The following is a 127,225-nucleotide window of genomic DNA, read 5'->3' as shown; positions in this document are numbered from 1 at the left end:
GTGACCCAGAATTAGTAAAGTTTGACTACATTTATTTCAGAAGCATTCTGGCTGTAGAGCAATGTAACCTAAAGTAATTGCTGTCTTATTGCTGTTCATTGGCCTATGCAAAATGAGCAGATGGTCTCAGTCTAATTCCTAGTGGACAGTCATCCACATCATAAAAAAACAAAACTAAAACCCCACCATAATAATTGGCACCCTTGTTAACAATCCCAGCAGAGGGGGCAAAAAATGAACTCCCCTTCATTCCTGGAAGTGTTCCCGTTATACCAGGATTAAGGCACATTGGCAAGTCTAGGTGAGGAGTCTTGTACTGCTGCCATTTTTGCCATGCGTGCTTTGCTGATAAACAGAAGATTTCAGGCACCAGGGCTTTCAAATTGGCAACTCTCCTGAGCAGTTAAAATCACTTTAACAGTTGTGTGGATGTTTAAAGTGTATGGCCTATCATTGTTGTTGCATTGGCCATCATTTGCAACACACCAGTGCTTTTTCACTATAGTGTGCATACTCTAAGCCAAGCCTCACTTTTCATGCTGTGAGCCAACACAGAATGATTTCTTTGGGGAAATGGCTATCAAATTGTGGTTTCCTAGCTCTGCTAGTGTGGAACCTAGTTAGGAACATGTTTTGTGAACATGTCATCTTAATCATAGAAAATTGTATATGACATCTCCAAGACACTGAGAAGTACTTTTCCCACCTGGGTTTAGGCTGGGGCAGCATAACATTGCTATAAAGAAAACTTGATGGCAATGAAGATCTACATACAGTACCTGGCTGAGAACGTAGGGAAGGTCCCTCCGAGATACCTTAACTACATTTTTGCTCTTTGCCAGAAACTGAAGTTCCTCATCATTGAGGCCGATGTGGATCCTGCCATTTAAAATGCCCACGGTTGCAGGTACTGACCCATTTGTCCTTACAATCTCTTCCACCTCTCTGGCCATGCTGGAATAATACAGACAGAGCAACAAAAAATAAAACAGAAAAATGATGAGGTGGGAAATATCTTCAGCTCTCTCTGCCACCATGTTCCAGTTCCTACTTTATAACATTCCCTCAACTTCTGCTGAATCTGGTTCCTCTCCTGAACCTTACAACTAGCAGAAGTCTTTGGATCTCATTGCCAGAGGTGCAGATCTTCCCACAGCTCCCATTGCCAATGCTCAGTAGCTCTGAAAATCGGGCCCTTTATATGTTTAGTTTCCAGTAGGTGTCTGAAGGGCTGACCTGCCTGTCTGTGTTGCATAGATTAGAGGAGATATGATTTGTGGTGGAGGTGTTTAATTATAGTCTTCCCTCCCTAATATGCAGCCAGGTCTATTCTGTGGCCAGTGAGCAAAAAAGTGCTGTATGTCCCGAGCCACTTATCAGTTCTGACTTCATCCTAAAAGGTAAACCAGGGCAGGTGTGGGTGGAAGAGACTGAGAACTCTTCCTAAATTGTGCCATAGATTATTTGTTTAAAAGTGGCTTTCCACATCACAAAACAAACAGGTGTGGATGGGATTTGTTTCCATTAACTTGATTTACTGTACCCTGCCAGCTTTTCTCTCCACCAAACAGCTGAAGGTGAATATCATGGAGAAATGAAGGGTAATGATTTGGTATGTTAAGGAAGCAATTACACATAATCTGGTATGTGCTTATATTAGGTACCTCCACACGTGCCATGTTTTGTAAGACATGAAGATTGTAGGCCAAGTGCTGCCAGCTCCCTGAAAAGTGAGGGTATTTAGTGTAAATGATCCTCTTGAAGGATGGGATTGTTTTTTATAAAACATTTTGCATAACTGGCTAATGAGTCACAGCTCATACACCTTTACTGGATAGCCGCCTATTCCAAGTCTTCATTAGACACTCAAATTCCTCCTCTCATAATACTGATTTTGGATATGGACAGTGAGAGGCGTGGGATACTGAAGGGCTGCAAGTTGGGGCTTCTTCATCTTTGCAGGCTTTTTATTTACTAATTTGTGAGACTACTTCATTTCTTGTTGGCAGGTTTGGCAGGTCCTTCTGTCCCCGGGGCTTCTGTACCTGCCCTAGACAGCCTCAAGCTGCCTTCTCACTAAAACAGAACTCACTGCATTCTGATCTCTAAGGAACAGCACCAGCAGAGGTGAAAATAAGCCGGTCCGGTATGGCATACCAGCAAGAGCCGGTACGCTGTGCCGGACTGGACCGGCTTCCCTGGCGGTGATTTAAAGGGCCCAGGGCTCCAGCCGCTGCGGGGAGCCCGGGCCCTTTAAATCACCGCCGGCGCTCCGGCAGTGGGGCTCGGGCGGCGCTTTAAAGGGCCCGGGGCTCCCCGCAGTGGCAGGAGCACCGGGCCTTTTAAATCCCCACCGAAGCCCTGCCGCCCCAGGGTAGCGGTGGCAGGGCTTCCGCGGTGATTTAAAGGGCCCGGAGCTCCGCGGTGGCCAGAGCCCCGCGCCCTTTAATTTGCCCCTGAGCTCTGGGGCTCCCAGCCGCCTCTGCAGCTGGTAGCTCCAGGGTGATTTAAAGGCCCTGGGGCTCCCAGCCACAGCCAGAGCCCCAGGGCCTTTAAATCTTGAAAGGCCCCGCCTCTTCCGGCTGAGGCCCCACCCCCGCTCAGGACTCAGGTGTACCGGTAAGTCCTTTAAGTTACTTTCACCCCTGAGCACCAGAGAAAAATAATGGCTGTATAAGAAACAAATAGAAAATTCAGTACAGTAACCTTCCTCTGCCGTGGCTCAGTAGCTAAGCAAAAGTATGGGAGATTGCTTACATTTTTGGTACTGTCACTCAGAGGAATACTTATATAGAGGGTATCCACAAGTAAAGGGTTGGTTGCAGAGATGGGGTTCCTTGGCACAGTGCTGTCTTAGCATAGGCCAGCAAGAGAATCCAGGAGAACATTGTAGTGGCATTTACAGTCAATGTACAGATAAGCAGAGGTCATCATTGTATTCCAGTAACTTTTACATTATAAAAGATGTAGCCAAAGAAACTTATGAGTACTTGCAAGGTCTCCACAAGCCATCCAGCCACAAATGCCTGAGATCTCTATCCAGACAAGGCAATGTCATCATTTGCTGCCACTTTGTGAAGAAAGCCAGGGATTTGATGCTACAGATCAGGGGTCGGCAACGTTCGGCATGCGGCTCACCAGGGTAAGCACCCTGGTGGGCCGGGCCAGTTTTATTTACTTGCTGACGCTGCAGGTTCAGCCAATCGCGGCCCCCACTGGCCGCAGTTCGCCGTCCCGGGCCAATGGAGGCGGCGAGAAGCGGCGCGGGCGAGCGATGTGCTGGCCATGGCTTCTCGCCGCCCCCATTGGCCCGGGACAGCGAACCACAGCCAGTGGGGGCCGCGATCGGCCGAACCTGCCGCGTCAGCAGGTAAATAAAACTGGCCCGGCCCACCAGGGTGCTTACCTGGCGAGCCGCGTGCCGAACGTTGCCGACCCCGCTACAGATGGATATGTATAGTACGTGTAAATCTGGGGTTTGTCATGTAGTTCTGCTATCTTTCAAAGCCCAGATGCAGCTGTTTTGTAACCAAGGTCATATTCTGCATGCTTGTCACACCCTCAGTTCCCACTAATTTTAGTGGCAGCTTTGGGTGAACCACAAATACAGAAACAGGCCCATAGATTATCAGACACAACCATACAATTTTGCTGCACTAGGGTCATCAAATCATCAAATCTACAACCTCAAATTCTGGGGATAGGGCATGCCATGTGTAATGATGGTGCTCTCCAAGGCTACGATCGGTCTCCCATCAGCCAGAGCTTCCTCCACAGAAGATGAAACCCTGAAATGAGTTCCTAGGAATAAAATATAGGAAAATAATATATATTTTAAGGTGACGATAGACTTCTTGATTTATCAAACTGATCTACATTAGGCAGTGTGGGAATAGCTGTATAGGGAGTTGGAGGATCAGACTAGGATGAGCACACAACCTAATTTTTATGGGACAATCCCAATTTTTGTGAATCTGTCCTGTGTCCTGCAAAGCCATGCAAGAAGCAAAACCTGCTGAAATGATTAAATCATTTGGGTAAGAAAAAAACCTTTTATGCTTTACAACGTAGTTTCATCACACAATCAGAGTGTTTTTCTCTTCCTGCAGAACAAGATGGGAAAGGTGGTAACACACCAGCATTTGCAATCCTGAACCCTATGCCTCTCTTGAATACACCAAAAACCCAACAGAATCAAAAAGGGCTGAAAAGAGAGTTTTATTCCATATTTTCAGTGGCATCAGATTGTAAAAAGAGCAAATGTACAATTGTTTTGCATATATGGTAATTCAGTATGGAATTTACAGGATTTTTTTAAAGATAAATGGTTTACTAAAATTATTCAGACTTTTCAAGTAAATATACTACTTAGTGCCACAAACCAGAAAAGAATTAATCATTTTGAGACCAATTTTAGGGGAAATTTTGAGAAGAGAATGCTATGAATTCATTCTATATCAGCTCAGCACCTACAACACTCACTGTAGGTAGGAATTCAGATAGCCCAAGATCAGATCTATGCCCAAGGTGCCATCAAATTTAGACAAACAATTTTATTAGGAGTAATGTAGAGCTTGAAGAGTGATTAGGATCCTTTTAATCCTAGGATTATTCTTTATTATTTTTTGTATTGAACTAGCATCGAAGGGTCCCAGTCACGCCGCTCCTGAAATCTGAACTGTGAAGTCAATTGTCAATCAATTTCATATTGAACATTATGGGCCTCATTATCCTCTCCCATCAATTTTACAGCTGTGTAACTCCAGGGACTTCAATGGAGCTAATCCCAATTTACACTGGTGTAAGTGAGAGGAGAACTGGGCTTTGCAAGTCTGTCATGATTTGAGAAGGGTGTGCACATTAAAAGAGTGGAGCTGTCAGTGCTAAAAATACCACCACAGCCAAGACATTACAGTATCATGCACTGAAGTTCCCTTGCCCCATATTTTTTCCTATAAATGCCATAAAACAGAAGCTCTCTGTGAAATGAGTTTTAAAAGGCCTCAGGCTACCTTGAGTGAGCTGCCTCTACATTGTTCCCAGACACTGCCAGTTCAGGATCCCGGTTGCGTTCCAATCACAGGGACTTTTTCAGAGGACACTACTCACCATGCAGGAATCTTCTCATCTGGATGATCCTAGGAGCCACAGCAGCTCTTTGTCTTCCCAAAGTACAGGCCAGATTTCCAATCATGCTGTGTGCAGGGATGGCACTGTCAGGAGAGCAATACCATGTCAAATGAAAGTAGTACAGAAGGCAGTGACCTTATTATTTCCCAAACTGCTTGTTAATCATGAACTGCAACCCGGCTCCCTGTGATCTCCAGATTGAGAAAACAAGTTGTATGTATCCGAGACGTTAGAGAGGCATTGTCGAGGATTATCCAGCCCTCTGACTACTACCCCATGCTACTCATCCATGTGGGCACAAATGATACTGCGCAGTGTGACACTGAGCAGATCAAGAGTGACTACAGGGCTCTGGGAGTACTGGTGAAGGAGTTTGGAGCGCAGGTGGTATTCTCTTCGATTCTTCCTGTCAAAGATAGGGGCCCGGGCAGAGACAGATGCATCATGGAGGTGAATGCCTGGCTGCGAAGATGGTGTCGCCAGGAGGGCTTTGGCTTCCTAGACCACGGGATGCTATTCGAGGAAGGACTGCTAGGCAGAGATGGCGTTCACCTTTCGAGGAGGGGAAAGACCCTATTTGGACACAGACTGGCTAACCTAGTGAGGAGGGCTTTAAACTAGGTTCGACGGGGACAGGTGAGCAAAGCCCACAGGTAAGTGGGGAACATGGAGACCTGGGAGATGGGTCGGAAACAAGAGGGAGTGTGGGCTATATTGGCAGAGAGAAAGGAGGGTCAGGACAAAACTGGGAGGAAATATCAAACCAGTATCTTAGATGCCTATATACAAATGCGAGAAGTATGGGTAATAAGATTTGAGCGTTGGCCTGCTAAACCCAGGGTTGTGAGTTCAATCCTTGAGGGGGCCACTTGGGGATCTGGGGCAAAATCAGTACTTGGTCCTGCTAGTGAAGGCAGGGGGCTGGACTCGATGACCTTTCAAGGTCCCTTCCAGTTCTAGGAGATGGGATATCTCCATTATTTTTTTTTTTTTTTTTTAAGCAGGAAGAACTGGAAGTGCTAATAAATAAATACAACTATGACATTGTTGGCATCACTGAAACTTGGTGGGATAATACACATGATTGGAATGTTGGTGTGGATGGGTACAGCTTGCTCAGGAAGGATAGACAGGGGAAAAAGGGAGGAGGTGTTGCCTTATATATTAAAAATGTACACACTTGGACTGAGGTAGAGATGGACATAGGAGATGGAAGTGTTGAGAGTCTCTGGGTTAGGCTAAAAGGGGTAAAAAACAAGGGAGATGTCATGCTAGGAGTCTACTACAGGCCACCTAACCAGGTGGAAGAGGTGGATGAGGCTTTTTTTAAGCAACTAACAAAATCATCCAAAGCCCAAGATTTGGTGGTGATGGGGGACTTCAACTATCCGGATATATGTTGGGAAAATAACACAGCGGGGCACAGACTATCCAACAAATTCTTGGACTGCATTGCAGACAACTTTTTATTTCAGAAGGTTGAAAAAGCTACTAGGGGGGAAGCTGTTCTAGACTTGATTTTAACAAATAGGGAGGAACTCGTTGAGAATTTGAAAGTAGAAGCCAGCCTGGGTGAAAGTGATCATGAAGTCATAGAGTTTGCAATTCTAAGGAAGGGTAGAAGGGAGAACAGCAAAATAGAGACAATGGATTTCAGGAAGGCAGATTTTGGTAAGCTCAGAGAGCTGATAGGTAAGGTCCCATGGGAATCAAGACTGAGGGGAAAAACAACTGAGGAGAGTTGGCAGTTTTTCAAAGGGACACTATTAAGGGCCCAAAAGCAAGCTATTCCACTGTTAGGAAAGATAGAAAATGTGGCAAAAGACCACCTTGGCTTAACCACGAGATCTTGCATGATCTAAAAAATAAAAAGGAGTCATATAAAAAATGGAAACTAGGACAGATTACAAAGGATGAATATAGGCAAACAACACAGGAATGCAGGGGCAAGATTAGAAAGGCAAAGGCACAAAATGAGCTCAAACTAGCTACGGGAATAAAGGGAAACAAGAAGACTTTTTATCAATACATTAGAAGCAAGAGGAAGACCAAAGACAGGGTAGGCCCACTGCTTAGTGAAGAGGGAGAAACAGTAACAGGAAACTTGGAAATGGCAGAGATGCTTAATGACTTCTTTGTTTTGGTCTTCACCGAGAAGTCTGAAGGAATGCCTAACATAGTGAATGCTAATGGCAAGGGGATAGGTTTAGCAGATAAAATAAAAAAAGAACAAGTTAAAAATCACTTAGAAAAGTTAGATGCCTGCAAGTCACCAGGGCCTGATGAAATGCATCCTAGAATACTCAAGAAGCTAATAGAGGAGGTATCTGAGCCTCTAGCTATTATCTTTGGAAAATCATGGGAGACGGGAGAGATTCCAGAAGACTGGAAAAGGGCAAATATAGTGCCCATCTATAAAAAGGGAAATAAAAACAACCCAGGAAACTACAGACCAGTTAGTTTAACTTCTGTGCCAGGGAAGATAATGGAGCAAGTAATTAAGGAAATCATCTGCAAACACTTGGAAGGTGGTAAGGTGATAGGGAACAGCCAGCATGGATTTGTAAAGAACAAATCATGTCAAACCAATATGATAGCTTTCTTTGATAGGATAACGAGCCTTGTGGATAAGGGTGAAGCAGTGGATGTGGTATACCTAGACTTTAGTAAGGCATTTGATACGGTCTCGCATGATATTCTTATCGATAAACTAGGCAAATACAATTTAGATGGGGCTACTATAAGGTGGGTGCATAACTGGCTGGATAACCGTACTCAGAGAGTTGTTATTAATGGTTCCCAATCCTGCTGGAAAGGCATAACGAGTGGGGTTCCGCAGGGGTCTGTTTTGGGACCGGCTCTGTTCAATATCTTCATCAACGACTTAGATATTGGCATAGAAAGTACGCTTATTAAGTTTGCGGATGATACCAAACTGGGAGGGATTGCAACTGCTTTGGAGGACAGGGTCATAATTCAAAATGATCTGGACAAATTGGAGAAATGGTCTGAGTTAAACAGGATGAAGTTTAACAAACACAAATGCAAAGTGCTCCACTTAGGAAGAAAAAATCAGTTTCACACATACAGAATGGGAAGAGACTGTCTAGGAAGGAGTACGGCAGAAAGGGATCTAGGGGTTATAGTGGACCACAAGCTAAATATGAGTCAACAGTGTGATGCTGTTGCAAAAAAAGCAAACATGATTCTGGGATGTATTAACAGGTGTGTTGTGAGCAAGACACGAGAAGTCATTCTTCCGCTCTACTCTGCTCTAGTTAGGCCTCAGCTGGAGTATTGTGTCCAGTTCTGGGCACCGCATTTCAAAAAAGATGTGGAGAAATTGGAAAGGGTCCAGAGAAGAGCAACAAGAATGATTAAAGGTCTTGAGAACATGACCTATGAAGGAAGGCTGAAAGAATTGGGTTTGTTTAGTTTGGAAAAGAGAAGACTGAGAGGGGACATGATAGCAGTTTTCAGGTATTTAAAAGGGTGTCATAAGGAGGAGGGAGAAAACTTGTTCACCTTAGCCTCTAAGGATAGAACAAGAAGCAATGGGTTTAAACTGCAGCAAGGGAGGTCTAGGTTGGACATTAGGAAAAAGTTCCTAACTGGGTGGTTAAACACTGGAATAAATTGCCTAGGGAGGTTGTGGAATCTCCATCTCTGGAGATATTTAAGAGTAGGTTAGATAAATGTCTATCAGGGATGGTCTAGACAGTATTTGGTCCTGCCATGAGGGCAGGGGACTGGACTCGATGACCTCTCGAGGTCCCTTCCAGTCCTAGAATCTATGAATCTATGAATCTATGTGTTGTAGAGGATGGGCTAACAGACGGAAAAATCCTATGTATAGATGCACTGGGCTTTTGGGTGCTTTAGACAAAGTGGTAAGCAGTATGGTAAAATGTGTAAAGAAAGAAACCTGCAGACAAAGAGAAAGCCAGATGGCAGATAGTAAATACGGAGAGACAGACTAGCTTCCCCAGAAACAAGAGGGCTGACTAATCTCTTACTTTATGTAATCACTACGTAAAAAGGTACAAAGGGCTGGAAATGGGGAGTTTCAGTTCAACTCTAGCAATAGTTCCTTCAGTCCTTCTCCAGAAGCTATTATTTTCTCTGAACAACTTCTGTTAATGTCTGTGAAACTATTCCTTCATTCTAAAAAAATTATATATCTAAATAGAAAGCTAGCTCCATAGAAAGAGATGGGCTTGTGGTGAAGGCAATGGACTGGGAGTCAGGAGCAATTCTTGGCTCCTTCACAGACTTCCTGTGTGAGCCAGGGCAAGTCTCTTAACCCTCTGGGTCTCAGTTTTCCAGCTGTGAAATGGGATAATACTTCCTTTGTCTGTCTTGTCCAGTTAGACTGAAAATTCTTCAGGACAGGAAGTGTCTTTTTACTATGGGTTCATGCAGTGCCTAGCACAGTGGGGCCCTGTTCTCGGTTGGGACCTCTAGGCACTACTATAATAGTAATAATTAATATATACACACTCAGTAGGTGATTTTTGCTAGAATCTTAGAAATCCACCTGTAAGGGAGGGATGGGTCTGGTCTGTTTGATACAAAGACGGGGTATAGTTCTTATAGACATCCTCTCTCAAGCCACCAAATAGCAGTTGCCAAGAGAGATGAGACACTCCTGACCTAAACAGTGGGCCAAACCCAGATGTCCGTACTCCTTTTTTAATCTGTACTTACTAAAACAAACCCCCCATTTCATTAAATGTGTGGAATCAGATATGATCCATAGGGAGCAAAATTCCCCTTCTATATATGTGCTCTTTATTAGATCTCTGCAAAACTCCAACAGTTTGGGATCCCCAAGGGTTCGCACAAACTTTCTAGTTTTGAGTTGTGTGAGCCTGCCACCCACAGGCCAAATTCAGCCCTCGTGTAACTCCTTTGAAGATAGTTGGGTATCGAGTTTTGTGCTGACTTTCCAGTTTTAAACAAGCCCGCAAACCGAATGTGAAACATCAGCTGAAATTGCCAAGGTGCACCTATTTGTGGATCAAAACCAACTTGTTTCCACCCAAAACCCTACATTACCTCAGGTTTACTAGAAACTATTCAGCCAATATTCAGACTAGGTTTGCTGAGAGATTTTTGAACTTGGCAGACATTTTAGCAAACCCTGCTTGACATTTTGGTTTATAACAAAAGATATGAAGTTTCATTACAAAAGTTTCACACAGTTCTAGTTTAAACTAGCTTTTCCTCAAGTAACCCTCCCCCAAACCCTCCCAGCCAGCAGCCCTTTGTTACACACCATCAGCATTTGATTTCATTAAGTGGTGGACTGATATATTGTCAGTCTCTTACCTCTGGGTTTCTGTCTGACATACATGGGCTGTTGTCTGCACTGAATTGTCACTCAAGCAGCTCTGCAGGGAGGTGGGACTAGTGGGGCTTGCTGCAGAATTGGCTTGAGCTGTTTCGCATTCCAGCCACACGCTCCATGCTGAGATAGTCTATCTATCATTAACAGCCTAAGCAGCTGGGGCTCTGGAACTGGTCCCTGTGTAGGGGATAGGAGAGGATTTCACAACTGGATGGGGATTTCTTTTCCTAACTCAGTGCCAAATATTCTTCCCTCTTTTCACATCACTTTTTTTTCACTTTTCATGTTCCTTTGTTCTTTGTACTAGGTTTTAAACATGAACTTAGTGCTGGTGAAAGCCACTAAAGAGAGAGCCCTGGAGATTTAAGTTCTACTTATTTATCCACAGACAGTACAGAAAGTAGCAGTACGAGCTTCCTTTACAACCCTACCAACATGGGAGGTGTTAAACCCACCTTTGGAGGAGAGCAGGTAGTTCACTTTAAATGCCCATTCAGTCCTTGGATGCTCCACAAGGAATGCTGCTGGAGTTAGTGCCAGGTTTGGTTATGCTTTTTCTGACGTGGATACCTGTCCCCTGGCACATTTACGGAGACCACAAGCTCATTTCACAAAGGCCACTGGGGGCTGGTTCACCTGCACATCTACCAATGTGATATACGCCATCATGTGCCAGCAATGCCCCTCTGCCATGTACATTGGCCAAACCGGACAGTCTCTACGCAAAAGAATAAATGGACACAAATCTGACATCAGGAATCATAACATTCAAAAACCAGTGGGAGAACACTTCAACCTCTCTAACCATACAAATCAATTTGGTAATCAAGCTGCATAACCAGTTGTTGACCCCTGTTTTAGTGAATTGACACTTTAGCCAAGGCCATTCTCATTCAATATGACCTCAGCATGCAGTTCACCATATCAGGAAATCCAAGTGTAACAGTTCCGAAGAAAATGCAGCCTTCGGTGTATGTTTTCTTCTGTTATTTTTCTCCCCAAACCAAATGAAAACCATTCTCTCTGTGGGTGTCAGGACTGCAGCTCAGCTCTGCAACTTAGCCATGTAGAGCACAGGTGTCACTATACTACCCTGGTCATGTGCTGGTAATCTTACACTTCTTGTAACCTTACACCTCAGATATCTGGAGTACATATTTTAGGTTTGCCATAACGAACATATGAGCTTTCGTGAGCAATACATTGAGACCAGTTCTTCCCTCAGTTCAATTTAAAGCCGTTAGGCTTCATAATCAGTGAAAGAGAATAAATGACTTTGATACTGAATACTCCCCCATATAAGAGGCAGACTGGCAGCAATGTTCTAGAGAGAACAGAAGCTTCTGGAATGGGGAATACAGTGAGTAATGTCAGAAGGACCAGAGATAGGGGCAGGAGTAGGGTGGGGAGTCTAAAAGACTGTGACAGCTGGAATCAGTCAAAGAGAGGAAAACTGACCGTCAGTTGGGAGCCAGCAAATCAGACTCTAAACTGAAGTAAGTTGTTTCCCAAAGCCCTAGGGAAAAGGAGTTTGTAGCTAGAACTGGTTGGGAATTTTCTGACGTTTTCGTTGGAAAATGACAATTCATTGAAACCAAAATGTTTCACAGAAATTAGGGCTGTCAGCGATTAAAAAAATTAATAGTGATTAATTGCGTGATTAATTGCACTTTTAAACAATAATAGAATACCATTTATTTAAATATTTTTGGATGTTTTCTACATTTTCAAATATATTGATTTCAGTTACAACACAGAATACAAAGTATACAGTGCTCACTTAATATTTATTTTTGATTACAAATTAGGCTGACCAGATAGCAAGTGTGAAAAATCGGGATAGGGCGTGGTGGGTAATAGGAGCCTTTATAAGAAAAAGCCCCAAATATCGGGGCTGTCCCTATAAAATCGGGACATCTGGTCACCCTATTACAAGTATTTGCACTGTAAAAAAACCAACAAAAAATAGTATTTTGGAATTCACCTATACAACTACAGTAGTGCAATCTCTTTATCATGAAAGTTGAACTTACAAATGTAGAATTATGTACAAAATAAACTGCATTCAGAAATAAAACAATGTAAAATTTTAGAGCCTGAAAGTCCACTCAGTCCTACTTCTTGTTCAGCCAATCGCTCAGACAAACAAGTTTGTTTACATTTTAGGATATAATGCTGCCCACTTCTTGCTTACAATGTCACTTGAAAGTGAGAACAGGCATTCTCATGGCACTGTCGTAGCTGGCATTGCAAGATATTTATGTGCCAGATGTGCTAAAGATTCATATGTCCCTTCATGCTTCAACCACCATTCCAGGGGACATGCATCCATGCTGATGACAGGTTCTGCTTGATAACAATCCAAAGCAAAAAGAACAAGAGTACTTGTGGCACCTTAGAGACTAACAAATTTATTTGAGCATAAGCTTTCGTGGGCTACAGCCCACTTCTTCGGATGCATAGAATGGAACATATATTGAGGAGATATATATACACATACAGAGAGCATGAAAAGGTGGGAGTTGTCTTATCAACTCTGAGAGGCCAATTAAGTAAGAGAAAAAAACTTTTGAAGTGATAATCAAGATAGCCCAGTACAGGTTTCAGAGTACAGACAGTTTGATAAGAAGTGTGAGAATACTTACATGGGGAGATAGATTCAATGTTTGTAATGGCTCAGCCATTCCCAGTCTCTATTCAAGCCTAAGTTGATTGTATCTAGTTTGCATATCAATTCAAGCTCAGCAGTTTCTCATTGGAGTCTGTTTTTGAAGCTTTTCTGTTGCAAAATTGCCACCCACAGGTCTGTCATTGAGTGACCAGACAGGTTAAAGTGTTCTCCCACTGGTTTTTGAATGTTATGATTCCTGATGTCAGATTTGTGTCCATTAATTCTTTTGCGTAGAGACTGTCCGGTTTGGCCAATGTACATGGCAGAGGGGCATTGCTGGCACATGATGGCGTATATCACATTGGTAGATATATATCACATCCAAAGCAGTGTGCACCGACGCATGTTCATTTTCATTATCTGAGTCAGATGCCACCAGCAGAAGGTTGATTTTCTTTTTTGGTGGTTTTGCTGTTTCTGTAGTTTCTGCATTGGAGTGTTACTCTTTTAAGACTTCTGAAAGCAAACTCCACACCTCGTCCCTCTCAGCTACAGCACTCAAGTGCCTTCCAAAATCTATCTTTAGAAATCTCACATTGGTACCTTCTTTGTATTCTGTCAAATCTGCAGTGAAAGTGTTCCTAAAATGAACCACATGTGCTGGGTCATCATCCGAGACTGCTATAACATGAAATATATGCAGAATGCGGATAAAACAGAGCAGGGGACATACAATTCTCCCCCAAGGAGTTCAGTCACAAATTTAATTAACACACATTTTTTTAACGAGCGTCATCAGCATGGAAGCATGACCTCTGGAATGGTGGCCAAAGCACAAAGGGGCAAACAAATGTTTAGCATATCTGGCATGTGAATACCTTGCAAGGCTGACTACAAAAGTAGGAGTGTTGCCAGCAGATCGAGGGAAGTGATTATTCCCCTCTATTTGGCACTGGTGAGGCCACATCTGGAATATTATGTCCAGTTTTGGGCCCCCACTACAGAAAGGATGTGGACAAATTGGAGAGTCCAGCGGAGGGCAACGAAAATGATTAGGGGGCTGGGGCACATGACTTATGAGGAGAGGCTGAGGGAACTGGGCTTACTTAATCTCCAGAAGAGACGAGTGAGGGGAGATTTGATAGCAGCCTTCAACTACCTGAAGGGGCGTGTGACATTATTGACATGAACTGTGACAGTATAGATCATTGTTGCAACCAAAGTCATATAGTTGCACCAAATCTTGTACAAAAGAGGTCAAGTAAGGTGTCTATGAAAAGGTTATGATTTGCTGGTTATGATTATGCTATCTCTATGCATGTATCATTTTTGTATTTAAAGTTATAAGTATTGGCTCTATATTGTCTGTATTTCAAACTTGTGCTATGCTTCTGGGTGACACCCCAGACAATTTGGCATCAGCACTGCCTAGCCTGCTTGATGGCCCATTAAGGACCATCAGCTATACAACTGACCCATTGAGAGAAGGCAGATTCACCTTGTGACTCAGCAAGGCATGCAGGGACATGCCTATGGACAGAACTCTAAAGTTTTTCCATGCCATGTGCTGCGTAGCTTGTGCTTGGAACAAAGGAAGCACAAGCCACATGGCAAAAGGACTATAAAAGGCAGCTGCATCATCTCCATTTTGTCTTCAGTCCTGCTTCTTACCTCTGGAGGAATTTTGCTACACTGAAGCTCTGAACAAAGGACTGAATGACCCATCCAAGCTGTGGATGTACTCCAGAGACTTGATTTGAGCCTGCAGTTTATTCCATCACTGCTACAAACCTGAACCGAGAACTTTGCCATTGCTGTATGTAATTGATTACTTTGACCAATTTTAGCTCTCATCTATATTTCTTTTTTTGAACAAACCTTTAGATTTTAAAGGATTGGCATAAGCATGATTTATGGGTAAGATCTGACTTGTATATTGACCTGGGTTTGGGGCTTGGTCCCTTGGGATCGGGAGATCCTTTTTTTTTCTTTTACTTGGGTATTGGTTTTCATAACCATTCATCCCCATAAGGAGCAATGCTGGTGGTGATAAAGGGAACAGGAGTATCTGAGGGAATTGCTTGTATGACTTCTGGTTAGCCAGTGGGGTAAAACCGAAGTCCTCTCTGTTTGGCTGGTTTGGCGTGCCTTCATAGTAAAGGAACTCCAGCTTTGGGCTGTAACTGCCCTGCTCTAAGCAATTTATCCTGAATTGATACTCTCAGTAGTGTCCCACGAAAGGCCGCCTCGTTACAGGGGGTTCCAAAGAGGATGGAGCTATGCTGTTCTCAGTGGTGGCAGATGACAGAACAAGGAGCAATGGTCTCAAGTTGCAGTGGGGGAGGTCTAGGTTGGATATTAGGAAAAACTATTTCACTAGGAGGGTGGTGAAGCACTGGACTGGGTTACCTAGGGAGGTGGTGGAATCTCCATCCTTAGAGGTTTTAAAGAGCCCACTTGACAAAGCCCTGGCTGGGATGATTTAGTTGGGGTTGGTCCTGCTTTGAGCAGGGGGGTGGACTAGATGACCTCCTGAGGTCTCTTCCAACCCTAATCTTCTATGATTCTAAGAAGAGGGCAGCATTATCTCCTGTAAATGTAAACAAACTTGTTTGTTTTAGCGATTGGCTGAGCAAGGAGGAGGACTGAGTGGACTTGTAGGCTCTGAAGTTTTACTTTGTTTTGTTTTTGTACACTTTTTTATTTCAGTTACAGCACAGAATACAATATATATGAAAATGTAGAAAAACATCCAAAATAGTTAATAAATTTCAATTGGTATTCTATTGTTTAACAGTGCGACTAAAACTGCGATTAATTTTGATTAATTTTTTTAATTGCGATTAATTTTTTTGAGTTAATCACGTGAGTTAACTGCGATTAATTGAAAGCCCTAACAAAAATGTTTTGATTAACTTCTGACGAAACACCTGGAGGTGTCCATAGGTTTCCCTCCAATTCACAAGGGCGTCCAGATGTGCAGCTCCAAGGCACTCCGCTGTGCAGGCTGCCCCAAGGTCAGGGATCCCTGTGATGCCAGAGCTTCCGGGATCCCATTTCTGTGACAGAGAATCTGGAAGCCCGGGGAACCCCAGCTCCCAAGTTCTGAGGCTCCTGGCTCAGGCATGGCTCACTGGGCTTCTAGGCTTCCAGCTCCTCATCAGTCCACGTGGCCAGGGAGCTGGGAACTTAGAAGTCCCAGAAGCCACGACTGAGACAGGAGCCTCAGAGCTTGGGCTCCCTGGCTCAATTTTGTTTCAAAACTTTTGAAATGGAAAGTTTCTAACATTTCTAAATGATTTTTTTCAGATTTCCCTTTCACAAGAAATTCTGAAAATTCTACTTTTGGTTCAAAAGCGGACTGGATCTTTCTGCAGAATTTCCTACAGAATGTAAATTTCAACTTTCAGTGAGCTCCAATAACAGGAGAAAAGGATTTTTAAAAGTATATCTTGCATGACTATTTTACCTATAATCGTAGGTAGGCCTATCTTAACCCAGACTTCTAATCTCTGGGGTTTGGATGTCAGCAAGTTCCCCAACAGTCTCTGCTTCCACCAACCGCCCCCCCACCTCCATGCCCTCAGGGACTCCTTTGGAATCCAGTATGAGTCCTTTTTTCTCCTGTGTTTTCCGAGCCTGGTTAAACCAGTCAGGTGACTCAGCGGGGTGTTGGAGTAGCAAAATTAAAGTCAATCATCCTGGGACTTCATTGAGATGCTGTTATCTGGGCTATTGTCCTCCTTCCTACCTGCGTTTCCTGACCAACCTGCTATGGCACTGACTCTATATATGCATACAGCAGACATCACAATAACCCACTCAACACGTAACATCGATAAATCATTACAGCCAATTCCAGGTCCGTCACACACTCCACATTCATTTCCCTCTCCAGCTCAAAATTGACTACCTTATTTTTAAAAATGTTCATTACCTAATGGACCTTGTATTTTTTGTATCCTCCTCTGCTCATTCAGCACTAAACTGTTCTCTTCCCCTGTGGACAAACTCACCACTGTTGATGCAAGAGCCTTTCCTCTGCAGCTCCTGCTATCTGGAACAGCTCTTCTGCATTTTTCCATCTCACTAACTCTCCTCTTTTCAAATCTAATTTCAACATGTTTTCTCCCTTGACTGTACCTCTTCATTTCTCCTGCTCTTGCTATGTAACTTTGTAACTGAATTGTTTTAACTCTGTACACGCTTTGAGATGCAGCTTGAATGAAAGAAACTATAAAAATAAAGTAGCATGGTACTGTATTATCATCAAATGACTAAAATAGAAAGCCTGGGCTAGAGGCCAGTTAAACTGGTCATTGTTGTTTTGAGGGAGTAAAATTAAATTTGACGCCCTCCCAGTGCCAGATGGAGTGTAAATCAGAGGTGGACAACTCAGGACAAATTGTAAACGATCTTCTCCACAGAATAACTACAACCTGGCCCTGAACAAGGTATTTGACAGAAAGATTAAATGAGCAGTATTGCCAACCCTAAACAATAAAAAATCATAGGTCAGGTGCCAAAAAATCATGAGGCTTAAACCAAAGAATACATGTGGGCCCTTTTTTGAGGCCCTTAAGATACACTTGGGTCACATGTTTGAGCTTTTCACCACAGCTGTGAGGGCTAGAAACTTGGGGTGCGGGGTGTTAATGAAAGCTGAGATTCTCAAATATTCGTTTGTCTCCAGGAGCTGTGGCTTTTACGTAAACCAGCAACTATTGTGAGATTCATAATAAAATTGCAAAGTTGGCAACACTGACATGGATGATATACATTGTTCTTCAAGTTCCTGCTAGGAGGGAAAGGGCTTAAAAGAAAAAAATAAAAGTTTGAATAGAAGTTGGCTGCTAGTGTGCTGAGAGTACTGCTTATCATGCTGAATAATATTGTCTCATTGTTTTCATGTACTCCTCCCGTTGATCTGTCTATATCCATCTCTTTTCTCGTCTTTTGCTTAGATTGTAAGTTTTTGGGGGCAGGGATTGTCTTTTTGTTCTGTGCACCTAGCACAATAGGGCTATGGTCCATGACTAGGGCTTCCATGCGCTATGATAATACAAATAATAAATAATACTAAGACATGGATTGGGCAGAAAGGTTTACTTAGTGGCCACTCAGATTCTCTCTGGGATAGCTAATTTGCAAAGCATAATTGGGGTAAAAGAATTTATCTTCCCTGATTTAAGTATTTTCCCTCTTGCAGCTGCATATTTTTCAAATTATGAAATCTTTTCAAGTACATACACAAAGTGCCCACATAACTGTATTGTTATAACCCACATCCTTCTTCACCCTGTCCCTTTTGGTTTGTTACCTGGACTTCTTAGGTTGCATCACTGTAAACTCTTTGTTGGGTGGACCATGCTTTCTTATATCGTCTGTGAAGGACTTAGCACACATTTGGACACTATAAAACAATCATAGATTATAAGATTGCTTCTGTGGTCTTAAATGAATGTGCTTATGGTTATGGATGTCTGTGGAAACAGAATTGCCAACACACATCTCAAAAATAAAACTTGGAAGTAAATGGACTCAGTAAATTTAACATATTTATTACAGACAGGAATTGGCATCCCCAGTATTTCAGCCTCTCCTGGAAAAAAACAAAAGCCTGTGGATTAAAATATCAATAATTTATCTGAAAAGAGCAAATGCCATTAAATTATTGAACTTCTATTCAAGCTTTTATTTTTTTTCTTTTAAGCCATTTCAGACCTTTGACATATCCAATTACTTATGTAATATAAAAGGTCAAAGAAGAGTTCTGAAGCGGAACCATTCAGTTCCTAGGGATACTAGGCAAATCCTCTTGCTGTTGTGAAGAGATTTGCCCAAGTTTCTGAATCTGCATAGATGAGGGGAGAGGTCAGGAAGCCTGCACATCACATGAGCTAACTCAAAGAGCACGTCTATAAACACTGAAGAAATGAAGATATCCATTGTCACTGGGGGCATTTCAGGTGTGTGTATGTGTGTGAGTGAGAGAGAGACCGAGAACATTTCAGTTGTGTGCATGTCACTGAGGGCATTTCAGTTGTCTTGTGTATGTGGACATTTTGTGTGTGAGCAAGAACGTTTCACTGTGTGCAGGAATTTATTGCTCATGACAGCTTTACTGGCTTGCCAGCCCCGAAGGCTAAAGGCCTCTATTTATGCCCAGAGCAGGTACGGCAGGGGCAGCATCCATGTGGGCTTCCCAAGTGGCTGGCCAGTGTGCCTCCCCAATTCTAGAGTGAGAGGATTGTGATGCCTCTGTGCCTATTGAGGCCATGGCTTCCCTGATGCTGTGGGCAGGGTGAGGTCCCTGTCTGGCTTCTACACCTGTGTGCCTGACAATGTGGCATCACCATACTGTGGTGTACAGCACCGTGCACAGGTTCCTTTGGGACTCCCCCAGGGGTGTTAGCTACGCTGGGGCCCCAGCAAACATGATGTGCTGAGCCTCAAACTGCCCTGCAGCTTCTGAGCCCAGCCCCTGCCACTGGGGCCACTGCCTAAGGCAGCCCCTTGAGCCACAGGCTAAGCCCTGTCCCGCTGCTGCCCTGGGTTCGGGTCAGGCGGCCAGAGCCAGGCAGTGAGAGGGCTCGAGGGGAAGCTCCCCGGGTTCCCGCGGCTTTCATTCTACGGGCGAGTGGGCGTGGCCAACTGGTTCCAAGCGCCCCGCCCACCGAGCTTGTGACCACGCCCCTCCCAGCCTCGCACGTCGCGCTCCTGAGTGGGCGTTACTAACGAGCCGATCCACCAATCAGCGTTGTCCTTCCGAGTGGGCGGTACCACGGTGTGTTCTTCCCGAGCCTACGCCTGCCCGCCGGCCCCCCGCCGCCCCTAGCAAAACAAAGGGGCGGGGCCACAGGGGTCCCCTGAGGCCCTCCCGACTCGTCCCCTCGTCCTCCCTCCCCCGCCTGACCGGAAGGATGTGCTCCCGGAAGTTCCGGTGCCGTCGCTGTGTGGGATAAACAGTAATGGCGGAGGCTGCGGCTCCGGGAACAACAGCGGCAACACCGGGAGCAGCGGCCACGGCCTCCAGCCCCACAGCCGCGCCCCCCGCTGCAGCGGGGTCGGGAGGAGGGGGCGGCTGGACCAAGCAGGTCACCTGCAGGTAACGCGCTGCCAGGGGAGTGGAGGGACACCGGGGACCCCTCGGGGCTGCTGCCCTTTCCCCGCCTGGGTCCCCCGGCGGCTGCAGCCTGGCCGGCTCCTTCCCAATTCCTGCCCCCGCGTCGCCTCTGTCCGGGCCCCCCGGGCAGCGGTCCGGCTAGGGAGGCATCGTCTCCGTGTAGCTTTGCACCCCCGTGACTGTGCCCGGGGGGAGCCCCGCCAGACCGGGCTCCGCCTCTAATCCAGCAGCTCCCCACCCATCCCGGCGCCGGCCCGGTCCTCTGTACAATTGTTCAAACTTTTTATGTTGTTGTGAAGAAGCTGGAGCTGCCTGCTCTCTGGGCGCTGCCGTGTAAACGAGAGTGAGGAATCGGATCCGCTCTCTGAGGCTGAGGGAGGGAGGGAGATTTGTTTTTTTTTTAAACGCCCCCCCCTCCCCTCCAACATCTCGGTGACCCAGATTTGCCAAAGCGACTAGAGATTTTGCTGGTCCAACTGGAGATCTCTTAAAGAGGCCTGGCTTTTCAGAAAATGTTGGGTGTGCTTGCAGTCTAAAAATCAGGCTCTCTTAAGGTATCTCAGATTGGGCACCCAAAAATCTAAAGTAATACAAATGGCTCGATGTGATGAAAAATCTTAGCCAGTGTGTTTGGGTTTTGTTTGTTTGGGGTATTTTTAAATCAGAGGCAGACCTTATCCTACTTCATTCAAGTTGGAGTGGTGGGAGAAAAGTAGGTATTGCCCAAGCAGAAAATACCAGCTCATGTAAGATACATTTAATTTCAGCTTCTTCCAAAGGGAAAATGCTGAAGGGTGGAACTTGGGGCAGCAGATGGATGGGGAAGGGTTGACAGAGAGGGTGTTCTTCCTGGCTTACCTGGTTCAATTGTGGGAATGATCTATTCTGAGGATCTCTTTAAAGTGTCTAGGCAGGTATTTGCATGGAGAAATTACTATAGTTGAGCCAATTGGCTGATCTTGGTTAGACAACAGGAACTGTTTCTTTGTGTGGGATTATGTCCCACCAATGGTGGATGCACATAGCTGTCAGAACACAATGTGGAAGACCCACAGTGATGTTCCAAAGAAGATGATAAATGCAGGAAGTGTAAAATGTGGGAGCATTACATTCTCAGTTCCAGATATAAATAATGTAGCATTTACTAAAATATTGGATTTATGGCTGACCTGCCCAAAGCTTGACATTTAATAAACAAGGACACGGGAGAAAGCTACAAAAAAGAAGGGAAATGTCTCACTTTTGCAGTACATTATGAAGATCTTTGTTACACTGTATGATTCTTTTATTGAACTTTTATATAATTTTGCTTCTTTCAAGCTTATTTTATTTCTGCAGGACCATCAGAAATACAGAGGTTTGACACATTCTGCTGAGACTTTCTCAGTGTACAGAAATCTGCAAATCATAAACTCTACAGGGCAAGATTGGCAGGATGGGCCACTTTTGAACCATATATTGTAGGGATGCTTGCAAGTAGAAGTAAATATGAAATATTGCTGTTTTGATCATTCACAATAATTAAGGTAAAAATCAGGTCATACTGCAGTCTGCAATAATTCAAGTACTACAGTATCACACAGCAAAATGAAAATTCAAGCTAATATCTGGGCTCAGTCTTCTAATTTCTTGGCATATAAATATGTTGGACATTGCAAAGATTAAAAAAAAGTATCCCTCTCTTGGATTAAGAGGTAGATCATGTCATTCTGCAATACCCTATGCCTTGTTGCTTTGTACAGCAGTTAAACAAAAGAGCTGTTTGCCCATTCTCTAAGTTAGAAGACATGCAACATTGCAGCTGCTATCAGAGAGTGTAGCTTGGAGTGTTTTGCCTATTAATAACAATAGTTCTGTAAGTGTACATAGAACTTTACAAACCACAAAGATGCTTCAGGTTCCGGACTTGAAGAGTTTATAATCACATTCTGATAATAAGATACGCAGGATGACAGTCCAGTCATGAGCAGGTCTATGAAAATTTTCTCTGCTCTTTAATCCTTAATGTTTTGTTCTGATCATCAGAATTGATATGAGTGGATGTTATTGTAGTTCTAATTCTTATGCTGAGAGGAGAGAGGGGAGAAATGTATTTCATTTCACAAGTTAATTTTTCAGCTTTGCTGACTTTAAAATCTAATTGTAAGTGGAACATACAACACTTGTTTCATTAAAGTAGGGGTGTGACAATTTGACATATAGTTAAAGAAGTGACAGTAAAATGTTATAAGTGGGATTACCAAAAAAACTCACAGAAAACTGAAGAGTATTTTGACAGAGACAAATAATTTCCTGTCTTGAAAGTCAACTGCTGACTCTACTAGAAAACATTAAGTAATGATATCAGGCTTTTAGAAATTAGCAAGAGAAAAACTGTCAAGAGTTTGATCTAAACATTTAAATAAAATCCGTTGTTTAGAAAGTAAAAATGTCAAGTTATACAGAAGCATAATTAAGGAGCTGCTCAGCTTGTGGGCAAAATCTGTGCTGAATTGCAATTAAAATGGACATATTTAATATACTATAGTAAAAAATATTCCAAAACCACTTGGGGAGGTAAAATAGAGAACTACTGGGAGGGAAGTATAAAGAACAAATTCTAGCTTTGAATCACATACCGTCTGTCTCTTCTCCTGTATATTCTTCTAGTAGAGCAAATGCACCCTCAAATATTAAAACCATTATCTGAAAGTAATACAGTGGAACCTCAGAGTTAAACACCTCCTGAATGGAGGTTGTTCATCACTCTGAAATGTTCGTAACTCTGAACAAAGCACTATGGTTGGTCTTTCAGAAGTGTCCAACTGAACATTGACATGATATAGCTTTGAAACTTTACTATGCAGAAGAAAAAGGCTGCTTTTAATCATCTTAATTTAATTGAAACAAGCACAGAAATGGTTTCCTTACCTTGTCAAATCTTTTTTTTAAACTTTCCCATTATTTTTTTAGTACTGTACAGTACTTTTGTCGTCTCTGCTGCTGCTGATTGCATACTTTAGGTTGCAAAATGAGATTTGTGGTTGACTGGTCAGTTCGTAACTCTGGTGCTTGTAACTCTGTGGTTCTACTGTAAGAAGCTAGCTAGGAAGCTGGCTGACCATGTTTCAGATGTTTGCTCATTTGAAAGTGGCCTGGAGTGTCTACAGCCTGCTATTATAAATGGTGCTGATATTTAGAATTGTATATCTCCATTCTGAGTTATGGCGAGCTGTAAAATGATGTGACTATTTGGACAAGGAAAGCTAGGTCCTGTAAGAGAACTGGCAAGCTGGAAAACTGGTCGGTTTAAAATAATGTGAGCCAAGCCATGCCTGACTCCTTGGAAGGTAAGAGGTTGTGTCATTTGTGCTATTAGTGTAGATATTTTGGGGTACCTCTAATGGAAGGAATCCCAAATCTGATAAGATTACATAGTGGGAAAACAAATGTTGAATTTTGGGGGAGTATTGAGGGCTGGCTGGCACATTTTTGTAAGTTTAGCATGGACTATTGGGTCTACTCTACTCTATTCACAAGTGAAACTCCCATTAATCTCAAAGGCAGTTGAACATGCTTATAGACTCAGTGTGGAGCTGTTGAATGTGAAGCAGCAGGAGGAGAAATGGCAGAGAACTGTGCCTAGCTATGTTCTAAGTGGACTGGAAGAGAAGGAAACAGTTTGTCTTCAATATACAGAATGTAGCCTATTAATTTCTGAAGGCCAAGCTGGTTACATGAAATTAAATAAACTAGTGATCTGGTGTGTGTTCATTCTTGTTTGCAATTCGCTCAGATGAATGGATGAGTTATCTAGTCATGTCATTTTGAAAGCACTTGCTGCCATGGTACATAAGTATCACACCTATCAGTGTCAATATTGCCCAGCCTAATGACCATACATAATTACTAGTATATACAGGTATTCAAGCCCACAAAATTTTGTTGAGTGTAGTAGAAATAGACCTGGAATTATACAGTTTATCAGAGGCATGCAACCACAAGTTAATAGTAGGCTATCAAAAGTTGCTCTTTGATAACTGCTAACCTGATGTGCTCTAATGCAAGCTTTGCAGAAAAACTGTGATATTAGCTGTGGATGAGTGATGATGCAAAGAGTGATGGGGAGGAATTCGTTCTGTTTCAGTAACTTGCTAGTTACCTGATTGATTTTCTTTCTGGTGAATTTCTTGATTTTTAAAGCTAAATGTACGTTGCACTTCCGAGCTTTTGCAAACGTGTGAAAAGAATAGTTTGCCTAAGTTCAATTTGCTAATAGGGTTCAGTAGTAGAGAATTTTTGTTGCCATTACTTTGAGAGGTTTTTATTGTAGGTTAGTTGGGGTAAAAAGGCTTGGTTCTTGCTCTGAAATTTTATTTTAGTTCTAGTAAAACAAGCCTGAAACTTACCATGAAATGTGACAGGACATAATAGTCTTCCTAAACAAAGATGACTACGGGCTTGTCTCAAGAAGCAACTTCTTTGATCTTAAATACTCCTGAGAAATGCTTCTCCTACCCTAAGGAAGTCCAGAGCAAGTAGTTTGCTCTGACGGATGTTTTAATCTCTTGCATCATGTTGAAGAGCTTAACCTCAGATGGATATCAGCTATTAGGCAGATGTTCTCAATTCGTGGTACAAAATGTAATATTGAAACAAAGATGGGAAGATTCTTAAGGTTTTAATATTTTGATGTTAGAGAACAGGAGGAGGAAGAAACAAGGTTGAAATATTCTAGATAACTATTCTAGATGAGTTGTTGTGTTGTCAGCAACACTTCAGTACTGTGTGAAACTTTGGGATGGTTATCCACAGAGATTCAAGACTTGTGTATAGGGAACCCTCCCTCTGCTTTACAGCTTGTGGTAAAGGTTTCTAGTTGTTGCTTTGAAATTTTATAGTGGAACTGCATCTATCTTAATACCTTCTCTGTGTAAGACTATATGCCCTGTAGATCTGTGTCCTTTTTTATGTTAGGTAGTCACTGAAATGTGTACGGGTGGAAATGAAAGGAGTAATGGTTACTGTCATAAACATACAGCTAAGGGTAGCATAAAATCCCTCTTAACCCTTTACAGGTAAAAGAGGAATTAACCCTTTACAGGATAAAGATGCTCAGATAACCTGGGCGACACCTGACCAACAGGACCAATAAGAGGAGAAGATACTTTCAAATCTGTGGGGGAAAGTTTTGGTCTGTGTCTCTCGGAGCCAGCCAAGAAACCAGGCAGGGAAATTACATCTTCTTAAGTATAGCTGAACTAAGCATCTAGTCTTGCAGAAATAGTAAGTAATAACAGAAAAGAAATGCGCTCGATTACCTTTTGTTTTAGCTTGTGAATTTTCCCTATGCTAAGAGGGAGGTTTATCCCTGTTTTTGTAACTTTAAGGTTTTGCCTAGAGGGGAAATCCTCTGTGTTCTTGAATCTTTTGTTCTTCTGTAAAGTATTTACCATCCTGATTTTACAGAGGTGATTCTTTTACCTTTTCTTTAATTAAAATTCTTCTTTTAAGAACCTGATTGATTTTTCATTGTTCTTAAGATCCAAGGGGTTTGGGTCTGTGTTCACCTGTACCAATTGGTGAGGATATTATTCTCAAGCCTCCCCAGGAAAGGGAGTGTAGGGCTTGGGGGGGGGGGATATTTGGGGAAGGTAGGGCTCCAAGTGGCCCTCCCTAAGTGTTTGTTTAAATCACTTGGTGGTGGCAGCGATACTAAAGCTAGAAAGGAATTTGTGCCTTGGAAGTTTTAACCTAAGCTGGTAAAAAATAAGCTTAGGAGGTCTTTCATGCGGGTCCCCAGATCTGTAACCCATAGTTCAGAGTGGAGAAGGAACCCTGACAGTTACCATGACACCCTGTACCTCAAAATGACACCCTGTAACCCCCATATTCATCATTCATATATGGCTGATATTTCATACAAAGCATGCCATGTGAGTTATCATATGAAAGGTCATAATCGGCTGAAACCTGTTGTTTTGTCTAAATAGGTTTATCACTAGTGTGAATACAGTTATGAGATTGTGCTGTATTGTTACTGAAATATGCTGTAAGTTTGCTAGTGGCAGACAAAGGATCCTTGGCCAGGTGGATGTTGACCGCCCATTACAATTGGGAGTGGATGGGTCATTACACAAAGTAAAAACTATTTTCCCATGCTAATTTTCCCCCTACTGTTACTCACACCTTCTTGTCAACTGTTGGAAATGGGCCATCCTGATTATCACTACAAAAGTTTTTTTTTCTCCTGCTGATAATAGCTCACCTTAATTGATTAGTCTCATTATAGTTGGTATGGCAACACCCATTTTTTCATGTTCTCTGTGTGTGTATATATATCTTCCTACTGTATTTTCCACTGCATGCATCCGATGAAGTGGGTTTTAGCCCACGAAAGCTTATGCCCAAATAAATTTGTTAATCTCTACGGTGCCACAAGTACTCCTCGTTCTCATTACAACTGTATGACTCAACTATGCAAACACCACATAAGGGGAACTGCATTGTGACCTGGGGGCTGTTTGTTTACTGTGACTCAGCAAAGCCCACCAGGACATGCCTGGGTTAGTGTCTGCCAGGCACATGGGCCAAGGGTATAAAATAAGGAACAGTTGCAACATGAGAGGGCCTTTCTCCTCGCCTACCTACGCTGGAAACAACAGGGACGCTGAGAAGACGAAGATTATCTGAGGAGACTGGTCCAGGCTTCAGGAGGGAAGGCTGTGCATTAGGGACTTTAACATCCAGTGAGAGTGAGAACATTGCTTGATCTAAATACTGTCTGGTGTGATAAGGTTTAAGATTTAGATTGTGAACTTATTTTTATTTTCTTTGGTAACCATCTCTGTCCTTTCATGTGTACCACTTGTAGTTAATAAACCTGTTTTATATTTTACCAAAAACAGTGTATTTTGCTTGAAGTGTTTGGGAAACCTTTGCTCAGTGTACAAAAGCTGGTGCATGTCCTCTCCACGTCAAGGGAGGGGTGGACTGGGTAATAAACTTACACTGGTCAGGCTTCTGACCAAGGCAAGATCATACAGCTCTAGGTCCTAGGCTGGGGAACTGGGTGAATTGGCTGGTGCCTCTCTCTATTGTTAGTTCATGAGTGGCTGGAAGAAGTATTCATGTAACTCAGCTGGGTGTGTCCCTTCCTGTGGCTGTCTGTGCAGGTGCAGTACCTGGAGCAGTTTGCAGCTTGTCACGCATCAGTGTGAGAGGGAGCCTAGGTTGGGAGGACAGAGGGCTCAGCGATCCCACAGTTCAGGTTGCACCCTGGGGATCCCGCCACAGTTGCACTTCAAGTTTTGTTGGATAATCAGCTGCACCCAACTCATTCTAGAGGGAGAGTGCCACAGCAATTTTGTCTTGGGAAGAGATTGAACTGTGCGCGCATCAGTACTGTTAGATATGCCATCAGCAGCCAGGAGCTTGTTCTTGCAAGATGCTCAGTTCTCTGGCCCCAGTCACAATGCAGTTAAGCACCTGCTTAACTTTAAGCCTGAGACTAATCCATCTTGCAGGATCAAGCCCTAGATCACAAGTGGGATAAAATTTTTTTTTTTAAATACATAAAATAAATTTTAGTTGGATGCCTTCCATAAGCAACTCAGTGTTTGACTCAGAGAGAATTTAAATTACCTCGTAGGCACTCCAAGGAAAACTGGTCTGCCACTCGACTAGAACTAATCAAGTAGAGGATATTTTAGACATGCTCCCATCCTTTGAAGTTTTCAGTAAAACCTTCTCTTAGCTATAGAATATTTCTTCAAACCCAAGTATTTTGAGCTACTTCCTTTCTTAGTAATCGTGTGACTCTGTCTCCCAACAAATATTCTGCTTGAATTCTTGTATGTTTTTTCAAGCAGGTTCTATTGTAGTACCTTTTGCTGATTTGGGGGAGGGGGGGGGGCAGTTAAAGCCTCTAGTATAGATTCTTCATACCTATGGCTAGTTAGGGAATACTCTAACTGTAAATGATATTGTTTTATCCAAACAGGTGGAAAGTGCCTAGAATGGTAAACAAAAAATTCATGTCACTTGCGTTTGAAATGATCACTCATCTGAGTTTTCACCTCTCCTTTGAATGTATGATTTGTTAATCTGTTGATTACTCAGCCATGGTATATTACAAGTATGGTGTCCATTAGATGATTGGGGGGGCGGGGAGGAGGACAAGGTGAACAGGGTGAAGAACCTTAGTTTGTCCCTTTTATTCCATTTTTGCGGATCTTCCACTTGTGTATTTCTGGAACCAAAACTGAAGGCGTTAAAATTATGTATTAACTGATGCTTTGACCAATTATCAGAAAATTACTGTGGGGTTTCTTCTTGTTGGTAATAATGTTACAAGCAGTGCACCATAAATCTAGGGGTACTTTTTGTGCACTCAACTAAAAAGTAGAATTTCTTAATGAGTCCCATGAAATGTTTCTCTTAATCTCAGTTTACAAGAAATATGGCAGAGTCTGTCAAACCATATGATAGAAATATAGAAACAAATATTGCTAACTGTACTAAGAGCTATTGTCACTTAAACTATACCATTTTTATATTTATAATTTTCTCCTCAACTTTCTTTTTCTGGAAAATGACCACCATTTGTTAATATCTTCCAACACTTTCACAGTGCAATATGAATATTGGTTCTCTTGCCCCTTTTATTTTGAGGCATCCCCAACTTAATCTTTAGATAAGGATATGTATTACGGTGTCCTTTTTTCCATAAGCAGACTGGAGGATTTGAATGAAACTGATATGATGGCTTGCTAGATCACTATAGTAGTTTGTACAAAGTGTTCTGTATGTTAAGAACAAACAATTTTCCATTTCTACCTGAAGTAAATTCTTGCATACCTGTTGGAGGATGGTAGTTCTTAAAGGGAATGGAACAGAACAAATCTAGCATTCACTCTTTTTAATAACAGCAGTATTGACGGGTGTTTGGCTGCTTCCTTAGACAGTGTAAGACTTGCAGAAGAATGACAACTTTTTTTGGGGGGGGGAACAGATAGACAATGGCTAGGTGAATGACTTGGTATCTTGGTAATAAATTATAATATCTAGATTTTGTCAGTTACATATCTGTATTTGAATATAGTCTTGTTTTTTTTTGTGAATAACATATAACCCTCCCATTTAGGAATTAATTGTAGCTTCTGAATAAAGAGCACTCATGAAACAACTGTTTTAAAAGACTGTTTTTACTGAGTATTCTGATCCTTCCATGAAATGCTATCTTCTTGAAAGGAGAATACTAGCCTTTATTAAACTCACTGTGTTTTTCTTCTATTTTTAGAAGGATAACTCTTTCCAAGAGGGTGTCCGAATGACTATAGTAGATTTCTCTCTAATTGACCTGGATTCTCTGATTTAGGAATTCTAATGTTAATTTCAAATGTTTTTGTGTGTTCTCACACTTTTTTTTCTCTCCCCCCCCCCCCCCCCCCAACGGACTACTAACTCAATTTCTTTGATCCGAGTGAAGTTTTATATTGCTCCCTATAAAAATTATACGAACTGGCTCATAACATCTTTTGAATGATCTGTATACACATATACCCACTTCTCAATTCACCATCTTTGCTGAAAACTTAGATCGTTTATCTATACTTCAGAAGCAGCTGCCTAGCCAGCAGAGGGAAATCAGTTAAACTAACGAATTCTCTCCCTGGTATCTGTTACTGGAGTACAATGAAGTGGCCATGGAGCCTGGTTAGCTTGTTAACTTAATCTGAAACAAATAGAAAAATATATCTTTTTCAGGTGGATAAGAAAAAAGAAAGGAAGAAAAATATTTCAGTTAAAACAGATAGTATGTTCAGAAATAAAATGAAGTTTTTTAGTTCATAACAAGCACGCAAGTTTCTTTGAGTCCTAGGACACTAAACAAATACAAACTAGCATGATCTGACAGATTTGTGTGGCTTTCTGAATTTAAAGATTGGCACAGTCCCCAGGCAGCACCTTAAAATGTCAAAAGGTGCTAATAACAATTGTATACATATTTTCTCCTTAGTTGGCATTTTTGGGCATCCTCTGAAGAGGAACTAGATCCATGTTCACAGGGCCCACATAGAGGTCAGCGTCACTGAAGTGAAAAGGGTGAAGGCAGTGGCTGAATAAAGAAAATGGAGCTACTTGGAGACAGAATGAAGTACACTAAATTCAGAACTGATATACACCTCTACCCCGATATAACGCTGTCCTCGGGAGCCAAAAAATCTTACCGCGTTATAGTGAAACCGCGTTGTATCGAACTTGCTTTGATCCACCGGAGTGCGCAGCCCCGCCCCCCGGAGCACTGCTTTACCGCGTTCTATCCGAATTCATGTTATATCGGGTCGCGTTATATCGAGGTAGAGGTGTACTTGAACAGACAAATCTATTAGAAAGACCTTCCAAAAAGTTATAGTTAAGGTTGTAAATAATTCTATTAAGTGAAAATCTTCAATAGGATACTTAGTCGTATATCCAGGCAATTCACAGTTGGTTACACTTAAAATTTAAAAAATTAAAAATGGAAATGGAGTACAAATAGGAATGATAGAGTAGGTCATATTGGTGAAGAGGTCATGCTGCTAAAGCAGTGGCAGTATATTTAAAAAAAAAAAAAGGGAGGGGGTGTCAAGATTAAAATCTTAAATGAATCAAACCGTACCACTGAATCTCTGTGGATAGAAATTCCAAGCTTGAATAATAAGATTATAGCAGTAGGATTATACTACAGATCATCTGATCAGGATGATGACAGCTGTTGTGAAATGCTAAGGGAGGTTAAAGAGGATACAAAACCAGAAAACGATATAATGGTGACTTCAACTACCCTCATATTGACTGACAGTCACCTCAGGGTGCGATGCAGAGATTTATTTATTTATTTATTTATAAAATTTCTAGACACTATAAATGACTGCTTCTTGGAGCAACTAGTCCTATAACCCACAAGGGGAGAGGCAATTCTTGATTTAGTCCTAAGTGGAGCACAGGGTCTAGTTCAAGAGGTAGCTGTAGCTGAACGGCTCAGTAATAGTGACCATAATATAATTAAATTTTGCTTAGCATCCTTTTTGGGGGGCGGGATACCAAAAAACCTCACCACAATGACATTTAACTTTAAAAGGGGCAACTACACAAGTCCTGAGGACACTAGCTAGACAGAAATTAAAAAGAGCAGTCACAAGAATAAAATGCCTGCAAGCAGCATGGAGACTACTTTAAACGCACAATAGAGGCTCAGACTAAATGTATACCCCAAATCAAAAAGATGGTAGGAGGACCAAAAGAATGTCACCATGGCTAAACAGCTGCATAATGGAGGCCATTAGAGGCAAAAAAAGCTTCCTTTAAAATTCAGAATCAAATTCTAGTGAGAATAATAACATTCACAAACTCTGGCAGGTTAGGTGTAAAAATATAAGAAGGCAGGCCAATAAAGAATTTGAGAAGCAACTTGCAAAAGACACACAAACTAACAGTAAGAAATTATTTTTTAAGTACCTCAGAAGCAGGAAGCCTGGCAAACAGGCAGTGGGGCCACTAGATGACCAAAGTGTTACGGGAGCGCTCAAGGAAAATAAGGCCATTGCAAAGAAGCTAAATGAATTCTTTGCTTCAGTCTCCACTGCAAAGGATATGAGGAGGAAACCTAGTTAGAGCTATCCTTTTTTGGGTGACAAATCTAAATACTGTCCAACAATGATGTGCCAATAGAAGAGGTTTTTTAGAACAAATTAATAAATTTAAAAAGTAATAAGTCATCAAGAACAGATGGTATTCACCCAAGAGTTCTGAAGGAACTCAAATATGGAATTGCAGAACCACTAACTGTAGTTACTGAAACAAGCCTCTGCAACAGATGACTGGAAGGGAACTAATGCAATACCGGTGAGGTGATCCTCATAATTACAGGCCAGTGAGCCTAACTTCAGTACCGGACAAATTGGTGAGGCATGATTTCCTTTTACAAAAGCCATGTTGACTCTTCCCCAACAATTTGAGTTTATGTATGTGTCTGATAATTTTTTTCTTTACTATAGTTTCAACCAATCTATTAGTATTATTTTGAGGGAGTCAGCAAGTATGTGGATAAGGGAGACCTACTTGATGTAGTGTACTTGAATTTTCAGAAAGCCTTTGACAGGGTACCTCATTGAAGGTTTTTAAGGAAACTTAATAGCCAGGGGATAGAGGGATGGTCCTCTCATGGATCAGTAACTGGTTAAAAGATAGGAAACAAAGGGTAAGAATAAATAGTCAGTTTTCACAATGCAGAGAGGTGAACAATGCGATCCACCCAAGGCTCTGTACTCGGATATGTGCAGTTCAGTCTCTTTTCTAGGTCATTAATGAACATGTTGAACAGTGAAGTGGCAAAGTTTGCAGACAGTACAAAATTATTCAAGATCGTTAAGTCCAAAGCAGACGGCAAGGAGTTACAGGGGGATCTCACAAAACGGTGACTGACTGGACAACAAAATGGCAGATGAAATCAGTGTTGATAAATGCGAAGTAATGCACACTTGAAAGCATAATCCCAACTATACATATACAATGATGAGTCCAAAATTAGCTATTACCACTCAAGAAAGAGATCTTGGAGACACTGTGGATAGTTCTCAGAAAAACTTCTACTGCACAGCTGCAGTCAAAAAAGGCTAACACTATGTTAAGTCTTGTGAAAAGTGGGTGAAGTAGAGGTCCGGCTCAATAGGTGATATGCATGTGGATTGCAGATGGAGTGTGAACTACTTCTGGAGCATGGTGGGGCATTTGGCTCATAATAAAATAAAGTGAGGAAAATAGTCTAAGGACAACGCCAACCATTCAAAATTTATAAGCAAAGTCTTTCACTGGGGTGGATGTGGGGCTTGTGTTTGTGCTTTTTCATTTTACATTGCAGCGGGCATATGAAATGTCTGCAGAATTTATGTCCAATATGCTGTAGAATATGGGAGGACCATCTCACTGTGTTTGATTGCCATATCTTCATTTCTAAACAGGTTTCACAGAAGATGAGCGTGAATCAGCTGGCTACTTACATCCTCCATGTTCCAAATTGTGCTGATACAAGTCTTGGCCACTGCTGTGTGACATGCTTTCTCATGTGGGATTAAATGACCCTCTTCAGTGTGCAAGGGATCACTTTTAAAACCCAATTTCAAAAAAATCTTTGGTAGAAACCTGAGACTTGGTCCTGCAAGATACTGTGTTCTCTCAGCTCCCATTGACTTCAATGGGAGTTGAGGGTGCTTGGCATCAGACAGGTTTGGGCTTTCCTGGCTTAACAACATGAATTCCAGAACTTGAATCATTTTGGTGCTTAATATGGAGTTATTGAAGAACCGACAGTTACAACTGTACACACTCATAACCTTTCCTGGTAGCTTCTTCCAGTTCGACTCTGGTCATTTCACATATTCCACTCTGGCCTCAGTCCTGGCCATCCAAATTACTCAGTTGAGTTTTGAGTATATTTTTAGTTTCTCTCCATGTGCTATTGTGTCTCATGTAGTTTTTCAAGCCAGTTCTGCTTATTAGGAGGCAGAAAGAAGACTGGCTTAAAGATGGAGTCTAGCCTTCATGCTGGGAATAGCAGAAATCTGCTTGGTCCAACTACTAATTCCAACTGTGCTAATTTCCATTTGACACATCAGCAAAATCTCCCACAGACCTTGATGATCACATAAGTTTCATAAAACATAGTTAAAACTTGAAAGGCCACCAAGAATCTGTATTTGAATCATGTTACAACCAAATTAATTAGTTCTCCATGTATGTGCAATTCCAACCCTTCAGAAACAGCTGTTGCTACAAGGCAGTGTGTCATTAGGACTAACTTAGAATTCAGGGGCACCCTAGGTAAAATGACTAAATCAGTCTTTGTTGAAGGATCGTACGAGGGTTCATTGCTATAAACCAACTTGTATATTTTGATCCTGAGATGGTAAATTGTGGGTAGGGTGTGTTGTCTCAAATTTACACCCTCTCTTGAACATTTCTAGTTTATTGATTTTCTCAAAAATATTGAATATATTGAAATCAGTATAGTTGTCAAGAGTTTCTGATAGCTAAAGTTTTCTGACAGCTAAATTTGAGAAGCAACTTTACTTATAAAATGGAAGAAGTTTGAGTTGCTACTTTTTCCAGTTCAGTTTCTCAGGATGTAATAATGTGTTCTGTTTAGCTTATTGCTTCCAGCTAAATTTAAAGATTATCTTACCTTAATATAAATTTATAAATGCTCACTTTGGAATCTGAACACTTGTGTCATGACTCAATTTCTAGTATCTTGAATTTGAATCTATACTTGTGTTTACAGTTTGAGCCATAATGTTATCTCAAGCTGCCTTTCAGGGACATATGTAGACATAAGTAAGCACCATATATGGTATTCTGAAATATGTCCAATGTGACTGTTATGCAGTCAGAACTTTGACTTTCCTGACTTCTGAATCTCAAGAACAATGTTGCGTTAAGTTTAATTATAACCGTGATATTCAAGTGAATTTTGTTTACAATATTTAAGCTAACTTTGAACATTATCTTTAAAGGTTGTGTGAAGAGCTTCACTATCTATATGGGGTAGGAAACTCAGTTTCTTCCAAATCATCCAGTAAGGAGCAGGATTGCCAGAGTTCAGCTATCTGAATTCACTGATGGCTCAAAATTAGTGCTGATTTCATGACGCTTGCCGGCAGCAGAAGTATACTATTGAGGCAGAGCACCTCTGCAAGGTTCCTTCGGATCCTGACTTCACTATGGCAGCGTAGCTCCTTCAGAAACTTTGCTGATGTGGTCTTGTCAGTGACAGCACTGAAGGCCTCAGTGATAGAGGTTGCATTATTAGAGGTGGTGTTACAGCTGGATGAACAAACAGTATCTTTCAGGTAGATTTCAGCCCCCTGGCTTTTCCGTGGCCCAGAGCCATCGGTGGGCTTCTGTGGTACCTGGGTCAAAGTGAGAGAATAAACTGCTACTCTCCTCACAGAATTGGTGTTCCAATTTCCTTCTCCTGGGTTTTGTTACCCTCTGCACCAGAGTGTCAGGGCAGCATGTGGCTCACTGTTTTTTTTTTTTCCTCTTGGCAGTCTAACAACATAATCTTAAATTTTAAAAGTACAACCAAAGTGCATTTAAAATGGGGTACCTCTCACCATGATTTACTCTTAACCACCTTCATTTAAACTTTATTTATAGCCTTACAGTGGCATATGATCCAAGAGCTCATCACTCTTTATTACTGAAGTTCTTATTAATTCAACATTGCTTTCACTTCATTTACATTTACTTTGGATGGTAATATATCTGAAAATCCTAATCTGCACAGCTCTCTTCATTGGTTCACTTCTGTAATCTTTTGTCTTGCAGGTATTTCATGCATGGGGTTTGCAAGGAAGGGAACAACTGCCGTTACTCCCATGATCTCTCCACAAGTCAGTCTGCTATGGTGTGCAGGTATTATCAGCGAGGATGCTGTGCTTACGGAGATCGTTGCCGGTAAGGAAATATTGCTGAATGTTACTTCTTTGAAAGAGGGGCTTTCATCCTCAAGTTCCAGTGTGGAAGACTCAACGGAGGATGTCTATTAATGGGAGAAAATAAGAGATAAAACTTGAGCAATATTTTCCTATATTCCATTGAAACTGCCAAATTGTTTTAATAAGAATCTCTCCTTCACAGCCCACCTCCTCCCTTTTGCTGAGTCCTACAGTGATGTCTCAAATTTATTGCTTACTTCACAGCAGGAATAAACAGCAAAGGGAGGGAGAAGATCATTGTTCAGACACAAGCAGAAATCAGACCTAACAATGGCATAATTAGATATATTTGTCAAAATCTAGATGACTTTCAAACTGACAGGGCTGGTGAGATAATCAGTTACACTTGGTAAGTGGGTCGTTGTCTTCAGAAATAACCGATTCCCCTTTCAGCAGTGCTTCTGATTGTACTCATAGCTGTTGAAAAGTGAGTATGTGACACTTTTGAGGCCCTTTCTAGGGAATATAACTTTGAAGTATAGTAGCGAGGCATGTAAAGTATTGTCTGCGCAAACAGATGCAAACTTGCTCATGCAAACTTAACCTTACTTAAAATAAGAGGCCTGTAACTCTCCGACAAGAGGAGTGTGCATGCAAAGGATTTTGAAATTGTCCCAGTGTGGACCAGGTTTAGCAAGGCTAAACAGTCATAAATTGAATAAACTTCAAAGACTACTCTTAAGTCTCTGACTTAACACCCTAGTTATTGAAACCTGCATAGTCAAATATTTATAGCATGATTGTGTACAGTTGCACACTGCAGAAACACTGTTATCAAAATAAAGATTAGATTTTGTACTAGGTTTTTTTTCTCTCTCATGGATAGTAGAATTACTATTATATGAATGTAAACCTGGGGAAATCTCTGAACAGCCATTTTAATATGCTGGCCTATACCACTTAGTCATCATCCATTTGAAGATGTGCGTAGGTGTGAAGGCTTAAGATTGTCAATTGAAAGAGCAAGGGAACCATGCTGAGAGGCATGGTTGACTTCCCTTTGAGAATGTTACTGATTTACACCGAACTAGGACACCCTCTCCAGTCAGACTGAGCACTTCTCCACCTTTTATATTTTAACAGTTGGATCTTCTTCATTAACTGTTCCCATCAGTGTAAAAATCTTTGGCAAATATCTCTGAAATATTAACAGAAAAATAAATCTCAGATCTGCGAATGAAACTAATTTTCTAGTCTGTGGAGCCTGAGGGCTGGCAGGACTTGGACTTCTAAGGAAGCAACATTTTCAGTCTCTTGGTGGATAGGGGATTAAGGGCTCTCATTAGTAAATAGTGACACCTTTTGTGTTCATCATGGACGTAAGGCCGGGGAGTTTGGATGGGGCGGGTGAAAGTATGTTTACTGAGTCAAAGTAGCTGTTTGGTTTTTAATGTCTGAAGTTAGACAGAAGGCTATCTGAATGAGGCACAATGATGAAATGTTGAGCAAGTAGGAAGTATTCAATAATGGCATATCTGCATATGCTTTGAAAGGGCTAGCTTCAGTTATGGTTGAAATAAGCAGTTGTAAGAAGCACACAGGCAAATTTGCTGTGGACTGCTTCATCTCCTGTAAAATCACCAATAGCTACTGTCCCCTTAAACAGTGCTGGTAGGTTTTAAAGTAAACTGTATCTGTTTATGTAAAGGGTCACTTTTCTAATCTAGTTCTGGGATATCTAGGGCACCTCTGGTATTATGTCTCAGTGACTCCATCTCCCTGTACTTGCATATCAGTCCTTTGTACAAGGCTATTGTATGGGTGACTTCTTACTGAGTTCACATGCGGCATTTAATTTGTTAGATATGAACATACCAAGCCATTGAAGCGGGAAGAAGTGACTACTGTGAATCCAGCTGCAAAAACTTATCCATCAGCATCTTCGGACCTCCCGTCTCTCCCTGAAGCACTTGAAGCAAGCACTGGTGAGACTGACGTTGAAGATACAGATCTGGCAGCTACAGGAGCAGGTGCTGAAGACTGGGTGAATGCTGTAGAATTTGTCCCTGGGCAGCCATATTGTGGACGTGGTAAGCTGATCATGGGATAACGGTAATTTTCTTTTGTGGGTTCACAAATTACATGCAGTATGCAAACTACTTGTTCAGTGTTTTGTCATCTTAAGCCATCTGTAATGAGTGTGAATGTTTGTATTTTTAAAGTGGAATATATTCTTCTTCATGAATTGTTTTTAATTGATCCCCCTATTCTGAAGTTGGCTCGCACACTCTTGCATGGGCAGTGCAGTGATTCCACAGCAGTTATTGGGGACAATGGAGCACCTGGGGCACAGACCCAAATGTTCTAGAACCTATATAATGAAGGACTCACCCTGTAGTTCCTCAGTTCCTTTCTCCCCTCCCCCCCGCCCCCGGTCTAAGTAGGTTGCAGAATCTTCTCCTTCAAGTTCCCTCTCTCTCCCCTTAGAGAAGGGGTACATGTGTTTGTTGTACATATACAAATTTTTAATATTAAACACTAGAAAGAAAAGAATCTATCTTTCTATAATTGACTTTTCGTAGGAAACCATGGATGATGATGGCAAGAAATCAGATTTCAAGAGGGTGCTCTTGTTACCAAAATATATGTGATCAGTACATCTGTTGTCTGGTCTGCCTTGAAGAATCTTTGTGTTGCCTTTATTCCCAGGCCCAGGAGGAAACAAGCTGGCTGAAAATGCTTACTTCGAAGAGGTTTTGCTGCCTGGCCATATAGCATCTGTGAATCAGGGCAACAAAAACTTCAAATAAGACCTTGGAGTATGAGTAGCTGTTACCACCACACCATTATGGCTGGGGTGGAGGGAACTTTGGGGTTGACTCATTATAGTTCTGAGATTTTTAGACCCATTCTGTTCCTGCAGCAACCGTTGCTGCCCTCATATCTGCATACTGAGTCCACCATCTACCTCTACTGTTAGTGTGAACTGGGAATAATTTCACAGTTAAGACTCCAAGGAAAGGGCAGCTTTTGGTGCTGTTTGATTTGAAGGCAGTCCTCTTGCAGGGTGAATTCTGTTCTGGAGATATCAGAATTGGTGACTGCAGATAATCATTTGGTCCATGTAGCTTGGATGTTCCAGTAGGTCCACAGGAATAAAGATCCACCTGTTTTCCCTTACAGTGCTTCTTATCTATAGTGACAGTATGCTGATCTCTGCTTTTACTGGGGCAAAGGGGCACATAGTTTAAAAAAAAAAAAAAACAACTTCTGCTTGTGAAATCAGTTGAACACTGGATCTGAGAGCAGAGCTGTGTGTTTTGATGTTTCTTCTTCTTCAGTGCCTTGACATTTAGGAATGCTGTCTGGCCAATATTCTTAACCTGCTTGGTCTTACTGAGGTTGGGTCCTCTCCATGCTTGGTCAGGGACACAATTTATGGAGACTCAGGGTCACCAGAGCATGAGTCTAACAAAGCTGAGAGGCATCATCAATACAGAGGATGATACTGGAAGAACTGGATGACTTTGAGGACTGGAGTAATAGAAATTGAATTAACTTTAATAGTATAAAGTGCAGGGTCATGCATTTAGGGTCTAACAAGAATTTTTGCTATGAACTGGGGTGTCATCAGGTTAGGGGACCAGATGTCCCATTTTTAAAGGGACAGTCCTGTATTTAAGCCCTCCTGCGGGTGTCCCAACTTTTTCTTAGAAGATATGGGACAATTGCCCATTTTTATCTCCCTCCCTCCACCACAGCCCATCAGTACTGGCGGGTCCTCCTGCTGGCTGGAGGGGGGCGGGGTCTAGTGGCCATCAATGGGGATGGGAGTGGGTGTGAAAGGCTAGTGGCGGGGGCAAAGATGCAGTGCGTGGGGCTGGCTGCTCCCCCTGCTGGTCCATCAGTGCTCCCCCTCCTGTGTGCCGACTCTTGGCCAGCAGGGCCCCGTCTCGTTTGCTGCCAGTGCTGGCTGTGCTCTGTGGTGGCTGGTGAGTGTGGGCAGGCGGCAGCCAGTTACATGTCGCCTCTGCTGCCCACCCATCAGCCCTTTATGCGCTCCCCCTCTCACTGTCCACTCCCTGGTCAAAGCACTCAGTTCACCAACAGCCTGACTGGCAGGCTCTTCCTTCCCCCACTGCCTCTGGCTGGGCCAGCGCCCCAGGGAAGCCCAAGAACCTCTGGCCCAGGGTGCTGGCCAGGAGGAGCCAAGTCCTGCATATGCATGTTTTAAAAAAAAAAAAAAAAAAATGGAACAGGTGCAAAGGAGGGCTACCAGGATGAGCAGGGGAATGGAGAACCTAACTTATGAGAGCAGACCAAAACAGCATGGCTTGCTTAGCCTAGAAGAGTGAAGGCTGAGAGTGGTTATGATTGCTCTGTGAATACATTGCAGGGGCTGGGGGAGTTAAACAGCAGAAGAGCTATTTAAGCTAAAGGATAATGTTGACATAAGAACAAATGGATAGCTCTGCCCATAAATTCAGGCTGGAAATTAGAACGTGATTTTTAGCCATCTGAGGAGTGATGTTCTGGAACAGCCTTCCAGTAGGGAGCTAACAATGGGGACTAACAACCTAACTATTTTTAAGATGGAGGTTGGTAAGTTTCTGAATGGAATTACAGTAACTCCTCACTTAATATTGTAGTTATGTTCCTGAAAAATGCAACTTTAAGTGAAATGATGTTAAATGAATCCAATTTTCCTGCAAGATTTAATGTAAATGCGGGGGGTTTGGTTCCAAGGAAAATTTTTGGGGGCAGACAAAAGGCATTATATACAGTACTGTACAGTGGTGGGGACGTGCCCCTGGCTTCCCCTGGGGCTCAGGACTGGGGGTGCAGGGTTTGGGAGGGAGTTGGGGTGCGGGGGGGCGCTCAGGGTGGGGGGTGGGGTCTGAGCGGGAGTTAGGGTGTGGGAGGGCGCTCAGGGTGGGGGTGCGGGAGGAGGCTCAGGGCTGGGGCAGGCAGGAGGTGCAGAGCACTTACCTGGGGCAGCTCCTGTTTGGTGCAGGGGGTGTGCAGGTGGCTCTGTGCAGCGCAGCACCGCCCCCATGGCCGCGATTCTGGGAGCTCTTCCCCTCCTCCCCTCCCCCCAGCAGGCAGGGCCACCCGGAACTTAGGGGCTGCAGGGCCCTGGGCTAAGGGGGCCCCCAGGCCCTGGCCTGCAGCTCTAAAGCCCCTTTCAGAATGCGGCCCTGCGAGTACGGGCTGGAGGACTCAGGAGGAGCAGGGGCAGCCGCGCAGCCAGTGGCCGGAGAGAAGCGGCGCTTTCCCCTTCAAAGCGCCACTTCTCTCCAGCCGGCTTTGAAGGGGAAAGTGCTTGGAGGGGAGGCAGCTTCCCTGCTCGCTCCCTCCCAGAAAGTCCTAAGCGCTGGGAGGAGGAGGAGGCGGAGAAGAGGAACTTGTGCAGTGCTCGCTTGTAAAGTCAGCCAAACGACGTTATAAGGGAGCATTGCACAACTTTAAACGAGTATGTTCCCTAATGGAGCAGCGACGTAACTTCGAAACAATGTTAAGCAGGAGGACATTAAGTGAGAAGTTACTGTATATGGGAGGTTGTCTGCAATAGCAGGGGATTGGCGTCGACCCAGGAGGCCTATCCGAGGCCTATGTTCCTAAATAACGTTCCATTCTCCCAGTCTCATTCCACATCCTTTTATTTAAAAAATACTTTCTATTCCCTGGGTTCGTCGGGGTATTTATTTTAATTTATAAAAGTTACTCCTAAGGGAACTCTGCACCAAAAAATTAAAAATTCTACGCACCGTATTTTAAAGTTCTGCTTATTTTATTTGTCAAAATAACACAATATAATCACTCTGATTTCAATTATTTCGGTAATTTATTTAAACTACAGTAAGGTGGATGGTGAATGGGAGTCGGGAGCACTGGAAGAAATCCCCAAGCCCCCTTGCCAAATAGTAATGTAGCTAGGTTTGACCCTTTATTTCTAGTTATTAGTCAACAAATATATGCAGCCATATGCTCAGTGTTACCTCATAGGCAACTGAAGAGCAAGTGAGGGCTGGGGAATCAAATTCACAATTTATATTGGCTACTGACCATCTCCAGAAAGTCAGTAGCAAACAGTTCACGGAGCACATTTTGATAAGAAATTTTTTTCAGTCCAAAAATTTAGACCAGTTCTAATCATGAAAGCACCATAAGCATTTATAAGGCCATACTGTCCTTTACAGTAAGGCTCCTTTACACCTCTCTGGCAATGTGAAGGAGCCTTAAAACTTTTACACCTGTTTTATACTCCTGGGGGAATTCACAAAGATAATGGGAACAATTCACTAAGCAGGCAGGCTGCTACATTCTGCTCTGTCTGAGGGGACAGAGCCTGCCCCATGCCTACCTCCTCAGAAACACCCTGAAGCCCTGCCCCTCCATGCCGAGCGTGCTGCAATAGTGAGTGAGAGGGACAGCCTCTCTTTCTGTCTGCCCCCCTCCCCCCCCACACACACACACAATTGCACGACTGCCTCCCTCCCCCGGCAGTGATTTACGTCTCTACCAGCTGCCCCGGTCACCCGAATCAGCCTGCCTGTGCTGCTGGGGAGGGGCGCATGACCACTCTTGCAGCTTCCCTTTGCTTTCCCATCAGAAGTCATTTTTCTGTGGGGAAGCAAAGAAATCTGCAGGGGATATGAATTCTGCACATGCACAGTGACACAATTCTCCCAGGAGTAAAAAATGCTCATCAATCACTGGATTCTGAGCAGTACTTGGGGGGGAAAAACAAACAATATACTAGCTCCGGGGGAGATTCCTCCTGAGTACCTATGTATTAAAATGACACTTTGGAATTGGAGAGGAAGAGGAACTCATGACTAAGGAGATTCCTTCCATGTTGCATGAGGAAATATCCCAGCTTCTTCCTGTTTTAATACATGCCAATGATACTAGATTCTTGGGAACTTTTTGTATATGCAGTTCAGGAAAAGACAAACTCTTTAGTATGTTGGGAGATTTGTAAAGGTATCCGATACATAAAGCTGCAGATGAGCATCTAGTGGGATTTTCAAAGAGGACTATCTGCCTTTTTAGGTGCCAAGATAGCTTTAAAAGATAGCTAGCTTTAAAAATAGAGTCCTGGGAATCAAAAGAGGGAAATATTAGTGTGCCTTATGGCGTCTACAAAAAAGCTTCTGTTGCAGCTAGCCATTTGTTTCAGTAGCAAAGAACCTTTTTCAGGGCCACAAGGACTTGCCTGACTCCAAGTTCTCAACTGGTTTTGACAGCCATTATTTGGACAAGAAGATCAGGTCTTTCAAGGCTGTAAGATCAGCACCTCTGGAAAATAATTCGAGGACACTAGGTCAAATGGATAAGAGCCAATGCAGTTGTGGTTTTTTTTGGTTCTTAATGAAGATTGCCATTTATCAGAGTGTTAAGGCAAAATTATGATTTGCACCTTTAGTCCAACCTCCTGCCCTTCTTAGAATATTATTGTTAGCCAAGAGAAATGAAAGCTGTTACTTGGGAATGTCAGGAAACTGCTAAAGATAATGTTGTGTGCTGCTAACAATATGTCTGATACATGTGATGTTCTGAAAGTGACCTTAAGAAGACCTCTGTATCTCAGAGCTTCCAGGTTGTTTCTGTAAAGTTCAGATTCAAGCTTTCATGGAAAATTATGCACAGTAACTTGAAAAGCAACAATGCTTTTCCTCAAGATTAGTCTGGAAGCCTTGGTCTTTGAGTTGTATGCTTTATGTATGTTTGGAGTAGCAAACACCCAGGAAATACTCTTGAGGTTCAAGCTTGGCAATTCACTTCCAGCACTTAGGCATTTCACCGTAACCCAGTGTTTCCTAATCTGTGAGGCAAGCCATGCTGGGGGTACCAGATTAGTCTGTGGAGTGGCTGAGAAGAACAGCCAAGCAGTGTGGAGGGGAAAATTTCATGATCCAGGATCTACCCCATTTCTCCATTGTAAACATCTTGAAAGCTGCTTCCTTCCCTTGATGCAGATGAAAGAATAGCTTGCAGGCTCACTCAACAGCCTGGTGGACCAAATTTTTTTTTTTTTTTTTTTTTGCTCAGCGAGGAGAGTTACATGTACACCAACGGAGGTCTCTTCATCCCAATGTAGTATCATGATGCATGGAGGATTGAAGAAGGGGAGCAACTGGAGAGCTTGCTCTTTAAGAAGCAATTCTTTGAGATTAGTGAGTTGAGAATTAAGTCATTCTTTTGTCTTTCACTTGCCTGGGGCAAAAAAAAAAATCCATAGCAAACAAGCTGAGCCAGGATCAATATGACTGATCTTTAAAGTAAGCCATTTGTGCTTCAATTTACCTTGAAGTGGGGGCATCCAGAAATACTTATTTGCTTCTGCAGAGAATACCAAATGCCTGACAATTTGCACAAAAGCAGTGATTCCTGCCCCATACTTTTTTGCTCCATGGGGGTGGAGACCTTATTCCCCCCCCCCCTCTTTTGCCTGTGGTTCTTGTAGAGGAGATGCAAGAGGCAACACACAATTCTTGTAGTACCAGATTATAAAGTAGTTCTGGTTCTAGGTCTCATTCTGGCAGAGGAGCAACAGGTGATTCTTTTCCAGACCTGTTATCTCACAAAGGAGGATTGAACCTGCACCCAGATCCATAATTCCTTCCTCTGGCATTTTACATCTTGGAGTTTAGTAGATGAAGATTGCTCTTGGAAGAAGTCCTGCAAATTACATTAGAATCTTGTAAGCCGTCCGTTGGAAATCTTATGCCCTAAAGTGGAAATCTTTCTCATTCCTTTAAGGAAAGAGCCTCCGGATCCTGTCCTCTTTGTTTTATGTTGGATTGTTTTCTCTTTCCCATATCAAATCTTGGATTATCTTTCTCCACAGTTAAAGTGAGCCTCTATTAAGCCTTTAAGAATAGTTGTCTTTTTTCACTTATCCGAACCTGGTGCTCACTAGGCCAACAGAAGATCCATTCGAACCTATAGTTTACTGCTTTCTTTGCTTATTTTTTAATGTGGATCAGAAATGCAAGTGAAGTGCAAGGTGCCATTGCTGATCCTCCTTAGTGTTCAATATGGATAAACTTAAGATTTGTCCTCATGCCAAAGTGGCATCTCACTTGTCATTTAAACTGAACCATTGTCTTTTCTTGTCTCACGACCGAGTTGGTGAGGTTATTCCATAATTTGGATGATAAAAGGAAATTCAGTTATACCATTTCACAAATCATCCTGTAGGTTCCTGGCATAGAGGGAGAAATCCCAAGAGGAATCCATCTCCGCCCAGAGAGAGAAGACAAATGGATAAGGTTTTCAGCTCAATTTATGACCAGGCAGGGATCCTGCTAATCAAAAGCTCTTGGGACTCCTTTTACTAGGCTTGCTGCAACACTGCCAATTTAATTTAGTCTGTAGAAATATCTAGGAACTTGGAGAGCATTTTCTTTAAATTTAATTCACAAGCTTACTCAGTGCTGTTCTCTTGATGACCAGGATAAATCATATGGCTGTTTAGGAACAGAAGTCCTTCAGTCCTTTAATCACTATTTCAGCTAGTTCCTGGGGGACTAATGCTGCTAGTTCTTCTCCCCAGAATGAAGAACAGCTGAGGCAATTCATGAAGAGGAAACAAAGATTACTTACCTGTGATCAGAATTCTCTGCAGGTATGATCTCAACAAATCCATGCTCGTTATCTCTCCTTACACTTCAGAAGGGAGATTTGCAATTTGCCACAGTAGTAAGAGACTTGGGCAGGGTTTTTATATCCTCTGTTCTAGAACATTCTTGTGAGTCCAGCAGTGAAAGCCACCCCAGCAACTAACTGCTTAAGAACTGCAGCTTGTGCAACAACATGCTAACTAACATGACTCATGAGCATAAGAATCTGTTGAGGCAGTATTTTTGGAGCTCCAAGTTAGTCATCCTGGTAAGTATCCTTCCTCTTCTATAGGGCCTAGCTGTTGGCTGTATAGGGACAAAACACCAGTTTTAGTGGTTGAAGCACAAGAGTTTAACCACCATGTACTGAAGCTTGTTTCAGCCCGTGTAAATCATGTTTGAACTGGTTCAAAAAGCAAGAGGGACAGGATTTTTAACCTACTTTCAGCATGATTTAATTCAGTTCTTACTTGAACCAAACCTTGTTACAAGCATGGTTGACCCACAAGAGTATTTACCCACTTTCAGAATTGGGCAGTTTTCTTAGTATTGACCTTGTCCTGTTGGATAAAGTTGAATCTCACCACTAATGCACTGGTTGCCTTGCCTTGCTTATTATTGAAAGCTGAGAAAATCCGAGCTGAAACTACTTCCTCACTTCCTTCTAGGATGAAGAAATTGCTAAATCATTTTAGGGCGAGGTTTGTGGGATTTATTGACACAAGCCTAGTGCATTTTTTTGTTATGTTCCTTGGATAAACTGAGTTGGTTTACCCAAAGTTTTTATAGCTGAAAAGCATGCATTGCAAACCCTAACCCTCAAATATAACATATCTCTAACTTCCCCCTGCAGCTGCCCCTTCCTGCATCGAAACACCCTTGCAGGGAATGGTAATTGAGGAAGAGTATGAAAAGCAGCAAGCAAATGTGGAGATGAAGAAGCAACTGTGCCCCTACGCTGCAGTAGGAGAATGTCGTTATGGAGAGAACTGCGTGTATATCCATGGGGATGTGTGTGACATGTGTGGGTTGCAGGTCCTACATCCAGTTGATGCTGCCCAGAGATCCCAACACATAAAGGTAAGCATACCAATGGCTTGTGTTGAATAGTTTCAAGTTACTCCCTTGCCTTGTGCAATCACTTGTCATTCATTCCCTTTCTTCTGAAGTTGACGGCATACAAGTCAGTCAGTTAACAAGAAGGTTCACATTGCAAACTGAACTATTTGCTGTCAAGGCTGTTTTCAAAGCAGCCTTGTTTAAAAGAAGCTGGACCCTGTCTGCGTTGAGGATAAAGTCTGTATAACTGTACTAATACTCATTTCAAACACTCAAATGTGGGTAACTTAGGTCACTTTTCGTGAAGTTTTAGTTCAGCTATTTCTGCCTGGGTTCTTGGAAAAGAGCCTAACTTGACATTGACCATTGCCTCCTATGACCTAAAAGACTGTTTTTTGAGGACCTGAACCTCTCAGGTGGTTTGTCCTTTTTAGTGTAGAATGTGGGGAGAATAAATTTAAGATGAAACTAATGAGTTAAAACCTATTAAATAGTGCACAAGATTACAGGCTGGTTTTCTCTCTCTCCTCTTCAGTCTTGCATTGAGGCTCATGAGAAGGACATGGAGCTCTCATTTGCCGTCCAGCGTAGTAAAGACATGGTGTGTGGGATCTGCATGGAGGTAGTATATGAAAAAGCCAACCCCAGCGAGCGCCGCTTTGGGATCCTCTCCAACTGCAACCATACTTACTGTCTCAAATGCATCCGCAAGTGGAGGAGCGCTAAACAATTTGAGAGCAAGATTATAAAGTGAGGCACTTCCCCATCTTGATTGTGCTTTGTTACGTGGGAAGAATTAAGTGTCTTGTGACAACTTGCAACAAAGTCCCCCCACAAAGACTGCATTTAATGCATCCTAACTAACGTTAATCCAGAATTGAAGTCATTTTCCAGGGGTAGCATTTTGTTTGTATTTACACTCTGACCTAGTTAATCTAGATTAGTTTGCAAAATCCACTTATTTGGATGAAAGTCATGTTTTGTCTTCAGTTAGTTACCATTTAAAGGTTTCAGGCACCCAGATTAGATGGTGAAAACAGCTTAACCAGTTCTGAATGTATGTTTCCTAACTTTTCACTGCCCTGATTAATTAGCCAGCCAACAACCCATACCCTCTTTAAGGCGTTCTAAAGAAACCCAAACAAACAAATACAAAAACCAAACAAAACTACAAAAAATAAATTTATCTAAATCTAAAGAAAAAGGAGTCTGTGTGAAATGTTTTTTCCCCCCCAAGTTCTATGGAGACAAAATGATCAGCTGCTGAGTTGAGCTCTGAAAGAAGAGGAAGAGTTTAGGGTGTCTTCTTGTGCAAAAGAGAACATAGATTGAAAAAGAAGCACAAAGTCCTGGCAGTAAGTGCCCAGGCACAATAGGATACATCTTTAAAGATGGGATATGTGCCATGGTATGTTTTATAATAGGACAGAGCGCCCCTGTAATGTGGAATTTTGCAGTGCAGTCTCTTCGTTCCCCAGGTCCTGCCCAGAATGTCGGATCACATCTAACTTTGTCATTCCAAGTGAGTACTGGGTGGAGGAGAAGGAAGAGAAGCAGAAACTCATTCAGAAATACAAGGAGGCAATGAGGTACGAGCGCTGCAGCCTTTTGTCAAGTTAAGACTGCAGAGATAAGGGCACACCTGGAGAACAAGGGTGTTTATCTAAAGCCCTCTCATACCTCCTTTCCACCCCCACACGTGTGAAGTGCATCCTTACTTATCCACCCGCAGATGCATGCATCCACACAGTCACCTAGCTTTCCTATGTATTTATTGACCTCACAAGCTTTTTCCTTACCCACCCAATACATAATTGATACAGCCATAAGGTAGTAGACTTGTGCACTGTGAGTCATCAGCTTCCCTATGCATGCATCTACCCACGCGCACATCTGTTGGGTATGCACATAGTGTAATACATCATTTCTGTGTATGTATTTTTATTGATAAAATGGCGTCAGCGGCAAATGGTGCATATTTAAAGAGACCCCCTGGACCATAAGCAAATGCAATACTGAATTCTGACTGGCTCTGCTGTGAGTAAGGGTTGCGATATTTTCCTTTCCAGCAACAAGCCATGCAGGTATTTTGATGAAGGCCGTGGGAGCTGTCCATTTGGAGGGAACTGTTTTTACAAACATGCATATCCCGATGGTCGCCGAGAGGAGCCACAGAGACAGAAAGTGGGAACATCGAGTAGATATCGGGTAAGTCTCACTGCTTTTAGACTTTTTGGAAGAGGGAAGGAAAAGGTGTGAATGCCTCAGATTTGCTTATGCAGTAAAACATACATAGTGGATTGGAGGGGAGAGTGGTCCAAAGACTGGAAGTGATTGAGGGGAGACTGTGGAAGAGACATATTTCTTAATGTCACCTGTATCTTGAGGCAGAAATGTTGGTGGTCACCTATAGCAGGAGTAAATGCAGATCCCATTGTGAAGCATGATTAGCTGCATGTTATATACCTGGGAGCTGAGCATTGTAAGCCCCAGGAGCATATGTATCTTGTAACTCTCGGTCACACAAGAGCAATAACTGGGTTCCCTTTGCAGGCCCAGCGAAGGAATCGGTTCTGGGAATTCATTGAGGAGAGGGAGAGCAGCGATCCCTTCGAGAACGACGAGGATGAGGTTGTGACCTTTGAGCTCGGCGAGATGTTGCTCATGCTTTTGGCAGCAGGAGGTGATGATGAGTTGACAGACTCCGAGGACGAGTGGGACTTGTTTCATGACGAGCTGGAAGATTATTATGACTTGGATCTATAGCACCTGTCAGCGGAGTTTGGACTGTCTGCTTGGCATCAGGCAGTAGCTCTTTCCTGTGGTGTTGTGGCAGTGCCTGTGTTTCTCCTAGGCAGGCCTATCAATTCCAGGTGCTGTTGTAATAACTTTTACCCAGGGTCTGTCTCCTCCCCTTGCCCCAGGAGTGTTTGTTTTTCTCTGTTTAAACAAATAACAAGAAATCTTTAAAACGTTAGTTTTTGTAAAATGAATTAACTGTCAAACAGTTAGCTTAGGTTTGTTGCTTCATCTGTGTTCCTGACAGGATTCACCCAGTTCCAGGGTTAAAGTGTTTACAGGACTTCCACACTCATCTTGAAGAGCCCAGATACAAAAATGAGAGCAGTGGCCATGCAGTGGGGGATATAAATTGGCCAGTGGCCTTTTTCTGCTGTGGACTTCAAATCAATACTTCCGATTTCGGGCCAGACACACGTACTTCTTGCTGGCTTCAGTTCTGTTCCAACCCCCTCATGTACACATCTTCATTTGTGGTTTTGGTCTCTTGTTTACTTGCACATTACTATTACTACTGTGTAACCAGAACCAGGTGCGAATGTTCCAGGTTTTTACTGTGTTTAGCATGAAAGGAAAATGTGTTTGTACGTGAAAGGAGAACTTTCAATGTGTATAAACAAATAAACGCAGAGTTGGATCTCAAGGGCTGGGAGACTCTGTATATGTTTAACAAACCAAAAACTAACTCTCCTCCCCTTTTGGTGCATGAATTGTAGTCTCCAATTGAACATGAAACTGGTTTAGTGGTCTCAGCCCAGTCTGTGGCAATGGTCTTAACCATCAGGTATAACTTGGCACTCCTTAATACACCAGCTCTCTCTAATGTATATTATAGGGACTGACTAAAAGTAGGAACCTGGTTAGCCAGAAGAGGGTTCTCACCATATTGTTATCCAGTAGAACATCAAGTCGGAATCCCTTAATTGCATTGCTCGCATAGTTTTATACCATCGGTAACCACTCAAGCCATGAGCTTATCCAGGAAATCACTATACTACTTAGTTGGTTCAAGGCACTCCTGGCTCATATCCCATCTGAGTTATGCAGGTTGCTTGGAAGAGCTGCGAACTTGTTGTGAGTTATTGGGTTACCTAGAAAAGAACTAGCAGTCATGCAATAGCAAGATAGAATTCCATTGATAAGAGCTCATATTTTGCCACCAAAGCTCCAATGCAGGAATTTTCACCTTGCGTTAAATTATTGCTGCTCTTTTCATGACTCATGGATGCCCCATGATCTGTTCTACTGCTTCTCTTGCCCTGAGACAGCCTCTCCTTTCACTTTTAAAATGGAATAAGAAGTTGTTGCTGAGCTCTATGATGTATTGTTTTGCAGCTGCCTTTTGTAAGAAGCACTTTTCCCAAATAAAAAACAAACAAACAATTAAACAAGAAGTCTGTTCTTTCTTTAAGCTGAGTGTCTCTAGATCTCAGCCTCTCTTTGTATGCCCTTAGTGTAAACTAGTCTGGTTACTACTAATTACTGAGTCCTGTGCAATGCCATAGTCATGTTGCAGCATTACACAATTGTATCTTGTCAACAGCCTTATGCAAAACAGGAAATTCTATAATATATAAAGAGAGAGAACATTTTATGAACAAAGACAGCTGAGACCACCAAACTATGAAAGTGCTTGGGATTACCACTGAGTGAAACAGAGGTGGTTTTCCTTTTCAGAGTTGAGTTCTAAGACTGGCTCAATTCTGTCAGTTTGTTCTGGGCTGTACATTTTATAACATGCACATCAAATATTGCTTGTGGTGTCAGTGGGTAATCAATGCCTGCTATAATACTTTGTACTTAGTACTGTTTATCCAGAGAACTCAAAGCACTACTGTAGGCTAACTACTTCCTGGTAGACCACACCCTTCTTTACGGGCCACTGTGTATATTACATTGTAAACCGCCTTCGTCACTGGGAAACGGGAGATATTTAAGTAAACAGCTGTGAAAATGTTTTCAAACTGACTGTGGGGGCAGGGGTGAAGGAAGAGGTGAGTACTGTTGAAACTGGTCTTAGACGAGAGGTTCTCAGACTGGGGGTTGGGACCCCTCGGGGTCTCGAGGTCATTACATGAGGGGTCGCAAGCTGTCAACCTCCATCCCAAACCCCGCTTGCTTCCAGCATTTATTATGGTGTTAAATATATTTTAAAAAGGGTATTTAATTTATTGGGGGGGGTCACACTCAGAGGCTTGCGATGTGAAAGGGGTCGCCAGTTTAAAAAAAAAAAAAAAAAAGTTTGAGACCCACGGTCTTAGACTATTCAGATATCTTATCCTGCACACAGACATTATGAGGTGGCTAGTAGAATGCACAGATCCCAAATAGGGGGGGAGAAATGTGGGGGTGGTAGAGGCCAGGCAGAGTAGGGGAAAAGGATACAGAGCTAGGTGGGGGAGATGAAAGCATAGGAGAAATAGGGAAGGATGCAGCGAGAGAGTAACAACAGTTTTGGAAGGAAATGGGAGAGGAAAAAAAAGGGGTTTAATGAAGAGAAAGCAGAGCCAAACATGATGGACACAGGAGCGGTGCCAGGGTTTTTGCCGCCCTAGGCGGCAGCGCTCCTCCTCTGAGCATTCAGGGGGCCTGGGGTGTTCGGCGGCGGGGGGTCCTTCCGCTCCGTGTCTTTGGGGCACTTCGGCGTCGGGTCCCGGAGCGAGTGAAGGACCTTCCGCCGAAGATCTGGAGCAGAAGGACCCCCCGCCGCCGAATTTCTGCCAAGGGCGGCAAAATGCCGCCCCCCAAATCCTGCCGCCCTAGGCAACCGCCGGCCCTGGATGGACAAATTAACTTTCCTGTAGAAAGCTAGGTGCCAAATCATTTACAAATGTGTACATACTGTTAAATAACAAAAATGTGGCTCTGTAGGATATTTTGTGGGAGAGGAGGAAGTGTTGAGAGGGAAGGCGGGGAGGTAGCAGACTTGGCTGTGCAAAGGAAAGGAAAAGGGAGCCCAATGTTCTCTGTAGGGGTTAGGGATAGAATAGTATGCTTTATCTTCATTGAGAATAAGCTGTGTGCACTGAAAGATGTTGATTTTGGCTTTTTGAATAGTCTCATGCACCATTTGTTTCTGCATCTCACATCTGATGCAATCGGGCACTTGGGTCAGTTTGGGTGCTCATTCATTGGTATATCAACAGAATCTAGCTGGCCACAGACAGGTTCTCCTAGTACAGTTTTCCAGCTCAATACAAGGTAGGCACTTCCTTTCTCTGATTTTTTTTTCTTATGAAATGTTCCTAAATTTTTTAAAATGCAAGCGATTGTACCTGTTTTATTTTCCCAAGGGGAGGTGCCTTCCTATATCATTGCACAGCCTCTCCACTTGAACTTGGCTGGCTATGGGTCTGATTATTAATAAATAACCAGACTTGTTTATAATCAATTCTGATTCTGACTTAATTCTGATGGGGCTAGCAATGCAACAGATTAAATCTTAGAGAAGAGGATATGTGAGCAGTATACAAAAAATAAATGGTATAATCAATCATTGGCTTCTATGCTTCTGAGCATACACGAGTAAGAGGAAGTTCAATAAGATTGAAAGGCAACAGATTTTGAAATAGTAAGCGGAAATGTTTGTAAACAAAATTGATCTGTGAAATGTGCTACTACAGTGGGGTTTTTTGGTTTGTTTGTTTTTTTTAAAGCTTTAGATTCTGAAATAGATGAGACTAATAACATCCACAGTAATTCAGGATAAAGATGTATAAACTCTCATGCTTCAAGGCATAATCCTGCCAATGAAAACTTGGAATTAGAAAAACTTCTCCCACAGCCATGTTCCTTCTTCTGACATCTTGGATTAGCCCTTGCTAAATTTCACCTCTGCTAAAGAATTATGCGATGGAAATTTACATTGGTTCACTTGACTTTTGTATCTTGTGATAGTGCAATGGGTCCCCACAACCCATCCCACATAGTATAAAGTTGTTCATATGTGCTCACACAACACTCCTTCAGCTGTTGCATTGTGGGTAAATATTCCATCATAGGTCCTGGTGCAGTGTTCCCTCTAATTTTTTACATCCATGTGTGGAAGGAATTTTGTTGTGTCCATCAATATGGAGGTGATGTGTGGTGGGGGTGGGGTTTGGAGTACGGGAAGGGGCTCAGGCTAGGGCAGAGGGTTGGGGTGTGGGGGGATGAGGGCTCTGGATGAGGATGCAGGCTCTGAGGTGGGACTGGGGATGAAGGGTTTGGGGTTTGGGAGGGGGTTCAGGGCTGGGGCAGAGGGTTGGGTGCAGCGGGTGAGGGCTCTAGCTAGGGGTGAAGGCTCTGGGATGGGGCTGGGGATGAGAGGTGCAGGGGATGGGGCTCAGGGATGGGGCAGAGGGTTGGGGTGGGGGTGTGTGGCTGGGGATGAGGGGCTTGGGGTGCAGGCTGCAGCAGGGGAAGAGAACTCCCCCCCAGCCCTCTCGCCGCAGCAGCTCGGGGCCGTGTGAGAGGCGCCTCTCCCTGGCTGCGGCAGCTCCTGCGGGGCTGCACTGGGCTGGGCCGGGGAAGGGGCTCCTCTTCCCAGCCGTGGCAGCTCTGGTAGGGCGGGGCTCTGCCAGGGGAGGGGCTCCTCTCCCCGGCAGCTCTGGTGGGGTGGGGTGGGGCTGGGCCAGGGGTGGGGGGCGCTTCTCCCTGCCTGTGTGGCCCTTGCTAGCCTGCTGGCTGTGTGGCTGCGCAGCTTACAGGGAATTTAGATCCTGGGAGCAGGATTATTTGCCATAGCAAACCACAGTGGGACAGGTGCTATATATTTTTTTAAATAGCATTTTAACATGTTAACATATCATGCATTTTGTAAAATGAAAGGATACTGCATAGCAATATCCTTTTCTTTTTAAGCAATAATCCTTAAATGGGCATGAGTTTTCTTTTATAAGTAGCAATGCATACATACAATGACCAGCACTGCAATAGCTCAAACCTGGAAAAATCATCAGAATTGGAGTTAAGCAAAGAGTAGTGACTCCAGAGATTGCTGGAGCCGTGTGGGATTGTGCTGTAATGACCACTTGCAACCGTGCAACTGCAATGCCCGTTCTTTCAGTCTAATTGCATTAGAATGGTGTAGTGACCTCAAGCATGTACATAATTGTGGTGAATCTTCTTCCAAGCAAGTAAAATTGCAACAGGGATGGCACAGCTTGTGTGTGAACATGAGCTGAATCACGCTCAATTCCCGGAATACTCTGCAGTAAACTAATCTTAATTCTGGGCCAAGGTCCCTAGATTTTTTTTTTGACACGTTTGGTGTGGCAAATGAAATTATATGGCAGCTATATTTAAATTTAACCCCCCCCCCCACTGATTTAATTAAATAAAATTGACAATGCAGTCACTAGAGCCTTTGCTTGCTGAACATAGCTTGTCCTTTGCAGTCGATCTGGGTTCGGTGTCCAGTCAATAATGGTTCAGTTTCATACTACAGACAACGTTGATGCAGGCAGGTATAATGTAGTACAACCTTAACTAGAGCTACCTTGTAAACACTTCTTCCAGGAAGTGGTCAATATTGCTATTTTAAATCTCATTAGAGGTAGTGTTTACTCTCTTTCTACCGTGTTTTAGAAAAACCATATTACTGCCTAGTAGCGTAAGATTAAAGACTTCCAGTGAGATTTAGGCTCCTAAATTCCTTTTGAAAAGGGAATTAAGAGTCTAACTCACTTAAGTGCCTTTGAAAAAATGTACCCTTAGGCTCTCCTAAGGGAAACTTTTTACCTAGTTTTAAACCAGTTCAGTTAAAACAGAGCAGTTATATAGAACTGGTTTTTGGTGGCCTAACCTGTTTGTAATGAAAATTTCAAGATCGATGATGCTCTATGCTACAGGTGTAACCAGTTCCTACAGAGATTACATGAGACTCTCAACTTTCATTATAAATCCCACCTCAAAATAAGTTCTGTCCCTCATCGTTGTGGAAAAAAAAAAATCTTGAAAACATAAGCGTACCCTAAACATTCAAAAGGCAAGTAAAAAACCCCCACATTTAATACTTGTGGCTTTTAAGCCAATCATGATATTTTGAGGCCCTGACTCACTTTTAAATGCTCAGGCTTGGCCATACTGCAGTTGACCTGTTACGGACACCACTGATAACCATAGGCTTGTCTCAAACAGTCTCAGCTGACACCAGTGTAAAGGTCTGATGTTAGTGAGTGTAACAGCCATTTGAAAATAGTTTTATGGGATTTTAAAGGTGGTTTTTAGCAAAATTAGGCTCTGTCCATCTTTTCAGTAGCTAAGAGGGCTTTTAACTGGAGGACATGAAATACCAGCAAGCTTGTGAAATGGCACTATGAATATCTAGCCTCACTTTCTACCCGCTTGTTAATGGAGATGTTAAACACAATACATTTACAGATGTAGGAGTGGGAAGTGGAACAAATACAAAGACTCCTAGAGCAGTTTAAAAGAAAAATCATGTTGTCTTGGCCCAGGCTATATACCCATGTGTTTTTTAGGGAGACACATGCTAAATAGAGTTAAGTTCTAATTTGGCAGATAGGTATTTTTTTTCTGGTGCCTGCCATTTTGTGTCCCAGAATCTAAGCTTCCATTTTCAATAAAGTTTCTCACTGTTATTGCTTAATTTACACTGGAAAATACTCTGTAATCATTAATATTGCCCAGGATACTAGTGCTTGTGCATTAGCAATCCTATTGCACTTTTCTGTGCATTCACACACAGCAATGTAGCGTTAAACACATTGCCCCTTGGGCTCTGACCCAGCATGATTACTTTATTCAAGGGCTTGGGAGAGATTTCAAAAGGGAGCCGATGAGTAGGGGTTCAGTGGAATTGTGGGAGATGGGATTAAACTCCTAGAAGTCCCAGGGAAGAGTAGCCTTTTCCTTAATATCATCCCAAAATAGAGGCTAAGCTGAATCCTCAGTGGCAGGATTATCTGCTTGAGCTACTGAAGGCTTGCCAAGAGTCCCCCAGCAAGAGTTGGCATGCACTCACTTCATGCAAAAAGGCTCTGCTCCCTCCTCTACAAGGTAGAGGGAAGGGGACCTGTGCCAGGTGAAGCAACACCTGCAGACCAGTGAGTGTTCTTCACATGGTGCATGGAACAATGCTGCAGAACCTCTTGATGAGAAGAGAGACCACCCTTGACAGCTTTATTGCCTCAGGCAAAGCGAGTAGCACTAGCCCTGGGGAAGCTACCTACACTGGACAATTACTGGTTAGTGGAATATCAGGTTGGGGAAGTCACAGTAGGTCCAGTAGTGCTGGAGGTATGCAGGGACATGTAACTAACCTAGCAACTGGACTGACAAGCATTGAGGGGCTTCTCTAACAGTCCTGCAGCCTTTGGTGGTAGGTACCCAGGCTCCAGCCACTCTATCAGCACGAGAAGTATTAGGAAAGGCTACTCATAGTAACTTTCGTGGACTGGCTCATCAGTCTTGGCTATCTAAACAAAGAGGCCGGCTAACGTGCACAAGGGTAAATGGTTTTTGGTTGTTTTTATTTTTTTAAGGCTGTTTTAGGAGGGAAAGTTGCTTTCAAGCAGGGATGATATAAGTGGATTCTCACATAAGTGGGACTTGGTTTGCATGCAGAGCATGGGGGAATGCTTTAATTAAAGAAAAAATTAAAAAACAAAAGACACCCACCTCCAGCCCCTGCCTTTACACTGTTAAGTAATGTCAGATGAGCAAGCATCGATCACTGTACCAGCCCAAAAAACTCAAGTGATTTTTGGATTGTTAAAACCAGGGCTTTGGAGCAGAGCCCAGAGCAGCAGAGCTGCAGGTTTTTGCCTGGAGCTGGAGCTGAGCACAGCTCCAAAGCCATGGTTAAAATGCCACATTACAGCAGAGGGAGCAGCACTACCTCTCTGTTCAACTAAGTCTGCATTTGATCCTAGGCCCCTAGTCACCAAGAAGTTAAATAGGAGGGAATGGTAAAGAGGAATAAGTGACTAAAGGGGCTGGATAGACTGATTGAAGGAGCATGTTTCGTGTAACTAACTGACAACCAACATAGGCTATAACTTTCCATTAGGTCTATCCAGCCAGGGGGCATAGAAGTATGCAGACAAGTATTGGGCTGACAAGGTAAATGTAGGCTAAATAGCAGGTGGTAAATGTGAGTGCTTTCTCTGTAGCCAGTAGTAGGAATCCCCCATTACTTCAGCTCTTAGTTCGTAGAACAGCATGGCAGATAAACATAGCTGTTAACGTGCCTAATGTTAACAGACCCGAGAAGAAACTGGGCCAGAGGAAGTTTCATTGTGTTTAAATATATGCCCAACAAATCACAAGCCTTCAATCTAAAAGTCAATATTTAACAGTCTTTATGAAAAGCCTTGTCTGATCAAGCACAAAGGAGAGATTCTGCCACCTGTTATTCAAAAGCAGAGAAGAAAATGTGAACCTTAAGATACCAAAGGCAGTTTACCAAATCTACCACACCTACTTCTAGGACTCCTGTGCATTATGACCAGGTCTGTATTTTATTGTAATAAAGTGGGAATTCTAGCTTGTAATTCACCAGTGACAGCATAACTAAAGAGGCATTTGAGTAGAGTACAGAGGGACACAGCCAAGGTTTTTTAGGGCTATGCTTTGAGTATCCCTCAGGCAATCTCCTCAGAAAGGGTTAAACTGGTATTGTCTCACCTCCCCCAACCACTAGTTTGATATTATGGAGTTAAAGGAACAGTTTCCTGGAGCCTTCCAATAAACTGAGTAGGAGACCTATGCAAGCAGAAGCTTTTGTCAGGAATGGTAGAAATGTGTCCACTTTGTTAACACAACTGCCCATTTTAGCAGCTCTCCCCTCGAATTTCTCATTAGAAATCTCCCAAAGCAGTGAAGAAATTCTGGGTTTGCAGAGAATACTTTTGAAAGGTCGTGACAGGAAAAACACACCCCCTTGCTGAAGATAAGCTTCACAATACAAAAGTTTGATTGAAACCAGTATTGGGGCCAGCTTTTGGTGGCCAATGTCTTACTGAAAAATGCAACCCAATAGCAGTACTAAGGGCATCCCCATCCTGTTTCATTACTGAAAATCAATTACTGGTACTTAGTGAGCCATTCTACCTGTCTAAGCAGTTGTACAGAAGCCTGAAAGCTATCTTTGAATTCTAAGACTAAACTATGGTGTCATTTCCACAACCTGAACAGCAACTGTTTTAGATAGGCTTTTGACTAAAAATCATCCCTTCAGTTTAAGCAAGGGATTAGTAAGAAATAATAGGGAGTCTTTCATCTCTCATTTGAATTCTGGCCATTACTATTGGCTTGGAAGGGGCTTCACTAGAGAGTCTAGATCACAACAGCAACTACCAAAATGTGGCCCTGGTACCAGTCAGTGTCAGCAGAAAGACCAAAGAAGAAGACTGAAGGCAGTTCTCACCCATTGAAGTTGGGAAAAAGTCCTGGGGGTACCCCTAGGCCCACTGGCATACCAGTCAGATTGTTCTGGCTGCTATGCAAGCAATAGGGATGGAAGCTAAGTTGTCTGGCAAAGGGAGGAAGATAGATGTGGCAGCATTGTCTACTTGATCACAATACCAGTAGTAAGTTATGGCGTGGTAACTGCAACAGATCTGCCATCAGCATCTCCCTGAATGGAGATCTGAACACTGGAGTAATGCAAGCCAAACAGCCATGAACAAAAAAGTTTAAGTACACGTGTCACACATTGTAAAGCTATTTATGAAGACCAAAGAATTTGACCTACAGCAGGTTGTGTATCCTGACCTAAAGGAAACATTCAGCACAAAACCTGGTTACAGTCAGCCTCTGGCACAGCCAGAAGATTCTATTCAGAGAGTTTATCCAAAGGCAGTTGCTTCCATTTAGGAGTAAGTCTTCACAGTTCTTTTCAGGCTAGCAGCGCCTAGTCTTCTCCTCTCAGCTCAAAGTCTTTGCTTAAGTACCAACAGCTGCCATGTTCAAGGCAATCCAGCACTTTTGACCATTGCAACATCTATCTCCTGGAGAGAGTTACAGGTCAAAACAGCAAGGCAGTGATACATTAGAATGATGGTTTGAGGCCAAACAGGAAACGTATGAAATCATCAGCCACACCTTCACAGCTCTTATGATTGAGACATCTCATCAGCAAGAGCACTGGGACTTCTCTACACTTGGACTAACAATCACCGGCCTGGAGTCCAGATAGATGCTGTTTGGAGGATGCCCTCCATGAAGCTGCAAGGTGTTGCGGGCTATCAGCTCCTTTGCCATCAATGTAAACACCTCATCTACATTCTGGGCCTCTTTGGCTGAAGTCTCCAACACAGCCAATAGCCCATGCTTCTCTGCCAGTGTACAGGCATCTTCAAAAAGGACTTGGCGGTTCTCCGCTACATCTGATTTGTTCCCTTTAAATAAAAAAAGGCTTCCATTAATGGTCTGCATTCTAATGTATGAATGCAAACAATGCAATTGGTTAGTTTCCCCAATTTTTTTTATTATTTATTTTTAAAGGGATTTTGTGCCAAGGAATAAAATTATGCCAAACAAGATTTCTAGGGAGCAGAACACTAAAACCAAGAAAGTTTCATGCATGGAAACTACAGCAACTTTTTGGGGCCTGTGGTGAAAGGTTACCAAATTCATGCTGCAAATTGTTAATACATTTTCTTGCTCCTAGACTTGCTGTAGGGAAATGGTGCAGGAGCACTGACTTGGAAAGAATTAGATTCACCTACCACTTTGTAACTTCTTAGAGGTTTTGCTGAGTTAGAGAATTCAGTTCAATACAGGTGTTATTTATAATGTGGCTATTTTTTCTTTCTAGGTAGGTTAGCTGTTAAAGGGATCACACACAAAATGCCAAGAGGACCTTGTGCACAATATAGCTCCTTATAAAACATGTCTCCATATGTTCCAAATATCTGTTAATTTTCTCACCAGTATCAAATATCCATTCAGAAAACCATTAATGGAAGCCATATATATTCTGGTACTACCAAATTAATTTGGCCTATATCTTTAGGTGGATGCTGAGATCCCAACACCAATACTCGGATATTGCTGGACTAATTCAGGTCTCCTAGGGGAAAATAGAAACATTTATAGCCTCAGCCTATGGTAAGGGAATACCTTCCCAGCTTTGGATATTAAGATCCAGTATTACAATTAAGGAGTTTTGGGGTAAAGTCAGAAGGTACACGAACCTATCACTGTTGGCCAGCTTTATATAGGCTACAATTTAAATATAAATAAGCAGCAACTTTGCATATGCAAATAGAACTGTTATACAGTCAATCAGTATAAATCAAAATCTAGTACAAAACCAGAAGGCACCTCTAGCTAATAATAGTGTCATTAAACATCAATTTCACTGTACACACACAAACCAATGAAAAATATTTCCATTGATAATAGAAATCAAAGTAGGAAAAACACTGCTTGAGAAATTAGAGTTTGATTTAAGGCTATTTAATTTATTTTTATATATAATGTGTGTTTTAATGGTTATAAAGTTGCATATCCATCTTATAAAAGATATTTTCTTCCCCTGCCTGAACTTCCATATTCTCCTGGCATGTACGATATTCTACTAGTGATAACTTTCAAATTGCTCAAGGATGTTGAAACTTGTCTTTTCAAGAAATTCAAAATGTATACTGTCAGGAGTCAATCTTTTTGTAGAGGGGCTTTATAAAAAAACCTACACCCCAGCTTGATAGTGTATTTGTTTATTTTCTTACATGTCTCCTCTCTGTCCCCCTCCCCACCCATTTCAAATGTTAAAGGGTAGGAATCAAATTATTTTGCATTAGAAATTTACACCAGAATGAATTAATATATAACTGAATAGATGGGAAAGATTCAGTACACAGTTTGAGTAGCAAGTAAAAGCTAAGCAGTACCAACCTTTCAAATACAGTCAATGTTTTATTCTGAGTCACTAAATCTATATTGGACATTTTCTAAAGAGTTTAGGGCTTTCTTCATTTGTTTGTTGGGCATAATAGATTGTGTTTCCATTTCAGGAAAGAAATAAACAGACTAAGGGCTATAGAGTTCAAGTGATGCCTATTCCCTTGTTCACACTAAGATCTACAACTCCATGCAAGTCAGAACTTGTTTTTCATGTCACGTCTTCAGAAGAGTACTAGGAAGGACTTACCTAATTCTTCATATATAGGAGTATAGTATTTTAAAGTGTGTGTGTTAGCACGGGCTCAGATCCCACAGCTACCAGGCTTGGGGGTCCAGCTATGGGGCCAAGTCAGATTGTTGTTCTGCAGCTTGTATAAATATGCTGCTCTCAGCACAGTGCTGATAACAGAACAGGCAAAAGCGGCAGGCTCTCTCACTTTGCCAGCTCAACCCTCTTTTCTGTGGCTAAGAGCAGCAATAACTTCAACTTCTGATTGCAGGAGGGAGGGAAGGGAGGAATAACCCTGCTTCCCATCAACCACTCTCCTTGTCTGTGAGGAAAGAAACGGGGAGACACAGGCAGCAGCCTTCCTGCTCTGGAAGAGGGTCCCCATTGCCAACCTGTTTCCACTTAGGATCAGCCCCCCTGGGCAGTAGAAGCAAGTGCACGTCAGTAGAACGGACACAAGAAGGCAAACATATGGAATATCAAAGAGAGGTTTGAGATGGGTGCATTTTTGCCCATTGACAACTTGTTATGCTCGTGCGTATTGGAACCATTGGGCCAAATTCATCATTTCTGAAAGTGGGCCCATATCCGGTGACCTCAAGAGAGTTGCAGTAAGCTTTTTCCATTATAATGGGGCAAAAACAAGGAATAGGATATGAATACTTGATATTGCTTGGTTCTGCTGTATAGACAGGAATGGGACATTTTCTTTCAAAAAATATAGCTCAAGTTACTACGCTCATTCTGTTCTCTGTATTTTGAAAAATTCATGTAACTAGAGCCTGAGATGAAGTGTGGGGAAGGGAGGGAGGTTAAGGCTATGCATCAAAAATAAACTAAAATAGAAAAAAAGTTTGACTTACCAATTAACATCAGGACTAAGTTAGCAGCTCCATATTTTTCAATTTCATTAATCCAATGAGGAATAGATTCAAATGTGGACCTCCTGGTAAGGTCATAGGCAAGGATGGCACCATGGGCACTGCGATAGTAACTCTGAGTTATCGTCCGGAAGCGCTCCTGGCCCGCTGTGTCCCACACCTGGATCTGCAGGAGGAGAAAAAAAGAGAAGTAATGCCAGTGAAGTCTAGTGAATGCCACTTCAGAGTTTGCACTGGAATTTAAGGTGCCACCAGACTCGTTGTTTTTGTGGATACAGACTAACACGGCTACCCTCTGATACTTGACACTGGAATTTATGATATTCAATACTACTAGGCCTTATCTACACTCAGGGCAGGTCTACACTACCCGCCTGAATCGGCGGGTAGAAATCGACCTCTCGGGGATCGATTTATCGCGTCCCGTCAGGACGCGACAATCGATCCCCGAATCGACGCTCTTACTCCACCAGCAAAGGTGAGAGTAAGAGCCGTCGACGGGAAGCCGCGGAGGTCGATTTTGCCGCCGTCCTCACAGCGGGGTAAGTCGGCTGCGATACGTCGAATTCAGCTACGCTATTCGCGTAGCTGAATTTGCGTATCTTAAATTGACCCCCCCCCGTAGTGAAGACGTAGCCTCAGGGTATGGCTACCCTAGATATCTTATAGCAGCGCAGCTCCACCGATGCAGCTACGCCGCTGTAAGCTCTGTAGTGCAGATGCTCTAGGCCGATGGGAGAGCTCTCTCCCGTCGACTTAATTAATCCACCCCCAATGAATAGCAGCAGTTATGTCGGTGGGAGAAGCTCTCCTGCCAACATAGTGCTGCGCACACCGGCGCTTAGGTCAGTGTAACTTGGGTCACTCAGGGCGCTGACTTATTTACACCCTGAGAGACATAAGTTTTGCTGATATATGTGGGAGTGTAGACATAGCCTAAGGCTACAACCACTTTAGTGAATCTACTGCCAAGATGGTTTGGTTTTGCCTGTGTAGATGTGACCAACTATGTGATAACCATGCTGCACCTTGGTTATAACACAATTCAGGCTGGTCTATGCAGACAGAACCAAACCATGCTATAATGTGGCTTGGACATTATTCTGGAGGAATTATTTTCCCTAACTGGTTTGTAACTGTATTATGGAAGGGCGAACATGTTGTGTCCTTAGGAGTGGGAGGGAAGAAAAGAGACAGTATCTTGTGCAACTAAGGTATGGAAAAGGATGAAATCTATCAGTCTATTCTATAGCCAAATACTCGGGGCTGAGCTGGGAGGAAGCTCAAAATAAGCGCTAGCTAAGTTTTTCTATTGTGCCAATCACCACAGTATCCCAGTTCTTCAGCTTTCCTCAGAGTTGAGTGCGCTGCCATTCAAGGAATTGCAGATCTTGGGGACAGCAAAGACCCAAGTTCATGTCTCCCAACTTGATCACTGGATTCAGCTTCTAGAGTGCTATCCTCTTCACCACAGAGGTTAGGGGGAGAGGCCCACACCCAAACCAGCCTTCAAATAGCTCATCTATTTCCATCAGGGGTTAATCCTCAAGATTATAATTTTTTTTAAATGTACATACAAGTCAAAATACATGCACAAATAATGCAGACAGACAGCACTCAGGTTTTACCCTGCTGTTCCTTTGGAGCACACTACAATACTATATTTACATCTATGGGGGCAAGTTCTTCCCTGGTCTTCAGCAGAATTACTAGGGATGAGTCCAGCTCATTTTACGAGGCACACAAGGCATAATGAGCAATTTGGAGGCCAAGGGGAAATCTGGGCAGAGATGGGAACAAAACCCACGTGTAGCCTGTGCTTGAACTAGGAGACAGAGTTTCCCCCATCTCTGGGGGTTGACAGGAACAGGGATGGCTCACCCCTCCTGCAAGTTAGCACTCACTTGCTGTGACCTGGCTCAGAGGGCATAAGCAGTATTCGAGCTGTAGCCCTCCAGAGGGGGTATCTTCTCATCACAAGAGGAGCCCACCCGTGGGTTCAAGAGGCAGCGTGCACTCAGCTTTGCCCAGGGCTGGAACAACAGGCAGGGCTTGTTGCAGGTAAGTTTCGGGCAGGTGCGCGGGGAACCCTTGCAGCACAGCGCAGCTCGACCGCCGGCTGCAACATCGCTCAGTTTCCTAGTCATTGCAACCTATTTCTTCCTCCTCATCCTCGGGTGCAGGCAGCTAGTTTGTCCCGCGCAGGGCACATGAGCAGAGGGAGGACTCGTCTCCTCCCTGCCCCCCTCCCCCCAGTGCTGATCAGGATGTTTAGTCCTAACTGTTACTGTCCCCTGCTCTGGGTCACCACCGAGCCTGCGACAGCCACTAACCTTCACCTTCTTGCCATCGATCTCCAGCGAGCGCACGGTGAAGTCCACCCCGATGGTGTTCTGCTGCTTCTCGTGGTACTGCCCCGACTTGAAGCGGTGCACCACGCAGGTCTTCCCCACGTTGGAGTCTCCGATCAGGATGATCTTGAACAAGTAGTCGAAGGCTTCCTCCGACCCGGAGCTGGAGAAGGGCATCATCCTCCTCCCCCCCTTAGCTCAGCCTCTCCCCCCTGGGTGAGAGAACAGAGACGGCATTCAAAGCCCCGGAGCATGGCCACCCGTGTTGCACGTGGGGCGAGAATTGCTGCGTGCGGCCTCCCACACAGGTCATATAAGCCGCAGAGCGCTTGGGCAGCGGGCAGATGCAGAGCCGCTGGCACCTGAGGGCCACTCCTCTCCCCCTGAGCAAGGAGCCGCCTTGCGGATGAGCAGCCTTTCCCTCTCCCTCTGCTCCCCGCCAAAGGCTTCTGCCTCCTCTTTCGGGAGTCACTTTGGGGGAGAGTTTAATTAGAGCTGCGTGCCCTTGTAGACAAGCGAAAAAACACTCGCCTGGCCTCCCCTCCCGCTGTATTGCAAAGTGGCTTAAACACAAAGAAAGAAAGAAAAAGAAACCAACCCCACACTCTTTCCGGAAGGCGCAGCTTCACCTCCAAATCAGAGTGTGCTGAAGCCACGTGTCTTCCCTGTACCCTTTCCCCCATTGAATTGAGTCCATCTTAGCTTGTTTTCTTTCACAACTTCTACACGGCGTTAGCGCCGGCCGGCCGCTCTGCCTTCTCCAAGGGGACCAAGCGCGGCTGAGAGTTACCGAGGCATTGAGCCTCACGCAGCCACAAGCGCCCAAGCCAAATGGGCCGTGCCGCGCCTCCCTTCCCCCGCCTAGGTTTACTCACCTGTTATTCACCCCTTTCTCGTACCTGTGTGAACAGGTATCGCTAGCTCTCTTTGTACCCTCGCCCGCCCCTTCTGGCCTTTTTCTCACTGGCTGCTGGGAAACGTAGTTCGGAGACAGGGAGAGCCACTTAATGCCGCGTCTCTAGCCACCCCCTAACGCTCCCTTAGAAACGTGCTAAGTGCCCCAGAGCAGTGGTAGCTAGCAACCCAGTGTGGAAGCAGGACCCCTGCCCAGTCTCCCCCTCCCCCGGAATATTTCTTTGCGGACTACGGGAAGAATAATTGGAAATGAGCTCAGTAAATGCTCATAAAACAGCCCCTATTTGCTTCCATTGGAGATCTCTTATCTCCCTCCAGAATGCATCAGAGTCTTCTTAAATAGCCAGGGTGTCTCCGCGTGGCACGTGGGAGGGGTCAATGAAATCATTAGCTCAGAGGGTCGCTGGGGTGGTGTGTTTATTACAAGAGGGGCCACGGTAAAAGAGGAAAACTCCGGGTCGCACGTAGACCCGGCGGGAAGTGCTGAGCAGCAGAAGGGCGCCGGGGGTTGATGGTGCAGAATGGGAACCCGGGCTTCCCCTGTGCCTGGGAACGGGCTTGCTGGGGCTGCCAGGGGCGCACGTTGTTACTTGACTAGCTGTTTCTGCGGTGCCTGGCCCTGAAGTTGTCTCTCACATGACGTCATTATCTGGCTTGGGGCTTCCCCCCTCCCCCCACAGCTGCCAGCTGGGACGCAAATGTGCGCAGACCTGCCGCGGCAATAGTTATTGCGTCACATTAACTGGGTATCCCTTGAACGTGTCCCCGGAAGTTTGTCCAGCTAGCAGCCCTCCCAGTCTACAGTGGTCCTGGGGTTTTATCGTCTCTCCCTTACCCTGTGTAAGCCCTTTGGGGGGACCCCCAAAACCTGCCCCCGCTTCCTAAAAAGCTCCGCAGGGGTCCGGTGTTAGGAGAAGGACTAAAAATAACAGTCCCATGGGTGACAGGTTTCAGAGTGGCAGCCGTGTTAGTCTGTATCAGCAAAAAGAACAAGGAGTCCTTGTGGCACCTTAGAGACTAACAAATTTATTTGAGCATAAGTTTTCGTGGGCTAAAACCCACTTCATCGGATGCATGCAGTGGAAAATACAGTAGGAAGATACACAGAGGACATGAAAGAATGGGTGTTGCCATACCAATTATAAGGAGAGTGCTCCGTTAAGGTGAGCTATTATCAGCAGGAGGAAAAAACCCTTTTGTAGTGATAATCAGGATGGCATATTTCCAACAGTTGACAAGAAGGTGTAAGTAACAGTAGGGGGAATATTAACATGGGGAAATAGTTTTACTTTGTGTAATGACCCATCCACTCCCAGTCTTTATTCAAGCCTAATTTAATGATGTCCAGTTTGCAAATTAATTCCAATTCAGCCGTTTCTCGTTGGAGTCTGGTTTTGAAGTTTTTTAGTTGGAGTATTGCGACTTTGAGATCTGTAATCGAGTGACATGGGAGCTTCAAGTGTTCTCCGGCTGGTTTTTGAATGTTATAATTCTTGACGTCTGACGGGTGTGCACGGTGCGGGACGTGGGAGTGGCACTGGGAAGAGGATGCAGCAGCCGCCACAGCTCGCAGGCAGCGCGGCAACTCGCTAGCGTGACCGCTACGCTATTGCCCGAGTGCGGGGGGAACTCAGCCGGTGGGAGAGCGATTGAGCTGGACAAGGACTACAACTCCCAGCATGCACTAGCGAGGCGCGGGCGGCCTCCCCCCTCGGAAGAGGCGGGATCACGTGACTTCCTGTAGCTGGCCTGGAGATGCTGGCAGGTGAGCTGCGTTGACGTGGAAGGAGTCGGTGGGAAGCTTCTCAGCGCCTACAAAGGGAGGTGAGCGCCGGGCTTGGCCTTGTGCCGGAGGAGAGGTTCGCCCCTCCCCCGTTTCACTGCACTCAGGGAGTGGGTGGGGGGCGATCTGCCTGCAGCTGCCGTGTGGCCCCTCCGCTTCCACCCGGGGCTGAGCCTCACTCGCTCTAATAATGGACTTCTTTGCCCAGGGTGGGGGTATTGCCAGCTTTTCTCCCAGGTGCCATCTGGGAGCTACTAGCTCTTCTGCTACCCCGGAGCCGTGGTCTCCTTTGTCTAAAGATCCTTGCTGTTTTTGTTAATATCAGTTGGGCTCCCCCCTTGTTTCCTCGTGTGGGGTTTAGGGTCTGTATGGATCAGGAGTTGTCACTGTTTTCAGGCCTGGAAGAGTGGGTTTGGGGTCCTTGATTGGAAACAAAACTTGCTTGTATTCAGTAGTGTTTTCCATCTGAGAATTTCGAAATGGTCTGCGAACTGTAATGCTTCACGAGTTCTCTCTGAGGTGGTTTTTTTTTTTTTTTTGGGCAATATTCCTGCTCCTAATGCACACGTTCAGAACCTTTGTGTGCAGAAATGCAGGCCCTCCGCTGCAGGTCTGAAACCAGAGGCAATTCAGTATCCTTTGGAATTTAGGCTAATGACCTCAGTGTTCTGCAGCAGACTGCTTTAACAGGAATAGTGCCACTGCTAGATGTTTATAGCTTATTGAAAAAGTTAATGAAATGGCAAGTAATGATGCTATGCAAATACTGGTAATCAAACTCAACAATCACTTTTTACTAATAATTCCTTAGCATTGGCTCTTTCAATGAAGACTTTTCCCCCCCAGTAAACTCAGTTGTTAAAATAGTCAAGACCAGTGAACACAGTCAAAAGAAAGTGTTCAAAATTTTGAGTGAATTCACTGACTCTGTAGCATTTATTCTTCTCTACTTAAGAGTCACTGTTGATATGTGAAGAAATCTCTCCCTTTTGCAATAACAGTTAAAGCAACTAGAAAATTTGGATGTGTTAAAAATTGAAAATAGTCTGGCTTTAGAGCTGACCTGCAAATGGCTTTAGAGAGATCTGCTCTTGTACCCTTTTTTTGTTCTTTATAATGTGGAGAGAGACAGTCTGAAAAGAGGTTGTTGTTGTTTTTTTAAAGCTTTTCTTCTAGTTTTTCACCTTAGAAATATCGAGAATATTAATTTGGGTCTTCCCTAGCTGCTTTGGAGGATCACTGGCTGGTATGAGGAATGTTTGTGAGCTCTTAATACCTTAATTGAAGTGGGGGAGGAGGGTGTTGAGTCTTTAACAAAGGCTTATTCAGAATGTTAATTGGTTGAAGTTAAATAGGTATAAACAAACGGACAAGACAGTTTTAAACAGTCTTAACTAAGACCTTCCCCTCTTAAAGGCTTAACTTTCACTTATTGGGTTCCTGTCACTTCATTTGTTCTCTTGTCGTCACAGTATCTTCTAGCCTAGACAGGGCATTAATTCCTAATGTGTAAAAGTCAGGGGGGAAATTGGTTTAAAAAAAAAAATTAAAAAAAAAAAATCTCAGGCTTCTTTTATAAAGCATAAAGTATGTTTCCCTTGCCATATCCCTGCAGGTCATCTTCAGGAAATGTAGCTGGGATTGAAAAGCTTCAGAGAAGGGCACCTTAGATACAATAAAGATATGTGCTCTATAAATACTGTAGAGGCCATAGGGTCAAAACTGTGGCTAGATATTGAGAAGGGTGGGGCAACTCTCACAAGTAAGATTTGCATTGGTGTATGCTAAAGCAGTGTCGAGTAACGCTCATGTTTCAGACTGTAAGCCGGAGTAGTCAATAGATGGACTTAGGGCCAAATCTGGACCGCCAGATGCTTTTGAATGGACCCTGAAATCTTTTTATTTACTTGTTATGTTGTTTTTTATTTTCTCTGAAGTCTCGATCTTGATTATACATTGACCAAGAAATTTGGACCTTGACAAAAAAATAGACTATCCCTGTAAGCTGATCACATCAGGAAGGATTTTTTTCCCCTCTTGGTACCATTGGCAAACTGCCTTATGGGGTGCTTAGGTTTCCTCTAAAGAACTGGGTATTTTTCATTGCTTGGTGGCTAGGGAGGGGTGGATGGACAAAGATGTCAGGATATCTAATTTGATGCAGCAATCATTTGATTCTGTATAGCAAATCATATGCTCGTATAGTTATGTGTTGAGGGAGGCAGCAGGATCTAGTGGATAGGGTGCTGAACGGGGACTCAGAGCCAAGACTAGAAACCAAGTCTCCAGACACTGACTGACCCCCTGGGAGACCTTGGGCTAGTCGCTTCCTCTGTGCCTCTGTTTCTCCATCTGTAAAATGGGGCTAATGATACTGACTTCCCTTGTAAAGTGCTTTGAGATGTGCTGATAAGTGCTATATAAGAACTAGCAATTATATAATTTATTCCCAGTGTACTGGGAAGCAGGAAACCTATGTTTTTTGCCCATCAGTAAAATGAGGATAATACTGCTTAACTGTCACAGAAATGCTGAGTCTTAAATCATTAATGTTTGAACACTTTTTGAGATCCTTGAGGGAAGGGACTGTAACAGTGTAAATGCTGTTATAACTAAGGCTGGCCAGAAAATAAGACTTGTTTCATGAAACACTTCAAGGTTTCAATATTTGTCTTTGTTCCAGTATGGAATGAAAACCTATTGAATGATTTTGTGAAAAAATGAGAGACCAAGACTCGCCCAATAATTTGAACCAGAGTCTCACCTCCTAGGTGAGTGCTCTCACTGTCAGGCTAATGGCTATTCTGAGGCACGTGTACACTCTGTATCCTTCCATCTCCCCAACCAGCCCTAGTTATAACCTGCAGCTAGATTTGCAGTCAAAAGATGGTTGTCCCTGTATATTTCTCTTCTTCCACTATTCCCAGGGTAGGTGCTTTGCCTATTTAAAGAAACGAACCAACCCTGGAACACTTTGCCACTTAACAGTCATCAGCAGTTAGTGGCTATAGCATATTTAGTGTCAGGCATGTCTGCCTTAGGAGACCTTAGAAGTAAGACTTTCACTGTGGAGGTTCGTATAATGGAATCTTTATTAAATTGGAAGGAAGAGGAAAAGAAGAACCTGTGGAGTAACCATGGGATGGGGGTTTCCATAAACATTTTGCTTTTCTGCCCTAGGGCTCAATTGAGAAGCAATGCAGCAGCCAGTAACCCAGAAAAGAGGGAGGGAGAGAACACTCACCACCCAGTCTAAGTGCCCCAAATTGGATTGTGTGGCTGAAAATTTGAGATGCGTCCACTTTATTTTAGTCCTGTCAAACATGCGAAGCATCGCAAAGGCATCTGCACATGTGAAGGAAGACAGAGGAATTCTGTTTCCCCTGTCCTGCTAAGCTCTCTTTGGTGAACTGGCTCACAGCCCAAAGGAGGAATGTTTCCATAACTGGAATTCAGAATGTCTGCTGGATTTCAGGGCTGTTTTGCAACAGTGCTCCCACTGAATGGTTTTCTAATTTGATTTGGCTAGCCAGTGTTGACAGGGCTAAATCACAAGTCTCCCCACCCATGCAGTGTTTTAAATGTTTGTATAGCACAGTGTACTGACACTTTTTTTTACTTGCATAAAATAAACTGTGGGAGGGAAAGGGAGTGTTAACTAGCTGGAAATTGGCTGGTAATACCAGTAGCTAGTGATAATATTCCCAGAGCCAACTGTATAGCAGGATTGAGGATATGCTCTCTAGGGAACAGTTCAGCCCTGGTGGGGCGGAGGGGATGTATTAGAGTAGTAGTCGCCGACTGGTCAATCCCGGAGACTCTCCCAGTTGATCGTAATCTCCGGCCGCTAAAAGTAAAAGCCCTGCTGCGCTGCCACTAAGGCAGGCTCCCTGTCTACCCTGGCCCCACGCCTCTCCTGGAAGCGGCCAGCAGGCCCCCGCGGCCCAGGGGGTAGGGGCAGGGATCTCTGTGTGCTGCTTCTGCCTGCAAGCACCACCCCCGCAGCTCCCATTGGGCGAGAATGGGGAACTGCAGCTAATGGGAGCTGTTGGGGCGGGGCCTGCAGAGGGGCAGCGCGCAGAGCCACATGCTTCTCCCCCACGGGCTGCAGGGGTGCGTTGGCCCCTTCCAGGAGTGGCATGGGGCAGGCAGGGAGCCTGCCTTCGGCCCACTGTGCCACCGGGAGCTGACTGAGGTATATGCTGCCTGGTGGGAGCCCGCACCCCAGCCCTGGGCCCCCTCCAAGACCCAGCCCCCCATACCTCCTCCTGCAACCTGTACCCCCTCCTGCACTCCAATACTCTGCCCCAGCCTGGAGCCCCCTCCTGCACCCAAACTCCCTCCCAGAGCTTGTACCCTCACCCCCTCCTGCACCCCCAACCCTCTGCCCCAGGCTCAGCCTGGAGCCCCCTCCCATACTCGAAACCCCTCGACCTCAGCCCAGAGCCTGCTCCCGAACCCCAACCCCAGCCTGGTGAAAGTGAGTGAGGGTCAGGGAGAGCAAGTGATGGAGGGAGGGAGGATGGAGTGAGCAGGGCGGGGCTTTGGGGAAGGGGTGGGGTAGATCCTGGGTTGCACTTAAATTCAAAAAGTGAACTTGTGCATAAAAAGGTTGGAGACCACTGTGTTAGAGCTAGTAGATGTTAATTAACAATAACTTCATGGCTGACTTGGCAGCTGGGAGTAAAGGGGGTCTTACACTAGGGAGTCTGTCTCACCCTTCATAGCGTCTATAGACCAAGCACCAGGGGCTCCTTGCATTCTTCCATTCCCAACCACCAGCTCCATGTGCCCCACCTTCCCATCCCCTCTATTTCATGTGCCCCTCGCAACTTCCTCACTGGCAGCAGCTTTGTGTGCGCACCCCTTCCCTCCCTGTGCTAGGTGCTTTGTGTGACCCCCTTGGCCCATACCAGTTCCCCCATGAAGGAGTTGTATATCCCATTGTTTCCCCCATTGCAGGATTCCCACATGCTCATCTGTCAGAGGGGATGTCTCCTCTGTAGTGCCTCTTGCTGGCCTAGCAAGGCCCTGCAGACATATTTTCCTCAATTTCCTCTACTGGGGTTTTCAGAAATAAACCACTCGCCTCCAGAAGCTTTACACAATATACAATATATCTCTTGGGTTTGGTTTATACAGCTTTCCCCAAAAGCACCCCTTTCGTGTCAGGGGTCTTCCAAGCCTTCCTCCTTGGGACTGGGGTTTTCCATCAGGCAGTGCTCGTCTTTCTTACCTCAGGACAGCTATGACTTTCCAGCGGCTCCTTCAGCTGGTCCTGGTCTCTAAGCAGCCCACCATGGTTCAGCGAGTAGACTGCCTCCTCCTGCTGGTGTCTGAGCTGAGTCAGGATGTATACATACAGCCCTCTTTCCCAGAGCTGGCTCTTGGTTGCTTGGGAGACAGGGGAGCTGTCTTGCCCCCTTAAAGGAATAACAGTACAGATTTTCTCCAAACACAAACTGTTCCCCCAGGACCACTGCCCCCCTCCCCACACCTGCCTTTGTCATTTTCCTAGACCCTTCTGTTCTAAACCTTAAAGGGACACATTACAGGATGGGTGGGATGACCTTTAGGCTCTACTATCCTTAAGGGTTCAGATCCCACATCACACAGGTCCAGGGCAGGGGCTCTGTGTGTGCCCTGCATCCCTTTCTTTTCTCCCATTCCAAGGTCACCTAATCTCTCTCCTTGCCAAGGGTGCTCTGTGCCCCATTCCCCCTCCATTCCCACTTTCTTCCCCATGCCAGGGCCTCTGTGTAGCCCCTATTCTAGAGTCCCCCATTCTTCCCATGGCATGTGTTCTGTGTCCCCCATTCCTCCTCTCTGCATAATAGGGTCCCTTATTCTCCCCCAAGGTAAGGGCTCTATGTGAACCATCTTTTCCCTCCCCCAATTTGCCCTGCCTCCATACCAGGTCCCCCAGTCTCTCCCTTGACAGCTCTGGCTGCCCCATTCACATCTTCACCCCCATAACAGGGGCTGTGTACATGCTCCCCCTCCTTGTTCTTCTCGGTGAGATAAATCAGGGTATCAGCATGCTAAACTCTTTTGGGAAAATGGGGAGGTGTTATGCAAGAAGGCATTGGAGGGTGCCATTAACCAGTTTTTTGATCTAAAGACAATGGCAGAGGTGCTTGAAGCTGTGGCTGTGCTAATCAAATGGCAGGGGCTCCAAGCTTGGCCAGTGACAAGGTTGGAAGAAACCTCTTGAGTCTAGCCCAGTGGTTTTCAAACTTTTTTTTCTGGGAACCCAGTTGAAGAAAACTGTTGATGCCCACGACCCAACGGAGCTGGGGATGAGGGGTTTGGGGTGTCGAGGGGCTCAGGGCTGGGGCAGAGGGTTGGGGTGATGGCTGCACGGTGGGGCTGGGAATGAGGGGTTCAGGGTGTGGGAGGGGGCTCTGGGCTGGTGCAGGGGGTTGGGATACGGGAGGGGGTCAGTGCTGTGGGCTGGAGGTGCAGGCTCTGGGGTGGGGCCAGAGATGAGGGGTTTGGGGTGCAGGAAGCGGTTCCAGGTTTCGGGGGGTTCAGGGCTGCGGCAGGGGATTGGGGCGCGGACTTACCTCTGGCGGTTCCCAGTCAGCAGTGCAGCCGGGGTGCAGAGGCAGGCTTCCTGCCTGTCCTGGCACCACATACCGCGCCGCACCCCGGAAGCGGCCAGCAGCAGGTCCGGCTCCTAGGCAGAGGCATGCAAGTGGCTTTGCGCGACTATCTCCCACAGGCACCGCCACCCCAGTTCCCATTGGCCGGTTCCCAGCCAATGGGAGTGTATAGCCAGTGCTCGGGGCGGGGGCAGCACGCGGAGCCCTGTGGCTCCCCTGCCTAGAGGGCAGCGCAGTGTTGGAAAAGGGGTGCAGCGCAGTGTTGGAAAAGGTAGGCACTAGCCTGCCTTAGCTGGGTAGCACTGCTGATGGGACTTTTAACATCCCGGTCGGCGGTGCTGACTAGAGCAAGGCGACCCAGTACTGGGTCACGACCCACGGTTTGAAAAACATTGGTCTAGTCCATTCCCCTGGTTTTTAGCAAGCACTGCATACTCCTTCCTTGCTGTGGTTTCGCTGATCTAGCTGTAAGTCTCTAAATAAAATGTTACACTCTTTGACTTGACCTTAGTGTCAGAACCCTTTCACTAACAATACCTTAGATTGGTAGAAGGTTGGGCAGGTATGAACATCCATCTACAGATGGGGATGGTGAGGTGCAGAGAAGTTAAGTGGCTTGCTCCATGTCATACATCATGACAGTGGCCAAGATGGGACTAGAAATATAGGGCACAGGACTAGTAGGCAGGAGGCCCATCTACTGGATCTCACCACCCCATAATTTCTAAGCTAAGCTTCCCCTTTTCCAGCTGTTTCCCCCCCTTTTCCAACTGTGTCCACTCTCTTTTGTATATTATCTCTTGTTGACATCTTATTGGCAAAGGAAGAGACATTTAAATTCAAAATCTCACACTTGACTCCAGCAAATGCTGGCAAGAGACAGATATGTGAATGTGAACTGTTGCTTTAAGATCACCGGTGTGTGTCAGCCATATAACAGTAGCAAGTAAGACTCTTATGATCAGTCTGTATGGTGCAAAGAGTGTTCATTCACTGAGCATTTTGCAATCTAAGGTGGACAAATATGAATAGGGGATGGATGACAATTCAGGGAGTGGGGAGAGACCCCCCTGGGGAGTTTGTCCGCTGATGGGCACCCTTTAAGAACTTAGACAGACAGACGACATAGGAAGGGCATGTGAAAGAAGTGGGACTATGAAGGTGCTTGGTGCATGAGAGAGACTGTTCCAGGCATTACTGGTGCCAGGAAAGGAGAAGCTGATGAGATGGGCACAGAGATGTGCAGAACATTGAAGGTGAGGTTAGAGACTTGAACTTCACTGGGAACAAGTGGAATAGCATTGTACCCCTTGCTGTCTTCCAGCTACTTGCTGAACATTGTTTTATAAGTGAGCTTTTCTTCAAAATTTCCCCCCCCTTTTTTCCTTTTAAGTGAGAAGAGAAATGACCTAAACTAACTTCCAGCCTTTGAGGCCAAGGGCCAGAAGGAGGGCGAGGCCAGAAGTATGGCTGTGCCTAGGAATTTGCGAAGGCAGCCTGCAGATGCGTCCCTTGTGTCCCATTGCACTCATCACCACATTGCTGTGTTCCTGCTTACCTTCTTCAGGTAGGTTGGCCGCTCCTGGATCTGCATGACATTCATCCAGTTGAGTTTGGGGGGTGGACGTGTGGAGGGAAAGGAAGGGAGGATAATGAGAAGATCTGACCATTGGTTTTATAAAAGGCCAAGTAGTAATAGTGATGTGTAGAGGGAGGCACAGTGTCAGTACTGTTGTGCGGGGGTTTCCTGTGCATTCAAATAACGAAATGCATATTCCCTGTGTGAATACTGACATAAATCAGTGGTTTTCAGCCTATGGTCCATGGACCCTGGAAGGACTGCAGGCTATGTCTAAGGGATCCACAAAAGGTTGTTGTTACCATAGAGTAGTGGTCTTCAGGGCCAGCTAAGACCCTATTTTTTGGTGGAAGTTGAAGTACCTTAATGTGCAGTTAGATACTCTGGTTGTTAGTGTGGAGAGGAATGCGGCTGTGGTCTGTGGACCCCGGGGGTCTGCAGACTTATGTCTAGGATTTTCAAAGGGGACTGCAGCTCCATTCAATTTATTAGGGTTCCGCAAATGGAAAAAAAGTTGAAAACCACTGACATAAATAGTACTCGTGATGAAGGACTTCATTGACCTGTCCATCTGCCTGCATGCAGAGTTACACTACGGAAGAGTGGAAGCAAGTGGAGCCTTCCAAAACCAGAGGAAAATAAACAATCCCAACAATGAGCACACCGTGCTTCTTTCGCCTCTCTGCATTCTACACACAGTGATTCATGCAGAGTTCTGGAGGAGAGAGGATATCTGATGTGTCTTTAGATGAGAACCTATGGTGGTGATTAGCTGGGCAAGTGTTTTCGTGTGTGTGTGTGTGTTAAGTGTATAACCATTGGTGGACATTTCATCTCCCTCCAAATTGAGATGTCGATCACACTCCTAGGCCTGGCATTCCTCCCCACACTAACAACAATCAGAGTATGTAACTGCAAATTAGGGTGCTTCCACTCTCACCAAAAAATAAAGAATAGGTTCTTGGCTGGGCCCTGAGGCAGACTGTGTATGGAATTTTGGGTCCCTTTCGCTTTCTGCTCCAGTGAAGATCTGTCAAACCTATGTGTGTTCACTCTCTGTCTTGCAGTTACTCCCTGCTCCATGCTTCCAGAAAGACATTCAGCAATGTCAAGGTCAGCATTTCCAGCCAATGGACTCCTTCCGACATCAATACCACAGCCCTGGAGCTCCAGCCATATGAGGTGAGAACAGTCAGGACTATCAACCTAGCTGGCAAGTTTTAATACAGACACACGAATGCTAGTTCGTGAATGGCCCAACTCAGACACTGGTGTGAAAGAGATTATTTTCTGCCAGAGATACCCCTTGCTACTTGAGTACTTGCATAGGTGGGAGTCTCAGGTGACTTAAAACAGTAGATCCCACACTATAGTCTCTGGACCACCAGTGGTCAGCAGAGCCTTTCGTAGTCAGTCACAGAGTGAAACTTTCTGAGAAGCTGGGGAGTCATGGTGTTGGGATGGGAACTGGGTCCACAGAAACATCTGTGTATGGTAATCAGCAGAATGCAAAAGATGGAAAACCCACTGACTGTAGCTTCAGCTGCCTGTGTGTGAAATGAGTAATGGAGGGAGTTGCATCTCAGAAGCAGAGGTGTTAGTAACATCGTGGATATGCTCTAATAAATTTGTTAGTCTCTAAGGTGCCACAAGTACTCCTGTTCTTTTTGCAGATACAGACTAACACGGCTGCTACTCTGAAACCTATTGTGGATATGGTTTTGTCAGTGGTAGTGCTTTTATCTCCTTCTGGAAAGGACGGCTGACGTGGGAGGGAAGAAAACTGCTACAATCCAAGCTCATTATGTGTAGCGGCCAAGATATTCCTAACAGGGTGCCTAAAACTAGGCTGATATGTCCACATTTAAACACTTGAGTAAGTGACTGGATTTTCAGAAACGCAGAACTATCAGCAGCTCCCACTGCCTTTAAAATCCCAGTTCCTTTGTCGTGAATGAGAGTGTTGCCTTGTGATCAGTAGGACCAGGATTTGGCCTTATGGAAGTCGATGTATTGTACTTGCTTACATACAGTTGTACTGGATTTCCACGAGGGGTAAATGAGCACAGAACATGGCCTATTACCTTCTACAAGGCCTACCTGAGTGTGAGGAGGTAGCCCTGAGCCAGCTAAATATTTACTATGATAGGTGTGGGGTTTTTAGAGCAGCTGGCTGGCTAGGCCAGCAGAGAGAGGAATTTCGACTCTCTTCTTCCTCAGACTGCACATTTCCTAGGCTCCTATTTTTAGAATCACACATTGGAAAAAAATACTTGTTCTCCCTTCCTTACTAACAAGTAATTCCCATTAAAGTGCAACACAAGTGGGATAGATCTACTTGTATTGGGAATGCAAGAACTGCCCTATTGGATTGGACCCGTGGTCCATCTGGTCCAATATCCTGTCTCCAACAATGGCCAGCACCAGATACTTTAGAGGAAGGTGCAAGAAGCCTTGTATATAACCTGCACATAAGGAAAACTTCTTCCTAGCCCCATGAGTTAGAGTTTGGATATTACCCTTCCAAACCTCTTGGGTGGTGTTGTTTCTTTAAATCCTTGCTACCGTAACTCTGAATGTTCTTGTTATCCATAGGAATGTCTGTTCCTTTGTCGAATTCTTGGCTAAAGGATAAATCATAAAAATCATAGAAATATAGGACTGGAAGGGACCTCAATAGGTATCTAGTCCAGTCCGCTGCACTGAGGCTGGACTAAGTATTATCTAGACCTGTGGTTTTCAACCTTATTTCATTTGCGGACCCCTAAAAAATTTCAAATGGAGGTGCAGCCCCTTTGGAAAGCTTAGACATAATCTGCAGACCCTCGGGGCTCTGCGGACCACAGGTTGAAAACCACTGATCTAGACCATCCCTGACAGATGATTGTCTAACCTGTACTTAAAAACCTCCAATGATGGAGATTCCACAACCTCTCTAGGTACTTTGTTCCAGTGGTTAACTACCCTGACAAGAAGTTTTTCCCAATGTCTAACCTAAATCTGCCTTGCTGCAATTTAATTTCATTACTACTTGTCCTGTCCTCAGAAATTAAGGAAAACAATGTATCACCCTCCTCTTTATAACAACCTTTTATATACTTAAATATGTATATATATTATGTCCCCCCTCAGTTTTCTCTTCTCCAGACTAAACAAACCCATTTTTTTCAATCTTTCCTAGTAGGTCATGTTTTCTAGACCTTTAATGATTTTTGTTGCTCTCCTTTGCACTTTCTCCAATTTGTCCACATCTTTCCCAAAGTGTGGTGCTCAGAACTGGACACAGTATTCCAGCTGAGGCCTTATCAGTGCTTAGTTGAGTGGAAGAATTCCTTCTCGTGTCTTGCTTACAACAATTCCAGGTGCAATCCAGACCACTGAGGGGTTGTGTCACCTCCTGTCGTGCAACCTTGGGTACCTCACAATGCTTTGCTGTTGTGGCTTCCAACCGGGGCCACACTCAAACAGCTAAACAGCATTCAGGTCACACCCTGAGTGTGTGTATAGCTACAGCCCTGGTCCAGCAACTCTGACCCCAGTAGCCTGTCAGCAACACACCAGCCACACTCGGGCTTCTACCAGCCTTGGTTTACATGTGCAGGGTGACCCCAACACCCTCCCAGTCCTGAATTTTCCCCAAAACTTGTGTTCTGCACTGTCCAGCCCTCTCTTGGGCAGTTCAGAAATTAGAGGTTTGTTGCACTTGTAAAGGGTCATTATACAACAGTTTGCTACTTTAACTGGAGTTCCCGAAACAGTTCAGTTTAAACACAACACTGGATTAGTTTTGATTTAAAAAAATAAAACACGTTTGTTTAACTACAAAGAGAGAGATTTTAAGTGAGTACAGATATAGGGTATTAAAGTCAGAAATGGTTACAAAAAAAATAAAGATAAAACGCTTCCTAGTAGCTAAGACTTAACAAACTAGACTTGGCTCCAGGTAAAATCTTTACCACGTGTTCCAAGCAACATAACTGACCAAATTCTCAAGGCAGGGTTTGCTCCCACACTCCAAAGGGTTGGCTCCTTTGTCATCTTAGGTGAAAGAGTGCGAGAGAGAAAGAAAGATAGAATCCCTGGGGTGTTTTTGTCCCTCACTTTTGTAGCCCAGTCACCCTTTGAAATGCATTTTCATGAGAGTTACCCTAGATAAAGTTCCTTCCCCCTGTGAAGACGGAGACATGGAATCTTGTGGTGAAAAAGGTTCCATGTTGTTTGTTAAAATGCAGATCAATCTTTTCCTGCCCCCCTTCGTTGCCAAAGAATGGCCACTTGACCAGTGATTGCCAATCAGCTTTGATGACACCCTGCTAGAGCTGTCAGCTTGTCCTTTGTCATTGAGAAACAGGATTTTCCCAGACTTGTCTGGTAAATGGATTTCAGTCATAATTTCAGTTTATGTCCATAACTCTTAATATATGCATTTTATAGATATATATTTCACCATGATACTATTGACCCATGAGTTACTACTTTTCAAATGATATCTCATGAGGAATATTGTATACAAAGATTATTACAGTGGTGTGAATATAGGGGTTCATTCAGTCACGTCATCTCAGACTGATGTTCAGGTGTTTTTGCAACAGTATTATAATTTTGACTCATATTTAGTTTGTGATCTCCTATAACCCTCAGATCCTTTTCTGCAATACTCCTTCCTAGGCAATCATTTCCCATTTTGTATTTATGTGATTGATTGTTCCTTCCTAAGTGTAGTATTTTGCATTTGTCCTTATTGAATTTCATCCTGTTTATTTCAGACCATTTCTCCAGTTTGTTAAGATCATTTTGAATTCTAATCTTGTCCTCCAAAGCACTTGCAACCCCTCCAGCTTGGATGCCTTTGTGTAATAAGTGTAAAATGTAAAGCATAAACTTTTGGAGTGTAATCTGTCTGGATCAGGGACCTTAGGTTTTTATTATGTTATAGTAAAGGGTCTAGCACACCTGTGGGTGATGTAAAATGAAGTATTGTGGATGTATATTCTACCTATTAATCGGTATTTAACCACTCATTCCCGATATGCTCAGCATTCTGAGCTAGCAATATAGTTTATTAATAGACTGATAGATGGATACTACTGACCTCTAGTGGCAGCAATAATTTTCTTCAGTGGCTTTACCTTTATTATTGCATCTCTTTTTTACACACTGCATTTTTTGGAAAACATAACTAAATAGAAGCCACATCTGTCAGCTGCTGCCTGGTCAGCTGAATAAGGCTAGCTGTGACCAGTACTTGGGTAGAAGGCACTCCAAATACAGCCAGGCCTGTCCTGACTGTAGGCAGTGAGATGTGTGGAAGCACAGCTATCATTTACTATTATAATAGTGCTTAAGGGCCCCAATCATAGATCAGAGCACCATTTTGCAAATGCATAATTAAAAGGTGGTCCCTACCTTGAAGAACTTGATCTATGGCAAAAACTAAAATGGAGTTGATGAAAGCTGAGCATAGGAAATGTCACCTTTAAGGTTGATTTCTTCCCCCCCACCACCCACCCCTTATTAATTCCTTCTACTCTTCCTTCAAATCCATCCTCAAAGCTTGCTACTTTCAGCTCGTGTTCTGTCACTAATCTCATCTCTGGGACTACTGATTCTCTCCCTGTGTCAGATGACTTTGAAAATAAAATTGAACTCCAGTTTAAACATAAAATTGGAATAAAATAAGTGATCTGAATTCTCTGTAAATACACTGTTCTTGGGAGTGATATCTTTTCCCCCTGATTCCTCTGTTCTCTCCCTTCTCCTGGTCATTTCCTGTTATGTTATCCATTTAATGTAGATTGCAAGATCCTGAGAGCACAGGCATTATATATAAAGCAGCATGTAGATCAGCAACATTGTTACCATAAATATTAATTGCAGTGTTTCTCACTCCTGGTGTGCTATAAGTTAGTTGAGGTCTCTAGCAGGAAAAAAGTGCTTTTCATAGAATTTGAAGTCAAAGCTGATCCTGACTCGATCAATTAGCTAAAGCATGTCAGGGATGGGATGTTACTGGAGCCAGGTATTTCTTGAGTATTGTAGATGAGATCTGTCTCTTTGGAAGACTCATGATGCAATTGCTTCTCTTTGTAGCTCTGGAACAGTAGCCATTTATTTCCCAATGCAGAAGAAGCCACTCTTTTCCTGGGGATGTTGGACACTATCTTTCTCTTTTCCTATGCCGTGGTGAGTAAAACTTAATCACAGCTGCCAAAGTTTGGGTGGGAAGGGTGGTGAGGATGACCCATCATGTTTGAGGGTGGAGGGACGGGATCTGCTCTCTGCTCCTGGCTAACACTAAGGGTTTGGGAAGTGAACAGATTCCCTTTGGCTACATTATTTTTGCCCTCACGCCATACTGGATATGTTACATCTTTTAAGGGGTCTGAAAATAGGTTTAAGAGAAATCCATCTACTTCAGAATTACATGCTGAATGCTCCAAATAGCAATGGTGAAAGGCTGTCAGCATATAATCTGCTTTAAATTTACCCTCTCTGTCCTCACAACCTCTTTCAGGTCTCCTAGAATCCATTACAGTCTCCAACACCATACATTAGTGGCATGTCACATCCACCACAAAGTCTGACATAGCAAGGAGCCAGACAATAGAGGAGTTTGGGGAGGAGGGTTGTAGGATCAAATAAATGCCTTTTGCACTGGTATGTTGCACAGATTTAGGGAGGCTTTTTCAAGTGGTTTTGTATCATGCAGGGTAACAAACACTCTGCAAAAGACACTTATTGGGCACCTCCCCTAATACTCTGGCTCCTTACTGAAGTCTGCTGTAGTAATGATATGACATCATCTGCATGTGGGTACATCATAGAATCATCATAGAATATCAGGGTTGGAAGGGACCTCAGGGAGGTCATCTAGTCCAACCCCCTGCTCAAATTCCCCTGCTGGAATGTCTCACAGGTGCATGGCAATTTGCAATTCAGGAGGCTTGAAAGGACTGTGGAAGATAGGGAGCCTATATTTAAAGTAGAATATTTGCTGGTACCTTTACCCTTGCTGTTTGGGACACTTATTATATCACTCTAAAGTGGATGGCACTTTCTTAACCTTTTAAGTCATATTTCTAAAATTAGGCAAATTTCTTTGCCTGTGTTATTAGTAACACCTTAGATTATTAAAGCTGAATTTTTAGAAATCTAAGCTTTCACTATTCTGTTTGCTTTGTGTTTATCTACAGTTGGACACCAAAAACAGACTTGTAATTTTCGCTTCTGTTCACAATCCAATCAGTGTCACTTTCTCGATCTAGTACACTAGCACAATGTTGCCATGTTTGCATTGCAAATGTTGCAGGAGAGCCTCTGTCGAAACAAAGTCATTGTGATTGAAATTTCAGGAGCATAAGTTAATGGAAACACTTCTGTTTGTATTAGATCTTGTAAAAACAAACACCGCCACCAGACTTCTACACACCTGTACTTGGAGTCAGATTTGAGCTCCCAGCATTCCTTCAACTCTTCTTACAGATCATGTTGAAAACAAATGTAAACCATGTGGCTTTGCTTAACATACTCATCTGTGTTCTTAGGGTCTCTTTGTCAGTGGCATAGTTGGGGATCGCCTGAATTTACGATGGGTCTTGTCTTTCGGCATGTGCTCCTCTGCTTTAGTGGTAAGTTGAAAAATGTCTCTGTTTCGGTGAAGCGTGATTACTGTGATTTAGAAACTCTCCTTCCCTCTAAAACACTTGGCTCTTGTTTTTGTTTAGAGTAGAATGGCAGAATTTATCTGACCCTAGCCTGTGGGTGCAGGGGTTGACATAATAATAATACTTGCTCTACACCCCAGTGCTTCCTAAGTAGTGTTATTAGGGGAGTGCCATGCTAAGCTGTTCAGAATGCCTCATTTTTATTTTATTTTTTGAACTTCGTGGCAAAAATAGTTTGTTTATGGAGTTTGGCGTTGAGCCAGACTTACTGTTTTGTATCATGACCAGAGTCTGAGGCCTACAGAAGAGCACTTCCAACCCCCCTAAAGCCTCTGTGGCAGTATTCATTTGTGTAAGGATAGTGGAGACGTTTCTTCAAACATCGATGTTGTGACCTACTAAGATATGAACAAGAGTTGCTTGAGTATGAGGAGCCCAAATCTGGGCCTACACATTCTCTTCTTCAGTCTGTTTTCTGTGTGTATCAGGACTGTTTTCCAAACCCACATATCTTTGTAAAATGGCTTTCCTTCCAAATAAATCCTTCCTTCGTTTCTCTTACAAGAAAACACTAACATTAATAAACTAGTATTAACTTACTTGATTTTGCAGCTGGTGGTGGGTGAAATAAATCAGAAGGGAATATCTGTAAGGAAAGACTTCTTCAGTTTCAAGCTTCCATGGATAAACACTGAATGTATTTTATCTTACTGGGTTTTTAATCATTAACATTACATGGCTATGCCCATACTTTAATTCATCCCAATGACTGGGAGACCTATTGGTGGATTATTACATTTTGCAAATATGGATAAAAACACCTGCATAAATCAAGTATATTGCATCACAAAGCATGCTTTGTTTATCCTGCATAGTGTAGGTTAGGGCTAAAGTTTCTGTCAGTCCCACATGATATTCTTATAAGCAAACTAGGGAAATACGGTTTTGATTAAATTATTGTAAAATGGGTGCACAACTGGTTGAAAAATCATATTCAAAGAATAGTTATCAGTGGTTCACTGTCAAACTGGTTCCCTGTCCAGAGGGAGCAACAAAAGAGGTGTAGAAAACATGGCCTATGAGGAAAGGTTGAAAGAACTTGGCATGTTTAGGGCATGTCTACACTACAAGTGCTACAGCAGCAGCTACGCTGTTGTGGTGTAGACACTTGCTACAGCGATGGAAGGGGTTTTTCCGTTGCTGCAGTTAATCCACTCCCTCAAGAGGTTGACAGAAGAATTCTTCCATTGACCTAGTGATACCAACACTGGGGCTAAGGTCATCTTAACTGTGTGTCTCAGGGGTCTGAATTTTTCACGTCCATGAGCAGCGTAGCTAAATCGACCTAAGATTTAGGTACAGACCAGACCTTAATCTAGAGAAGACTGGGGGTCTGAGAGGGACTGTTAATCTTCAAATATGTAAAAGGTAGTTATAAAGAGGACCGCGATCAATTTTTGTTCTTCATGTACATTGAGGGCAGGACAAGAAGTAATCAGTTTACTTTACAGCAAGGGGGATTTAGGGTAGCTATTAGGAAAAACTTTCCAACTAAAAGGATAGTTTTAGATCTGGAATAGGTTACCTGGGGAGGTTTTTGAGAACAGGTGAACCAAACACCTGTCAAGGGTGTTCTAGGTATACTTAATCCTACCGCGGTGTGGGAGGATGGAGGTTCCTTTCAGCTGTACACTGCTGAGATTCTATGCTTATGCTCCCTAGTGTTCTAGTAAAAGTACAGTCATCATCTGTTATATTGGTGATGATTTTGTAATTCGAGACCTGACTACAGCACTCTTTGCTATTAAGTGTTTGCTGATAAAGACCGTGAAACCACTGTAGGTTTTTTTGCAGGGGTTTATGCATCAGTAAAGTGGGAATTAGTGAGACTTTCCTGTATTTCAATATTGTTGCATATTTAATTTGATAGGTGTTTTGTCCATCAATCTTTGATTCAAGTTTTATTTTTGTAAATTAATGGCAACCACTACTCCTAGGGTGGGCTGTAACTAAGCTGGGTACCACACGTGGGAGGGAGGCACGTTTAGATGCTGCAGGACATGCTGTTGGTGACTCAGCAGGTGGTGCTGTTACCTCTGAGTCATCACTGAACATTGGCTGAGCATGGTATTAGGAACACCTGAGCTGTTGGAGATGCTGTCACTTGAATGAAATGTAAAACATAGGCCTTGAACCTCTTCCTCTTTTTTTTTTTTTCCCTTTCAATTTTGCATTGACACTTCTGGTCAGCCTGGAAGATTTGTAGCAGGATCACAGTTTTCCTCTCTTTCCCCACAGGAGTTTGTATTTGGCACTCTCACAGAATGGCTGCATTTCTACAACAAATGGTTCTACTGCTGCCTCTGGGTTGTGAATGGCTTGCTGCAGTCCACTGGCTGGCCCTGTGTTGTTGCCATCATGGGCAACTGGTTTGGAAAAGCTGGGTACTTGGTATTTCTCCTTGGTTTAGTAGCTTATCTGTGATGCAGAACAGCAGTCTCGACTGAATTCCCAAACCAAACCAATTCTCCGGCAAATCCTGCTAAACGATAACGTACTTACCTATTGTAACCTGAGCATTGACAAACAGTAAATGAATAGTGAACGACAGAAATCTTACCCGTCCCAAATAAACAATAAACAAACTACTCTTATCAGATATAAAATACAGTAATGCATATTTCTTCACTACATAACCGCTTTAACTCCGACAAAATAGTTTTCATTTTGGGTCAGATTAAGGCTGTTGTATTGTGCCGAAACTTGCATTACTTTTTGTACTTTTTCCCCCTTGTAAAATGGGGATAATGATATTGACCTCCCTTTGTAAAGTGCTTTGAGATCTAGGGATCAAAAATGTTCTATGAGAGCTGGGTATCATTATTATACGTTTTCTGCTCTTTGTTGATGTGGTCATTGGCATATATAAAACTCAGTTTGAACAGACAATTGCAGTGACTGTGAGCACACACAAAGTGCACAACTGCACAGCTAAATTATTGGAAAATCTGGCCCATAAAGTGTTGTCATTAGATTTAAGGTTTCAAACATCTCTGAAGGCTGTTTCAGAACACCTAAGGTAGGGCAACAGCAGGTCACATTCATAAGGGCTAGATAGAAACTTTGACCTGTTGTAGAATCAGAATTTGTCAGATTTACGTGGATAAATGTCTCATGTGTCCTGTGGGCTGGATCTGGTCTGATGTCTTGACACCACTGACCTCGACCTTAGTTTGACTCCAGTGAAACAGAATGGGACATGATAGACAAACTTGTCTATTATGAGCTGATTATTTTACAGTATATTTTATTTTAAATGAAGCTGCTTCTGTCTGGGGAGGGAGTGGAGAATTTAATACTATTACATGTCAGTTAAAGCCAGTTCTAACTCTCTATCTTCTCTGTCTGTCTCTCTCTCTCCCCTCCTTCCCCCCCCCTCCATTTTGCTGTGCTTTCTCAGGAGGGGTTTTGTTTTTGGACTCTGGAGTGCCTGTGCATCAGTGGGGAACATTCTGGGAGCATTCCTCGCCTCCTGTGTTCTGCAGTATGGCTATGAGGTGAGTAGTTGCTGTCTGACTTGGAGTTATGCATAGGGGCTGTCTTATCCCAGGGAGTCTTTCCCTGTCTCTGGCCCACTGAGACCAGGTGAGCAGATAAATGACGTGTTTTTCTTCTTTCCCGTGTCTATGGGGGAACTCTGCTCCCTATATCTTTGTGGCGACAGGTGGTAGACAGAGCATAGTAATCCTCTCCTTTCCTTCTCAACTCGAGAGAGTACAGAATATTGCATGAGATTTGGAGGGGCTCTGTCCCTTTAAAATTTACCCATCTGTGGGGGGACACACTTGGTCCCTTTAAAACTTACCCATTTCTGCTGAGCCCCTATGTCATGGTCACCTACCATCTTCCTGACTTTGAGAGGACAAAGTGCTGTTTGGAGCCAAATCTAATGCTGCACGTCAGCTGGCTGACAGACACTGCTGTTAAGCAGTGGTGAGGCATGGACAGGGCCGGATTAACCTATAGGCTAAGAAGGCTATAGCCTTAGGCCCTCCTATTTTTAGGTCTTACTTTAGGCCCTAATTTTTAGACCCTACTGTAGGCCCTCCATTCCATATTGAAGTAACAGCTGAGCGACGGTAGCGGGGGCCATCGGGAAATTTTTTCATCTCATTAGATATTGCTTTGTACAAATTAAATCCATCAAGATTGTGAATTCTATTTATGGTGGTTGTGATTTTGTCTTTGTGGGCTAAGTAAGTGTTTGTGGGCCCAAGCAATATAGAACTTTGTACACAGTAGGCCTACACTGGACAATAGAAACCATGTCGAAGAAAGGAGGATGGCAGAAATTGAAGGAGGCCAAAGAAAGATGGCAAAGACAAGATGTAGTACTGAAAGGTATTCCTTCGCTCCTAACGTTTTTTCCTCCTACTAAGTTCAGTGGTGCGGAAGTCCAGGCGAATACCAGCCCAAGTGAACCTGCTGTGCCTGCGCTTGATGAAAAGGAGCAGCCTCCTGTGACTTCTCTAGCTGCAGTCTCACCCCACCCCTCTCAAGACATTCCCAGTGATAGTAATACAAAAAAATCCTTCTCCAGCCATCCAGGCGCGTGGGACGTGACTTCTCAAGATCTCATTGCATATTGGACTGAGAAGGGCTCACAGAAATGCCAGAATCTAGATGCTGACTTGTGATTGACAAAGCGAGAGTACACCAATCAGAATCCTTATCTGGCCAAACCAATGTTTGAATATGCGAAGCCTAACAAACAGATTGGCAAGCGAGAATGGCTCATCTATTCGCCTTTTAAGAAGAAAGTGTACTGTTTTTATTGCCGCCTGTTTTCTGAAGTGGGGAATGTTCTACAAAGGCTTCAGTGGTTGGACGAATACTGCATACATTACCAATCATACAATGAGTGAGCAGCATACAGTGTCAGTTAGCAGCTACCATGCCCGATAGAAAGTTAGTGGCAGAATTGATACCCAAATGGAAAACCAGTTTTTGGAAAGTTGTGCTTATTGGAAGAACATTCCCAGACGCATAGTTGAAACCACAGTTTTTCTTGCTGAGCGTGGTCTGCCATTCCGTGGCTCAGGTGAGACTGTTGGATCGAAACACAATGGCAATTACCTTGGCGTTCTAGAGCTAATCGCTAAGTTTGACCCTTTCTTAACTCAGCACATCAATGAACACGCAAATTATGGAAAAGGCCATGCATCATATCTATCAAAGACTATTTGTGATGAATTCATTGCACTGCTGGCAAAGAAGATACTATCAGCCATTGTAGATGAGATTGAAGATGTGGGATATTTTTCAGTGTCTGTTGACTCAACACCGGATGTGTCACATGTAGATCAGCTGACTGTCATCTTGCATTATGTGCTACCCAGTGGACCAGTTGAGCATTTCATGACTTTCATAAACATCACCAACCACACGGGAGAAACTTGCCTTGTACCTACTCGATTTCGTCACCCAAAATGGGATTGACATCCGCCTTTGTCGTGGCCAAAGCTATGATAATGCAAGTAATATGAGTGGCAAATATTCAGGGATGCAGGCAAAGATAAAAGAACGCAATGCTTTGGTTGATTACATACCATGTGCTGCTCACTCACTCAACCTTATTGGCCAGTCTGCCATGGATTGTTGTGTTGAAGCAGTTTCTTTTTTTGGTTTTGTCCAAGAATTGTACAATTTTTTTTTCTCTGCATCAACCAGTCGTTCGATGATTCTTAGAGATTCACTACCAAAGGGATACCCAGTATCCAAATCACTCTCAGGGACACGGTGGAGTGCCAACGCTGAAGCTGTGAATGCAGTTGTTCTGGGAAACCCTAACATCCTTGAAGCGCTAGAGAGCATCAAGGATGATGAATCTAAAAAATCAGCAACAAGAAAAGATGCGAAGATCCTGAGTGATGCAATGTGCACTTTGGAAACTGGTATTTTGTGGTCTGGAATGATATACTTCAGCCATTCAGCAGGTGCAGTCTCAGCTTGCAAAGTGCTCAAATTGACCTTTCCACTCCTGTAACCTAATGAGGAGTCTTGGAACTGTTCTTCAACAAATGCAGGATAGTTTTGATGAGTATGAAATTCAGGGGGCTGCAAGGATTGCTAACCATGAGTATAAGTCACCCAAATGCTGCAAAAGACAGAAGACATGCAACGATGCTACTGCCCACTCAGTCAGTGACAAGGAGGCCTTCAGAGCTAATACCTTCATCACAATCATTGACAAACTGAAGAGTTCATCGGAACATCGGATCAAGGCTTACGAAAATATTGACAAAACCTTTAGTGTACTGACAAATTTTTCACCTAACATTTCAAGTTCCGAAGTCAGTGAAGGTATCAAATGTCTGGGTACTTCTGACACAGACGATCTCCCAATAGATTTTACTAAATAATTTCTTCAATTTGTTGAATTCGCATCGCTCTCAGATATAGAGAGAAAAGGTGACAAAAGCAAATCATATTTGTACGTACTGAGTTATTACTGAATCCAGTGTGATAGAATGTTTCCCAAATGTTGAAATTTCATTATGCCTGTATTTGTCACTAATGATCCCTAGCTGTAGTGGAGAATGTTCCTTCTCTCTTCTAACCAGGGTCAAAAATGTCCTCCGATCCACCATGACTCAAGAGCATCTCAGTGCTTTGTCCCAATTGAGAATGAAATCGTCAGGTCTTTGAATTTCGATGACATCGTTCATGACTTTGCCACAGCTAAAGCTAGGGGGGAAAAAAATTTTGTTTGAAGAATTGAGTGTAGTGAGAGTAGAATAAACTTGTTAATTTTACATAAATAAATAATATGTAAATACGTATGTAGATAAATGTTTGATGACTTCATAATTTTTTTGCAATATGTAATTCATACTTAGACCCTTCCCTCCCATTAGCCTTAGCCCTCATAACCTTAATCCGGCCCTGGGCACGGACATCCATCAGGGTGTGGGGATGGGCATGCCGCTGCTTCAGGGAGCATTTAACAAGGATTAGCAATTAATATGGCTTCTTAGGGCTGGTCTATACTTAGCCGCTAGTTCGGCGGCTGGAAATTGAACTTCCTGGTTCGATTTATTGCGTCTGGTCTGGACGCGATAAATCGAACCAGGAAGTGCTCGCCGTCGACTGCGGTACTCCAGCTCAACGAGAGGAGTACCGCGGAGTCGACGGGGGAGCCTGCCTGCCGCGTGTGGACCGCGTCTGAACTGCGGTAAGTTCGAAGTAAGGTATGTCGACTTCAGCTACGTTATTCACGTAGCTGAAGTTGCATACCTTACTTCGACTTGGGGGGTTAGTGTAGACCAGGCCTTATAGAAATAGACCCAAATTATGATATAGTTAAGGTAGAAAAACAGCTTTCATTATAACTACCTGTTTTCAGCCACTCTCAGCTTCCCAAAACATCCACCTTTTGGGCTAGAATTGTCTATTCTTGACTTCCTCCTGGAGGTAAACACTTTTTGAAAGTTTGAGTAAAATACCTTCAGCTGTTCTTGTGTTACGGACCAGTAAAAATTTCCCTTCCTACTACATATTTTTATATATACTTTTAAAGAGGTTATGCTGAAATTTGAAATGTAGTTATTACTGTGGAGTTTGTGCTTTCCTTCTCTTTTGGGGACGGGATATAAAAATAATCAGTGCTAAGGTCAATCTGACTGTACTCGGTGAGCATCTTGTAAGATTTTTAGCAGAGTCTAAGAAAGCTGGGCCTCTGTTCTGACATCCCTGTACCTGCCTGGCTTGAGCAGGTGCAGTCTGGTGCTTGAGAACAATAGTATTGTACTTAAAAACAAAACTCCTCCCCCAACTGCCAGCCATCACTTGAGTAAAAATAGTTCCTTCAGGTAGATACATTTATTGATTTTGAGTTCTATAGGATAAAAGAGCTGCCCTCCCGTACTCTAGGTGTTCTTGATAATATAAAAGTGTTAAAGTTACAACTTGATCTCCAGCACTTCTCCATCCCACAATGGCCAAGCAACAAAAAGATGTTAAACCCACCTTATCACCAAAAGCCAGGGAGAAAATAAAAGGGTTTTGCATTGTGGCTTAAAGGCCAGATGCGAGCTGTTTTGGACCAAGTTGGGGAAGAGTTCCAAAGTCAAGGACCCTTCACAGAGAACCCCCTGTTGGCAGCCTTTTCTCTCTTATACCGAGGGGGCTCCAGCTCGAGCATGTCCACTGACTGCAAATCCGGTCTTCACCTTTTGGACAATACAACCTGATTTTAGGACGTTCTCTCCTTGTCTGCCCACCCCTACCCCTTGTAAAGCAATATTATATAGCTAGTGACCTGAGAACAAGGCAGTGTTTATGGACTAAATACACACATCTCCAATATTCACTCTCATGGAAATCTTAAATGCAGCAGAATGTAAAGGGAGAAATGTTCATGCGCTCTGCTCAGGTGCCTGAAGATCCTTATTGCACAAACTTGAAAAATAGTATAGAAATACAATAGCTTATTATTTTAATTTATTCCCCTCTGCCAACAGGAAGCTAAGCTCCAGGAACATTTGTTAGGGTTCACCCTTCTGAATGGTAGATGCCTGTACGTACTCTGCTTTGTAACCACAAAGAGCAGTGAGGTGCTAGCTGTGGCCATTACTGTAAGACGAAATGTTCATTATCTGCCTGCATTAAAGGGAAAGTGAATAATATCTGGTGTTCGGTGTCTAAGCTCCTTCCCCGCCATCATATGTTCCATTCCAGTGCTCCCCCTCCAGCGTGGTAAACAGCATAGAGCAGTGGTTCCCAAAGTGGGGTTCGCGAACCCCTGGGGGTTCGCAGGACATTTCAGGGGGTTCGCGAGAAAAATTTCATTAATGGCGGCCAGAGGACTCTGCTGGGACCCAGTTGCAGGGCAGACAGCCCGAGCCCCAGGGAGAGCGGGGCCGGGCAGTTTGAGCAGGCAGCCCGAGCCCTCCCCTGTCAGGCAGGGAGCCGGCAGCCTGAGCCCCGTCGGCAGCCCGAGCCCTCCCCTGTCAGCGGGGGAGCCGGCAGCCTGAGCCCCGTCGGCAGCCCGAGCCCTCCCCTGTCAGCCAGGGAGCCAGCAGCCTGAGCCCCGTCGGCAGCCTGAGCCCTCCCCTGTCAGCCAGGGAGCCAGCAGCCGGAGCCCCTCCCCTGTCAGAGGGGGAGCCAGCAGCCCGAGCCCCAGGGAGAGCGGGGCTGGGCAGTTTGATCCAGCAGCCCGGACCCTCCTCTGTCAGCCAGGGAGCCGGCAGCCCGAGCCCCAGGGAGAGCGGGGCCGGGCAGTTAGGGCAGGCAGCCCGAGTCCCGGCGCTCAGTGGGGGAGCCGGCAGCCCGAGCCACAGCGCTCCTCGCAGGGCTGGCAGCCTGAGCCCCAGGGAGAGCGGGGCCGGGCAATTGGGGCCAGCAGCCCGAGCCCTGCCCCCGTCAGCGGGGGAGCTGGCAGTCTGAACCCCAGCGCTCTGCGTGGGGCTGGCAGCCCGAGCCCCAGGGAGAGCGGGGCCGGGCAGTAGGGGCTGGCAGCCTGAGCCCCGCCCCCGTCAGCGGGCGAGCCAGCAGCCCGAACCCCAGCCCGAGCCCCAGGAATTTGCCAAATCTCATCTAAAGCCAGAACCACAGCCCTCCTTGTTACCACCAGCCACAACCTCACCCGAAACTAGAGGTGGGTGAAAAATACCAAGCATTTTTCACAGAAAGTTTTGAATTTTTTTCACATTTTTCAAAATTCCCCAAGAAAAATTTACAAAAAACTGAAACGGAAAAATGGTCCATTTTCAAAAACTGAAACATTTTTCTGATTTTTGAAAACCAAAAATGAATTTATTTTTATTCTAAACCATTTTTTTTTTAAACAAAAGCCAAAAAACATTTTACAGAAACATCTTTGGTTTCTGGTTTTTCTATGTTCGTTAAAAAAAGTTTCAATTAAAAATATTTTTCAGAGGTTCATAGATTCCGGGGCCCAGGAATTGGGGCATCCATCACACTGAGGAAATTTAAACTTAAATCCCTGAAAATATTCATTTTTAGGAGGGTGTTCACGAGATTTCACAATTTAGTGAAAGGGGTTCGCGGGCTGTTAAAGTTTGGGAACCACTGGCATAGAGTCTACTCTGGAGGGAGGGGGGACTGTGTTTCTAGGTTTTATGGAGATAGTCTATGTTGGTATGGCTTACTCTCACACAGAGATGGGGTACAGAGAAATTGCATGTCTCATTGCATGGAGACCCTGTGTGATTGAAAGTGGTTGGAAAAATAGAAATGAATGTTTAATTTAGAATGAGATGCCAAAGAGCAGTGTGAAAGGTAGTTCTTTTATTCTCTCTCCTCTCCAGTATGCCTTCCTGGTGACAGCATCGGTGCAGTTTGCTGGAGGAATCATTGTCTTCTTTGGACTTTTGATTTCCCCGAAAGAAGTGGGTAAGTAAAAGAGGTCTATGTCATCTTAAACCCTAGTCGGCAAGCAGGTTTGCAGCTCCCCCATGTGGCATTAAAAATGTGGTTAACATTGTCACGTCACTTCAAAAGCCCAACTCTTGCTGCCAAAAGTTCATGTCACCGACACAGTTCTAAACTTGCCTGGAAGCCCGGTAGTGGCTACCTGAGTGGACGTTTTCCTGGCCTGCAACACGCTAGGTGCAGACAACATTATTCATATGGACAGAGGGTCAAAGAGGGGTCCGACTAGTGTGCAAACCATATTCCTTAGAATGCACCCAGTTCCCAAGTGTCCTTCCTATGGAACTAGGTGTTTTTCTAAGAGTTAATAGAGGAACATGCAAGTGACTTCCCTGGGAGTAAATTGTGTTGAGCAGTAGTTTTAGAATCCTCTCCATCCCATGAGGGGAAAGAATGCTTTTGGTTTGCAAAACTCTGCCTGCTGATTAAGGCTTGGCATATGGGCTCTGAAGGGGGCATAGGCCTTATCTGAGAAGATGGTTGGCAAGGCAGAGTCTCCAGTGTGAGTAGAAAAGAGATCTTCAGGGCATTGTCAGGGACATGGTGGAGTCTCCCAAGTTTTTGGGGAGGTTGCAGAGGAGGTAACTGTTGAAGTGTTGGAATGTACATAAGGATGTCCTCCAGGTCAGACAGCGTAGGACCGCTTCTAGCAAATCCACCATACAGAGTCTTCCTGTTAGTTCTTCTGTCAGAACTGCTGCTGGTACACTGTGAGCATCCATGTTCAAATACTGCCTGAGGTGATGTGTGCAGGACCCACGCACAGGGAGTCTAGCCACTAAATAGGGGGAAATGCACTAATTTGTTGTGTCTTCCAACTAATGGCCAGACACTCAGAACAGACAAAGCCGACGCCAGGATCAGACAGAATACTTTCAAGAGCGCTAGAAGACAAGGGGTAGTTTCTACTGGCGACTCTGCAGAACACCATCTAGAAGAGTTTCTAAGCCAAAGGAGGATGGAGGTATGGGAGAGCAAGCCGAGTGTCAGAAGGGAGAAATGCTTAAAAGGAGTGAGCATGGGTTTTGTGTGGGGAAAGAATGGTGTTGTCCTTTGTTACTCGTGTACATTCTCATGTGTTCTAGGCCTCCCTGAGCTTGGAGAAGAACAGGAGGGCAGTGCTGAAGAAGATGCAAACAAACCCTTAATCAGCAATAATGAGGAGGATGAGGATGATCAAAATTACTCTATTCAAGCACCTGATACTAGCAACCAGCCCAAGGCCATTGGCTTTTTCCAAGCTTGTTGTCTACCAGGTGTTCTACTGGTAAGGACTCAGCATTGTTGTTTGCGATGATTTACAGTTTTAAAATTTTTATTAAAGCTAATGTTAAAAAATATATATATCATACACAGGTTGGGAAAAGAGTGTCTGTACATCTGGGTGTAGTGCTTAGATTATCCACAAATATAAAGTTAGTTTTTAAAAGTCATAAGATGCATAGAGTGCATAATCAGAAATAGTCCAAATTTAGGTGAATAGATTTAACAGTACAGTTTAGATATTAGAATCCGAATACTCGGGTACATTACTCATAAAAAGTGGTAAAGAGATTTGGTTGTGGAAAGCAAAATATATCAGTGAGTGGTGATTGTCCCTCAGTAATTGAAAATTAGGTTGGTTGTCCATTTAGAAAATACAATCCATGAGGAAAGTATTTTACTTTCCTGACTGCGCTTCTCATCGGCAGTCCAGCTCATTCCTCCTGGTATTGTTGATGTCCAGTGAAGAATACAGATCATACAGTCATCACTCCGAGAGCTAGAACCATGCTGGAGAGGACCCTGAAGGATGCCATCCGCTGCCAATACGTGGAAAACCTGAAACAGAAGCCAGACCAGGACAAGGCATTCGAGGTGATGTGCAAGTGGGATGCCAGCAACCACTTCCTCGCCGGGGGCAGCTTCACTCATTTCGCCGACTGGCGGTTCATCCACCGTGCCTGGCTCAACTATGTCCTGCTCAATGGAGCCCTCCGCCATGGGAATCGGGACAAGCGATGCAGGAAGTGTAGCTACGCCAGTGAGACGCTACCCCACGTCTTGTGTACCTGCAAGCCCCATTCGAGAGCTTGGCAGCTGTGACACAACGCCAGAGCTATCCCACCACCCGTGAGGAAGGTTGCCATGAACTCTGCCATCCCCGGAACCAACAGCCAATGGTGACCGGACATCGTCATCACCAACGAGGACCGGAAGAAGATCATCATGGTAGATGTCACAGTGCCCTTCGAGAACAGGACCCCGGCCTTCCACGATGCCCAAGCTCGAAAGGTAGAGAAATACGGCCCTCTGGCCGAAACCTTGAGAGCTAAGGGTTACCAGGTTCAGACACATACACGGATTGTTGGAGCCTTGGGCGCATGGGACCCCAGTAACAAGCGAGTGCTGAGAGAACGTGGAATCGGTCAATGGTATGCTCGGCTGATGCGGCAGCTCGTGGTGTCAGACGCCATCAGGTGGTCGAGGGACATCTACATAGAACACATCACTGAACACACACAAACTGTGTTAAAAGAACATTGTTAAGGTTGCAAAATCAAGCACTCAAAAGTTAGGAAATGCCAGGATTAAGGTTATTTTAGCAACCAGAATTGACTGCTGCCCGGGCGGATGGGCAGATATGGAAGTGAGGGGGACACAAGATTAATTAGAATGTTGAGGCTTGGGGAGAAGCTGGGAACTCCACACCATCAGGCAACCAGCGAGAGGTCCTTCAGTGAGGGCCGAAATTACCTTTCCCTATAACTTTGGGGAAACAAACATGCATGCGGCAGGCGGGGGAGTACAAAAATCAAGACAGAGCAAAAGCCACACACAATTTTTGTTGTTGTTGTCAAGTCATGATTTTGAGGGCTCTGAGTCATGCCAACCCCAAAAGTTTGACATGTAATATTGCCCTTGTATGTATGCATTATGGTAGTCCTTAATTACATGATTGCACTTTTTCCCCACAGGACACCTGTGTCATTCAGTGCACAGGATGGACAGCGCTCAATTAATGAGCAGCTATTCAATATTTTGTTTTATCCTTGTTCAATGTATGGCCCCCAGTCTTATTTGCTACACACTATTCAAACCCTGCTCTGAATACAGAATTTTTAATTCCCTCCTGGGCTTTCTGATGGCGCTCATCACTACAGTATCTGAATGCTTCACAAATAGTAATTTATATTCATAACAACCATATGAGGTGAGGGGTGGTATTATCCTCATTTTACAGATGGGGAACTGGGGCACAGAGAGATTGAGGTCAAAGTGCCCACTAATTTTGGGTACCCAATTTGAGATGCCTAGGGTCTGATATTTTTTATTTCAGAGTACTTAGCATTATATGTTCAAAGGACAGACTTCAGTTGCAGCTGAGTGTGCTCTTCACTTCTGCAAATAAGACCCTAAGGCCTGGTCCACACTAACCCCCCACTTCGAACTAAGGTACGCAAATTCAGCTACGTTAATAACGTAGCTGAATTCGAAGTACCTTAGTTCGAACTTACCGCGGGTCCAGACGCGGCAGGCAGGCTCCCCCGTCGATGCCGCGTACTCCTCTCGCCGAGCTGGAGTACCGTTGTCGACGGCGAGCACTTCCGGGATCGATCCCAGAAGATCGATTGCTTACGGCTGGACCAGGAAGTAAGTGTAGACCTGCCCTTAACGTTGCACCCTTAATGTTCTTTTAACACAGTATTTTGTGTGTATTTCCTAGGTTTTTATTTTAAGCAAACTGGAAAAAAAAATCCATCAGGTGGCATCATATTGACATCCACATGGGTAATGGACAGGGATGGAACTTTTAGATCCACTGCAGAGACCTTTGCCACTGGAACTAATTGAGTAACTGGTAACAATAATAGGTTGTGGTCCTCCTCCATGTGGCCGAGACACACTTTGCCTGGGGATTTCACAGATGTTTACTGACAGCAGAGGAACAGCGTGGTCCATCTTGGGTTCCATTTCAGGTTCTGGAGGGGAGTGTTCTAGTGAGCACATACCCTTCTGCCCCCTCCACTCCAACCTGTCCCCGTCCTGGTCCTTTCTCTTATCTAGTCCTCGCTCCTTGTCCCAGTCCCCATCTCCTTCAGGCATCTTGTCCCAGTCTTCATACTCAGCCAGTCCTAGTCTCCCGCTCTGGACTCCTTGTCTGAGGCCTCATTTCTTTCTCTTCCCCACCAGCCCAGCTAGACCCACGCTCCCCGTCTTACCCCAGCATCCTTGTCCGATCTCCCTCCCCCCCATTGGTTTCCAGTGATTCCACATCCCCCACCCATCTCCCAGTCCCAGTCTCTAGTTCAGTTTCTCCTCTGCAGATCCGTCTTGCTGTTTTCCTCCCACCCCAGTTCCCAATCTCCTTGTCCAGCCAGTCCCAGTCTCCATCCCTCCTCATCCAATCTCTGGGCTTGTCTGCACTTAAAACTACAGTGGCGCAACTGCAGCGCTTCCATGAAGACGTTACCTGTGCCCACAGGAGAATTCCTCCCGTTGATGAAGGTAATCCATCTCACTGAGAGGCAGTCACTGGGTCGACTGAAGAATTCTTCCATCTACACCGGCGGTGAGGTCTTCGTAGCTATGTCTCTTGGGGTTGTGGATTTTTCCCACTCTTGAGTGACGTAGCTATACCGATGTATACCAGCTTAGACCTGGCCTCAGTGTTCCACACATCCAACCCCTCCCAAATGACTCCCAGTCTTCTTCCTCCACCAGTCCCTGCCTGTCCTCCACCCCAGCCAGTACTCCACTCCCACAGCTCCCAGTCAAAGTTTTTTCTCTTCCTCCTTGTCCCAATCTCACCAGGCTCCTTTCCCTTCTACAGGGTCAGCTCTTGTCCCCTCTGCATTTGAGTCAGGCAGCTTCCTCCTCCATGCTGCATTGGCGCCAGCAGGGTGGTTCTTGAGAGCACAAGAAAGAGGGGCTCCCTGCCCTGTTCTGGTGCCTAGCCCTAACCTGGAGCAGCTGGGAGCCGCAACTGTAAGGAATGTCTGGCTTTGCCTCTCTACCCCTGGGCTGTAGCATGCACAATCCAGTCACACACAGGAGTTGTGAGGAGGTGCAGCATGTTCCATTGCTCTGTGGGGATGGCACATGTGTAGTCTGGTCAATGCTGGGACTTGTCGGGGGCTGGAGCAGTGGCTGCTAACATTGAAAGGCAGGTACAAACATGGACCCCCTCCCCAGGCTTATAACATGGCAGATATTCACAGGAATAGCAAAAGGGCCATCCCTGATCCTGACACAAGTGCCCCCCTCTGTGAAGCATCAACTTCCTGTTCCAAGTGTGGGGCACTAAACTTTTCAAAGAAATAGTCAGAAATGTTTCTAACATGGGAAGGACAGTGTGAGAGTAGCCTTAAGCTGACTCACCACTCTGGGCACTTGGTAAACATCCCCACATGGGACAAATTAGGGAGATACACCTCTACCCCGATATAATGCGACCCGACATAACACGAAATTGGATATAACGCGGTAAAGCAGTGATCCGGGGGGGGGGGCTGCGCACTCTGGCGGATCAAAGCAAGTTCGATATAACGCAGTAAGATTTTTTTGGCTCCTGAGGACAGCGTTATATCGGGATAGAGGTGTAATTGGTTAAGGACTGAATGATTAATCAGTTAACCAGGTGGCTCAGCACACCGGCTGGGGATAGCTAAAAGCCAGACAGGAAGAGGGGAGGGGTAAGCTGGAAGGGCCAGAGAAGCCCAAGATCTCTTCCCTCTCACCCTGTGCCTAGGGAGAATGTATGAACCCTTAGATGTGGGGAACTTGTTCTGGTTTATTTACAGTGTGACTAGAGCCCTTTTAGTTGGACTTGTCACTAGCTGTGTGTGAGGACTGTTTGCAGACAGGAATCTAGGGTGAAGGAACCCTGCCCCATGACAATGGGCAAAAGAACCTTGTTCTCAGAAATGGCTAAACAATTTTGGCTTAAACTTAAAGGCAAAACCCCACTAACCTGGGGGGCACACCTGGCATGGAAAACTTCACTCCCAATGTTAAAGTTTGGTAAAGTTATAAACAACTGAAGACAGGGTTTTATACTGAGACATGTTTGATGACCTTAATAATAGGTGGGTCTGGCAGCACTGCCTATGCTTACGGTAGCACCTAACGGACAGCCACAGTGAGAGTAGGGCTGCCATTGGACGGAGTGCTGTACAGACACCTCAGTCACTGAGGAATTCCATGTATACAGCTTGGTGAAGTGATGACTAAGGGGAACATAACCACCTTGAGCTGTGTAAAGGCCATACAGGACTAATTTTTTGGTGGGGCGGGGGGACGTTCTGGGAGAAATGGGATAAAACGGTGAATGAAATGGAAGCTGAATATTAGAAAAAAGTTTCTGATGGTGGAATAACTCTCCAAGGAAGTAGTGGAAGTCCCCTCACTTGAGCCCTATAAAATTAGGTTGGTCAGAGCGCTAACAAATACATTGGAGGAACAATCCTGCGTGGCCAGGGCAAAGGACTGGAAGATCAAATCGATCATCTATCCTGTGGTGTTCCAGAATTACTTCAGTGTACTAATGGGGCCTTGTGAGCAGCTTGGATGTGAGACTGGAAAGTGAATGTGGATCCCTGAATACAAACAAGGATAACTTCCAAGAGATAGATACACTTATAAAGCAAATCAACTATATTCCTACTCTGGTTTTCCTCAGTTTTTTCCCCTTCTCCAACTGAACAAGTGCAATGGAACTGTCTTTACACTGACAGCCTTCCTCTCGGGTCTCTGAAGATTAAGAATGGCTAATCTCTCAAGCAATCCAGTAGACCATTCTGAAGTGCTTTGTAATGATAAGCAGTGGGCTCAGTAAGGACCAGTCCTGCTCTTCCTGAAGAACTTTTGCTGACTTCAGTGGGAATCTGCCCATGAGGCAGGTAGTGTTGGGCCCTCTAAGACAGGAGGCTTAAAGGGAGGCAAGCCTCCATTATTCCACTTGCTAATCAAACGCCTGCTGAAGAAATCTGTGTGTTCGGAGGTATTTATTTTATATCAAAATGTCTTTGGCACTAATCACTGTATCATCTATGTCTCTTACCATATTAAAACAAGCCAATAATTACACATCCACAATCTATCCTCTTGGGTACCTTAAAAAGCTACGGCACTTGCCACTCAGCGCTGGAACTCTGCAAACATGGCTCCCTTCTACTGTGACAGTGATGGTCAGCCAAAGACCTGACAAAATAAGCATACCTTACGCCTACCCTGACAGCGGCTGAACCAGTTCTCTGGGCTGCCCGACGGGAGGTATTTCCACTGAGAGAGCCCTCCTACAAGCTAAGGCAGGTTCACTCCCCAGAACTATCGCAAGAGCACCACAAACAGTCTCAGCTGTAGAGAGACGTGGTGCTCTCAAGCATGCCTAAAGCTTGTGTCTTGAGCTCTGGGATACAAACATTTGGGTATTACGAGGAGTTCTTTGTAGGGTGCTTTGAGTATGTAGCAGTATTCTGAATGGCACACAGTGATGCAGATAAAATGTCCTTGCCATAGTCTTTCTCAACATAGTGCACAAATAATTAAGGGCCCCTGGCTTGCTTAGTGTCACATGGTTAACTTCTTCCGATCTAGGAGATGAACTGATTGTTTTCCTCTTTAGAAGCTTGTGCTTCAAGTGAAGCTGCTGGAAGAATTGGTGTTTCAACCTATTGTGTCCAATGAAAAGAACACTAAAAATAGACATCCTGGTTGATTTTTCTCCTCCCCCCAATCTGTCCCTTTGATGTTCAGCATTGGGCTTTCCTGACATTGCATTCTCATGTGAAATGCAGAAGCACTTACTATGGGAGCTTCAGCTGGGGGCTTATTGGAAGGAGGAGGAGTTGCTGCTTGTGTTTTTCTAATGCTAACTGCTTGCTGGTTTTTTGGCTATTTTTGTCTTAGTATTCCCTGGCCTATGCCTGCTTGAAACTAGTGAATTACTCCTTCTTCTTCTGGCTGCCGTTCTACCTCAGCAACAACTTTGGATGGAAGGAGGCTGAAGCTGACCAGCTTTCAATTTGGTACGATGTGGGAGGAATCATAGGTAGGTACAGCAAGCAAACAACTTCTTTTTTTGGTTGCCCAGCTCTTAGGTCTCTTGCTCTTTAACATGAAGGAACCACATGGGCCCAGTTTACTGAATGTGCCCAGCATGCAAGGCCCGGTTACGTACACTGCTGCTCTGGCTGCATTGTAAAACATAGGAGTAGTGAGTACCTCTAGAGAGCTCACAGACTGTTTAAAGGGATACTACCCTATTAGTACACTTCAGCAATAAGAGTTTTTCGTCACTTGCTATGAACACGAGAGTATCCCACTCAGTCAGATGTCCCCCAGGTTTCCTTTCCTACTTCCCACTGGAATCCCTAAGCGAGAGGGTAGGCCTAGATTAGGGGTACACTCTACCCTAGCAACCGTCCCCACGTTGCTGCAAACAAAGGGCTCAGTTCAGCTGGGGTGAGCGGGCACAACTCCATTGTCTTCAATGGAGCCAAGTGTAGTTGTGCTTGTTTATGCCAGTGGTAAAATCTGTACCTGTGCCTCCTAGCCAGAACAAAGAAAGCCTCTCTTTATGGCTTGAGCTCTGCTCTCCCATGTTCACTGTTTCTTGGCTGGGTAAGTAGTCCACTCTGCTTTCCTGCAAAACACTCCTGTTCTGATCTGTTCTGGGTCTGCTTTGCTGCCTCTATGGCCTTGTTTATACTAGGACTATTCCCTAATGCATTATCGGCAGTGCAGCTCCACTGGTGATTGCAATGATGGGCATGCTAATGTAGACAAAGCTGCCAGCATTGTAACCCTTGTGATGTTAGATCTGCTCTGAGCAGGGTTAGACAACAAAGTGTTAAAAGTGTCACTGGGGTGCCTAGAATCGGTTATGTGCTAGTGCTTCCACCAGCGGAGCAGAGCCATTAATAGGAACAGTAGGAAACTCTAGGAGACAGCCACGATGTGTTACATTGCGCAGACCTGAACTGAGATTACAGGAAGAGTGTGTGGGGAAAGGAACAAACAGCAGAAGCACTGACTGGCTACACGCAGAGAGAGCGAGACATAGTAATCGATCCTCGCTACTGTGTCCTGAGTACCCTGATTTGATATTGCCTTGACTGTGTCTCAGGCAGCAGTGAGAGTTTTGTCCACAATAGAGATGCCGGAGGTAAAGATAAAAGAACAAAATTCAGTAAGTGCAGCAGTGTGTGTGTTCCATATGTTAATTGGAAGGGCACGATGAGCTTTCATTTTATTTTTGCAGGTGGGACAATCCAAGGCTTGATTTCCGATATGCTACAGAAGCGAGCTCCAGTGCTAGTGATCAGCTTGCTTCTGGCTATTGGGTCTCTCTTTGGATACAGTCGTGAGTATATTTTGCATTATTGTGGGCAAGGGGGGGGACTTTTTGGGCCAGATGGATGGACACTTGCCAGTTTCTATGCCTTGAACCTGTTTCTGGTTCAGGATATTGCCCTTCAGAGTATATTTCTGGGCCAGTCACACTCTGCACGGTTGTATTGTGCCAAGAGATCATGGCATCTGGGAAGAAGTCTTTCTTCAGATTCTGGTTAACGATGGGGAAAGATGTGGGCTGAGTGCTTGGGTTTCTTTGTGCCAGTGAGGAAGCTGGTATTAGATGTGCTCCTTTGGCTGCATTTCTAGCATTGCCAACATGTCAGAGTTACAACCGTAAAGCAGTAACGCAAAGGTGCGAACATCTTGAAAAAGGAAAAGCCAATGGGTTGGGTGGGGGAGGGCAAAGAGTGAGAGATGATCTAGGAAAGGATGAGAAGTCAGAAGCTCTTAGACTTCACACCATTTACAGAAGCACTCTAGCATCTGGCAACCAATGGGATTTGGAAACAGTCTGTTAGGACAACTAATTAAAGGACACATCTAGGCTCAGCAAAACAGTGGACTTGGGAGCCATCATAAGGTTGAAGATCTCACATCTCCATGTATGCTCTCTGGCCGCACCAAGGGAATCCTTTAATTGGGTGACCTTTGGCAGGTTACTTGATCATTCTTTGCCTCCGTCTTCCCATCTGTAAAATGGGGGATGATGAAGCTGATCTCCTTTCTAAAGTGCTTTGAGATCTACACATGAAAAATTCTGCATAAGAGCTAGATATAATTATTTCTTATTTTAACAACACTCCTCTTTTCTGTCTGCCCCCTGGCAGGTTCTCCAAACAGCAAACCCATCAACGCGTTCATCATGGCCATTACAGGTACGTCATATAAACGCCACTTTCACCCCAATAGCTGTGTAGACAGAAAAGAAACAATAACACTGCTGTAAAACCTTGTTAATGTATTCAGGTGTGCTGCCTTCTCAGCCAAATGCCATGGCTGCAACAGGAGTGACCATGAAGGCCCAACTTTTTTTTTTTTTAATTTTTTTTTATTTTAAAAGAACACTGTTTTAAGAAGCTTTCAGAAACAGAGGTGTAGAATAAGGAATTATGCTGCAAACTAGAATAGCTCAGATGGCAAGCGTCTCTTGCGTTCTTTATACTACGAGAAGCTGTAAGCTTCCTCTGCTACTAAAGGTGCATACCTGGGAGCTTCCCTGGCAGCACCCCATGATGTGGACTCTATATTAACCAGCATGAGTGAGGGTTCTTGGTTTCAAACACGCATATTTTAGGGGCTTCTGGGAATTTCCCCCAACTTCCTCACTTAGACGCACAGAGAAGCACATCACAACCGCTGTGAGGGATAACTAAACCCTCTGGGAGCGAAGCATTCTTCCCCTTACTGCAACCTGTTCCCATAACTGAGATTTCCAGAACATCCCCAGCCCTTGACATTTGGGTGGCAGAAAATCCCAGCCCTGTGAAACTCTCGGGTTGCGCCAATGGCAGCCTCTTTGCAGTGCTATCATTGGAAGATGGTCTTTTGGTGCTTTCAGGATTTTTCATTGGAGGCCCATCTAACATGATCAGCTCTGCGATTTCCGCTGACCTGGGACGTCAAGAATTGGTCAAAGGAAACAGTGAGGCTCTGGCAACAGTCACAGGAATTGTGGACGGAACTGGGAGCATTGGAGCTGCAGTGGGCCAGGTGAGATTACGAGAGAGGAACTGAGGAATTAGGGAATGTTCCTTTAAAATTCTACGTGGGAGTGACATGGGGGCTGGGAAAAAAGCTTCCAACCCCAGCTGAAACATTTCCATTCATCTTTTTTTTTTATTTCCAGTGGAAACAGTGTTTTTTAACAAACAAACCTTCTCTGCAGAGTTTGTAATGCAAATATTGTGGCAACAAACTTTGAGAATGAAATGGGGTTTAGACACTTCCATAACCTGAGCTGTTGAGATATGGAAAACATTTGCACTCCATAAATAGTGAAAAGAAAATTGGATTTTTAAATTATTTTCAGTTTTTAAATAAGGTGGTGTTAGCTGCCCTGGTGAAGAAATGTATTTATGAAATATTGTTTTTAAGATGAATGTCCTCTTTACATAGAACATAAGAATTTGTTATGTTAGACTAGTTTGAGTGTGATTCTCTTTACCTAGGGCAGACTTCACATCCTGTAAGACTGGTATCACTTGCTTTCATCTTCCATGCTGTTTGCCGTTGTAGGAATTGACCACGGATTGTTACTGAACAGAAGCTGAGGGCATTGGCAATAGGAACATACTTGTTATGCAGGAACAAAATTCATGCACATGAAAGAACATAGTGCTGATTTTTGGGTTGGACAGGGCCTGTGATGTAACTGGCCCCATACTACTAGAGAGAGTGTAACATCATGGAATACCAAGATGTATGTTGGAGTGGAGTCCACACCCCCATTTCCCAAAGGAATTAGGGTTCATAATTGGCACTTGTGGGAATATTCCTGTGAATATCAGCAGTGCTGATTGCAGGCAGAGAAGAACTTGTTAACTACTGACTGAGGTGGTTCTCCCCAGTAAATGAAATGTTCATTCTTTCTCTCTGAGAGATGCTGTCTTAGTTTTCCACTTTTAACAGGCTGCTAACACCTTTCAAATCTTATTTGGAAACAAATTTCCCAGTGTACCATGCTTCCTGCATATTCCCCTTTCCACACTTCTTAAGGAGAGTATCATGGAAAGTGGGTTTCTTTCTGAAAAGTTCTGCCTGTCACTGCTTCCCTATCTGGACTTGCAGTCATATCAATGGGAATGGCTGCAGTGTCACTCCAGGTGGGGGAATAAGCAGCAGAAGCACCAGGAGCGCTTCCAAAATGAAGATCCTGTTTTTGTGCCAATGTGCTCAGTAATAGAGAGGTACAGAGGAGCTTTAAACAGAATTGTATTCAAATACTGCATATAAGGAATAATTTCTGCCTTTACTTGAAGCTTGCAATGCCCTGTTAAGCTCAGGATGTAAATCAGTGCAGAAGCTTGAGCATCTTATCTGCATAACAGGGTGTTGGAAAGGGTTAACTATCTAATGCTTGTATAGCTGCTGAAAATGCATGTCCTTTTTAAGTTGTACATCTTCGTAGAGTGTTCAGCTTTTCTGAGGGTTTTTACATTCACTTACGTAATTGTATGTTCTGTGCAATAAAATCCTCTGTTCAGTCTAGTCAAATTGTCACCCCTTGAAGCTGTAATTAGTTTTTCTCCTCACTGAACATCGTTACCTATAAAGCTTCAGGCTGGTATCTCTATTTCACCTATCTTGTATGGATTTATATAGAAGGATTAAGGCAGCAAGTCTCCCATTATGCCAGGCAAAGAGCCACTAGATACTGAAAGAGAGAATTTGTGATTGGCTTTTTTCTTTTTCTTTTTCTTCCTTCCCCTCTTCGATAAAGGTTCACAAACTCAGGGAGATGCAAATGAAAGGGTGACACCAGAAAAACACCCCTCACAGTTGCGCACGTGTTGATGATCTAAATATTGTATTTTGTTTCTTTACAGTATCTAGTTTCTTTGATCCAGGACAATCTGGGATGGATGTGGGTTTTCTATTTCTTCATTCTTATGGTAAGAGGTCTTTTTCTTCTTTAGCTTTTTCTCCCATGTTGAGTCTGCAGCTGAAAAGAATTTCTGAACCCTAGAATAATAAGCAAATAAATAATAGGACTTTTTTGTGAGAGCTTTAATGACTTTCGCACCTTAAACTGTTTCTGCCACAGCCATTAATTATAATGCTGTTCCCAGAGCTGGTGTATGGCTGGGGCACACCAGGAAGTGATCTAAATCAGCCATGGTAATATCAGTTCCTTCCACCAATCAAAAAACGGATGTTGAATTATTATTGCCAAATGAACAAGAATAGATTTTTAAAGCAGGTTTTCTAAGTGATAGAAAGTGAAGCACTTGACATTGCCCCTTTAAAAATTCTTGTATCTGGTGTGCAATATTCATTTTGGTTGAATTTCACTCTAATTTCCAAGTTAAGGTTCTGCCCCCGCCAACTCCACTGTGTGCAAGTGCATTGTCACATGGCTTCCAGTGTTTCTAAGGAGCTGATGTAACATAAGAACGACCATACTAGGTCAGACCAAAGGTCCATCAAGCCCACTATCCTGTCCTCTGACAGTGGCCAATGGCAGGTGCCCCAAAGGGAATGAACAAACAGGTTATCATCAAGTGATCCATGCTCTGTCATCCAGTCCCAGCTTCTGGCAAAGAAAGGCTAGGGACACCATTCCTGCACATCCTGGCTAATAGGTCCATCAATAGCTATCTTCAATGAATCTATCTAGCTCCCTTTTGAACATTGTTATAGTATTGGCCTTCACAACATCCTCTGGCAAGGAGTTCCAGAGGTTGACAGTGCGTTGCGTGAAAAAATACTTTCTAGTGTTTGTTTTAAACCTGCTACCTATTAATTTCCTTTGGTGGCCCCTTGTTCTTCTGTTATTGGAAGGAGGAAATAACACTTCCTTATTTACTTTCTCCACATTACTCATGATTTTATAGACCTCTATCATATCCCCCCTTAGTCGCCTGTTTTCCAAGCTGAAAAGTCCCAGCCTTATTAAACTCTCCTCATACGGAAGCCATCTCATACCCCTAATCATTTTTGTTGCCCTTTTCTGAACCTTTTCCAATTCCAATATATCTTTTTTGAGACGGGGCGACCACATCTGCACGCAGTTGAGCTGGTAATTTGTGCAGTCCTTTCTTTTGGGTTGGTGGGAGGGATGATCAAACATGGAGGGACCAAAATGAAAATGTTCTATAGGGCTGGCCCGGTATGGTGGAAGCACAGTGCTTCTGTCTAGGAGATCAGAGTTCACACCATGAGCTGCTCAGGTTGGTATTGGCTGGGAGTGTTGCATAATCCACCTGCTTCTCCTTTAGGGCTAGGGCTGGGGTGATGCCTTGCTTTGTTCTGTGATTCCTTTTTGAACAACTGAACAAGCTATTTGATAGGCTCCAGAGAGAGCAGTGCAAAGCCATTGAGTAGAGGGAAGAGTCTTAGCTTATTCAGAAACTTTCCTGAAAGTCTACAGCCCGCTTTTGTCCTTCTGATAGGCAAACTTTGACTTTCCTGTTTCACTTCCAGCTTTCTGTGCTTACAAATGCCTCTAAAATGTGTTGGAGGGAAGATGCAGCGGCATGTACATGTGCTAATTGTCCGTCATGTTGTTTCTTTCCACAGACAAGTTCAACAATCCTGTTCATCTCACCCTTACTAGTGAGGGAAATTAGATTGCTCCTGTATGAGAGACGCTTGCGTATGCGGACTGGGTGACTGCCACTTCCCTTCAGCGGGACTGTCCAAGGAAAATCAACAACTGGGAGACAAATCAAAATTCTGGGAGGTTTATGTTTGTTTTCTTTTCTCCCCCTCCTGCCCTGCAAGTTTGGACTAATTCAGAATGTGCCACAAGGTTTTGCAGAACAGCCTTTGAGAACTTGCTGTTGGAATACCAAATACCCAAATGGATTGAGGCCATCTGCAACATGGAGCTGCTGTTCCAAGATAGAGGAATTAATCAGTTTGGCTCTAGTCCCACCGGAGCCTTTCAAGTCAGCAAGTGCGCTCTTTCCTCCTGGTTTGTGGTCCCATTGCCATAACCTTTACTGATTATTTCTGGATGTCCTGACAAGTGTCAGATATTGAAAACTGAAGATGGGGAGTCAATCTTACAGTGAATGGTGAGACCTCGTTATGCTGGGGAAACCGTACAGCCCACTTCATGAATATTCTGAAGTTCTTTCTTGCTTTGGTTTAGAAGAATGGGCAAAAAGTTTCTTTGGAATCGGATGCATTTGTGCTGTCCAGGTGTCCTGAAAATACCTTTGCTAAATCTATACACAGATTAATCTCCACTATCCTCGGTTAATAACCCTCCCATATACAGATAATTTCTCCATCAGAAGCTAACTCCATGCTTGATCTATTTATTATTGTTGTTGCGAAACCCTGCGATTTCTGAATATTTAAGTAGCCAAATACTGTAGAATAGGGGGGATAATCATCTTTTAACACTAATTTTCAAGGATTGCAATAAACTTTATAGATCTAACAGCGGCCACTTAAATGGCTTTGAGGATTGGGACTGGGATACAGATTCTTTTACCAGTTGGCTGTCAGATCAGTTGTGACCTGAAGTCATTGCTCTCTGCATTTGATGGCTATTTGGGTGACACTCCTTGAAAGAAGCTGGTGTCATCGGTCCTGTTCTCTGTGGACACTTGGCCATTTATCCTTCCTCAGCACAGCAGACCCAGGATTGAATGAAGTGAGTCTGAACTATTCCTCTGCCTTTATATGTGATGCTTCTGGGTTAGGATTGAGGCATATTAGTGGGGTAGTGTGACGAAGCTGACACTGCATTGCCCAGGCTTTATTGACATGATGGACAGACAGAAACCTTCAGGCTCCAGGGCTGTCAGTCTGATAACTCATAAGAAAAATAGATGTAAGCCAGCTACAAAAGTATGTAATTCTATTCTATGCTTAACACCGTTGCATCTGAGCACCTTCCCATAGTGCATTAAGCAAATGACTAACATCTGTCACATGTTGGTTAATGAAGTTATTTGAATCATTTTACAACCTCTCAGCTGCTTTTTATATTTTTTTCTGTCTGTTGCCACGGGTGACTTTTCTTGTATTCACATAGACACTTTTTAACCAACAAGATTTCTGATCAAATATTCAATCCAATCAATTGTTGCTGCCTGGATGGAAAAATTCTTAGGTAACTGAGAATTTGAAAAAAAAGGAACTTTTTAAAATAGAAAAACTGCCTTTTTTTTAAACTTAGTGTACAGTGGGTTTTTTTTAAATGTCTGAATGTAAATGTTTAATCATGTGATTAATGTGGGAAATTGTTAGTGCCTTATTGTATTGAATTGTTGCTCAGAGATTGTTTGCTGATCCTGCAGTGCCAACTGTTTTCACAGCTTCGCTTACTGGGAAAACATGGTTGCTCTATTTCTTCTATGGTTTCTGAAAGTCCTCCTTCTTTGTCTGAGATGTTTTCTGCTTTTAGATCTCGTCCTCTCTGCTTTTAGTTAACCTTCAGACAGTCCAGTGGTTGGGGAGAAGGCACAGTTAATCATATAAGGGACCCATGTTATTGTCTCCTCTTCCCACCCTTATTCCAATTTTTGCCATTTTAATTCGGGATGATCCTGAGGAGATGCTGTTCGGGGACCTACCCTTGTGCCCTCAACTCATTGGGGCACTTAGCTTAGTATTCAGATCCCAAACCAGTCCTTAGTCCATTTCCAAATGGATGCGAACTCCTTGAAATTCATGTTGAAATTGTGGTGGCACTGTTTGCCCAGTCTGTTGTTCATGTGTCTGAGAATGGAGGTTTTGGATTCCAGGCTTTGGTTGACTGTCGAGGTGCCAAGTAAGTTCTGACAGAAATGAAGATTGCAGCCTTCAGAGCAAATCACTTCATGTCAAATTGGTTGCAAACTCCATCTGCACACTAAGCGACAGAGTATGTGCAACTGTTCAGAGGGTATTTTGGAGCACGGCATATTTATTGCTAATACTTGATTGGCTGTGCATTCCACCCAAGTCTTAATATATTTATTTTTACACCAGACCCTTTGGCTGGTGTATTTCCTCAAGCAGTGGCGATGAGAAATGTTTTGATTCTGATAATGTCAAATCAATGTCATCTGAATAAATCATTATTTTTGGTGAACTCATGTGGAATTCTTTTGTTTGCTTTATTCCACTCCACCCCACCGTTCTAAAATCATAAAGTTCACCAAACAGAACTCTTCCTCCTTTTATATATCGTTCCCAGTTACAGGTGTAATAGTGTTGTTGCAGTTGTTTTCCTAGTAATTAGTTCTGAAGAGCTGGGCCTACACAGTCCTTGCCTGCTGTGTATGCCTGTTTCTCCTCGGTGTTCTCACTTCCTAACTCTTGCGAACACTTACAACAAATCCCCATCCCGACCAGAAAGAGGCGACATGTTGCTGTTTGTCAGTTTGGCACACTTCCTGATCAATTTCATAAGAAGCTTTGTGAGACTCCCTACCAGAGGCACTGAGAACAGTGTGATTAATGGCCTCTGAGAAGCCCCACATACCTGATTTCCCCCCCCCCCCCCGAATATAGAAGTCATATGCTGCTCATTCAGTATTAAACACGACATGCTTGCTATCCTTGCTAGGCACCCTCTTTGTTCATTTCTCTGAGCACAAACCTGAACTCACCCTGGCTCCTGTCTTTAGATGGACACAGTGGGGAGCTTTTTAATTGTGTTCTTGTTTCATAGCACTCTGTACACTCAGATCTGGGTGAGACATTGGCTTTCTTGAGACACCCAGAGATCATGGTCATGTGCCTGGCCCCTCACTACATACAAGAAAACTATTTAGCAGTAATTTTTCTGGGAAGTAGTGATTATCTCATTTCTTGCCCTGCTTCCATGTTTCTGTGAATGACTAGGATCAGAATATCCTAGCCTCTAGGTACTTGAAGAAAACTTTCTTTCATTTTAATGGCTATTTGAACAAGATAATGCTAAACAACCTCAATCACTCTATTCCCCCCCACCAAAAAAGCCCTCCCACCACTATGATCATGATCTCTGGAACCTATCATTTGAGCAAGGAGAGAGGCAGAAATATTGGTTAATTTTCAGAGTTTAAAATCATAGAATAGCAAAATACCAAAAATGCTCCCCAGGTGTCTGGGCGTTACCCAGAATGTGACCGATCTGGGAGTAATCAAGTTGGTGGGGAACAAATTAAAAGGATGTGCACTGGCTACCCCTTTGCACCACCCCCTACAATACTTCCCCCATTTTAAATTACACTCGTCTGGTAGACCCCTTTCAAGCGTCTTGAATAGTGGAATGTTATGCCATAGATACTAAGCTAGTCAGTCTTGATCCTGACAGTAAAGCTCACGCACTGGAATGCCCTGGGTCTGTGTGATCAGACACTGCACATCTCTTAGCTGGATATTATCTGCCATTGCCATCTCCAGTAGTGGTAGGAACCCGATTTTGCCCTAACCACTGGGGACCTATAAAGATCCTATGTAATGTATTTTTTTCTCCTGAGTTTTTGGGGAGAACCTTTGCTCTAAAGGAGGAAGTGCACTTTCAATACTCTCCTTCTCCCCATGCATCCATTTCCCTTTACATCTCCCTCCCCCACCCCCAATTAAAACATCTGATCCTTTTTAAATTGCTTACTGTTCTCTGAAAACCTGAAATACAAGCAAGATTTACAATTCCTAGATACTTCTGTGGTGGTTGGATTCCTGGTGTGACCAAGTACGCTGGCTGTGCGACCTTTCTCTGTCTCCTAAGCTTAGGGTAGATTCATCTATATGGTTACTACAATATTGAGTAAGAATTGGGAAATTGATTCTGAATGTTCTCTTGGACTCCCATGTAGCCAGTGCTTCTCCCAAGAGTCCATGTGTTAGACTATTGATTCCAGAGTCTCTGCGATTTGGCAAATGCCCTTTGAGGATGCCAAAAGAAGACGTGCCAGGGGTGCCTATGAAAACCATTGCAACTGTGAGATCCAACATTTTCATCAAAGACCCCTGATGCTAAGGGACTCGGTTTGGTCTTCCAAAATACTTCAAACTATTCAATAGAGAAGGAGGGCTTCTGTCTGAGATCAGTTTAGCAGGGCTCCTACATAGTCTATCTTCTTAGGAAAAAGCTGTTTTATTTTGGGTAGTCTGAATTGTAATGAGCTTCACTTGACAGACAAGTAGCTGATCTGGTATGACAAATTCTGCATTCAGACCCTTGAATTCCTCTGTGCGCTTTCCTTGATCAGCCATCTATCCAGACATGGGAACGACACCCAGATTCTTATCCCATATGGATTTAGGGTGACCAGATGTCTTGATTTCATAGGGACAGTCCCAATATTTGGGGCGTTGTCTTGTAGAGGCACCCATTACCCCATACCCTGTCCCTATTTTTCACACTTGCTATCTGGTCACCCCATATGGATTCATCCTTAGAAGCATATAAGTGGCCCTCAGATCCAGAGCATATAAGTCGTCTACCTTCTTACAAGAACAGGATTATTCTGACAGTGTTTAAAACTCCTATTTTGTAACCTATTGGTTGAGGTCTCTGAGATTCAGGATGGGTTGTAATGCTCTGGATTCTTGGACTCCAGATGCAGCTGGAAGAAATCCTGTTCCCCTTATTTGTCCCCAGTGGCACAGGTTCACTGGCTTTTTCAATCTGGCAGGTGGGACAGGCTTTCCAAAACTAGCTCTTCCTGATATTACTGATCTGAAGTGCAGGTCTGAGGGGAGCAATGTGTCTTCTCAAAGCTAGATGCTTATATGCAGCTAGTAACAGAGTAATGGTTATGGAAGGTCTTACCCTAGATTTGCTACTGTGGGGAAGAGAGGTTTTGCAAGTGGATGGAGGTTTGGGGATGTAATGGTCTCGGGTTACTGCTGTCTCTGATCTTTACTCTTACATCAGATCATTCCAATACATCTGCTTGGACCTGGTCTGGTCTACTCTTCATCTCTCCTACCTCATGACGACAAGCACAACACACGGAAGCAGGTGACTGCATTTTCAGCCACTGGCATGTGAAGAAGCAGCTGTACTGGTGACCAGACAGGTGAACATGTTCCTGCAATAATATGGAGTGTGGTGCTGGAATTGTATTAGCCACAGCAATTAGTAAATTAGTGCCCCATTTTGACTCTCTTGGAAAGTGTAATGGAGCACAAACTCTGAGTTGGTAGGCACGGCAGAATAGCTCTTTGTATCTAGTGTCATGTGCATGCACCTGCACAAGATTTTTCTGGGGTGGGATGTACTGTTTGATAATGAGGACACCTTTTTATACTAGTGCCTTGTCTGTCTAAGCTCATGCACCGGCTGTTCTCAAAAACTGATTTTCCTGAGGAAGGGAGGATGTTGTTAAAGCATGATTGCTACTAAAGTAGCATCCAGAATGTGTTAGATGTTGTACAGATATACAGGGAAGATGGTCCCTGCCCCAGTGAACTTAAAATCTTCAGGCTGGTTCATGTTTCTGCCTCTACTACTAAATATGCAGGTCCGACTCCAAATTCATCCATAGTGTAAGGCCTTTGGATGAATTTGGTCCACAACCTTTTTCTTTCATCCTTCCTTCACTAATTTGTCGGGCTGCCTGGGAAGGAGCCGGTACATTCTGTACTAACAAAGGGAGCATTGTAATGTAATCACGGTATGGGTGGATGTGAGTGATGAAGGATGTACTTCTTCTGGTAGGGTGTGGATTGGAGCTCCAAGGTGACTTTGGAGTTGCATAAATTCACACTCAAACTTCCCTAGAGAATTAAAAGGGGGCGAAAAAATGTGATAAATGAAGTGTCGGAAGTAAATACATTTACATAGTAAATGCTTATAAAGCATAAATATTTCCATGGTGAGGAGCCTTCTTCAGAGGCCAGGGTAGTACCTATGTAGAAACAATGTGTTCAAATCGCGTAGAAAAAAACAGATTATGTTTAGGTGAGAACATTTTAGTTTGGCTCTATAGGCCACAATCCCAACTCAATGGTCCAGAAAGGTGGGTGGGTGACCCGTGGTGTGGTACATGCAGTCTAGTTGGCCTCTTGGTACAATACATTCCTTGCTCACTTAACAGGTGAGAGGGGGTGAGGGGGGAAGAGCCTTTACTACAGAAAACAAAGTTGCTCTTTATCAGTCAGACTGATTGGCTGTTGAGAAATGTTTAGCTGGCATCGCCTGCACTCTGCAGCAGTGGTCCCAACTGTATTAATTCCTTTTAAATCTATCCTTAATCCAATTCCCTTAGCCCTCCCCCATTTATAATCTTTGGCAAAGTGGTTTAACTACAGTAAATCCTACCTGGGATGCTTTCCTTTGCAACTGTTACCTTCGGCATCTCTGTCTGAAACTGATGCATGTTTCTTGTTTTACAAAGGGAGAGAAGAATTTTGTTTGCCTACAAAAACGTGCCTGGGTGGTTGGATCTGAATGTGTAGTGTCAGAGCAGCTTATTCAGACTGTTAGACGTTACTAAACACAGGATGTTTGCCTCGCCTAGTGCCTTCATCCCATGATCTCAACATGCCTTACAAACATCCTGTGCAGTAGATATTATTCCCATTTTACAGATGGATAAACATGCACAGAGTAGTTGGGAGAGTTGGCTAAGGCCACACACTGAGCTAGGATCAGAATCCAGGAGGTTCAACTCTCCCTCCCATGCTCTAACCATCAGACAATACAACTACCCCACTGTCACTAGACCTACAGGGCCATGGCCCAGTCTGCAGCTACTAGACAATGCAGACAGAAGTCTGTGGTGCAATCACGTGACAAGCTGAGACATCAAGAAGAGAAGACAATCTTTTTTACTAGAAAATCTGGCCTGGCCCAGCTGTTTAAATGACCAGTCCAGGGGGGTTTCAGGTGTGGTCCCTCAGCTGTCTGAAATGGCAGTGTTAGAGAGCACTGCAGAGAAAACACCAAACTTCTGGATGGGGGTCCTTCATCTGAGCCATTTCTCTCTGGCTGACTGAGGCACAATGTTGATGGGGTCTGGTGAGAGCTACCCAGCCAGTTCTTCGCAACCAGAAGGGAAGGGCAATGTGAGGCCTTTGAAGACAGTGGGAGGCAGGATCTCACGGAAGATTTTCCCCTCCACCAACAATCTGCTTCAGCTCTCGTATCAGCACTGGGGTTTCAGCTCTCCTGCTGGCAGCTGAGCTTTACTGGCTTTGATAGACTGATCAGTAGAGTGGAGAGAGAAACTGTATTCAGAAGAAACACCTCTGTAATTCTTATAGGACATTTATACTTGTTAATGCAACAGTGCTGTTAAAACAATTGCATTTTCCTGGGTGTAAAGTGAGTGTTCTACAGCTTCCTCGAGGAAGGTGGGTCTTGTGGAGACAGCACTGGCCTGGGCCTCAGAAGCTCTGGGTTCTACTCTCTCAGACTTCCTGACCGAGTGGCGTAGTTGCTATGTGCCGTGGTTTCTCATCTATAAAATGGGGATGATAATGGTCTCTTCTTCCCACCCTTTGTCTTGTCTATTTAGACTGTAATCAGTTTCTTTCTATGTGGGATACATTTATGGTCCCCATTTCCATAGCACTTCAGTGCCTCACAGTCTTAATGTACTTCTTTCATCCCTCTGAGGGGCAGGGAAGTGTTGTTATCCCCATTTTACAGATGGGGAACTGAACCCAGACATTTAGTGACTGGCCCAAGGTCATACAGGCAGTTACTCCTGGGGGAATTCTGCACCACTGTGCATATGCAGAATTCATGTCCCCTGGAGATTTCTTTGCTTCCCTGCAGAAAAATGACTTTCTGAGGGGGAAGCAAGGGAAGCCACAGGAGCGGTCATGCAACCCTGCATAGCAGTATGTTTCGGGGGCCTAGGGCAGCCAGCAGAGGTAAATCACAGTGGGACAGGGGGCGGGACTGGGGAAGACCTGGCTCGTGGCTCCTACCCTGCACTGGGATCAGCTGCTAGTCCCGGCTCAGCGGGGGAGGATGGGATTTCCTCTTCCCCTGCACGGCATCTGGGGCTGGGTCAGATCCCACCTGCAGATTTCTCCCTTAGCTGCGGGAAGCTCTGGAAACAAACAAACATTCTCTCTCTCTCTCTCTCTCTCTCTCTTCCCCCCCCCCCTCCCCTGCACCCATTGCTCCTCAGCTGCAGGGGGAGGGATCCCTGTACAGGGAGCTGCTCCCCCAACCTCCGTGCATCCAGACCCCCTCATACCCAGACCCTCCCGCCGAGCCTCACCACTCCCACCCAGAACCTCGCCCCCCCAGGCTTAGCCCCACTCTCCCTGCACCTGAACCACCTGGATGAGTTGCCCGGATCTCCACCCCACTGAGCCCACCCAGCATCTGGACCCTCACTGATCCCCAGGCCAATCTGTACCAAGACCCCCACTGCTGACCCCCAACCACCTTCACCTGAATTCCCCTCCCGAGGCCCATTACCATTGAACCCAGAACTCCCCAACAAGCCTGCCCACACCCAGATTGCCCCACACAGAACCCTCTCAGCTCACACCTGGATCCCCCCCACACTCAACCCCTCCACACTTGGCTCCTGCCTTGCTGAGTCTGCCAGGTGCACCAGGTGTGGCCAGTCAGGCACCGAGGGGCAGGGCCCTGGGGTGTTTCTGGGGCAGGCCCTGTCCTTGCGCTGTGTCAGGGTTGGGTGCAGCCTCACCACTGAGTCCATGTCCCAAGGGGGGAGCTGCACGGTGACCTCTGTGAAGCCAGTGGCCTTGTGCTCCCCAATGCCATGCTGGAGCCTCCACATTTATTTGACAAATAAAATTTGCAGAACTGTGCAGAATTTTAAAATATTGTGTGCAGAATTTTTAATTTTTTGGCACAGAATTCCCTCCGGAGTAAGGCAGTCTGTGGCAGAGCTAGGAATTGAACGAGGGTCTCCCCAAGTCCTAGGCTAGCTGCCCTAACAATTGGATAATCTCTCCTCTCCCTTTGGGGTAGGGACTTTTGTTACAATTGTACGGTACCTAACACAATGGGGCCTGGATCTCAGGCTGGGCCCCTCACCATCACATTGTGACAAATACAAAATGCAATAAGCCCCTTTCAAATTAAAGGAATAATTCTTTTGAAAGAACAAGCTTCCAGGACACCAAAAGAGAAAATGCCATAGCAAAATGAACTGGTGTAGAAATAACACATACAATTATTATAATCTAGAGATTTTGTGTATACTTTGGTGCTAGCAGAAACATCCTTCTTTGAGAAGTGGATTGTGCAAGTGCAGCTCATGAAAAGGTTCTACTGGTGTGTACAACTCAACATATGTTGCTTCATCAGTAAAAATATCACACACACAAACTGCATCAAAAAGCCTCTTTCTAATATAGATTGGTATTAATTACTTATAAAGTATATGTTGTGTTAGCAATATAAGAGCAACATAGAATTCTGAGCTATATCAAGCTATACACAGGACAGATATAATATAGAAAATAAAAATTATACCTTGTTACAAACTACTAAATGAATCTTTACAAGATTATACTTTAACATCTGGTGATTACAAAATACGACATTTAACTCTCCTTCACTTTTGTCATTATCTTACAGCCAAATATTGATTTGCATTTGAATTTAAATTGCCTAGGGAGGTTGTGGAATCTCCATCATTGGAGATTTTTAAGAGTAGGTTAGACAAACACCTGTCAGGAATCGTCTAATACTTAGTCCTGCCATGACTGCAGGGGACTGGACTAGATGACCTCTCAAGGTCCCTTCCAGTGCTGTGATTCTGTGCCCTATCTCAGAAATACTAGCTTGAGCCTGAACAATTTTTTCTGCATTTATCCAACTCTTAAATAATTTTATTTTTTCTGCAATATGGTATTCTGTATTAATCATTAAAAAAATCCACTTAAACTTGGATACTGCTAATTTGGAAAACAAACAAACAAACCAAAAAAACCCTCAAAAAACCTAAAATCTTAACCTAGAATCTAACTGTCCATCTTCATTGACTCATAGACTCATAGACGTTAAGGTCAGAAGGGACCAATATGGTCATCTAGTCTGACCCCCTGCATGATGCAGGCCACAATAGCTGACCCCCCCACTTTCCCTTAACTCTGCTGTTGAAGTCTCCAGATCGTGATCTAAAGACTTCAAGTCGCAGAGAATCTTCCAGCTTGCGACCCCTGCCCTATGCTGCGGAGGAAGGCGAAAAACCTCCAGGGCCACTGCCAATCTACCCTGGAGGAAAATTCCTTCCCGACCCCAAATATGGCGATCAGCAGAACCCCGAGCATACAGGCAAGATTCTCTAGCCAGACCCTCATTTTACCAGCGATGGCCGTTATTGCCTAATTGATTAGAATCACGTAATCCCATCAAACCATTCCCTCCATAAACTTATCTAGCCTAATCTTGAAGCCAGAGAGGTCTTTCGCCCCCACTGTTGACCTCAGTCTATGGACAACCCTTCTTCCAACTGACAAGCAAACCAGAATATAATGGTTGGATAAGGATCAGGTATAACTGAATCTGGGTTATTAATAAAGCAGAATGAAATATTGTCAGTGGAAGAAATTGAGAGCCAATTCAGATTACCGTACTTACCTATCATTATTGAGTGCTTAGAAATACCTTGCTAAGTATTTGGTACAAACCAAAGATGCAATAATTTGAGCACAATGAAACAGAGCTTCAAAACTGCATGAATAAGTGTCAATGCTATGTGAATAATGAAAAAGTCATACACTTTTGTATGTATGTAAATGTCTACTATCTACTTACTTACCCTTGAAAAATACCTATGACGCTGTGGCAGAGGTAGATTCATGTTCACAAACATAATGACTCTTGGCCTTAGGTACACAGAGATTAGTCCAATATTTCAATCTGTACTTCTCACTTTACCACTCAGTATCAGATTACACAGTGTATCTTGCCCTCAAGGAAGTTGTGTATGATGGGAGGAGCAGATAACGAAACATGCTGAGAAGAGATGGCTCTTCTGATTGTCTTCACCAGGCTTGGGTGAGGTTGCCCCCAGAGCCAGGAATTCTGGAGACTAGAAGCTGAACAATGGGAATTTATCATCAATGAATGTATTGTGTTGAGTCTGAAGTTAGTATTGTTAGGCTAGGATGGCAACCTTTGTAAACAGACACGCTCACTATATAGTTTTGTTCCTTAGGGACTTGCATAGGAAACTGCTGCTGAGTGCTGAAATCCACAAGCCTCAACAGACAGACTAATGAAGTTTAGGAAGTGCTGCTCCTAACCAACAATTTGAAAATAGATACACATAACAAATACCTTTTTAAACCAGTGTTTTCTCCTGAAAGGGAAATCTATATAAAGAAGGTTTCAGAGTAGCAGCCGTGTTAGTCTGTATCCGCAAAAAGAACAGGAGTACTTGTTGCGTCCGAAGAAGTGGGCTGTAGCCCACAAAAGCTTATGCTCAAATAAATTTGTTAGTCTCTAAGGTGCCACAAGTACTCCTGTTCTATATAAAGAAGACTTCTATCTTTGTCAGTTTTTCACCTTATTGTCCTTGGACTTTATATAAAATACAGAAAATGACCTATCTGCTCTATTCCCAGTGAGGTGGCTGGTTTCTTGTATTCTGTAAAGGAAGATCATTCTTGATTTATTGTATTTTTGTAGATTGGTACGTTGCATCTTACTGTACCCTTTTCCCTATTTTGTGAGTGCGTGTGTATGCTTGTCTGTGTACTGTACTGCCGACTTACAGTTTTAAAACAATGATATTGGTGTAATATATGAATCCTGTGTTTCACAAGACACTATCTCCTCTGCCCAAGAATGTATAGTGTCCTCAAAGCATATATGTGTAATATCACTTTCCTTCCATCTGATGGAGGCAAATATTCAAAGGCTTTCTGCTGAGTCTGCATTTCCCTAGTATTAAAAGGTCAACATCTACCGTATATGTGCCCACTATTAGCACAGATTTATTTCCCCAATTAAACTGATACACTGGGTATAATGCCAGTATAAATAAGTGAGGCCCTTTCATTTAATTTAATTCTGTACTGAAGAATCAAACAGGGCTTATGTTTAACAGTGTTTTGATTTTCATTTGCTGACTTTCTCAAAAAAACCAGGAAATGAAGCCGTGCGTGCATATGTGGGTGTGCACTTGTGTTGGAGTGGGAGAGAGCTGGTGGAGCAAGTTTAGATGATGATCCTGGGGCAGAGAAGGAAGTGGTTTAGGGAAATGAGACTGTGAGTAACAGAATGTGGAGGTGACACATAATTCTTCTCACGCTAGAAAACAATATGTACCACACTGTGAGAGCAAGTGACACACCTACATTACTGAGTTCATACACTGCATTTAAAGGGACCCTGCCAAGGTTGCTTTTCTTTTTCAGATGAGTTTACGACACAAAATGTAGATTGACCTTTCCCTAAAGTTTGGGGTGTCCTAGCTTGCAAAGTACATTAGGATGATAGGTACTGTGACAATGTAAGGGTTTATTATTATTATTATTTTATTATAGATCACTTCCCTCAGATCCCTTGGGGGCAATGAAGTACAGTCTAGGTCCCACCTTCAAACATGGAAATATACAACACAGGGCTGTGGGCTAAGTGGAAAGGAATGTTAATGATGCCCTCTTTCCCCTGCCTTTACCAATGTTGCTGTTATCAATCCATAGAGGAAAAGTGCTATGGGCCTGATCAAAAGCCCACTGATGTCAAATTATGAGTCTTTCCACTGATTTCAGTCGGGTTTGGTTCAGACCTTTTAAGTATTTATTCTCAAGTATGAGCACAAGGGCAATTCTGATTGGACAGGTTGCTTTAAATCAAGCAAAGAGCATCTTGCAGGTGAGGCAAGTTTACTATAGTCCTGGGCATGGGCGGATGCCTTTCGGCTCATGTGATCCAGCAGCTGCCAGCAAAGGACCAGGGACCCATTTTGACTTTTCGCTGCTTTGCTATGTTAACAGGTGCCTCTGCAAGGAAAGCAATGGAGCTGAACTCTCGATCCAATAAAGGATAAGTATTTCTTGAGCATGCACTGTTAATGACTTTTAAAATGTTAATACGGAGTCATTTTGTTTCTAAATTTCAAAAGGAATATGTTCAGAGTAAGGGGTCAATGCACACAGGAAACTTCCATTGCAGCTAATGGCAGTTGTGTGTGCAGATCAGCCTTTTCAGGGACTAATGATTAATACATAGTGCTTTAGCCTTTTAAAGCACTGTGCAAAGATTAACTAATCCTCTCAACTCCCCTGTGAGGGAGGGAAATATTATACCCCTTTTACAGGTGAAAAAACTGAAGAGGACAAGTTAAGTGACTTGCTCAAAGCCAGAGAGGGAATCAAAACTGGGATTAGAATTCAAGAATTCTGTGTTTCTTGCCCTGTGCTCAGATCGCTAAACTAGGAGGCCTCTCAGCAGATTTTGTTTTAGAACATCTGGGGTGATCAATGAGAGGGCCAGTGAAACCCAAGAGGACTCTCCAAAAGAGCAAACAGATTATTTGTGCATGAATATACTGCAATTGTAGAAAACTGCTGTAGTCCAGGTACGTTGCAGAGTCACCAACCAGCATAAATAAGACTTAGACGTCTAGTCAAGTTTTTTTTTTGGGGGGTGGGGGAGGGGGAAACTAGCTTTTCAAGAATCATGAAAAATACATGAAAGATCTCATTCCATATTAAAGGTCAACTTTAAGGCAATGCTTAGGTATGAAGAGTAACCTGTAGATTCCAATATTGGTCCCATTGCTCACTCATAAACCTGAGACTGCTGGAAGATATATATGCCTGTCGGGGCTTATCACCAAGCAGCCATGCTGTAAAATCGGTGATACGTGTTGTCTGCAGTTCTGGGTTTGTTTATTTTTAGGATTTACATAGAAGATACAGTGACAGGAGGTCTTTTGTTTGAGGATTTAGAGGGAAAGCTGAGAACTAACTCCAGTCAGTCTGAACTGATAAAAAGAGTTTGTTTTTATTTTGGTTACCAAGCTGTGACTACAATGAATTTGGCTTCCAGCAGCCAGTGGGCTATGTGAGGAGCACACAGAGGGGTGTATGGGGACAGGGCATCATGAAAGGGTGGGTAATTATTTCTCTCTTATTTTTTTTTTTTTTTTTAAAGGGACTTAATGAAAATGTATTTTCAGGTGTGGTGTTTGGTGTTGTGTGTGTGCTCAAGGAGTTCTGACCACATTCCGGTGTGGCTGTTGTTTCATTTCACTAACCTCATCATCAACTCTCTGTGTGTTCTTCTTGGAGCTGTTCTTCTTCCCCCCCCCCTCCCCAAGTTTTACTAAATGTAATTTTATTTATTTTGTCATCCAAGGCCCTGAGCCTTACCCACAGGAGTAGTCTCACTTAACTCAATTGAATTACTTGTGTGTAAAGCTACTCCCAGACTTGTTTGCAGGGTCAGGGCCTTAGTTTGGGGCTATAAATGTTGGTAACATTCTCTAAAGGTATCATTGGAAAAATGTAGGACGGAGGTATTCACGAAACTGTCTGCGATGTTCTGTCACTCAAGGGCAGTTGCCAGTGGTGCTGGAACAATTTCTATAGTGGAGGTGCTGAAGGCAGAAACCTTGTCTGCTGAGTTGTTATTACTACTTTAAACCAGCACCTACGGCAGTTGCAGTCAGTTGGATTGTCCTTGTTTATCACCCAGGATTCATTCTGGATTAGGTAGGCGGCAGAGCATTGTCTGTGGCACTGCCTCCTTTAAGGACGTCCATCAGGAGCCGTCTGTTTTCAGAACTCCCTGGACTGCCTTTCCATTTGATTCAGTGTCTCCATGGCCATCTAACGTCCCTTATTCCTCTGGATTACTCTGCTGTGGTGGGGGGATGAGTGGAAGTCTGGATACTATGTTTAAGTAAGCTGGGACACGGGGGCAGATTTGTGGTTTTTAACTGAATTGCTGTACATCCCCCAGGTGTCTTTTCTGCAATGGAGGCTTAATGAATTACTTAAATAAATAAAATACCCTCCTGCTCCTGTGTTAGGGCTCCATATTCCAAGGGCACTGAAGGTTGTGAGCTTTAATTTAACACTTGTAAAGCACATCGTCATCCTTAGAGGTGGAATGTTCTAGAAATGCTGAACATTATCTGCCCTCTGAATTGTGGTGATGTTTTTATCTCCCAGTTTTTTTACTTATTAGCCAGACTAATACATACTGTGGCTTGTCTCTCTCTCCATCTGCTCTGACTTTAGTTTATTCACTTTTCCGTAGGTTTTGTTCAGTATTCAGTATTTTGCTCAGTATTCTTTTAGTTAACAGTTTCTGGGGAAAGTTTCCCTTCGATGGTTCTCTCTTTCATTTTCTAGGTCTCATCAATAATCAGGTGCTATGCATATGTTTCCAGTATACCTTAACCATCTGCTGTATTTCATCTCCATGGTGTCCAGGCCAAATTCCAACTCTGGTAATTACATCCTGCCTGCCCACATTCCCTCTGCAGTTTTAACCAGCTATGATGGCTTTTTCACTTCCTGTCCTAAAGGACTATGTAGTTTTGCTTCTGCATTTCATAGCAGCGGTGATGGATTTGATGGTTGCTTTTCAGTAACCAATGAAATGATCACAGTCTAAAAGTACCTTCATGGGGAAGAGGTTTCTGAAAGTAGATGAGTTTTTCATCAATCAGAAATAGGCATAACAAGATCCAATGGCTGGAAGCCGAAATTAGATAAATTCGGACTAGAAATAAAGTGTACATTTTTAGCAGAGAATGTTATTAACTATTGGAACAACTCACTTATGGACAGTGGTGCTGGAACAATTTGTATAGTGGAGGTGCTGATGTAATCCACACACCTCCTGGGTGTGGTGTTCTGTCCCCTCTAGTGGCACCAAGATCACTTAGAGATGAATAAGTCAGCCTGCTACAGCCTTATCTAGGAACCATGTGGCTTTTAGCTCATGCAATAGAGGCTCATGTGTTTAGCTCCAGAGGTCCCAGGTTCGATCCTGCCCATCAATGATCCGGGCCTGTCGGTGTTACACTGAGAGCTATTGAACCAAATTGTAAACCCTGTATAGATGGAAACCACTTCAAGCTGTGGGGTTGTAGCAGCACCGCCAGTTCCAGCACCTATGCCTATGGTGGATGTGGTGGCTTCTCCATCATTTGACGTCTTTAAATCAAGACTAGATCTCATTCTCAAATATACACTATAGCACAACCAGAGATTATTGGCTTGATGCAGAAATAATTGAGTGAGGTTCTTTGGAGGAGGTCAGACTAAATAATCATAATGGTTCCTTCTGGCCTTAAAATCTATAAATCCTTGAAAATTAGTCTAGGGCCCAATTCATATGGGTGACCTCTGTGCCCATGTGACGCTTCATTGATTTCAGTGAGGCTCTGTGTGTGTGGTACGATATGCCAACTCAGATCCAATTGCACAGTCAGGGCCTATTGCTCTGCTCCTCTATCACTGGAGCCAGTGTGAGCTTCACAATTCATTCAAGGGGGCAGGATCAGGCCTTATATTTGTAAATGGTTGTGGGGTGAAAGGAGTGTACTTGTTTTGTTTTGTTTTTAAACTGGGCTCTCGTCTTTGAAAAGTCTTACCCTTACAATTAAACTGTATTTTTCAATGCTGTATTTTAGTATGGAAAAATCCATTCTCCAGACTTTCAACCCTATTATTCTGGCGTGTTTTAATGCCTCAGGTAGCTGGGAGTGGGCTGATAGAGGCACTGTACTGTGTGGTTTGTCATCTCTGGCTATGATTCTTTGATATTAAAACTCTAGTCAAATTGTGATATTGAGTCAGGTACTGATGGCCATGAATTATCAATGTCGGATGGGTATTTATGCTCTTCCTAGGTCTATTGCTTGTTGATGGTTAATAATTAATCTAATTACTGTTTAATTATAACAGTCTTGTTCAGGTTGGAGTAAATAATTGAATCCCCCAACCCCAAAATGGTTAGTTTGTTAACTTGCTCTCTTTGTACAATTTGGGATGACGGTTTTGAGAAATTCCCTTCTAATCATCTTCAGGAGTGAAGTTTACAACACAAATCGCTCCCTCCCATGAATGTCCTCAAGAGCATTAGTAACATGCCAAATTATCTGTGGAGGCGGCCGCTCTTCAGCCTTGCAATCCAATGAGTATGCATTTATTCTTCTTGTAGGCAATTTCTATGGTGCTCATCACCGTAGAAACTGAGTTGGATGAATAGTAACAATTTCTTTGCTGAAAGGGATAGCTGAATGCTCTAAGCATCAGGTCTGAAATTCCTCGGCTTCTCAAAATCTAATCCTGGCTGGACTGACTCAACCCCTTCATTCTCTGAGGTAAATACATTCAGTTCCTTGCAGATTACTGTGTGAGAGTCTTTTGGAGGATGAGACATTAAAACCAAAATACTGTCTACTCTGTGTGACTAATAAAGATTGTGGGGCACTTTTTGTAAGAGAAGGGTTTGCCCTGGAGTCCTGACCAAAATTTCCCTCTGCTTTCCCTAGTGTTATGCAGTATGTTGGTAGTTTATCTGGATAATGTCCTCTACTGCAAGGGAGTTTGTCCATGGTCATGGAACCTCTTCTATTTCCTTTCCATTTACCCTTCTCTGCAGATTGGGGGATGGGCTGGGATTGGGATTTGGATCTGTTTTTTAACTATTATGTAGAGTGTCCAAGTGCCTTTTTGGTTATTGACACTGACTACATTTATTTACATATTAACATAGCACATTTTATTTTCAAAGCATTTACAGTGCCAAAAGCCAATCTCCAAACAGCAGAGCTGTTCAGTGCACCTAAGAGTTGAGAAGTAGCAGAGGTCTGCGCTGGCTGAATGATAACTGGAGTCACTATTTTACTTCTAGAACAAGTCTCCCTGTCGCCCATGACTGGGGCCTTGCCAATGCTGGGGATTTACCCCAATTCCACTGCAGTTACGTTGTACTGGTGCAAATAGTGGCTTTGCCTGTCTGTGCTATGAGGTTGCCTTGATGCAGCTACATTGGCAGCTGGCCCATGATGGTTGAAATCAGGGCAAATCCCCAGAACAGACAAGTCCACAGACTGCAGCTTCCTGTTTTGCACTGTAATACATCTGAATGCGTGTAATGGTATTTGTTGTTCCAGGTCAGATAGCGGGACAGCAGTGACTTGCTGATTCTCTTCAGCACCTGAAGTGTTTAATGAACAAATTATTTCTATTGTTTTTTTGACACATTCCAGGCCAGTGCCTTGAAGGCGTTTACTTTGTAACATGACCTGTGCTTTGCAATTCACAGCTGACAACCAAGCCCTAAGCACACATGTAAGGCCCCAGGGGACCCTGTTCAGCTACTACTCCCAGCAGCTCGGGTTTAAAAGCAACAAAACAAAACCTTTTTATTAACCAGCAGCCTCTAGGTGGCAAATTCCAAATCCTGCATTTTCAATCATAAGCATGGACGTTGTATGCCATTAACACCAGACTTTGCCTGAAACACAATAGCATGCAGTGCAACTGTTTTTAGAGACTCCATCACACAGTGTATCTGTGTAAGGCATAAAGGATTTAATATCCAAGATGGTGCAGCCATATCTCTTTCTTTCAATCCTCTAATCCCTGCCCATCCCTATCAAAACAATAGGCAAGATGCACATGAGGTGGCATAGGCTACCAGGTGCACAGATCTTTTGGATGTGCAGGAAAGTTGTTGTTAGTGATCTTTCTCCTCTCCTGTTCCCTTCCCACCAGCAGGATCATGAGAAAGGGAGCCTGCTGTTAGCTACAATTCCCTCCTTCTGAAGACCAAGAAAGGAGTTGGCTCCCCACCATAATCCTGTCCCAACACTTCTCCAAGAGAAACTTG

At 43.9% G+C, this 127,225-nt stretch overlaps 4 protein-coding genes across 5 annotated transcripts in view; 2 read left to right on the top strand and 2 right to left on the bottom strand.

The window, feature by feature from the left end:
- The window catches only part of LOC112107182, a 44,688-nt gene extending 34,187 nt beyond the window's left edge, over window positions 1-10,501 (bottom strand). Inside the window, 4 exon segments of the mRNA XM_029912825.1 lie at window positions 780-954; window positions 3,687-3,801; window positions 5,110-5,213; window positions 10,462-10,501. Coding sequence (XP_029768685.1) covers window positions 780-954; window positions 3,687-3,801; window positions 5,110-5,194 — 375 coding nt within the window. The 5' untranslated portion in view covers window positions 5,195-5,213; window positions 10,462-10,501.
- A 9,544-nt stretch (window positions 10,502-20,045) lies between these two features.
- MKRN1 (makorin ring finger protein 1) lies at window positions 20,046-50,524 on the top strand. Of its 2 annotated transcripts, none has more exons than XM_024200792.3 (8): window positions 20,046-20,199; window positions 35,569-35,697; window positions 37,542-37,768; window positions 46,161-46,387; window positions 46,902-47,116; window positions 47,845-47,955; window positions 48,436-48,574; window positions 48,920-50,524. In XM_024200792.3, exons 1-8 carry the CDS (start codon window positions 20,063-20,065, stop codon window positions 49,130-49,132), a joined length of 1,398 nt encoding a protein of 465 aa, XP_024056560.1. In that variant the 5' UTR covers window positions 20,046-20,062; the 3' UTR covers window positions 49,133-50,524. The 2 variants fall into 2 exon arrangements, with proteins under 2 accessions (XP_024056560.1, XP_024056561.1); XM_024200793.3 differs by having other exon boundaries at window positions 47,845-47,888; window positions 48,920-49,103.
- Window positions 50,525-58,931: 8,407 nt separating this feature from the next.
- On the bottom strand, window positions 58,932-64,662 carry RAB19 (RAB19, member RAS oncogene family). The gene is made up of 3 exons (XM_024200796.2): window positions 64,465-64,662; window positions 62,114-62,297; window positions 58,932-59,511 (listed from the first exon to the last, which is right to left on the bottom strand). Exons 1-3 carry the CDS (start codon window positions 64,660-64,662, stop codon window positions 59,246-59,248), a joined length of 648 nt encoding a protein of 215 aa, XP_024056564.2. The 3' UTR covers window positions 58,932-59,245.
- A 2,479-nt stretch (window positions 64,663-67,141) lies between these two features.
- On the top strand, window positions 67,142-110,576 carry SLC37A3 (solute carrier family 37 member 3). The gene is made up of 15 exons (XM_024200795.3): window positions 67,142-67,221; window positions 75,179-75,352; window positions 76,432-76,546; window positions 81,455-81,547; window positions 82,909-82,992; window positions 85,327-85,472; window positions 86,489-86,585; window positions 93,360-93,444; window positions 94,569-94,750; window positions 101,374-101,515; window positions 102,728-102,829; window positions 103,650-103,697; window positions 104,381-104,532; window positions 106,368-106,433; window positions 108,061-110,576. The coding sequence occupies exons 2-15, from the start codon at window positions 75,252-75,254 to the stop codon at window positions 108,151-108,153; spliced, it is 1,506 nt and encodes a 501-aa protein (XP_024056563.1). The 5' UTR covers window positions 67,142-67,221; window positions 75,179-75,251; the 3' UTR covers window positions 108,154-110,576.
- Window positions 110,577-127,225: the final 16,649 nt, after the last annotated feature.

The sequence above is a fragment of the Terrapene carolina genome, unplaced genomic scaffold (genome assembly GCF_002925995.2).
Source record: "Terrapene carolina triunguis isolate 2854851 unplaced genomic scaffold, T_m_triunguis-2.0 Scaffold247, whole genome shotgun sequence".
NCBI lineage: Eukaryota > Metazoa > Chordata > Testudines > Emydidae > Terrapene > Terrapene triunguis.
This window is presented reverse-complemented; position numbering and strand designations above follow the sequence as displayed.

Excerpts from the sequence above, each read along its gene's own strand:
- MKRN1 (XM_024200792.3), top strand. The coding sequence starts at position 20,063 with ATGGCGGAGGCTGCGGCTCCGGGAACAACAGCGGCAACACCGGGAGCA. Across the intron at positions 37,769-46,160 it reads GCAGCCATATTGTGGACGTG|CTGCCCCTTCCTGCATCGAA; the intron begins GTAAGCTGATCA and ends TTCCCCCTGCAG. Across the intron at positions 47,956-48,435 it reads AAATACAAGGAGGCAATGAG|CAACAAGCCATGCAGGTATT; the intron begins GTACGAGCGCTG and ends TTTCCTTTCCAG.
- RAB19 (XM_024200796.2), bottom strand. The coding sequence starts at position 64,662 with ATGATGCCCTTCTCCAGCTCCGGGTCGGAGGAAGCCTTCGACTACTTG. Across the intron at positions 62,298-64,464 it reads TCGATGGCAAGAAGGTGAAG|ATCCAGGTGTGGGACACAGC; the intron begins GTTAGTGGCTGT and ends CTCCTCCTGCAG. Across the intron at positions 59,512-62,113 it reads CTTAGTCCTGATGTTAATTG|GGAACAAATCAGATGTAGCG; the intron begins GTAAGTCAAACT and ends TTTTATTTAAAG.
- SLC37A3 (XM_024200795.3), top strand. The coding sequence starts at position 75,252 with ATGGCTGTGCCTAGGAATTTGCGAAGGCAGCCTGCAGATGCGTCCCTT. Across the intron at positions 81,548-82,908 it reads TTCTCTTTTCCTATGCCGTG|GGTCTCTTTGTCAGTGGCAT; the intron begins GTGAGTAAAACT and ends CTGTGTTCTTAG. Across the intron at positions 86,586-93,359 it reads TTCTGCAGTATGGCTATGAG|TATGCCTTCCTGGTGACAGC; the intron begins GTGAGTAGTTGC and ends TCTCCTCTCCAG.